Source organism: Limanda limanda, chromosome 16, assembly GCF_963576545.1.
Source record: "Limanda limanda chromosome 16, fLimLim1.1, whole genome shotgun sequence".
NCBI lineage: Eukaryota > Metazoa > Chordata > Actinopteri > Pleuronectiformes > Pleuronectidae > Limanda > Limanda limanda.
Window position 1 is genome coordinate 6581216 of NC_083651.1, and position 128170 is coordinate 6709385.

At 40.2% G+C, this 128170-nt stretch overlaps 2 protein-coding genes across 2 annotated transcripts in view; both read left to right on the forward strand.

Moving 5' to 3' along the window:
- Positions 1–23425: 23425 nt before the first annotated feature.
- Positions 23426–118074, forward strand: kalrna (kalirin RhoGEF kinase a). Its single transcript, XM_061089070.1, has 68 exons — positions 23426–23481; positions 27528–27625; positions 31872–31986; positions 34569–34761; positions 35420–35593; positions 35707–35790; positions 36150–36281; positions 37268–37390; positions 40270–40392; positions 40631–40822; positions 42520–42651; positions 43504–43602; positions 43736–43867; positions 46942–47064; positions 49850–50041; positions 50163–50332; positions 51457–51631; positions 52263–52509; positions 56032–56198; positions 57460–57579; positions 59104–59172; positions 59359–59508; positions 59586–59735; positions 60385–60499; positions 60888–61003; positions 61109–61231; positions 61868–62050; positions 62220–62341; positions 63399–63465; positions 63544–63653; positions 64910–64979; positions 65096–65185; positions 65774–65866; positions 65965–66076; positions 66349–66539; positions 66628–66729; positions 66855–67003; positions 67563–67665; positions 84217–84295; positions 84864–85031; positions 99435–99641; positions 100156–100241; positions 101538–101681; positions 102306–102401; positions 103462–103580; positions 103805–103871; positions 104282–104385; positions 104469–104538; positions 104635–104721; positions 105008–105100; positions 105717–105767; positions 105914–105991; positions 106079–106264; positions 106411–106582; positions 106770–106987; positions 107777–108060; positions 110980–111142; positions 113394–113450; positions 113770–113797; positions 114410–114572; positions 114713–114834; positions 114937–115068; positions 115148–115309; positions 116377–116455; positions 116580–116631; positions 116981–117129; positions 117280–117418; positions 117517–118074. The coding sequence occupies exons 1-68, from the start codon at positions 23426–23428 to the stop codon at positions 118072–118074; spliced, it is 9075 nt and encodes a 3024-aa protein (XP_060945053.1).
- Positions 118075–124895: 6821 nt separating this feature from the next.
- The window catches only part of abcb6b (ATP-binding cassette, sub-family B (MDR/TAP), member 6b), a 29751-nt gene continuing 26476 nt past the window's right edge, over positions 124896–128170 (forward strand). The window contains exons 1-2 of the mRNA XM_061089071.1: positions 124896–124955; positions 126712–126910. Coding sequence (XP_060945054.1) covers positions 124896–124955; positions 126712–126910 — 259 coding nt within the window. The remainder of the gene's footprint in view (positions 124956–126711; positions 126911–128170) is intronic.

The following is a 128170-nucleotide window of genomic DNA, read 5'->3' on the forward strand; positions in this document are numbered from 1 at the left end:
TCCTGCAGCTCTACCCAGACTCTCAATCTACTGATCATAAAAGTAGAAGTTTTAAAGTTAGGGTAAGATTTAGGATTTATCAACACCACAAACTTGACTTAATTATTCACTATACCCAAATCAGAACTACAGTATATTCAGCTCATCATTAAAAATGTTTGCCCCAGCTTTAACAGAGGAATGGCTGATTTTAAAACTGTTCTGTCCTTGTAGACATCTCTACATAAAAGCTCCACTCAGATATATTCTACTTCTCTTTCTTCTATTTATTTAGTCAGTTTTTTGTGTTTCCTTTCCACTTTAATATAAAAAGTAAAGTTGATCTATTTAAATGTTACATCTATAGGGATTGATTGGAAATCAAATATTAAATGGAAAGTATGCAGCAAGAATCCCTGGATTAAAAAAGGAGCAACAGAAGAGTGATTGACAAAGAGCAGATTGAATGAATAAATGAATAAATGTTCAACAGTTCAAGTGCTCATCAAGTGCCGGGCTTGAGTCTGAAAGCACACACTCAAACGCATAACCTCACAGGAAAGTGCAGGCGGCACAGCAGCTCAATGTTATGCTAATCATCCCGTTTATAAATAGGATCCCAAATTATCAGAGGGGAAACAGGAAGTGACACGCACGCATTCATACCTACACACATGCAATCAGGGGTCTGAGAGTTTACCAGGCGACTGACGCCAGCTTGTAACAGAGGAAGCTTCCTTCTGGTGTGAGTTGCGTTGGAAACAGGTGAAGCACAGCAGCTCCTCACCCAGGGCATGCTGGGAGATTAAGGCTACCCTCACACTAAGCGGCCTCATGAACGTGCTAAAAGCAGAATCTTCCTATACGCGGGTTCACATTATTCTTCTAGATAAAATCCAATTACAAAGACCCAACTTCTCCGGTGAAACCCAAGGTTAATACATCGTTTTATCCTTTTGGCTTGTTTGGCATTAAAAGCTGCCTGTTCTCCTGGGATTGAATCCCAGCGTGTGCCCTTCATATTCCAGCAGTGAGGAGTGAGGTGGCCTCCCGCTGTCTGCAGGAACAGGTAATTCGATTTTATTTCCTCATCTGATGTAAGCCACAAACAACGTCTGTAGCTATGGTGATATGGTTTCCCGCTGATTCGTTAAACAATGACCTTTATAATGATAAAGAAGCTGTGTTTAATGACCATCGGTTATGTCTGGTTTTGCCTAAGCAGGACCAGACTGGAGCATCTGTAGTTGACCTCACGTTACAGTGCAGTGTTTTTTGCTGTCTGACACATGAGTTGACTGGTTTGCACTGTCGTCCAAAAGCAAGAAGGTTTGAGGTTTCAACAATGAACTTTTTATAAAAATGAACACAGACTCTGGAATGTGAAGTGCATGAAACCTCTATTTTCTTCATTGAAATAAAGTCAGTTTACTATCGAAGTCTATTAAATAATTTCTCTAATAATTTATGTCAGTAAACATTTTCCTAAGGAGTTTATATCTCAATCTCTAGTTTCAAGTCTTCTTCAATACATTTAGTAAATTCTGATCGATTTGGAGTCAAATAGAAGATGAAGCAGCATTAACATTGGGGCATGGATAAAACCGAGACTTCTTAACGGGGGAATGTGAGCACTGCTGGGATTGGATTCATTACCCCAACAACCATCAAATGATAACTGTTCTCGAAGCCCATCGGCTAATGTCTGACAACGAACTAGCCTTTGCGGGAAATGGCCAATAATTTGGCGGCTTCTGATGTAGACAGTATATATCTGGGTCAGTTTCTTTTATCGCATCAGTAAAATGTTTCTCCCACAGACTGGCATATCTTTTAGGTTTGGGAATTTTAGGTGTTTTTGGTCCAGAATGAATAAATGCAGAGAAATCTATAAAGCTAATAGCAACCAAAACCTGCTCAAACCTGATGGATCTAACTAGACACCGGATGGCTTCCAGCCCTAAAACCTTGTCCCTCCACCACAGATTCCTCATATTCACACATAGAATCTTTTTATAGAGATTAGAGACAATGGATGGATTAAAAAAGTCAATCCTAATCAGTCGTCCTGGATCGCATCGTAAGAGAAAAGCTCCCAAAAGCCGACCACCAAACAGGAAATGGGCCATTGGTGGACAAGTGTGATAGAGTTGCATTGTATACATGTTGCATGTTAATGCATCTGGTTGTAATTGTTGTAAAAGTGCTATATAAACACAGTTCATTAAAGTGCAACCAGGATTTTAGTCGACCCATCCGGCATACTGTGACACACAATAAACTTGCAAAATCATTGTTGTCCTGCTGCCTGAAGGCACCTTAAGACCGGTTTCATTTGAAGCATACCAAGTCAGATTTTATTTCACCTTAAGAGGAGATCTTGTTTCACTCTGACAAGACCTCATTTCACCCTGAAAACAACCATCATCGGACTCTGAGGATAAAAGTCTGAGAGGGAGACCTCATCTCACCCCGAGGAGAAACTTCCAGTCTGCACCTCATGTCTGCTGGCACCGGTTTCTTTCAATATAGGAAATAATTACAAGATTTAATTCCTCTGGTCGACATGGCAGATATTGTGTATGTGTGTGTGTGCGAGGCTGGTCTTGGGATAAAAAATGGAAAGTGTACAGTATGTGTGTGTCTGTGTGTTTGAATGGTTTGTGAGCAGAGATATTACACGGATGAATGACCAGTAATCCATTCAGACACACACACACACATACACACACATACACACACACACACACTGTTTCCTCCCCTTTTAGAGCCAGATTAACCTGCAACCGAAGCGTTCAGACAGAGAGGGAGAGAGGGACAGGCAGAGAATTTGGATGAATTATATTCATGATGTTTGTTGTTTTCTTTAATGTTTCTCATCAGATTCTCAAGCTGTAGGTTTGTCTGAGCTGAGGCGTCATTACAATCAATTATCCAGTCTATGCAGAGGGATTAAGGCTAATGATAAAGGCTGTTGTTTAAGTGGAGCTTAATGAGATCACACTGTCACTAACACTGCCTGGTCTCATGCTAATCCACCAGTATTACTAGCACTTACACTGAAACCTATGATCATAAGCTGCCATGAATTCACATTAACATATTATTAGACTTTTTTTCAGGCCGCGACTGACTTTGCATGTAAGAGCTTAAATTATGCTTTTTTTCAGGGTTTCTTTCCTATAAAGTGCTTTATAGATGAATGTAAAAAGTTCAGCGAAATTAAAAGCCCAAAGTTTGTGGTAAAGGGAAAAGAGAAAACTCTTAAGCCCCTGAAACACATTTACTGGAAGTCAGGATGTTGCATAAGGTGCCGATGCAGTTGACATAACTTGAGTCAACTCGGAGCCACACAAATCTTTATGCAAGATCTTCAGCCAAACAGTAGGATTCTCCAAAACCTGTGAATTTACTTTGGTAATTAAAATCTAGAGAAATGACTTTTAACAGTTCAACACTTTTTACCATCTCTTCTTGGTCTTAATATTTTCTACACTGTTCATTTCCCATGGAGTCGATGTTATACCGTCGTGTTATGCATGCAGTGCACAGCAGGGGCGTCCCGGCACCATGTTGGAATATCATGTTATTAAAATGTAATTTCCCAAAGCAGCTTTGGTGCAGAGCTAATCCTCCGATTTGTATGATCTGTCAGTTAACTGGTAATGCAGCTGGTGCAACACAGGCTACATCTAATGTAGTCGCTCTGAGCTGGAATTCAATATTGTTGATTGTCGCATTAGTGTAGTTTTAAAGCTATGACGACTCTGCTACGTTTTAAAACAGAAATTAATGTTTTAGCTCTGTATCAGAATTTATATGAAAATGTGTATTATATGACCGTTCACATACGAGAGTGTGGCTACCTGATGGGTTCCTGCTAAATTTTTTGAATGATATTCAAGTTCAGTTTGCATCTAACTTGTGTTTTGCTCTGCATGTGCATGTAATCAGGGAACATTTTAGGGTCACTGTGGGTTTGGAGTGTTTTCTGTCTGGCTCGTACCACTGGTTATACGAATACTTGTGACATATTGCCACTTGATTTCATGCTAAGTCAAATATTCCTTCTCATTTAGCTCTGTTTTTGGTCTCCATCAACTTCATTTAAGCCTCCAAATCCACACACCGGTGTGTATAGAGCCACTTTAGAGCTTTTTCGATGAAAAACAACTGCCTTCTGTGGCCAGAATTATACCTGCAGAGTGAATCAGAACGATGAAGTTGTGGGTCGCTCAGATAAACAATGAGCTGAAACTCATTCTGAAGTTTTTTAAAGCCGAGAGGAGCTGCAGATTCAGACGATAACTCTCTGTATGCTCATCACATCTTCATGTTGTCATTTGATCCACTGTAGATGATAAGAATATTGATTTCATGTCACAAATATTTACTGTATAACAAAGGTAAGTCATTTCCTGCAACAGCTGCACACTGTGGGTTTTATTGAACAGAAGGAAATTGTGTTGTTTTTCGGCCACATATTTGATGTGTATGGGACCATTTATGGCAATGGGATGGTTGTATGTGTGTCACCCAATGTAGAGCTGTAGCTCATAGATGTGTTTGTCTTTTGGACCTTAATGAAAGTTTTTGTTCTGTAGTTAAACTGAAGATAAAACCAGTGCTGAACTTGTCTTAGTGTCAGGGCAGACTGGCTAGTATGATTTTCATCTTGTGAGTGTGCATGCATGACAAAATATGGTGCAGGAACTAGCACAGAGGTCATTTTAAATATTTTTGCAGGTGTTTATTGTCTGTGTGTTTGTCGGTGGAAGGATTTTGTCATGCAAGATGCAGTCACGGAGCATTACAGGTGTGTTTCTTCAATGTAAAAAGAGGCCGAGTTAAAAGATGACACACATTTGATCCTATGTCTACTTACCTGTGTGATCCAAGCAGTTTGATTTACAATAAGAATTACATCCAGTGTCCTGTTCCTTTAAATGAGGCCTCAGTCCTTAGTCATGGTGAGGAAACTCAGAGGGAGGAGCAACACATTCATTATTTAAGAGGGTGTGTGTGTGTGTGTGTGTTTTTTATGTGTGTGTGTGTGTGTGTGTGTGTGTGTGTGTGTGTGTGGGTGTGTGTGTGTGTGTGTGTGTGTGTGTGTGTGTGTGTGTGTGTGTGTGTGTGTGTGTGTGTGTGTGTGTGTGTGTGTGTGTGTGTGTGTGTGTGTACTGTCATCAGGAACAATAAGATGCGGCTGCTGAGGAGAGGCCGGGATTCCCTCCTTCCCTTCATCCATCTCTGTCTTTGTCTTCAACTCACACACCCAGTGCCAAGAACAGTGGCAGATGGGTGTGAAGACTGATGTGTGTGTGTGTGTGTGTGTGTGTGTGTGTGTGTGTGTGTGTGTGTGTGTGTGTGTGTTAGTGTGTGTGTGTGTGTGGGGGGGGATGTTGGGGGGACAGACAGGAACAGAGAGAGAGAGAGAGAGGGAGAGAGAAACAGCTTAAGTGGATTATCCCCTATTACCCACCAGAGGACAAGCGAGAGAGAGAGCTAGAGGTAGACTGCGACAGACAGAGAGACAGAGAAAGATTGTTAGATAGATAAATACAAAGAAAGGATTTCCTCTCCTCCTCCTCCTTTTGTCTATTCCCTCCTTAAAAGCTTTCTAGTCTTGGGACAGCTGCAGCCATATGGTGTGTGTGTGTGTGTGTGTGTGTGTGTGTGTGTGTGTGTGTGTGTGTGTGTGTGTGTGTGTGTGTGTGTGTGTGTGTGTAATCAGCATCCGTTTTGACTATAATCAATCACAAAGACATTTTACAGACATGTACGTGTGTGTGTGTGTTACTGGCTGCTTAGTGCTGCTAGCTAATAGACCTTGATGTCATTAACTGCTGTGGGCAGGTGTGTGTGTGTGTGTGTGTGTGTGTGTGTGAGATGGACAGGAAGCTTTTATCCTGATTGACAGAGCAGCACCGAGCTGTTAAAAAAGCCACAGATATACAGACTCTTTGGCAAAATGGGAATCGTTAAATATGATAAACCTATCTGTTAAAATCTGTTATCAATTCTATAAATATATTTGTACAAATAAATTGAGTCTGTTTTATTTTTATAACAAAAAATGCCCTCTCTGCCTCAGACCCTGAAATCAGAGAAGAAAAACAACAACGTTGACTGTATTAAGTACATAGCAAATAGAATCAGGTAAATAGTAAAACAATAGTAAATCTCCAGTAAAGTTAACTGAAGAAGAATTAACCCTGAAAGAATGTTTTCCATGTATCAATCTCAAATCCATGTTCCAATTTCCATGTTGAATGAAAAGTTTGCTTGAAACGGTGCAAGGTTCAGGAGAGGAGCCTTTTAACTTTGCAGAACTTATACAGTCTCAAAAAAACTTTTATAACACACTGAAAGAAACACTGAAAAAACTCATCATATGATTCCTTTAAATTACTTTTCCTGATTGGCTCTTTGTCTCCACCCTACTGCCTCCCCTGTCAAAGAGCTCTACAGGGGATGTCTGGCAGCTATTTATAGGCTTATATCCCAATGACACAGTGGCTGCTGTAGAATTCTTGCGTTTCCTCATTTGACTGAACCCGGTGAGGATTCTGAGTAGTCCTTACTGTCCCATGTTTGAATTTGAAATAACTCTCACAAATTATGTAAATATATCAAATAAAGAAACTGCAGCTTTCTCCTGGATCCCTGGAGAGGCTTTATTCTAGCCAATGGTCCAGTCATCCAATCAGAATAGGTTTTGCTGTGCTGCTCCCAGCGGCTCAAGCTCGACCAATTGCAGCCTGAATGTCAACACACATATACACACACACACACTTAGCAGGGCTTCCTCTGAGAAGAGCAGTATGTTTGACCGGGAGTAATTGCTCACCACCCCTCGTTTAAGTGTGTGTGTGTGTGTGTGTGTGTGTGTGTGTGTGTGTGTGTGTGTGTGTGTGTGTGTGTGTGTGTGTGTGTGTGTGTGAGAGAGCTATGGCTCCCCGGCGGCGGGCTGAGCTGTCAGAGAGCAGATAAGCGTCCTGAGGGCGAGTCAGTCAGACCTGTGCTCTCTCTTCATCTGTTATTGATTCCTTTTGTCTTGCTCCTTTTTTAAAAACAGAGCCTGCTCTGATTTTACACTCTTCGTTTTGTTTTGACTGTTGAAGCAATTTTCAGTTAATCGATGGGTAGATGTAGAGAAAATTGAAAGATCGGTGCATTGATTAACCATTTCAGTCATTCTAGTTTCCAGTTTCTCTTAGCTTTGCTGCTTTTCTCTGGTTTTTATTGTAACCATCTGGATTCTAGTCGTACATCTGTCGGGCAATAAAAAGCTTCTGTTCAATTCTGATGCTCGTTGGAATTGATTTACGAATCGCTTGTTGCAACCCTGCCATACGTTTATTTTGAGAAGAAAGAAGACATGGAGATAATAGACTGTAGATAAAGATGAACAACATCCACTTCCTAAACATTATCCAGAAATGAAGCCTAAACATTACAGATACAAACTCGGCCATCTTGAACTTTTGTCGACATTTGGAGCCAGATTCTTCGCAGTAGCAGTCATGGTGTGGAGCCGGGATATCAAGGTCCCACCTATAAAAGGGCTTGACCAATCACAAATCAGTTTCAGCAGTCAATCGTGACATTTAACCAAAACGACTTTAATTGCCTGGATTTTGCATTTTGGTGTGAATTGCTTTCATTGAAACTGAATTCCTGGATACGGCCCACGTTGCTGTTTTACTTGTGTGACTTTCCAGTGAGAAAGCTGCTGACACAATAGCTGGGGATGACGTAAATCACCTCTTCTTTGCTGCTCTAAAAACAGCACTTGCTACTGGTAGTACAGTGCAACTGCTGTTTTGGAGCAGCGAAGAAGAAGTCTTTTCTGGGGAAAGACATTTTCAGTTCGGTGCATAGATAGATTTTCTCAACTGCCGATGCCGACCTGGCACCATCAGCATCGTCAGAGCCTATACACAGTTCATGAGGGAGAGGTACATGGCGCCATCTTGTCAAGAAAACAACTTGTTCACCCTCCAGATGTTTGAAATCTGGTAAATGGTCTCTTATATAGAGCTTTTCTAGTCTTGATGACCACTCAAAGCGCTTCACAGTACAGTTTGCCAATCACCCATTCACACACACATTCATACAGTGCATATATTAGCAGAGCTTTATTTTGGACACGCATGCATCTGGATGCGTCACGGTGCCATGTGACCAACATGTGGTCTGTCGGCAGTTTGTCAGATCGGTTTGCTCTGATTCACTTCTCTCTCCTCATGTGCTGACTCCAGTGCTGTTCATTAGTTAACTGCAGTCAGTAATTAGCCTCTATACTCTGTACTACACAGCAGTAAAACACTTTATTGCCCGCCATTGGTAAACAAGGAAACTACTGTGTGTGTGTGTGTGTGTGTGTGTGTGTGTGTGTGTGTGTGTGTGTGTGTGTGTGTGTGTGTGTGTGTGTGTGTGTGTGTGTGTGTGTGTGTGTGTGTTTGTGTGTGTATGTGTGTGTGTGTGCTTGTGTGTGTATGTGGTAAATTAGGTAAATGAGGTCTAGTAAAAGCATGTGTTCTTGGTAATACACGATCACTAAAAGTTTGAAGGGATTTCTTTTCTGACTAGTTTGCAGGTTAATCAGTGCTGAACGTTGGCTCGAGAAAACTGACACTGATATATAGATTGTTTTCACATATTTACCCTTTAAATTAAACGGGTTTTTTCCCAACAAGAAATCACACTACAGCCATGTGTGGCACAGATGGACGAGTGGATGCAGAGTCTGGCTCTCTAGCAAACTCTCTTCATCACATTTTATAGGTGATATGAGCACAGCTATGAACAGGAAGCATACTGTTGTTGTCTAACCTGGATACAGCTGTCAACTCAAAGTGGTCAAGATGAAAACCAGAAACTGTGACTTCAGTAGCATCACCTCAGGAGCAGAGGTTTTCTTATCAGGAAGCTCAGTCAGACCGATGAGCTCATTTCTCTACATGTCAGCCTTCACTTTACGCTCAGTTAGAAACTCCCATGTCTCACTAATCCATTGGATTCGGGGGGAGTCTGAGTTGGTCTGTTTCCAGTTCATCATAATGCTGTTTTTATTAGGGAGGCCATCAATCTCTGACAGGTTCACAAAACTGAACCTGTTCCTCTCAGATGAAGAGGAACATCAGAAATAGAATAAAGTGTCACTCAAAAGAGTTTACAACAGCCATGATTACTTGATGGGAAATCATAAAGAAAATGATTCAGTATCAAAATTCAAAGTCATGGCGCAGCTCTACATGGGTAAGAACATTTGCGAAATTACTTTGAAAGTTCATAAACGTTCTGCACACAGTTTTGAAAAGGAACAGAAACAGTCGATCGCAACCCGCTCCTCAGGTACGACGCTAGAATGTTGCGATTGAAGATGTTTCCAACGCTATTCGACCATCTGACCATCTAACTTGATAGTTATTTTTTTAGAAGTAACAAATAAAGCAGTAAAATATATAATTATATGTACAAATTTAGGAAGGGAGCATCATGTCCTCTATGTACAGCGTTACCCCCCCCTCCCATCTAACGTCAGACTAGACCACTTCCAATCTCCACAATAACATGATATTGACCAACATCCCAGATGAACATTAGAGCTCTTACTTTTTAGTTCTTCCCTGACCCAGAACACATCCTTCCACCAAGTTTCATAGTAAACGTTTCTGTCGCTTTTGCGTAAGCCCGCTAATTATTAGACAAACGAATGCAGATGGAAACATAATCTCCCTGTCTCTGGTTCCAGCTTCAAGCTTGAACTTTACAGTACATGCTATATGTGATTGTCCGTCACTAAACAGGCACAGACTAGAATTTGAAAATGATTTTTTTTTGCTTAAAGTTTCTTTTAATATCAAAACGTGGCTCTGGTCCATAAACACATCAAAGAGTATACATAATGACAGAACAGATTGATTTTGTGCTGTGGTGTTGAAGTTCATGTTTCGTCATCGTAGCTTTCAAATTAATAAGGAACCGATCAATGACCTGACTGATTTACAGGTTGATGTTGTTTATCCACAGGCTGAACCTGACTCTGTCTGCAAACGTGTCGACTGATGCGTCCGTGTCGACTGATGCGTCCGTGTCTTTTTGGGCCTCATGAACATTCCCTGTTTTTTCTTGTTGTCCTAAGTTTAACTTCACTTCTTCATCCTAAAGCTTCCAGTCTCTCGGGCATGTGAAGATTTAGTTTGCTGCGGTTTGGCCTGAGTCTCTGGGTTTGTGTGTGTGAGTGTGTGTGTCGGAAAACACTCCAGTGCAACCACAAGTAGCTCTTTGCAGGAGAGGCGCGCTGCAGTTGGTGCGTTGGTGTGTGCGTGTAAATCCCAAATTTCATTCATTTTCAAAGTTCTGTTCATAGTTTCCATGCACACAGAATGAATGAAGCAGCTGGGACTGATTGTAAACCCTCCTCCTCCTCTTACTCCCTCTTTCTCTGTCTTTCTTTCTTCGGTTTCTTTGTGCTCTCATTTATTTTATTAATCTCTTCAATTTTTTTTTATCCTCTTCTGTTAGAAAGTGTTTCCCTCTGACTTCTCCTGGCGGTGTTTTTTTAATTTGTTTTTTCTTTGAACCAAGCGCTAATTAAAGTTCATTCTTAGAGGAGGCTGCACACACAGACACACACACAGGAACATTTGTGTCAGGCTGTAATTGAGCGAACAGAACCTGGCTTACTGTGGAGTATTAATAGAACAAAGAGAACCAGAGTGGAAACATTAATCCTTAATATTCCTGAGTTCAGGCTGCAATTATCATCTGATCTTTGGGAGCTTTACATCCATGATCTGACAATTTAATCTCACTGTTCCTCTTCCAACGACGATGCTCATTATTCAGAGGGAACCGGAAAAAAACAACCTGTTAATGAGACAGAAGAAAGGCAGCATGTGTTCGTCCCTCCTGCTGACAGAGGTGTGTGAGCTTGTGCCATATTAGACCCGTCACTGGCCCATTGTCTCTGGATCACAACCATGAACATCAGATATTCCACATTCTGCCTTCTGCTGTGGCATGTTGGCCTCCACCAAATCCTCTTCCTTGCCTTTGCTATGGATTAAAGAATCAACATGGTTTTCTGAACAAAGCTTCCGCCACTGTAACAGACATTATTCATGTTTCACTTTGCTGTCGTGATCGCCAGCTCTCGGAGCCAAGTGTAGTTTGGACTGGATCACGCAGCAAAATCCAAGGCCTTCAAATATTTACGCTGCCACAAAGTCTCAGTAATATCACTGCACGTCACAGACGCTGTTCAAATGCAAATGTGCACTAGTTTTAAATCTTCCATTCACAGTGTTTCATGCTCTGTCATGATGGAGATTTTGTTTTCGCCCCCTGTCCATTTGTTTGTCTGTGTGTTGGCGGGATGATGCACAAACCACAGAGCAGAATTCCACAAAACCTGGTGGAAAGATGGTGCATGAGTCAAGAAAAAACTTGTGAAATTTTTGCATTTATCTGGACAATGTGGCAGATCCAGGAATTTATATATTTTTGCTTTGAGACACATTTAGAGGAAAGATCTATGAGTGTGTGAAATCTGGTTCGGCTTGATTTAATTTAAGATGACTGTCGGTGAGTATGAGCTCCACTGAGTGATATTTTACTTAATTGGTTTGTTTGTCTTTATGTCAGTAGGATTAATCAAAAACTACTGAACTGATTTCAATTACACGTTGGGGATGGGTGGGGCATCACCCAAGAAAGAACCCATTACATTTTTCGAGTGGTTTCAGATAAAAGGGCAGATCAAGGAATCTTTTTTAATATTTTCATACATTTCAAAAACTATTTGTATATCTGATGTTGGACCTTGATTTATTTAAAAGGGACAATGCAAATTAATTAGTATGTAGGTCCAACATGTGAATGTGCAAGATTTGGCGACACACCCACGGGCGGCTGTGGCTGAGGGGTGGAGTGGTCATCCTCCAACCTGAAGGTCGGCAGTTCGATCCCCAGTCTGACCCATCTGCATGCCGAAGTGTCCTTGGGCAAGATGCTGAACCCCGAATGGCCCCCCATAGAATAACAAAGTGCTGCGAATAGATGCACTGTATGAATGTGTGTGTGAATGTGTGAATGTGTGAATGTAAAACTGTACTGTATAGAGCTTTGAGTGGTCATCAAGACTAGAAAAGCGCTTTATAAATACAAAACCATTTACAGCCTAGTTTTCATTGACTGTCCCTGACAAGTTGATGGAACAACATACAAATAACATATACAGACAGTATAATTAATACTAAACTACATACTCAGACAGTTAAATAATCCATAAATCCATTGAATAATAACATGAGAACACAGACAATGGAAGGCACACAAATATGGTTTCAATTATGGTTTTGAGTCGGTTTCATCAAAGATTCTAATAAATCATTCCTGTGATATAGATCAGAAACATGATTATTGTTGCAGTGAATGCGGCGCCTGTGTATCTAACTGTCACCACCCTCTTCACACATCACACACACACACATCCACATGCACACGCACACACACATTCCATGTCTGACCACTCCGTCTAAGTTTTTCCTCTGCACAGACAGCTGCTGTCTGGAGACTGAAAGCTGATCCAGAGAGAGGGAGAGAGGGCGAGAGTTTCATCTGATAGCTGAAACACGTGTTCCATGTTTTAACATTTGGTTCCCCTCCGTCTTTAGCGCAGTGTTTCCTTCAAGAGGGCACTTCCGGCTTCCTCTTGACATCTGTCCACTTTGGTTAATTAGGGTCGTGTGTGTGTCTCCGCAGGATAAGCGAGTCTGTGTTCGTGTGTGGTTTGATACGTCTAGATGCTCCGATGGGTAAAAGAAAACATCGACATGTTACTTACTTAATGTCGCAGGTGTTGCGAAGGATGAGAATATCAGCCAGAGGAGAAGTTTCATGACCGTTTTACACTCGCAGCTTTATGACCTTGACCTCTTTTCCTGAAATCCTTCAAACGTCGGCTAAACTCATTGGAACCAGATGTGACTTCCATCAAATTAAATTTTGATAACCTAGAAAGAATGTAGGAAAGGCCCCTCACAGTCATAAGATAAACCTGTAACTGAAAAAAAAAAAATCAGTTTTGTTAATAAACTCTAAATGAAGATGGATGCCGCGTCTCTCCTTTCCTCTGCGATCTAAGACGCTTAAATATCCCGTATGCGAATGAGACCATCTTGTGACAAAAACCTTATTTGCAGCCAGGGTATGTTTGGAAATGATCATGATGTTAAGCCGTCCGAATACACATGTTCGGCCAATCATTATTCAGTGTCGGCTGTCAATCATGACAATCAAACTTGATTTTATTTAATCACAAACCTAATTAAAACCAAACTTATCAGAAAACCCTTGAACAAATATCAGTGTGATAACATCTATTAAAATGACGTAAACCGTTTTTAGAATAATGTATTTAATGTTTACTTTGGCTTTTTTTGGTTTGGTCCAAGTCCCTTCCGCTAACATGGAGGAGGCCTGGTTTATGACTCAACTGTAGCCAGCCAGTAGGTGGTGATTGAGAGTTTTTGGCTTCATTTTTTAGAGCTGTCATGTCGTCCATCTTTAATTTACACTCTGTGGCTACAACCATTCATATTCAAAGGATTAATTAATAAAATTCTGCAATACCATTACCGAAATGCAGTAGAGTTTCTAGGGTGTTCAGGGCCTTCTGGTTTCTGGACTGCTTATTTGGCATCTCTGTTTACTTCAGAAAAACTAGAGAGTGTTACAATGAGGATCATTTTAGGGCTGGAGCTGATAGATGTTGAAAAGCAAATACTTTTCATAAAGAATTGCAACAAAGAAAAGAAAGAGTTTGTCTGTGTTTGCTCCTTCTCAATTAACAACTGGCATTCACCTCGACATGTAGTTATATTTTTGTGTAGGTACACATCAGGGTATGGCCTAGCTTTCACGCAGAAGCATGAATTGGACTTTAGGGTCAGATATCTGTTAACATCTCTGCGTGATCTCAGTGACGAGAGTCTGTTTTTCCACAATTTGGTTGAACTGACCCTTTAAACCAGTGAATCAGAATCCCTGGTTCTTTCCTCTGGTCTGCTTCTACTCAGACCAGCACTGTTTGATCCCAGGCTTCTATATATTCTGATGCACTTCTCCTGTGGGTGGGTGGGTCAGAGTGTGTGTGTGTGCGTGTGCGTGTGTGTGTGCGTGTGTGTGTGTGTGTGTGTGTGTGTGTGTGTGTGTGTGTGTGTGTGTGTGCGTGCGTGTGTGTGTGTGCGTGCGTGTGTGCGTGCGTGCGTGTGTGTGCGTGTGTGTTCTGCTGACTCAGCACCCTCCAGATGGCATCTCTCCATGTGGTAGGAGCGCAGCATTGTTGATGTCATCACTCCCCCCTAACCAAAGCTTTGATTTGATTGGTTCCCCGCTGAATGAGTCAGATGGTGCCGATGGACCAGGAAAAGAGAGAGAGAGGGAGAGAGATAGACATTCACACTGTGTGTACAAATAATCCAAGGTCTTCCTGTGTGATGGTGTTTTATTTTTATTGTCGGCAGTAGCCTTGAGTCTTTAATGGGAGGAAAAGCTCATTGTTGTCACTGTGGAAACGGCAGAGTCTCATAGTAAAGTCAATTACCCGGAGATCATGAGTCAGAAGTTAAACTGGACTGAGAAGACGGACAGAGACACACACTGGGACACACACACACACACACACACACACAATGACGCTGACAGTTGTATTGTTCTTCTTTTATGAGAAGAAGCTTCTCTGTGGTGAAAACATCCTTTTGAGTGTGATGCATGGCAAACACTAGCAAACAAGCTCTCTCCCCTGTGTGTGTGTGTGTGTCTGTGAGTGTGTGTATGAGTGTGCACATGTCTTTATATCGTTATTGGGGCCAATAATGGTTCAATAGCCTCATTGTGAGGACATTTTGGCTGGTCCTCACAATTTCAAAGGCTTGTTTGAGGGTTAAGACTTAGCTTTAGGGTGAGATTTAGATTTAGGTTAGGGTAATGGTTAGGGTTAGCCTTTTAGTTGTGATGGTTAGGGTTAGGGTAAGGGGCTAGGGAATGCAATGTCAATAAGTGTCCTCACAGCTATAGAGAAACGTGCGTGTGTGTGTGCGTGTGTGCGTGTGCGTGCGTGCGTGAGTGTGTGTGTGTGAGAGAGAGACAGAGTAGGACGGCAGTGTGTGGTTTGTGTTGGAGAAGTGATGGATGTGGTTTTGCTCTGCAGGGGAAATGGAGCCGAGGCTATTAAAGTGTGTGTGTGTGTGTGTGTGTGTTTGTGTGTGTGAGAGAGAGAGAGACTTAGTGATTCAGAGAGGAAACCCACTGTATTCACTCTGCAGTGTTAAAGAATATATTCAGGTAAGATGACACAGAGATATTATTTATATGAGATGTGATGCTGTGAGATGAGGTGAAAAGGAAATTGTAAAAACACAAGTTTAATACACTTTGTTGACATTATACAGCTGCTACAGACTGAACTGAGTCAGTGCTCATCTGGATGTATTATTACAGATGTTACTTATTGCTTTGTGTTCAAAAGAATCTAATATCAGGGTTTTCCCGTTTGATATCTGCTTTGCCTTTCATATACATGTAGCTTAGAATACATGTAAAACACTAGTGTATCCAGTCTGTACGTAAGTGCTCCAAACTCCTCATGTCTGGTCACTGACCTGCCTGCAGATGCTTGACATTTATTCCTGACTCAGTTCAGACCGAATGCAGAGCAAAAGCACATTTTCTTCTCCTTCCTCCTCTCTTTCAGACACATTTCCCTGAGACCATTTCCTGCAAACAAACATTGTAAACATTTGTAAACGAACTCACCAAACATGAACTGTTGAATGTAAATCTAAAAATCCGAGGGTTCATATTGTTGTGTGTCAGTCAAAGACAAGAAGGAAGCCAAAAAACATGGATGTAATTAGACTGCAGGTTTATAACAATGTCCTTATATTAGGGTATACAAAAAATACCCAAACTTGTATATCTGCATATTAAATCCATTGAATTAACTTTTTCCTATAGCACTTATATTTACACATTAACACAGATACTCATATCTCTGTGAAAGATATTGGCCAATAGCTCTAGTTTATGATTTGATTATCAATTTTTTTCTTCATTTTCCTGACTTTGTAAAGTTACCTTGAAAGGCACTTTTTAAATCAAAGTTAATATATATAGAGAGATTTTTGTCTTTCTGACAGTAAAGGAGATGTAAGTCCAACTTTACTTATTTACATGAAAACTTTGCTGGGTGTCCCTATCTTCACGTTATAAAGTTCACTCCCTCTGCAGAGTTGACCCACTCTGTCTCTTTGACTTCGCTCTGCAGTTTGGAAATGAGCAATTGAATAAATGTCCGCTCACGTTTTGATCAGGTAAAGAACTGTTCTGGTGAGTTTTGAGACGTTGCCTAGCAACAGATCTCAATTGATTGTCCATGTGTTCGGTCCACTGTTGTTCAGCTGCACTCCTCCCCGTCTGCAAAACTAAAACATCTGTGTGGGTCAAGGTCAGTATGTGTGTATGTGTGTGTGTGTGTGTCTGTGTGTTTGTCTGTGTGTTACTAGTCTGCTGGTCTGCACCGGGGCGTACTCGTGTACTTATGGTATAAAAGTCTGATTTGGAGCTGATTGTCTGCAGGAAAACATTTGATCACTTGTTTTATCAAACAGACTTATTATCTTGATTCTGCTCACAGGTTGACTGGATTTTTAAAATGCAAAGAGCATCAGTGGAGCTGCAGACTTGTTCAGGGTCGAGGGGAACATTGCTGCTTCTGCTTTGCTTTGACAGGAAAGCGCTCGTCTGGAGCTTTTTTTCTGGGCTTGCTTGAGATAGCAGGTAGAGATAAATCCAAACCTTCCAGAATACAATACAACATGTTAACATAAAATGTTTCAGTTGAGACTTCAAAATGCACCTTGCAAGATGCAAATGGAGCAGAGCTTTCACACAGTAAAACAAAGAGCCAGTGTTGTTAATATATCTCTTGTTTTGCTTAAGTTGTTTTTTATTTAGTTTGCCACAGCGACTTCCCTGTTTATATCGTTATTTGTTGCTTGATTGGACGGCTTTCTGTTCAGAGGGCCTCCAAGAGATCTCAAATGATGAGGTGAGATAATTAATGAATGAAAAAAGTTAGCATTCTCGAAATACATTGTGTTGTTATAGTATTTTGTAAACTATTAGTTAATTTGACCTATGTGGACAAAAATCAGTTATTTACATTAAAGCAAGTGCAACGTTTAGAGGGGAAATGTTTATTTGGGGGAATCTGTAAGAGCGGGAATAGGCTCTAACTAAATAATGCCTGTTTGTATGGATCGTAAAGACCTTCATCCGGAACACAAATGTAGGAATAGATACAAACAGCTGAAGCAACCCAACCCGGACAGTTCACACATGCTGACGAGATTGGATGACAAGCGTTTCTTTGATCGGGCACCCGTAACCAGCGGCGACGTCATTGATCCCTGAACGGATAACTGCTGGGCCGAAGCTTCGTGGATTTAACCGTCCACAGCCGCTGATCCACGAATACTAGATGGTGTCGCTTAGAATTCTTGCAACGTGTAAGTGAAGCGACATCAAACATGATAGACCCCCCCCCCACTCCAGCCCCAGCCCGCTGTCTCCGCGGTAACACATGAGGTCCGGCAGCCGGGTGGTGGAGGCAGCTGTTGCCAGGGCGAAGACGGGCTCACCTGTTGCCTTCTAATGACATTCAGGCACACACATGAACTCTGTGTGTGTGTGTGTGTGTGTGTGTGAGAATGTGACACATGACCTCTCACTGACACAACGGTATGTTTTTGCATAAAGCCGTTAAACTGTGGGTTTTGACTGTTATTCAAAACTACAAAATCAAACACACACACACACCCACACACACATTTGGCTCCTGTTATCTTTTCAATTTGGGAGACGAGCGTGTCTCTCTTTACATAAATTGCCATGAAGCTGTAGTTTTGGGGCTTTTACCGACGTAATGAACGCAGCGGATGTCTGTTGGCCGTCTGATCATCCTCAGTGTCACCTTCACAGTCTGATGAAAAGCTTGTATCTCTGACGAGGTGTCGTTACGTGAACGGAACTTAAAGCTGGGAGCGTCTGATTGCTTATCTCACTCCCGCTGCATTGTGGGAGCATTTCAGCGATGCCGTGGCAGTCCATCCTGCACCGCTCCTGGTGGGGGCGGTGGTGTTAATAGTTCCAGCAGGAATTGACCTTTACCACAGACATGTCTGGAAACGGCGGATATCAGCTGTGTGTCTCTGCATGTGTGTGTGTAGAGCCGAGTGTGTTGCGACCTTACCCCTGCAGTTTGTCATGAGACCAGACAGACTGTAGATAAAATGTTTGTCACACACACAAACACCACGAGCAGTGATGTCACCGCCCGAATGTGTGCATGACCTTGGTGTGAAAGAAGAAGTGAGACACGCTCATTCTCAAATGTTTATCATCATTTATCATTCGGTGAGGTGGGAATAAAAGCTTCCGTAACATTTGACTCCTGAGAAATGTGTGTACACGTCTCGACAGGGTTGTGTGGACAAATTTGAGCTTAAATCCATGGTTGTGAAGATGCTCATTTTTTGACTGCTCCTCTCAACTTCAAAAGGCTGTCTGAGGTTGAAGACCTCATATAAACTTCATATAACAGTAGACCTATAGTCCAGAATCCTAAAGAAGTTTATGAGAATATGACTACTTCTCAGTTCATTTATAACGTCAGTACACATTTTCCTAAATATTTTAAGACTACCTTCTGGTTTCAAGTCTTCTTCGATACAACTGATGTTAATTTTGTACATTATGGTCCATTTAGATTCATAATAGCCCATAAAGCACTGTAGGCACTGGTAATAGTAAATGGTAAATAGTTTTGTATTTATATAGCGCTTTTCTAGTCTTGATGACCACTCAAAGCGCTTTACAGTACAGTTTTACATTCACCCATTCACACACACATTCATACAGTTCATCTATTCACAGCACTTTGTTATTCTATGGGGGGCCACTCAGGGTTCAGCATCTTGCCCAAGGACACTTCATGCAGATGGGTCAGACTGGGGATCCAACTGCCGACCTTCAGGTTGGAGGACGACCACTCTACCCCTCAGCCACAGCCGCTCAGCCACTGGGGCTGATGATTCTGTGTGAGTGACAATTAGTACCATCCAATGGGTGCAGGTGTAGGTGGGTAGGCCTCCTCGATCTCTCAGTCAGCCCCACCTCCCTGCTCCTCCAAATATGGACAATTCTGGTTAAACAACAAAACAAAATTGCGCTGGACAAAATGTCATAAGGGTTTATGTTGTGAAGAAGGTCGCCCACTTAAGATCAGATTTAAATATCTCAATGAGTTGGCCACTACTACAATGAGGAGTTTAAAGAAGATAAACGAGAGCAGTAATATCCTAGATGAGCTGAACTTTGTGAAGTTTGAATGATTAATGCATAAAATGTCAGGAGTTGTTCGGGACCAAAGCCCAAAAATCTGAGATTAATAAAAAACTATTTAAATTAAGTCAAACATTATTGTCTGATCTACATTGTGTTATGTTAGGAAATATAATGAAACACTGTTTAACAACATTTATTACATTTGTGGTCAGATACCGAACCATTACTTATATTGGCTCTTTTATTCTCTAAATGGGTCAGTTACAGAACCATTATTTATATTGGCTCTTTTATTCTCTAAATGGGTCATATATTTTTTCACATAAGTCTATGTCAGAAGTAGTGCGCTGTGGTTCAACTTGTCTCAGTGCAGTTAAAACTCCACTGAGCGAAGTTTGAACTCACGAGCAGCTCCTGCTCCTGAACGCAGCCGTTCTCCCTGGACATGGATAATTACTTACTGCAAGTCGTTTGGGGAGTTCAGAGGTAACCATAGCAACCTGCTGGATACATGCATCAAACAAATGGGGCACACTGTTGATGTAACACACACACACACACACACACACACAGATTACAGCAACATCGCTTCCCACTAGCAAATGAAAAAAACATGAACGTTCTCTGAGAGACTTCTGAAGACTTCTGTGTGTGTGTGTGTGTGTCTGTGTGTGTGTGTGTGTGTGTGTGTGTGTGTGTGTGTGTGTTTGTCTGTGTGTGTGTGTGCGGTTAGGTCTAGTCACAGTGGTTTTTTGTGTAGTTTTATTCCTTTGAAACAGTGTAAGGCACTAAATCAATGATATATCTCAGAGACACTGTAGTTCCCTGTGTGTGTTGGTCGTACTTCTCTTTGGATTAACTTTATACTTTTATTTTCAAGTAGTTTTAGCAGCTGTTGGAACTTGTATTTCTGGTTAATCTGCAATATTCATTATTTTCTATATCCAGCTTTTCGTTCTGTAAAAAAGCGTAGGTGAATAAGCCGGTGGACGAACTTTAATCGGACTGTTGAGAAAAAGATAAATTGACAACTCCTGAGTTTCTGTGAGTCACTCTGAAAATTCTGCTCCGACCCAGCACTGAGCCGAGTCGCTGCTCGGCTTGTTTGGCTGCTGATGTGATCCAAAGCAGGAGTCGGGCTGTCAGGTTTAACTTGGGATACACACGGCACATGATGATTTCCAGAGGGAATATAATGCAGAACACAACTTGTTGCCAACAGCATCAGAGACGATCAGACTTTGAAACGGTGCTGATGCTGGAAAACGCTGAATGCCTTGAGTTTGGCCACTTCAGAGAATCAAAGCTTTGTCGGTTATTTGTTTTACCTTTTATTAAGGTCACATTATCACATAATCTCACTATAGTCTAATAATCTCTGTCTGTATGGAGACAAATTATGTATTCACATCCAGACAGAGATTCCTTGCACTATAGTGACATGATATGATAATCCTGGACTATGATGTTGTCTTTACTTGTTCATTGGTGTCACTGGGTTTGTCCTAAACTGCTTACAGGCCTGCACGAAGGACTGGACATATTACTGACATTTTCCAGAGGGGCTGAAAGTGAGAACGCAAATGTCCGGGTCATCTGCTCCAGATATTTTCTGGATCTTTTCCAGCAGCCCACTCGTAAAATGTCCGGTAAATATCCGAGTGAGTCCATGTAAAAGACTGTGAAAGACATATCCAGAGTTCATGTCTGAAAAACAACTCAATACTTTTGCAAAGACTCTTTTTTTTGACAAATTAATTTGATAATTTATTGTTGTTTGTATCAAGTGTCCGAAATACATTTTTGGGGTCGATGATTTTATTAATATCTAATACCAATGTTCTAATAACAGGTTTTACCACCGACATCATCATTCTGATCAGGTTGTATTTATTTTCAACAGTAAAAGAAGAGTTCTCCATGTTCTGAGGTCGACCCTCATGTGATTCTGCCTCTGACCTTTCAGGATAAAGCAGCAGAAAGTTTCGGAGTGTGACCTGCTCTGACTCCAGCGCTCTTCGCTCTATGTGTTCACTGAAGCAGCTTAAATTTGAATTCATTGCTCTCCTTCTTGCTCGCATGTAAATGAGACCAGACGCACAGAGGAAAAAGCTTTTTCTGGGCTGTCACTCATTCACGGTCATTATGACTTTATTCACTGAGTGTTTTTATGCTAACAAGACGACGCACAACGAACAGCTCAGCCAGGCTGTTTCCTCTCGTCGCTTAGCAACGGCTGCTCAGTCTGCGAACAAACCAGCGAACACTCTGAGTAAATGTCTCTATGACGGTTGTGAATTTTTTTCACTTCCTCAGGTTTTGGGCTGTTCATCTTTTATGAAGAAAATAAGAACCCAAACCTTATTTAAAATTTTAATTTGGAGAATGAATGAGCCGGTTAATCAGTTGGTGCCCACAACTCATCCACAAAGACTTGGAGAATGAAATCAAGTCGCAAATTAAAAACACAAGTGACTAAGAAAGTATTAAAATGTGTGTTACAGTAGAAACACCATCAAAAAACATCCCTTCTTTAAACTTTCCTTTTTTCTTTTACTATTGTTTTATCATTTTGTGACGCATTTAAGTTTTAAGTTTTATTCATTATTTATATTATTATGATATCACTGATTTGGTAGTAATGGTGTCACTACACTTCTCTACCAGTCACACACACACTCACACAGACACACTATGTCAAGTCGTTTCGATGGCCCCAGGTTATTTAGTCTCTTGTGTTTACCTGCCATATGCTGTTGTAATTACTGCTCTATTGCTACTGTACAAACACACACACACACACAAACACACACACACACATAAACAATACGCATGTCTTTATGTGGTGAACTTCTCAGATTGAAAAAACTCATGTTGGATCAAAGGGTTGTGTGTGTGTGCGTATGCGTGCGTGTTTTTGTGTTTGTGAGAAGGAGCAAAGACAAAGACGAGTGACAACGAAATGTGTGTGAGAGTTGTTTCAAAATTGTTTTAAGCTTAAAGCTGAACTTTTTGATCCCTTATTTAACTTTATGTCAATGAAATGTGTTTTGTGAGTGAAAGAGAGAGAGAAGAAAGACGGAGATGAATGCAGATAGATGAAGAGAGTCAACATGTTTTTTCTTTTGGTACTTTCTCAGTTTTCCTTTGGGAGCTCACTGACGATTTGTGTTTTTAACTTACTTGACGAGACAAACCTCTACTGTCGTACGATCACATGAAAGAAAAAAAGTAAATGCATCATGTTCATCTGGATTTTAATCTTACATCCTCTCTGTAGTGCTAATCATGATATTACTGAAGGTTAAATGACATCTGTGAAAACCTGCTGCTTACTGTTGAAGGCAGTTTTCAGTTTGATGTATTAACACAGGTTTTCTGTAGCTGTAGTTTCAAACCCCAGAATTTCTGCCTTCATTTCTGATTCTCCAGCATTTAAAATAGTTCCGACTTTGGGCTTATTGGAAGGTGTTTCCCACTGTTAACATTCAGAGTTGTGCTGGCAGGATTAGTGTTGAGAATTTCATATTAATGTGCCAAAGACCAGAAAAGGCAAATGTGAAAATGGCACAAAAGTTGACAAGTGTGGATGAGACTGAAACAGGTTTTAAATTAAAATCAAACTCATCAGAAACATGAACACGTTAACAAACTTCAGTGGGATAAGAACAACCAAAAATGACAGAAACCAATTATATGGCGTATATTTTTTCTTTTGGTCCATGTCCTGTTCACTAACACGGAGGAGGCAGGTTTTATGACCTATACTGCAGCCAGCCATCAGGGGGCGATCCATCATGTGGATGTCAACAAAGTCTAAACCCTCTTTATTGAATCCTCATCCTCTGCTCACATTAACTGAACCCCTCAGTATTAAACACACTTGGAGAGGTTTCAAAACGAAGGCCCATGTGTTTTCGTGCAGCTTCAACACTCAGACACATTTATTATGAAGCATATTTAAGAAGTGATGAGTTAATATCAACAGCAGCTGCGTCCGTCCGCAGACCTTTTTAGCAGCAGAAGAATGGAGCAGAGCATCATGGGGCTTCTGCTGTTCCAGCGACACAGTGACTTCAACAAGTAAAACAACATCATGGACAGCTGTGGTGCCGAAAAGCTCCGGCTGAATAAACATAGTAAAAACACTGACATTAATATTTATATTGGTCAATTTATCATTCACTCATGTAGCCAGTGTTTCACATTGTGTGGAGTCTGAAGTTTGTCATTAGCAGTGAGAAACATGATGCATCCCGACTTATTTAAAGATCTGTCCTGAGACAGGGAGAACACAACTCTGTGATATGTGATTTTCACATTGTGGGGAGTCAGCAGCGCTCTGTGAGAGACAGTCTGCGTCAGCAGGGACACTCAGCAGACAGACTGTGAGCTGGAGGTTTTGCAGGATTTTGAGGATTTGAAGTCTTGGAGCAGTTTGAGCCTCTAGATTCAATCCGAAATGTTTGTTTTCTGTGTTTGGAAACAGACGATGATGATTATGGGCTATAAGAATCGACAAACATTGAGATCTCAGGGTAAACTCTGTCCATCTTCCTCCCTTTTTCTCCTACTCTTGCTTGTCACACAGTCACACTGTCCCCGTTTCAGTTTGAGGTGTGGATGCTGAAGTTGTGGTTTACCAAAGGGTAGATAAGGATAAGAATCTCTCAAGAAATTAATGTAACGTTAATGCAAATTTTCTTGTACCTTTGTGCAGGTGTGTGATGGTGAACATATTGGCAGTTTAAAATGATTTCCATAATATCATATCCTTTTCATCACTCTCCTCATTTCCTGGTGAGGAGGAAAGAAAGAAATACACATGTTTACATCAACAATTCATAATAAAAACATGATTAATTTAATCCACCTAGTCACCTAGAAACAGCAAGTGTATATTACAAACTATATAATATTTTTACATAAAACTCTTTTCTGTGATGGTGACAAATGAAACACAGTGATACCTTTTTAGGTGTTTTGGTTCATAACAACATTTTGACGATATCTAGTCGCTAAGTGTTGTTTAAATAAACACGTTGTATCTCAGCCCCCAGAGGAAATATCTTAATATAACAACAAACTATAAAATATTCATCAGCTCAAACCACAGTCCTACAAATCTCTGGATGATCAGTGATTTTTTTGCAGTATTTTGGTTCAGTTTGCAGTACTTTTGCTTGGTGGGATAACGCAAACTACATGTCTCAAGCCTGTGAACTTGAAAAGCTGCTGCAGGAAAAGGCAGAGGTCGAGTAAAGAGACTTTAAGGTTCCATACAGGAACCAAACCTCTGCTGGTGAACACAAAAGCTGCAGGATCATAGCCAAACCCAGCTATGACTCACCATCGCTTTCCTGTCAAAGTGTGTCTGTGTGTGTGTGTGTGTGTGTGTGTGTGTGTGTGTGTGTGTGTGCGCGCCCAAGCAAGGCTGACAGCTTCCTGTGTGTGTGTTGAAATGACAAAAGCTGTTTCCTCCTTGTACAGTAATGGACAAATGAGACACACACATACACACACACACACACACACACACACACACACACACACACTATATGTTTTATGCTGTTGGAGAAATGTGGATGTTGGCAGCAGATTCACTTCTCTTTGTCTTTCCTTTTTTTCCTGGAACACAATCACTTTTCTTTCTATGCAAGTCATTTATATTTGAATAGAGACATGCAAACACAAATTGGTCTCCAGTTTGCAACCAGTCAATTGTGTCTCCATCCTGGAGGGACAATGTTTTAAACCTTGTTGTGGTTGTTCTAGATCAGTTCATTCAATGTTCCATGAGATGGTCTGTTTTCAAATGGATTTTACTGTAAGTTCTTACTGAAAGTGCAGGTTTTAGCTTTTAACATGCACAGCAGCTTTGTTCCTGTTTGGTTCAATTCCAGTTTGATTTTGATTTGAACCTTTAATAAAATGGGACGACTACAAAACTCAAATTAGCTTCACTTTTAACATTATGAGATGTTATAGGAGCATTTTGAAATTTTCACTGTTCTCCCAGGGAATAATTCTTGGATCTTTATGGAAAATAAGTGTGCAATTTGGTGCAGCTTGATTGAACTTAAGGAGACTGTTGGGCCACGGGGGGGCTCTGTGCTCTAATAAGTGACATAGTCTTTCAACCCATGATGTTGATTATAACAAAGGACAAATCGGTAACTGTTACGACCCTTTGTCTGCAGTCATTAAATTTGAATTGGTACTGTTTTGGCCCATGTCTCATTTTAGTTCAGTGAAAATCTGTTCTGTTGTTTGTGAGTAATCCTGCTGACAAACAAACAGAGACACAAACACACAAACAGGGGTGAAAACTCTGGAGGTCAAAAATAAACAATGGTGTGACTAAATGCTGGAGGGCTCCACATGTCGTGACTGGAAACTTCAGGAAGATAATTTTAGCCCAGGTTTTCACCAGAAAATCCCACTGAACATAAAACATATGAAAACGTAGTATTTGATTGAACAGGGTTTTAAATGTTGACATGTTGTGCCTGGAAGACATGCATGAATGAACACGTGGCATGTCGACTACAGTAGAAATAAATATAAGTGTGACACCACAGCTACACTGCAGTTATTTACACTGAGCCTCTTTAAAGGACCGCACCAGTGGTTTAGCATGATTTATTTTATTTACTACAACTCAGAGAGACTTAAAGTCTCAGCTAACGATTCTGCTGTATGTTTATGATTATCATTTTTTTATGTTTTATTCCAGGCATCTGGTTTTCATTCATTTCTTTATAATACAGTGACATTAGCAACCAGCTCAGAAGATTTAATGTCATCAAATCGAAGGTCCATTAACGCTGCTTGAAAATGCAGACTTGTACTGATGCATTCTACAGAATTATTACTATATAACTTTTACCCTTGATTTTGCACATTTGGTTTTCAAATTCATACTTGAGCCATTATCAAGAGTCTGTAATGGAACGTCTTGACTTTAAAACATACAGCGACCATTTGAAAATAGTTTTTTAGAAAAGTTAAGTGGGAATAATTTGTGGTTGGTGAACTGAAACTTTCCAAAACACCACCACCACACCACAGCATCAGGCCTAAATCAATAGTTTCTCTATAAACCACTGGCACACAGTCACATCATCCAACATAAAACTGATCCATTAGATTATTAACATTGAGTGACATTGGCTGTTGTGACTAACTGGTCCGTCACTGAACCACAGACAGCTCTGATTGGTCACGTGCCACCAGCGACCTCTGATGTGACCTTGGTTCAGATCTCATCAAAAGCTGCATGTCTGGAATCGAATCTCACAGGATGCATTACAAAGATGTTAGAAAAAATGATACTGCCAAATTTTTGTACAATTTATTGCTCATATTACCAAACTTAAAGCGACCTATTTAAATATCAAAATGATCTCTTCACATTTTGGGCCCTTATTGTATTTCATAAATATGAAGCAGGGTTCTAAAATGGAGGAATATATTTTGTCAGCTGGTGTCTTTTTCTTCAGTTTTTTTCGTTTTCCTCTGTTTCCCGAGATAGATTTTGCCGACTTAGCGTTTTCACCATGGAATGTTGTTGGAATTTGTGCATCTCTCTGTGTTGTTTGTGGCCAGGACAGTGTGTCGCATGCACAGAAATATACACACACACACACACACACACACACACACACACACACACACACACACACACACAGCCACACACACACACACACAGCAGGACATGGGACATTTGGGCTTGTTTTCTACTGAGACAGGGAGAGAGGTGAGGGGGTAGAGAGAGCATTATTAAAAATGTGAGTGATTTCATAACATGACAGACGGACGACCAGATGAAGCGAGAGGGAAAGAAAGAGAAGAGACCACCAAGGGAATGAAATTAAAAATATGAGTTTTATCTAATTTAACCACATTTCCTGTAAAACAACTTGAAAAACACATTTACTATTGTTCTTGCTCCTCCAGAATTTATGTAAAACAAATCACAAATGTGTATACTGATAACGATTATGCCAATGACAATGAAACTTTGTGTTAGGGTCAGAAGAAGTGTGTAAAAGCAGGATTCATGTGTGTGTGGGTGTATGTTCTGTTTTACAGGAATGTTGATCTGATAATGGGATTAATGCTGAAAGCTTTTCTCTGTGTTTCTCTGCAGGATCATTCAGGAATGAAGGCATCAGGGCGTCCGACGTCCTGCCTGTGTTAAAGGAGAAAGTTGCCTTTGTGTCAGGTGAGTTGGTTAAATCATTAAACCTTTGAATTCTGAGGCTACAGCATCCCGTCCTGGCCACTACCTCAGTTCCACAGCTGACTGTAACTCAGAGCAGTCTTTCATTCTGCTTTTCTCTGGTTAGTCTTGACAAATGGAGGTTTATTGTCCATATTCCAAAACAAATCAACATTCTCTACCACACCTGCTAATTTTGCGATTTTTAAGGCTTAACAGTCCCCTTATGAAACCACATTTAAATGCACTAGATCAAAATCCAATTATTAGTCTATGAGGAATTAAGGATAAAGTTTTTGAAAAAAGCCCTGTTTCATAATTTAAAAGCAAATTAAAAAATATCGGCCATTATTTTTTTAGTAGTCCTGCGAACAAACAAACAAAAAAACACAGATGAACACATAGCATCCTTGGCGGAGGTAACTACATCTCCAATGAGATAATACAAGCGTGGTAGAGCGAGTACTTAAAGGTTCAGTGTGTAGAGTTTATTGATATCTAGTGGTGAAGTTGCATGTTGCAGCTGAATACCCCTCACCTTACCCTCCCCTTCTAAACATGAGAGAGTAACTGTGGTCGCCTTCAGTTGTCATAAAAACCCAAAAGATATTTAGTTTGTCCAGTTTGGGTTACTGTAAAAAACATGGCGGCCTCCGTAGAGAGGACCCGTTCCCCATGTAAATATAAAGTATAGTAAAGAGAACATTTTGTATCTAGAATATGTTGGGCTCATTTTTGTAAACTGCAAGTACACGCCATCTCTCTTTACTGTCCATACACATACAATTCTAATTGGATTTTTTTTTCACTCCGCCCTTATCGGCTGTTATCACAGAAAAACCCCAAAGTTACATTCAGGAGCCAGGGCTTATTGGAAACGATGTTCATGAAACATTAACATAAATACAGAACAAACAGGATATTAAGCTGTTTATCTTTATTGAAACATACTGTATGAAGGTAGCGATACAAGGTTATGCTGAAATCCAAGCCACTAGACTATATCAGTCAGTGAAGGTTTAGTTTAATGTGATGTTGTCACAAAATGGATACATGATTCAAAATAAATCTAAATGAATTTAAATTGAATTAGCTTTTCATTCATTAATAGAAGGCATATAAACTTTCTCTTTTTCATTTTCCAGGTAGCTCAGGAGTGGCTGTGCAATAGCCTCATTAATTCAACATTATACAACTGTGATATATTCCATTACATTTTGGTTTGATTAATACATTGACCAGATGGCTGAGAATAAATTGCAAGTTCAACATTTCTGTGAACTGATTTTTTTCCAGACTTGTGTAAACCATCATCTGCAGCAGGATTGGATTGTTTTGATTTGTTGTCGAGATGATTAATTCTTAACTCAGTGCCCTAACAATATGCTTTTAAAAGTTAACAATAACATTGAGTCAACATGGTGGATTACCAACGCTGACTGATTCTGACGAGGTCTCAGCTAAAATGATTTGTCAATTAATCAAAGACAAATGAAAACTTCGGAGTGAGAAAGCTTCTATAGACACACATCTCTTACATTGTGTGTGCAAGCTTCTTTTCTCCATAACTCTGCTTCGTGATCTCACTCACCACATTCAATAGCACAGTGTGAGCGATGGAAGCTGCAGAAAAGATCATGACCAGGAGCAGTTCTCCTCAGTCAGGAAACAGGCAGGAAAATCATCACAGGCCCTTCACACCCTGAACATCACTTAAGTGACCTCCTCCCCCTCAGCGGAGGTTACATGTCGCTGCGGGCCAACACAAGCAGAGAGAGCAGACACATCACAGTTTCAATCCAAAGGCCGTCAACACTCACACACACTCAGACATGTAATGGATTCTGGGTCTGAACAAACAAGATGTAGTGTCACATTATCTCTGCAGAACAGAGTGTTATCTCCACAATCTACTGAAAAGCGACATTTCCGATTAAAAGAATCGGCAGCAAAGTCAGAAGAGTCCAAGAATAGCAAAACATGAGCGTCTGTGTTTTTTGTGTGTCACCTGTGTATCACTTTAACATAGACCAGTGTTATTATGAATAAATGTTTAAACAGGGGCACTTCTAAATATATAAACATGTTGGGCAGTACTCTCTAGCTTTACAGCACTTAACTACTTTGGTTATTATTTCATCAGTGGTACTGTTTGAGTACAGTAGTAATGTGTAACAGCGGACTCTGCATTCATAAGAGAGAGAGGGAGAGAAAGAGAGCATGTTAAAGGCCCAGTGCCAACAACAATCTGTCATCAAGATCCCTCCTTAGATTACAGCAGCATACTTCCTCCCTAATCACACACTCGAACGCACACACACACACAGAGGCCGTTTTTCCACGTCTGAGTAGCAGTTTCATAAACAGTGTGATTTGTGTTTCTTATAATAATCTAACCAAAACATCTCCGCACACATAATTTATCACTGTGTGTGTGTGTGTGTGTGTGTGTGTGCGTGTGTGTGTGTATGGGGGGGGGTTATGGGTTTCAGAGGCTTTGGAAAGGTTGATAGTGATGATACTCATACAGAGATGTTGGAGCAGTTAGAGTAAAATAATGTGCAGATTAACACTGATATGATGAGAGATGATGTGATTAAATACATGCTATGAAATTATACTTTTTGCCACTTTTTTTTTTTACTATGTATGTCACCACTACAACTTTAAACAAAATAAATACTAGGGCTGGGCAACGATTAAAAGTTTTAATCGCGATTAATCGCATGATTTCCCTGATTAATCACGATTAATTGCATTTGTATACGCAAAATCCAATAATGAATTAAAAAGTAGTGTATAGCACAATTTTATTTTCAATGTTCTGCCATATGAACGAAAGTGCCATAATATTTGTTGTGCAAACACTTTTAACATCAGCATTTAATACAGTAGCAGTTAAATAAAATATTCAGTGTAAATCTCAACTTAACAATGTTATCAAAGCAAATACAAAATTAAAGGTCAATGCCACTGCCAGGGCATTAATGTTATCCTCTTCGTTATGAAAAATGTATACTCCTCCCTGCGTCTAACGTAGTCTGCCGAAGTCTTGTCCGCTCGCTGTTTCGTTGAATGATTTGTTGATATCAACTGTGTGTTTTGCATTCAGGTGATATTTTAGACTGGAAGTGTTCCGGTGATAAGAAAATTCACCTTGGCAGTTGCTACAAATTACTTTGGTTCTGTCGACTCCGCCGTCTGGAAGAACTTTAAAATGAAAATGGCCATGTAAAAGCTCCGTACCCTTATCCATGGTTGTTTATCCGCCAATTATTTTCTTTTTTCCAGTTCCGCAGCAGTCAGCAACAGACTTTCACAAAATAAAAGCCTGACTTTCACAATAAAACAATAAATAATCAAACCTGAGTTAATGCGAGATAAAATAATTAATCGAAGTTAACTCATCACTTGAGTTAACTCGATTAAAACGAGTTAACTTGCCCAGCCCTAATAAATACGGATACTAATAACTTCTAATCTAATGACTTTTATAACTTGCATAACTACTGCAACTACTGCTACTGTCACAACTGGTAGATTCAAGATTCAAGAAACTTTATGGAAGCACAAAAATTTACAAAAGTGTCCTCCACAATCAAAATGCTAGGATGATTTACAAATACAAATATGCAAAGTATGGATAAACATCTATATACTAAAATATAAATATAAGCAATGAGTATAAGATAATGGTAGAACTACAAGTGCTGCTACTGCCATTACTAGTAGTGCTACTATACTTCATCAATAGCTCCTACCTCTGCAGCTCCTGCAACTAATGCTGCTATTCATTGTAATGAATGTAATTTCTATGCAGCCAATATCAGGCTGCAGTAATATACAGTACTTCATGAACATTTTTACAACTGCCCCTGTTTGGTAACTGCTCCATTCAAACAGAAAGACTTCTACCTCCCAACTGACAACATGCTGCTACAAACCAATCATTGTCAAGTATAGGTAGACGTAGACCACGTGGGTGATGACGACAAGACTGACGCATTTCAGACAAAATTCTTTAGTGCACTCCCTAAATTCCTATGTGAAACCAAAAGTAACAAGATCAAATAAAACAATGGAACAAAGACATGAAGCTTAGTTCAGACTTCCAGGTGAGAAATCGTGGTTTGTAGCACAAGTTCATTGTCAAGGATTTGTCAATAATATCATGAGTAACGGTTACACTAAATAGTATTTGTCAACATTACACATCATACTAATCATGTGTTTGCATGTGCACTCACAGGTGGGCGAGATAAAAGAGGAGGACCAATTTTGACGTTTCCTGCCCGAAGTAACCACGACCGAATAAAACAAGAAGACCTGAGGAGGCTGGTCACGTACCTCTCCACTGTTCCCAGGTACACTCCCTCAAACACACCCATACATCTATATGCAGCAGATGTAATTATCAACCATGGTGTGTTTTCATAGGTGCTATGAATCTAAGTTGTGCCTCAGTTCAGTGACTCTTTGAGAAGAGACCAGACGGGAGACGTATGAGGATGAAGTGCATGTGGAGTGCTTCAGTGCTGTCCACGCTGTGGAATCAAGCGCTCCTTTCTCCTCCGTCGCAGCAGCAGACGGAGAGCAGCGTTTGATTTGCATCAGCATGAAAGCTGCTGTGTTTTGTAGCCGACGGCTACTCATCACAGTCTGAGGATGTGACCAGTCATTGTCTGGTGGAGGGAAGAGTCCAGTCTCCGTCTCTCTGAATTTATTTATTAACACGGATAAATAGGGTTCTCCCCTAAACCCTTTTTTAAATGTATTTTTTGATAGGTTAATTTTGCTCAAGAGAATCAGTAGCATTAACAATGTGGCACAAGGCCAACAAGGTATATATATAAATATATATTCAGTATATAATAATAATAATAATAATAATAATAATAATAATAATAATAATAATAATAATAATAATAATAATAATAATAATAATATATACCTTTATTGAATAGCACTTATCTATGATAACATATTAAGGATGATACCTTAAAAACCAACAGATCTATACAGAAAGGAAGGCATTCACTGTTTTCGACCGTGGTGCCACTAAGCTGTAACCTATTTTAAAAACTCCTTTGTGGTGCATTCAAGGACACTCTCACGTCAAGTTCTCATATCCATCTACTAAAGAGCATTGATATTCTCTGTCATAACAAAATGAAAAATCAGGCCTTTCATTGCATGACTAAAGTATGAGTGTCCTTGGACGAGGACTGGGGAGAGTTTTCCATCCAGCAGCTGCAATGGGAAACTGATGTGCATGTTACCACACTTACCTGGGTGATGAGAACACAGTGTTATTGAACCAAACTTCTGTATTATCATTCGATCCCCATCAGCCCCGCTCGGCTTCACCCTGCTAATCGAGCTGCTGTTTCCATGGTGACGGGTAGAGTTTGTGCCTGCCTGAGGCAGGTTATAATGGATGTGCCGCTGCTGAATTTACATTAATAGAGACTGAGTGTGTGTTTGTGTCTCGGTGTGTTTGTGGTGGTGAGGTCATTTCAGTATATTTTTACTCCCCAATCAGCAGCGGCTGAATTTACTGGAGTTTGGGGGAGACTGTTTACGAGCTGTTCAGTGATGGAGGATGGCACCGTCAGTGGCACTGCAGCGTACTTCAGCTCTTAATGGTTAAAAGGTTGGCTTATAAATGCCAAAGTAGTTTCATTTTAAGGCAGCATGCTGATTCGTATGCTACTTTGCACGTAAAGGGTTCTGTAATCGCACTGGAGAAACACTAGACATGAATTCCTTCTGTAATAACACCACGTATTCATTTTTCAGAATTATCTTGATCTTTTGATTAAACAAACAATGCATCACTAAACCTCCGCTTTTGTGCAAGAAGATTTTATCTCATTCAGGCTGTTTTGAAGTGTGCAGTTGTTTATAAATCCTGTTACGAGTATCTCATTAGCAGATAGCTGTGCATTCACCTTTGTTTCTGACTGACACTTCACCCTCAAGCCTCCAGAGCTTGAGAAGATACAGAGATTTGTGTAGAAAATAAAGTGATGGGAACCATTCACTGCTACATACCTGCTACACCCTTCATGCCTCCGCAATGGCAGGAGGATATTTTAGTAGTCAAAGGTCCAGGTTGCTTTGACCTTATAAAACATGAGGACCTGCAGGGAAACCATTGCAATTTGGTACAAATGTTCACTTGGACTCAAAGAGGAACTGATTAGAATGTGGTGGGGGATGGTCAAAGGTTGAGGTCAATGCTCAAGATCTCAAGGATAGCTTGAAAGACTTTTCTTCAAATTTTCTAAAATCATTAACTTGGGTTCAAGGATGACCTTGTATGGTTGTCTCAAGAACCCTTTCGATAAAATCCTTTCAACTTTGCCACAAACGTATACTTACACTTATATATTCGCGGATTAACCTATTACATTTGGGTGGTCAAAGGTCATGGTGGGCTCGCACAACATATTTTTGGCCTTTTTAACCTTATATATCAAGTCTACCTTTAGGGAATTTAAATTTGACCCATTGTCAAAGATTAAGTTAGGTTAGATTTCAGTTGTCAAATGTCAAATGTCATGGTGACCTCATATGTATCTGGAAGAAATGTGTGTAGACTGAAGCTGTACTGGTTAGCAGAGGCATACAACTGCAGGGTGATATTCCAGTTTACTCATCAGAGTGTGTCATATTAACGAAATGAAAGGAAACTAATGCAGATAATTTGATGGGCTAATTGTTTCCTGATACTTGTAATTGTTTTCAATGATATCAGGGACTTTCTGCAAGCTCGCCAGACTGCTACCTTATCTAAGACTGTTTCACTTGTAATTTCCTTCATTAATTAGTCCGATGAGTTTAGGATTTTAAATCTATTTTCCTGTTTCTTCTAACCTCCTGCATTATCATTCTCCATGGTCCTTTTCATTCTGTCCTGTCACCCTCTTCATGTCTTTCTCAGTGAGGACGTATGTAAACGCGGTTTCACTGTAATCATCGACATGCGTGGGTCAAAGTGGGAACTGATCAAGCCCCTGCTGAAGACGCTGCAGGAGTTCTTCCCTGCCGAGATATGTGTGGCGCTCATCATCAAACCGGACAACTTCTGGCAGAAGCAGAAAACAAACTTTGGCAGCGCAAAGTTCTCCTTCGAGGTCAGTAGGCTTTGTTACAATGATGAAACCAAAGATTGTGAAGTTTTTGGGTTTTCCTCTGAAAAGATTTTTCGCTAAAGCTGAAACAGGAAATTCAACATTTCAGGTAAAAATTCATGGGTAGATAACTGTTGACTCGTGTTTGAATCAGGTTTGCTAACTGCTAAATTTTGCTAATGAAATTGTTTTGGTGGTTAATGGTAGAGTTGAGGTTTCAGCTTAGCTAAAGGCGAAATTTTGCTTTTGATATTTGTCGTTTTGGGCAGTTGCTAGCTGTACCAAATGGTTCAGTTTGGCAGGTAAAACAATTTGGTTAAATTGGTTAACGCTTAACCAAAACTAGCTAACAGTTGGCTTGTGTTAGCCAAAGTTTTGGTTTAGCTTTCAAATAATAAGTGCTGTTGGTTAGTTAACAGTTTAGCTTAGGAGCTGAAACCTTTTCATGCAATATAAATCAGGGCAGGGTTTACACTCTCAATTTAAAAAATCACATCATGAGTTATTTCATAAGTCAGAATTTTATAACCTCCAGCTTATTTATCTGTTTGTATTTTCTTACTGTGTAAATCAATCAGCTCCCACTTGAACATATGCATCATCCATCAATGCTAAAAACATGTATTTTATTTGTCTTGAATTTCTGTTTGTGTTTTATCAGACCAGTATGGTGTCAGTTGAAGGTCTGGCCAAACTGGTGGATCCCTCCCAGCTGACGGATGACTTTGAGGGGTCTTTGGACTACAACCACGACGAGTGGATGGAGCTGAGAGTATCTCTGGAGGAGTTCATGTCCAGTGCTGTTCACCTGCTGTCTCGACTGGAGGACCTGCAGGTGGGTGGTGGACAGACCAATGAACGGCTAATCAGGGAAAGATGGATAGATGGCTTTAATGGATCGAAGGAGCTGTCCATCCCAGTATTATGAAGGTGTGCTGTGTGTTGCAGGAGCTTCTGTCCAAGAAGGAGTTTCCTGCAGATGTGGAGGGATCTCGTCGCTTGATTGAGGAACACACACAACTTAAGAAAAAGGTGAGAGAGAGCTACTTTCAGGACAGAAACATCTAAAGACAATGAATGTTTAAGACTTTATGTGCTTCGACTGAAAGTAAAACTTACCAGAACTTACCACAAAAGTACCAGAACTTTTCCCAAAGTTCTGGTACTTTCATGAAGTATTACCTCCCTAGATGGAAATTTTTTTCTGGGGATATAAGATATTCTACTTAATTTAGACCCTGGTCCCATTGTTGGAGACGAAAGGGGTTCCTGATAATGTTCCTTGTTCCGGGGCAAAGTTCCTATGGTCTTAATGTAGCTATGGTCTAAACTTGGCTATGCTTATATAAGCCATTAAAAACAGTATACGGTCTTCTCCTCCTCTTCTGTAGGTGCTGAAGGCTCCAATTGAGGAGTTGGACCGGGAAGGCCAGAGGTTGCTGCAGTGTATCCGATCAAGTGATGGTTTTTCAGGGAGGAACTGCATATCTGGCTCTGCTGACTTCCAGAGCCTGGTGCCCAAGGTAATTCCCCAGGGAAGTTCGCCCCAGCTGGAAATTTAACTGGCTGGTTGCAGAGCACATTGATATTATTTCTTTAAAAATGAAAATGAAAAAAAGGCCTCTAAACATGTCGAGGTATAAAAAAAAAAGGCAAAAGATTCAATGGTTCAAAGCTTCTTGATTGTTGAAAAATAAAATGATTTATTTCTACTTTCTTAAACACATACACCAACAAACATCAGAAGTAGGTTATAGTATAATCACTGATTACGTGCGCAGTCTCTTTTATTTCCTCAGGCCCTCAGCTTTAAGTACAGCTAATGAGAAGTACTCGCCGCATGTTAGCTCGTTAGCTTGTTAACCGAAGGGCTCTGCAGGGGTTGTGTAAGAGCTCATTGGGTTTCAATTCTCAGGTTGTTTGCATGAAGTAGATACACTGTACATTACAAACAGAGGAATGCATTTAATGAATTTTTAATACAAGGCTTCAAAGATACAGGACTGCTAATGTCTTACATACTTAAATTATAAAGTGTAGACCTGATTTAATTTAACAGCCTCTCAAGGACACAACTGTGTTTTAAATAAATTAACAAGGAATAAATTGTTGAAATGACTCACAGGTGCTGACAGTTTAGAGTTATGTCAGTAGACTGGATGTGATTATTCTTACATGACACACTGGTGCAGTTTAAAAGCAAAATAAAGAAACTAATCTTATATGCATTTAGACACACTTGAACACTTGAATGACAGCTCCCGTCACATAAAAAGTGAAAAAGTGTTTTATTTAAACATTAAATATTCACACTGGCAATATTAAAGTGGAGGATAAAATAAACACTCTATGTTTTATTTATTCAGAAAAATTGTCGGACCATTAACTGTGGCAGGTTTTCCTGCTATGATCTATCCTGGAACTACTCTATGTAAACAGCTGAATTCTAAATAAGCCTGACATCATTAGAAACATCATCTAACAATTCTTTATTATCTAATTTCACCAGGTGGCCAGTCTGCTGGATAAGCTCCACTCAACGCGGCAGCACCTCCATCAAATGTGGCACGTCAGGAAGCTCAAGCTGGACCAGTGCTTCCAGCTCCGCCTCTTCGAACAGGACGCAGAGAAGGTGAGTCTAAGTCTAAAGTTCTTCCAGACGGCGGAGTCGACAGAACCAAAGTTATTTGTAGCCACTGCCAAGGTGAAATTTCTTATCACCGGAGTACTTCCAGTCTAAAATATCACCTAAATGCAAAACACACAGTTGATATCAGCAAATCATTCAACGAAACGGAGCGAGGCTTCGGCAGACTACGTTAGACGCAGGGAGGAGTATACATTTTTCATAACGAAGAGGATAACATTAATGCCCTGGCACTGGCATTTAGCTTTAATTTTGTATTTGCTTTGATAACATTGTTAAGTTGAGATTTACACTGAATATTTTATTTAATTGCTACTGTATTAAATGCTGATGTTAAAAGTGTTTGCACAACAAATGTTATGGCACTTTCGTTCATATGGCAGAACATTGAAAATAAAATTGCGCTATACACTACTTTTTAATTCATTATTGGATTTTACGTATACAAATGCGATTAATCGTGATTAATCAGGGAAATAATGCAATTAATCGCGATTAAAACTTTTAATCGTTGCCCAGCCCTAGTCTTAACCTATAAATCTGATTCCCAACAGCTTTTTACTGTGAAACCGCCTCAGATATTTGCTGCACAGGGAAAGTGTTGACTTAATCATCACAGTAAATGTGCTGATCATTAAAAGCTGTGCTAAATATTTGCTATTGTGGAATCTATAAAAAAGGTTAAAGGTTAATACCATAATATTTGCCACAAGGAAACAATCACTACAGATCATTACCTTTGGTGTAGTATCATGTGACCTTAATTATTAAGTTACAGGGCAGATTTACGTTTTGCTCTTAATTCCGATGTAACTTCATGTTCAGCTTCATCCAGGATTTTAACTTTTGTATATTTCCCTGCCTCCAGGACAGTTTCATAATGTATATTTAATTCTCTCCTCTTTTCATCTTATCTGTGTCACTGTATATGCCTCCGAAAAACTTCAAGGCGACCGTCAAGAAATATCCTTTAGCATTTGTCTAAACACAGGAACAGTGAGCAGTTAATCCTGTAGAAAATCAGCCAGCACTGCTCCGCTTACATCAGTGAAGTGATTAGCTGCAGTTGCGGGTGAATGTTTGGATTCCATTCATCATTAACATACCAGCCTGTTTACGACTGCACGCAACTATTTCAGTTTTTAATCCAAAATACTATATATGGAAACATCACACTCTCTCAAATGTTTTTCTGTTGTAAACATTACCAGACTAGTAAAAGTAAAAATGCAGCATTTGAACACATCACTAAATACCTACATAGATGATGAGTGTGATTACTATATACTGATTTGTGACATCTACACACTAAAAGTTACATACATTGCATATCCTGTATGCAATATAACAACAATCATGTAAACAATGACATCAACACTGGAAAGAAAATTATAAATCACCTGATAAACAAAAGCATTCAGGAGGTTACAAAAATCAGTTTCAGGAAAAACCTTCAAACCTTCAAGATAATTCACCCTCATCCACACCTACCCTCAGCCTTTTCAGTAAAGTCTGGATTTTTTCTGTTAAGTCTTAACCAAAAAGTTTCAGAGGTGGTCTGGGTCTGGATCAAACTGAGCCATGGTTCGGCTCATTTGCAGAGTAAAACCACAGTTTTGGATAGATCGATTTTTGAAACGGGAAGTAGCGACAACATAAACAATAAAAGAATAAAAAGAAGAGGAAGCAGCTGCAGTCTTCTCCTCCTCAGATATAATGTTTCAACGATGAGGACGTTCATTTGGTGCATTTAAACTAGTGTGGACTACTGTACCTGTAGGTGGTGATGCTGGTAGTCATACCATAATGATGCTACCATGGCAACCAAATGGCTCAATTTAACTGGTTCATTCATTTTTCTCCAGACGTACGCCCATCTGCAAACCAATCACAAGTGTAGGTTGACACAGCCCACTTCAGTGATGAGGATAGAAGAAAATAATTAAGTGCGCTCCCTAATTTACAATGTGAAATCAAAACTAACCAGATCCAAAACATGGAACAAAGACATGAAGCTTGGTTCAGACTTTCAGGTGTAAAGGGTTAGCCTTTAAGATGAGTGGACGCAGATACACCAGTCAACATGGCAAAGGTACTGAATGATGAGCAAGGTTATTAACATGGATAAAGATCGTCTCAACCATGTTAACCTTTAGCCCTGTCTAACAGAGCTTTAAGTGTTGTAGTAGCCCCGGTGTTGTTGTTAGAAGTACAGAATGTACACAACACTTGTGTTGTTCCACACAGAAATCCACATGAAGGAGCAGTAACATTTACTGTCATGCAAACAGAGAGGAACAAGAAAACAGTTTAGTCCACATTAGCAAGGAGTAGCTGCGGGGGTGTGCGGACGAGTTTACAGTGCGGGAAAACACTTGGCCTTCTCAGTTGAGACAGTCAGACCTGACGTTGAGGTCTTTCTGTGGAAAACACTGCTTGAGAAAGTGCCCTGTAAATGTGGTGGTGACCACGGTGATCACGCAGGGCCACCACCCCCGCCTCCATCTGTCTGGAAAGATTGATTCAGACATAGGAGCAAGCGTGAAGGTTGTCCTGGCCTCTCAGGCTTTAAGCCGATCAGCTGGTGAAGACAAAGTCAACGAACGGAGAAACTAACATTTGTGTTTTTAAAGGAATATTCCTTTTTTTTGTTTAATGCCTCAGATTCTCTCAGCTATAATAACAAGAGTTTAAGAAAAACTCTTGATCTTGTGGCCTCTTGTTTCTTTTCACCTAGCAGATGGTTTGCGTTTATTCCTGATGCAACTTTCTGTTCAAGTGCAAGGCTCTCTGTACGTGCAGTGGTAGTTTACATGCTAATAATGTTGTCATGTGTGTATGTGTGTGTTTGTGTGTGTTTGCAGATGTTTGACTGGATCAGCCACAACAAGGAACTCTTCCTACAGAGCCACACAGAGATCGGCCGCACTTACCAACATGCTGTGGAGCTGCAGACTCAACACAACCACTTTGCCATGAACTCCATGGTAGATAATGTCTTTAAAATCATAAATCTAACATTACATCACTGTACATCACTGCATGTCATAGCATGAAATGAAAAAAACACTTATAGCAAGACATAATTGATCTGATTTACATATTTAGATAATTGAGTGTTTTAGGAGCATCATTTATAAAGATGTTAGTGTCTCAACTCAGTATTTTATGCAGTGTAAATGCAGTAATTAAATAATGAATGCATTTTGTCTTTATCTATCCCAGAATGCTTATGTAAACATCAACAGAATCATGTCAGTGGCTAGCCGTCTGGCTGAAGCTGGTCACTACGCCTCCACACAGATAAAACAGATCTCAGGTCAGCTGGATCAGGACTGGAAAAGTTTTGCTGCTGCGCTAGACGAGCGCTCCACCATCCTCACCATGTCGTCTGTCTTTCACCAGAAGGCTGAACAGGTGAGGCAAAAAATGAAACTGAACTGAACTTTGCAAAGAGTAGTGAGGATACTTCTTTACCCAGCAAGCACTAGGTGGAAACTGAAGACTAAGTATGACTATGAAGGACAGAATTCAGTGATTTGGAGTGTAAGGTCGTACTCGAATACAGTCCTAATTGAGAAGAAAGACGTAATATTAAGAAAATATATGATAATGTGGTGCTGATGGGCCAAATTCTTAATTTTTATATGAAATAAAAGTATAAATTAAGTACAAGTTAACACAAATCTCAACATTCCTCATTTTAACGCAGGCGAAAGGCTGATCATCTGATATTCCCCCTCTAAAAGCAAACGTAGCCCTAAAATCTAATGAAAAAACAATTTTTAAACATTTTGTCAGTGTTGGCCTCATTATTGGTAATTTTAAAGTTCATTATTGTAAAATTTAGGCTCTTTTATTCCCCTAATACTGTCTTATAGAAACACACTGGTTGTCTTTGTGAAAAAGAATCATCCTACACTGATGTAAGAACTCCTCTTTCAATTCTCTGTTATTAGAAGAAAAGATGTTCCACTTACTGTGAGACTGCTGCTGCCACTGCGGCTCTGCTGCTGATCTGCTAACTATCTAATCTCAGACTCTCTCTGCAGCAGACGCTTGTCCAGAATGCAAAATGTACACAGCACTTTTTTTTTTGTATGTCAGATTATATTTAATAAATCAAACTGCTCCACTGCTGATTCCTGGAAGGTTGACATGGCAACAGATGGGACTTGTTTGATTCCTGCTGGGCCTCTGACATTAGCTATACAAGTGTATATTTGAGGGAGAGCAGCACATGAAAGAGAAACAGAGGGAGAGAGGGAGAGAGGATGGGGGCAGAGAGAGGCTTTGCTCAGACTGAGAAAGAGAGAAACAGAAAAAAACAAACATGTGTCAGGATAGGAGATGAAACACAAGCGAGGAACAAGAGACGAGCAAAAGAAAACTGGCTACATGGAGTAAACCGAAGTGAAGAATGAAAACCTAAACCTTGTGTAATATTTCTATGTAGATTTTCAGGAAGGGAAATAAACACAGACCGAAAATGTCCCAGCAGCACACAGTTACCAATACAAATTACAATAAATACATTTCTTTGAATAGGTATGATGAATACCTACAGCAAATGTTGTGGCACCGCACCGCTCTATGCTTTGCACAAATATCAGAAAAAAACGGTCCAGGACAAAAAAGTAACTGTGACAGAGTGAAGGCTTGACAGTGGACATTCATTTTTATGTAAATTCATTCATACTTTATGTTTTTAAGTTGTCCATCTGTCGATCCCATTCTTCTGTGTATGGTATCTCAAGAACGCCTTGAGGAAATTTCATTTTTTGTGACCTCACTAAACACATTTGCTGCCTTGTGAACGTAATATCTCAGGAACACCTTGTGGACATTTTTTCAAATTTGGCAGAAATCTTGGCTTTGACTCAAGGATTAACTGATGAGTGGGGTGGTTAAAGGTCAAAGATCAAGGTCACACTGGCCTCACAAATATAATTTTTTGGCTCCTTCACATTTTTATTAGATTTCAGTGGCCAGAGGTCAAGGTGAACTCATATGACATCATATACGTCTGGCAAAAATGAAATTGCTCTCTCGGTGGAAGGTATTCAAGTTCAATCTTTGTATGATTTCCAACGTGTTTTTATCGGCTTCCTCAGTTCCTGTCGGAGGTGGAGGCCTGGTGTAAAGTCTGCAGTGAGGGAGGGTTACCTTCTGAGATGCAGGAGCTGGAGCTCGCCATCCACCGCCACCAGAGCCTGTACGAGCAGGTAACCCAGGCTTACACTGAGGTAATTCCACATTCCCAGAGAACCCATCAACTGGGATCTGTAACTGCAGGCTGTACGAGAAGCTCACAAAGGCTTTGGCCAGCGTTACACTCAAATCTAAATGACCAAAATTCGATTTTGACAAAATTCAATTTGGTTTCTAAATTAAACGTATGAAGCATGGAGTCCCAGTTCACCGTTCACAGCCAGTTATTTTTGAAGGGTTGCTGTGCGGTAGCAGAGTGCGGCTGGCTGGGATTGGCTGTGATGACAGGGTGGTGTGGATCAGCTGCTGCACCCCCACTGTCCAGATCTGCTGTCTGAAGAAACAACAACCTTTGTTCCACTAAATTTAGTCTTCAAAGTCTCCTGCTCTTCTCTGCTCTTTGCTTTGGTCTGATCTTGTATCTTCAGACAGACTGTTACTTTAATTCATGGTTGTCTGTGGAAAGATAGGTTCACACACATACACAAACACACACACTCAGTCAAGAAACAATCAAGCTGCTCTCAGACAAGCACAGAAGTCTGGACCTTCTCCTGAAATTATCTGGAGAATGCAAATGTCCGAGTCACTCTGGACATCTTTTACAATTTTTCCTGCAGCAAGCAATTGTTCATTATGCTTCTAGCATGCGGTGAATGCAAAATATCTCAGGATGAAAAACAGGAGCAAGATCTGCTGTTAACAATGAGATGCAGAATAATTTATATAACAAAGAGAGGAAAGGAAGGAAACGATCTGGAAAGCAGAAAATACATGACCTGTCTACATTTTTCTTTCTTTCTCTATCCCTCTGTTCTTTCTTTCTCGATGTCTCTGTGCATTGCTTTTATAATCTCTTTGTGACCGACCTCTGTCTGTGTGTCCAGGTGAGTCAGGATGGCAAAGCCCTATTGGATGTCCTCCAGAGGCCTCTGAGTCCCGGCAACTCTGATTCGCTGACAGCCAGTGCCAATTACTCCAAAGCGGTTAGTGCTATTGATTTCACTTGTGTTTTCAGGTCAAATTACAAAAGAGAAACAGCTTTACGTTTTGTAAATTAAATAAGAAAAATGTTATACAGTATATAAAAAATGTCTTAACTTTTGTATTATTCTGCAGGTTCACTGTATCCTGGACGTGGTTCATGAGGTTCTCCATCATCAGCGGCGTCTGGAAAACATTTGGCAGCACCGAAAGGTCCGACTGCACCAGAGACTGCAGCTGTGTGTGTTCCAGCAGGACGTCCAGCAGGTGTGTGCGCACACACACACACTCACACACACGCACACACACTTCTGGTGCCTACACAAGTAAAACACTATATTTTATTGCCGTTTTGAGTTTATTGAAGGCGGTTTGTAAAAGTTTTATTCAATGAGGTTGGAGAATTCTTTTAAACCACAGTAGAGCATGTAATCTTCTACGTAAGCATGTAATCAAGGGAGCAGACCACAGTCGCGTGTGTCTGTCTCGGACTTTTCTCAGCATTGCAGACGAGAATCACCACAGCTCGGATATTCATTGTTGTCCCAGCGACACATATTGTGTAACATGAAAATGCCTCAGATAGAATCATCTGCTCTTGCTCGTACCACTGCTGACATTTGACAGACAAGCAGACTGTGTGGGTTTGGAAAGGTAGTGTCCCAGATTACTGGATTTTGTATAGATATTCAGAGGCTCAGATTTTAAATTTATGAAGACTATTTATAACTAGACACAGTGAATGTCATCATTGTGGTAGGAAGAGGTTGCGAGTATTGTTTTATTTCTTCAGTATGACTTATTGTGGCTTTAACACTCATGTCGTAGGAATGAGGTACAACCTAATACAACTGGCATGAGTGAAAATCCTGAAATCACATGTCCACTTGCCTTTTTAGTACAGTATAGTAACAAGTAAAAAGACACAGTGACGCTGATGCAATGCAGCTGAAATCAGCCCCTGACAGTGTCGTCCAGAATCGCAGCCAATGAGGTTCAGGTTTTTCCACCAACAAGCTAAAACAGGAACAGCAGAGCCAGCTACGATTTACTGATGTTAATGCGTAATATCTGCAAGCAAGGACAGTATAACAGATAAATGATGCAGTTTATTTAACAGGAAATGTCAGGAAATGAGATTTGAGTCTAGTCTGCTGGTGAAACAATAAAAATGAAAGTAAACTGTCAACTATTTCGCAAAACAAGTAATATTTTGAGTTGTTTATCATATAAATAAAAATTGTGAATATTTGCCGGTTCTCTATATTCTGTTTCATATTCTGTCTCAAACCAAGATTGATTCATTGACAATAAGGAAATAAAGATACAAATTTAAAAAAAATATATGGGTTGCAGCCTTAATCCAGCCATATAATGTTGTTTAATAATATTTGGTTGTTTGGAATGATAAAATTATAGAATTAAGACAGAAAATAGTCCATTATGTCTATTTTTACTATGTTTTTGCATTGTGAACAAGTTATCTTAAGAAAGCCTATTTCAAATGTGGCATAAATGTTTGCTTAGAGATAAACTGATTAGATTTGGGTGGTCTAAGGTCCAAGGTTAGGGTCACATGACTTAAAAAAATATATATTTTGGCCTCTTGAACATGATATCTCAAGTCTGACTTTAGGTAATTTCTTCAAATTTGTATCAACTGTCATTTGGACTCAAACGGTAATTCTAGCGGGTGGTATTTAAAATGATTTAATTTGTTATTTCCTGTCACCAATAACAAAAAGTGTCAGTTACCGTCATTATATTCATAAAGAAGCAGCAGAATAAAGCCACTCTTCAAACTCCACACTGCTGCTGTTTCTATGTAAACCTAAATATTGCTTCTTTTTCTAGGTCACGTTCAGTAGTTTGGGAAAAAACACACACACACACACACACACACGCCCACACACAATTCATTTAAGAGAGAACTATTGTAACAGTCAGAGACTCAGCAGAGAGAATTAGGGCATCGGGCGTGAGCCATACAAACATTTATATGTGACCCAAGAGAGAGAGATAGAGTGAGGGAGTGTTGAAGAGAAGTAAAATTAAAAATAAAAGATACAAAACGCAAGTGAAAAAGAGTTCATATCAATAGATTCTATGTTAAAATAACACAGAGTGTTGCCAGCTGAACTCGTCATGCATCACTTTCTATGAGACCCCGGAGAGAGAGAGAGAGACACATAGTGGGTGAGAGGTATACAGTACATAGGAACTTAGACAAGGAGCGAGTGAGAGAGTGTGTTCATACCAATAGTCTATAAATCAGTGAAAACAGGCCTATTCCAAGCAGAGTTGTAACGCTACAGAATATATGTGACCCCAGAGGGGAAGAGAGAGGGAGAGAGATGCTGAAGAGAACATATTGGGTGTGTAGTTTCATTTGGCAGCTTTAGTTGCACATTCAAACAAAGATAGTCCAGCTGCAGTCGGCATGTTTCAGTTTGTATGTTACGACCTGGCTCTGACCTCTCTGTGGCTCCAGCTGGACCGACTGCACGACGCTAACGTCATGAGTTACAGCACGGTTCATTCGTACACGCTGCGCCTTCAAGGCCCAGATGGAGTGACGTGTTAATGCTTTGTGCCGAAGGGGATGTTGGTGCAGAGGAGGTGTCCGTTCTCCAATTTGAAGCTTGATCTGCTGTGTTTAGAGGCGGTCGCGGACAGGGGGTTGTGTAGGTCAAACCAAAAAATGCATATGTGCACATGACTTAAATGTCAAGCTGTGTCAGCAGAAAAATATGTGTACTGCTTATACAGGGAGGAGAGCGTGAAGAGTTTATGTAAACAAGCTCAGAACGCTGCTGCTGGGATGCTAATAGGCACCAAGGAATGTCAACTCATTACTCTTAAACTTTCTAACTTACACTGGTTACATTCTGCATGGATTTAACAATTGTAATCATCATATTCAAAGCAATCAAATGCCTCGTTTCAACTACATCATTAACTCATTAACGGGCCTGGGCGTTCACTTACGGCTGGTGACCCAAAAAGGTTCCAACATTGTAGATAATTCTCCACAAAGCAAAGGACGGCACCTGCTCAAGTTTCGCCTGCAGTCGTCTAATGGCGTAGAATATTCAACATCTCCTGTTCTTCTCGACTGCAGTGACCTACATTTCCCTCTCAGATCATGAAGGTTTTATCTGATCCATTTCTAATTCATTAGGCCTGGGACCATTTTGTGCTGCTGATCTGTACGAACCCTGTGAGAAAAAGAAAGGGTGCAGTGCCAAGAATACGAGATTGAGCAGGTGACCTGTGATCCTGGGTGTGTGTTTGAAGATGATCTGAAGAAGATCGCTGTCTCCTCTCTCTCTCTTATGCAGGTGATGGACTGGATAGAGAACCACGGCGAGGCTTTCCTCAGCAAACACACTGGTGTCGGGAAATCACTTCACAGAGCCCGAGCACTGCAGAAAAGACACGACGACTTTGAAGACGTAGCTCAGGTGAGTCTGTCTGCTGAAAGGAAAGAGCAACTCATGTGCTTTATTTTAACAGTAAAAATGTTTTACCTGTGGCTCCATGTGTTGCTTTGGTTCCGTACACCCTTAAAGATCCTCTTCTACCACGAAAATCATGAAGTATTTCGTTTTTTTATGAAATGTTTATTCGCCTTTCTTGCTAGCATCTGTAAGTAATCTGCCTTGATTAATCCCAAATTTTCCAAACCACCATGGCCGCTGGTGGTAGGAAGCATGAAGATATGCTTCGACATAACCATTTATGGTTGCAAGCCTTTTCTAAAAAAATCTGCAGAAGATGTTATCCATTCCTGAACTTCAGTGCTACGCTCCATCGTGTAGGAAACACTGGCACTGAGACTGAGGGCATAAAGATGAAAACAAAACAGGTTGAAGGTCTCAGAGGAAGTTTAGAGAACATGAGCAAAATGTGGCAAGCAAAGACAAGGCTGCAGAAGATGAGCATTTTGCAATTTTGTCGGAAGTAAAAAAAAAACATATTTAAAAAAATACATCAGCATAAATATTTCAATGCCAAATGAAGCCTTAAAGGGCTTTGACTCTGAAAGTGATGTGAATGAAGTTATCTACTTTGATTTGATTTTAAGTTCTCAGATAGCACAGTATAAAATAAGGTTATACACACACACATACAGACATACACTTCCATGGTTGGCAGCTAATTGGATTCCATGAACCTTTTTTACGTGTGACACCATGGATGGGATGGATTAAGCTGTATTCTTCTCATGTGAGCAGGCACATTCTAAGCTGTATGTACCAGGTCTATGACAAATTGTCCTTGACTGCTGAGAATGGTAAAAATTTCCTCAGCTAATCATTTTCCTTCTCTTTCTTTTCCGCTCTTGTTGTGTCAAACTTAACTGAGTCCACCTCACCAAGGTCGTCTCAGTACACCAATATGTTTTAATTTTCAGGCTGTTCTTTAAAAAGTGGCTTTATTTAAGTGCTTTTTAGTTCTAGTAAAAAAGAACAATGGTCAAATGGCCTCCAGCAGAGTCTTAAATATATTAACATCGAATTTATTCAGAAGGTAATTAATAAATAATTTTCCCACTTTGGTCAGTGAAGTTTTAGTACAGTGATAATCCTATAAAAGTGTGAATACCAATGCCATAAAAGAGCGTGTAGTTGTGAAATGTGATGTTTACACTCTGGATTAGGATTAACCTTTATAACCTGCTGTGAATCAGCTGTATTTGGGTCGGATGTTTCCTTCTCACTCCCTTTTTCCCCTGTTACATTTTTCTGCAGTTTGTGGTGTTGTGCTGGCAAAGCTCTCCTCTTAGCAATATACATAACATTAAAAAATGTTGTGCTCGTTTAGGATCCAAGACGAGACATGAATACATAAGTTTGTTTACTCACAGTGCACTTTGATGGTTTCTCTCGCATGTAAACACAAAGACAGGAAGAAACATATCTGATTATTGACCGTTTTGTTCATGAAGTGGAGAAAACAGGGTCATCTCAAGTTTATCCTTTAGTGTATATGACGGTGCATATGAGCATCCATTTTAATTAAAGTGTTAAACACATTAAAGTGTTTGTGTGTACTTATATTTGTGTTTAACTCTAAGAGCTTTAATGTCCTTTTACCATCGTCACTGCTATTTTTAATCTCAGCTCTCATCCTCTTCACCTGATTGTCTGCTTCACCAGTAGAACCAACTAGTCATGAAATAGATTTAATGAAAACCCAGATCTCATTCACTCATATTAAAGCCGTAATTCACCAGCTTCTTCTCACTGCCTTGGATTTTAATTTCCCCAGGGAGGTTTGTCACTGCTTCATACCAACAGTGGTTGGTTGACAGGGAGGTCAGATCTAAAACCAACATTATTCTGGTGATAAAATTGCCACGGTATGGAAAATATAATGCAAAGAAAACTGGGTTGTTGGTAGCTGATGTTTTTCAGGTGGCTCTCATGTTTGTGGACAGTTGCTAGGATGTTGATTGGCAGGGTTCCTCTGGCCGGTTGCTTGTATTGATGCCAAGACAATTGCAATGTGTGGTCACTAGAGTATCAGCAGGTGGTTGCTAAAGCCTGATGGAATTATATTTTTGGGCAGCAGTTCTGATACCAATATTACTGACTTTGATGTCCTTAAGTGTCACGTTCAGGCTTCTGTGTTCAGGTGACAGGGTTAAATCTGCTTTGCTGTCATCTCCCTTTTACAATCCTCACCCACAACCAAACCAGTCACGCAACAGAGCCTAATAATCTCCGTTAAATTGTAATCTTTATCTTCTAACTAATCCTGCTATTATATCATCTGAGATACCAATACTGTTACCATACACCCAGACGTCCTTACTCGTGAAAGATATATTTCAGTCTGCTGTTACACCTCGCAAACCACCAGGAGTCCCAAATATCTCAAATGCAACATATATTTTCTTATGTGAAATATTTCAGTGATAATCTCTGATATTTACCAGAATAGCTCTACACTAATCCAGTTTGTGCCCCTAATGAATGCCAGGAGCTTTAACACTCAGATGGGATTTGGACTCTTTTTTTGGAAGAGAATTGAACGTAGACACAGGAAACGTTGTGATATTGATTTACAGTAAATGGAATTAACATTTTAATACAACATGATCTTAATGTGTGTGATGGTTGTGAGGAAAATGTGTATGTATGTGATTTTTCCATGGTATTAGAATTTATTTAAATGCAGATATGGCAGGGTAATGTGGAAGCTGCTGTTGATGATAATGAAGGTCCCAACTTCTCCTTTCAGAACACATACACTAATGCAGACAAATTGCTGGAGGCGGCTGAGCAGTTGGCTCAGACTGGAGAGTGCGACCCAGAAGAAATCTACAAGGCAGCCAGACACTTGGAGGTCCGGATCCAGGACTTCGTCCGACGAGTGGAACACAGGAAGCTGCTGCTCGACATGTCCGTCTCCTTCCACACACACACTAAGGAGGTGAGACTATCAAACATCACAAAGCAACACATTCACAGACATGATGCTGCTGCCAGAGACGACTGATCGCACCTATACTAACCTGCTGTCTCTCCGTCCTTCCACCTGTCTGTGTGTCCAGCTGTGGTCATGGATGGAGGAGCTCCAGAAGCAGCTCTTGGATGAAGTTTGCTGCGACTCCGTGGACTCAGTTCAGACTCTGATCCAGCAGTTCCAGCAGCAGCAGACGGCCACACTGGAAGCAACGCTCAACGTGATTAAAGAGGGAGAGGAATTAATACAGCAGCTCAGGTAAAACAAAAATGTATATTATTATTCATGATGGTCTTAGAGAGGGAGAAAAATCAATTGTGAGGCTCAGGTAACGATATTAATATTCATAATGTTATTAAATCAAGAGAAGGATTTAGCTCGAGTGATCAATTTCACACTTTAAAACGTCATTAAAAAGTAAAATCCCTTCAGCCACATGGGAATGATTATGAATAATAATTAACATCTTGGCACATAAATATGAATACATTTTTTGAGTGGAAGTTTCATCACTTCCTAAGTCTCCATTGCTGTTTTTCTCTTCCTCTTCCTCTAATTCCTGTTATTGGAAATAAAGTAATATTATTTACTGAGTGAAAGTCACTGAATGCAACTCTGGACTGTAAATGTTGCTTAGATAAAAATAACTATCCACTAGTAGCCTGGGTGCCAGACAAACTTAGCCACGCCCACAACATTTTTTGGTCGGGAAGTTCGGTCTGGAGTCGCTCCGTTGGGGAGAAATTATCTCCGAACAGCATCTGTTCGGACCAATCAAATTGTCAGGGCGGGCTTTATACGATGATGGACAGATGATCAACAGTTACGTTATCAACCACGTCATCAAAGAGCGCTTGGGTTGACTTTGTTTTCCACAAACGTGCCTGCCGCTGGAGAGCTGAGATCTGTAGATGAGGCTGATCGTGTTGGTAAGTTCTCCGTGTATCCTTAAATTATTTTTACAACACCGGCAAAAATCGTTCTTCATCTTCTTCTACTTCTTCCAGCGTGCGTGCAGTTGAGTTCTGTTGACAACAACCATGCGTCGCTCAACATACGTCACATATCTCCGTTGCTCTGATTGGTTGTAGGTCTATCCAATTGAGCGAAGAGGTATTTTTTTTCCTGGTTCGTTTGAAACACGCCCCATAATCACAGCCCAATGGAGCGGCCTCAGACTCATATTCTGACTAGAATCATGAGTATGACAACGTCAGGCTAATCCACTAGTGTATCCTCAGTTAAAAAGATTACTATGCCAGATTAATTTATTTAAGCGTATATAAAAAATGTCAAATAAAAAATTACGTAAGTAATCCATATAAAATGAAAGTTACTTGTATGTTTGTGTTTATTAATTTGTTCTCTGTCTCTTTCCGCAGAGATGCTGCCATGTCGACCAACAAGACGCCACACTGCAGTTCCATTGCGCACATCCAGGGGGTGCTGCAGCAGCTGGACGAGGCCCAAGGCCAGATGGAGGAGCTGTTCCACGAACGCAAAATCAAACTTGACATCTTTCTCCAGTTACGCATCTTTGAGCAGTACACTATCGAGGTTAGTTAAGGACAGTGTGTCTTTGTTTTACAAAACTCAGGCAAGTAAGTACATTTATTTTGAAGTATTACCACTTCATGTCTTATATTATTTCACACATTCTGTTAGGTATATAGCACCGTAGCACTTAACAGCAAAACAATACAGCCGAAGCCACATGGATGTGACCTGTAATATTCAGCCCAAGGTCTTTTTATATGTGGACCATAGATTGTATATAAAGATGGATGACATGACTTGCGATTTGAGTGTGTGACCGGCAGCACCTCGGTACCCCGCCTCCGTCCCCCTGTATGCTAATGCACAGACTCTGGCTTCAAATGACGCCTTTGGTGCAAGATGGCAGCGTTTATAACTGGGATGTTTTGCCGTAATTCTCAATAGTAAGAGGAAGTGGAGACATGTCATCAATTTTTATTTACAGTCTATGATTTGGATAAAGTCACAAAAATGCACTAAGCTGAGCAACTGTTCAGATAACTCTCTCCCACAGTCTGCCTCCACAGATGATTCATCATGTTCATTCAAACAAACAGCCGCTGATAAGAGCTAATAAGAGCTTAAATTTCTTTCCATATCTTGTGTTAAATTTGTCTCCTCATCATATCCTCATTTGTATGTGTTCCCGCAGGTCACAGCAGAGCTGGAGGCTTGGAACGAGGATCTATCTCGTCAGCTGAACGATGGCAGCCGCTCGGGCGGTGGCAGCAGCAGCGGCAGCAGCGGCTCCTCCTTTGGCAGCGCAGAGGACATCGGCCTAGCAGAGCAGCGGCTGAAACGACACGCGGAGCGGAAGGCTGCCATGAATAACATGACCTATGAAGTGATGCAGCAGGGTCAAGACTTGCACCAGTACATCATGGAGGTTCAGGCCTCAGGTAAAACACAGAGAAGTCTGTTGCTTCATCAGACAGAAAATGGGAACGTGTGAGGAATTTATAAGAATAACAAAAAAACACACCTGCAGCATCTTCATGCATCTCACCAGGGGCGGCTGGCCAATAGAAGGTGATAGTGCACAGCCCTCCCAAAGAAAAAGAGGAAAAAGATGATAGTGATTAATTTGTTGATTAGGGCCCGAGCACCTACAGTGGGAGGCCCTTTTGTGTTTCGAAGGATTTGTATTTCTATTTTGAGCTTTTTCAGGGCCTATACATGCTCAAATTCATACAAAAGTTTGAAGGAAATTCAAAACTTCAAAAAGTAATTGTATTCTGGAGAAATTTGAAATGCCCTTCAGTTAGCTTTCACCGATCTTCACAAAAATCGTAGACCAGGTGTATCATGACTAGACAGAAGAAAAGTCTGATGGTGCAATGGGAAAAACGCAACTGGAAGCCGGCCATTTTGGGTTTAGTGGCCATTTTGGCCGTTTTCTACATTTTTTCTTTGACGTACTTGTTCCAGGGTTTTCATCAGATCAACTTCATATGGACATGAGTGTCATCACAACAAGATGGAGACATAAACTACCTTGAATTTCGAGTTTTCGTCACACGGTGTGATCGTGGTATTGCATAAAAGTTTGATTACACGCCATCAAAACACGATGTTCTGTATCTCAGACATACAAGGTGAAATCGACGCCAAACTAGACATGTAAGACAAGAGTTCCGGCCTGGTGACACCTACACAGAAATTATGAATAAAAACCACAGCGCCCCTTGGTGGAAACAGGAAATTTCTTATTTTTGGAACATCTTACACTTGGAAGTATTCCTCCTCATCACTGACTGCAACCATGTCAAATTGTGTCAAAAGTGTCTTAAGACATTGATAATGGCAAAAGATTACTGTGACTTTTCCTCAAACGCCATATTAGTGGCGTGGCGTCAGAGTTCATCAATTCGCCGTTAAACACGAAATTGCTGTAATTTCAATGTTCATGCTTCAGTGTCCCTCAAAATACATTTGTGTAGCAACAGCACCCCCTTGAAGATATTCATATGGCTTTAAGGAATGGGCGTGACAAAATAAGTGAATCCCCGGCACTTAGGTTAGCCGACATGTACAAAAATCAATAGGGACATTTGTCTTTTCATGACAAACAAATAAGTCTGATGAACTTGTCCTTGGGCTTTCATTAGATCAACTTCAACTTCTGTGAATGTCATCTCAACAAGATGGTTAAACTACCTCGGTATATATGATTTAATCACACGGTGTGACCGTGGCATGGCGTTACATTTTTGATGATTCGCCAAAAAAGAGGAATTTATTATAAATCATCTGTGCATTCTTCTTTCAGCCTCAAGCCTCATTCACACATTCACAGTCCCGCCCTAATCAGCCCCATATAAATATTGACTCATCATTACAGTGCCACCTGCTGGCAACAGGAAGTGACTTGTTTTAAACTTTTATGAACTGCTCTTGGCTGCTTTATAACTCAAATGAGCTGTATATATAAATTAACACTTCAAAGGATTCATTAAGCAAATAATTATTTGTTGTCAGTTTGCTTTAATGTTAGAATCCTTTGATGTCTTAGAAGATAAGATGTACGATCTGAAGAGAGAAAAGAGTGTTTTTGACCTGAACAGATATATTAGTCTAGTACAGTGATAGCGATAGCACCACCTACTGCCAAAAAGAGGTAAGCCTCGTTTTAAAACTAAATTCGATTTAGAGAAAGTTTCGATCAAAGCATTGATCGCTCTCTCCACTAACAGGCTTCAAAATGCGTGTGCTCAGGCCCGTCAGTGCTACAACGTAGTCCTAGTTATTATTATAATCGGCATTATTTTATTTTTTTAAATAATTAAATTATAAGAATTTTCAACTCTGAATATCATCCAATCAGCTGCAGAGCCAAGACCTGTTCAATCGAGTACAGGGCGATTAAAGCCTGGTTGAAAATCACTCTCATAGACTTTCATGTAAGACCTTTTTTTTCAAACTGCAAGGGCTCGCGCTAACGTTAGCTGGTCCAGTTGCACCTGGTCAAATCACACTGTGCCTACATCTCGCCACTCGAGAGGAGCAGTGTTGTGCATGAACGGCGTTCATTGAACGCATTCATATTTTTTTAGCCATGTTCACGTTCATTTTTTTCATCATCACTGTACCAGGCAATCATGTGAAATACCACGAGCGAGAGCAAATGTGTGTGTGGGTATGTGTGTGTGTGTATGTGTGTGTGTGTGTGTGTGCTCCCAGTCAGGACACACAGGGCCCCGCCCCCACTCACTGAGGAGTGTTACCGTGAAGCAGCTGGTAATTGACTTAGTTGAAGAACAGTGGAAACAGTGAAAATCCTGAGTTTCTCTCTGGTCCACAACTACTTAATGATCAGCGCCGCTGCGTCATGATCAAAGCAGAAGCTGCAGTTGGTTTGTACCGAGCTGGAGTTCCTGTTTCCTCCTCCGCTCTGACCTGCTCTCACTTTAATCAATAAACACTCATCAGTTATCAGGACCTGATCAGTACATGAAGAAACTTAGTGCTTGTTTGACTCGCCCCAGATTTCATGTTATACATCAACACGAGAGGTGGCGTGAACAGAAGGACTCAGTGTTAAAGTAACCGGAGCAACATGGATTTATTTACCCATTAAACAAGTAACCTTAGCCATCATCGCAACAATTGCGCCCCCGAGAAATTTGGCAGGAGCCAATGCATGCATTTACCAATTGAGATGTTGTGACCTTTTCAACAGAAAAAAATACATGCACCCAGGAACCAAGCCATAGAGATACCACACACCACATACTTCACCAGTCCTTACCATGTGTGTACCACAGAGTAAAAGGTCCACTTAAAGGGGGAAAAATCTTTGGTAATAGTATATTACAAGAATAAAGTTACAATTTCAGGCTGTGTTGAATGTGGAGCATATTGTTAAGTTAATCTTTAGTTTCACAAATATCGCAATACTTAATCCTTTGTCACATCAGCTCCACATGCACACAAGTATGAGGACTCTGAAACGATTGTGTAAGAAACTTTGTCAATTCTGAAGAAACAATCACACTGATTGTGAAGAAATTGTCTCTTTAGTAGAGGAGGAAATCTTTGGAAGTGGTGGACTCTGAGGTTATCATTGGTTACCTCTGCATGGTTTTGTAGTTTCCAGACAGTGTGAAATTCCGGTGAGGACAGGTTCTCCTTGCTGCGTTTTGCCTTTGGTGTAGACTTTGATTCTATGCTACATGAAAACCACTTCCTCACTTTAAGATGACGTTTTTAACAATTTGTTTTTGTGTCATGACTTTAAATTAAAGATTAACTTCCTTGCAAGAGAGATATGAGTAGAAATATATACATGATAAAAGCCTTGATTTTCAGTACTAAGGTGGAGGTGAGGCATGTTCAGCACAGCGTAGCATTAGGAGTGGAGGAGTTGAGGAAACGATAGGGAAACAGTAGCAGTGTAAACGTGTTTGCTTCTTGTGGTTCAGGGATCGAACTGACAGGGGAGAAAGACATGGACTTGGCCTCTCAGGTTCAGGAGCTGCTGGAGTTCCTCCACGAAAAGCAGCAGGAGGTGGAGCTCAACGCGCAGCACACGCACACACGGCTGGAGCAGATTCTGCAGCTACGCCATCTACAGGCTGAGGTTAAGCAGGTAAACACATTAAAACATCTGCATCAATAAACTGAAGAAAACGTATTAAATTAGTGCATTTCTTTTTTAGTTTTGCTTGCAATTCATCATTTACCTTTTTTTTATTGAAACAGGATTCACATGTTCACTCCTCCACTCAGCAGTTTTACTAGGTTACTGCTTCAGGCCAGTTAGATGCCTTTACTCTGACTTCTACAACTACTACTACTTCTAATGCTTTACATTTTATGAACGTGCATGGAACATAGGTGCAGTTAATGGGCCAGTAATCATTAGTAATATTAACAAATTATTCAGGGGTAAACCTGTCAGTCTACTGCAGAAATGACTGCATATTTCTACTACAGTACTACAATACTGCCCAAGTAAAGTCCAGCTACACTATAACATACTCAGTATTATTCCAATCCTCAGAAAGAGAAGAGTAGAAGTCTACATCCTAAAATGGAAACATTATGCAGCTTTAATGGGGCGAGGTGGACTTGTTTTTATTATTAGAAACAAAGGAAATCTCCTCCATGTGGGAGAAATGACAAGAATAACACACAGCTCTTCCTCCTTAGTGAAGCCAATGATTTGTGTTTTTATGATGAAACTGCTGCAGATGTGAATATGAACGTGCTGCGTGCTGAGACAGGAAACACACAACCACTGCAGATGGATATGACTGAATTATTTACGAGGTGTATGGCAATGTGCTAATAACAGACATACACACATAGACACACAAACATACACACATGCTGCCACAGCCTCATCCCTGGGGTCGTTCTTACTCCAGTCTGTCCAGGAGACCCCACCTGGTCATAGAGCGACTGCAGTGTAATATTTCCATGCAGCCACAGCTCAGTGAAGTGAACAACTTACCTCCAGTAATTGTCACAATGTAGGTCGAGTTTGGGGTTTATATATTGTATGTAATTTATTGTATGTAATGTGGGCGAAGGTGCAAATAAACTGTGCATCAACAGTGAGCCCCTCTCCCCAGGTAAAACGCTGAAGCTCAGCCAGCCAATCAGAGCAGTCTGGGCTTTAAAGTAACAGGAGCTAAAACCAAGTGTTTGAAACAGAGGCTGAAAAGAGGATCTGCAGCAATCAACAATTTGAGGAACGAGATGTGTTTTCGGAACATTAGAGCATGCAAACATTTGTAAATTGCATTAGACATTGTGTGGGAGAAAAGCTATTTATTATGAAAAAGAATCAAACAAGAAAAGATCACTTGGTCATATGTTGTCTCTGTCTCTCTGTCATTGTTTAGGTGTTGGGTTGGATTCGTAACGGTGAGTCCATGTTGAACGCCAGCATGGTGAACGCCAGCTCGCTGTCTGAGGCTGAGCAGCTGCAGAGGGAACATGAACAGTTCCAGATGGCGATAGAGGTACACACTCACCCTCTCTCTCTCACACACACACACACACACACATATCCTAATTACTGCTGCTAAAACCAGGCTTACTGTACTTCACTAATAATTATTTCAGTATGCATTGGTTTGAATAGTAGCAGATGGGTGCATGAGCCCAAACACACACACACACACACACACACACACACACACACACACACAAACACACAGTTTCTTTGTCTTCTCCTTGTGAATCAGGCTTACTTCAATAATTATTTCATTATGCATTGACTTTGAAGAATAACAGATGCTGATAAACACACACACACACACACACACACACACACACACATTTAAGAACTATCTCTATGCGTATTTGTGCATGTGTGAATGTTACTTTGTGCAGCGCTTTAAATAGCTGACTCCAGAAATGTGTTAGCGCTGAAAGGGGCAAAAGACCTTTGGTCAGCAATGGACTACACATGCACACACACAGACACACAGACACACACACACATACACACACACACACACACACATACACACACACACACACAGACACACACACACACACACACACACACACACACACAAAACACGCACAAGCATGCACACACAAACACATTGTTTTGAAACCATGGTTGGGGTGTGCATCCTCCATCAGACTCATGTAAGTCTGCTTTGGCTAATAGCTTTAACTCAGACACAAACACAATGAACACAATGGGCGGCTGTGGCTGAGGGGTAGAGCGGTCGTCCTCCAAACTGAGTTTCGGCAGTTTGATTCCCCATCTGAATGCCGAAGTGTCCCTGGGCAAGATGCCGAACCCTGAATTGCCCCTCATAGAACAACAAAAGTGCTGCTAATAGATGCACTGTATGAATGTGTTGGTGAATGGGTGAATGTAAAACTGTACTGTAAAGCGCTTTGAGTGGTCATCAAGACTAGAAAAGCACTATATAAATACAAAACCTTTTACCATTTACCATTACAATGAAATGTCTGGTCCAGTAATAACAGGAACATGATGACGAATTGATAAAAGACAAATCTACATAAATTCACATTACAACTTCCGACAGTTTCCGGCAGACTATTACAGATTAATCATCGTCTGTTCACTAGAATGAATCCAAAAGTGTATTAATATTGTTCATCTAATCCAGAAAATATTGCAGTTAATCTATCAGAAGTTTATCATCCATGCATCTGTTCGCTCAACCTGCTTCACTCTGAGGGTCGCAGACTATGGAGCCATTCCCTGTCTGTTTAGCAGCATTTTCAGAGCTGATTTCTCTTTCCTTGAAACAAACATTTTTTACATTCATGTTTACCAAATTGCAGACTTTTGGGAATGTTTTTAAGGAATTACTAATGGTTCAGTGAAACCTTTGGCTGAACTGTGAATGTAAGTCCCCCTGTGAGGGAATCTTCCCGCTTCATAATGTAGTAGAGGTGAAAAAAACTCCACAGGGAACTTTTTAAAGTTAAGTTCAACTCATGATTGATTTGAATTTTACGGTAACTATCTCTTCTTCTTCCTCCTCTTCCTCCAGTCTCTGTTTCACGCTAACTCTCTTCAGAAGACTCATCAGAGCGCTCTGCAGGTCCAGCAAAAAGCCGAGGTAAATCCGTCTGTTTCTTTATTATTTACTGATGCACATTAGTATGTTTTTGAAAAAGTAAGAGTAACACGGCTACATATCTTCCCGAGACATTGTTTATGCTGCATCTTTACATTCCTGTGTCCAGAGGATGTGCAGAACATTTGCTGCAGAACCTACCACCTCTTCTCTCTGTCTTTGTTCCAGATGATGCTCCAGGCATGTCACTACGATCCAGAGGCGATTCGAAACTGTGCAGAGAAAGTGGCCGTTCACTGGCAGCAGTTGATGCTGAAGATGGAGGACCGCCTGAAGCTTGTGAATGCCTCGGTGGCCTTTTACAAGACGTCTGAGCAGGTTAGTTGTGTTTACCTATTTCTCTGGGTTGGTTGTTGTTGTTGTGTTGTCACTGAGTGTTTGTGTCTATTGTCCAGGTGTGCAGTGTTTTAGAGAGCCTGGAGCAGGAGTACCGCCGGGACGAGGACTGGTGTGGCAGTCATGATAAACTGGGAACTTCGGCTGACAGCGAGCACCTTCTACCTCTGATCAGTAAACACCTGGAGCAGAAAGAAGCTTTTCTTAAGGTGAACTGCAACTAAAATTCAAGAAAAACTTTTTTAACATCAAATAAAAGATGCCAGCTCAAAAAAAACAAAGTAGGACACTGAAGAGAAAAGAGGATCTCTCCAGTTCTTTGATCGTTCTTACTTTTGTAGTGTCCTTCTCTTGATCTGGATCCAACGACAAATGAGAAGTTGTTGCCTTTACATCTTAGTTGTTGGGTTGTTAATACAAATGTAGACCAGTGACTTACAGCAACTGATCCTGCACTTTGAATTTACCATATGAATCACACCACCAATTAAAGTTGTATCTGTTTCGTCACTATCCCTACGATGACTTGCACAAACACTGATGAAATTATCACAGAGAACAGACGTACGGCTTCCTCTGTTTCGGTATACAAATCTAACAATCAGCATAATTGAGTCATAAGTGGAGTAAGTATGTGTTGGTACACATTGCAGTTTGAATAATAGCTGTAACACCAGCCTAAAGGAACTAAACCAAATACTGAAACATACTAGATTAGATATTAACAACACTAAACTGGCTGCTGCCTAATAATGGTGAATGCAGTGATTGTGGTTTGAAAGTGGTCTTAAAGTCATTGATTGACTTATGTCGGAGGAGTGTGTCAATGTGTTAAACCACCATGTTCCTGTTTTTCAGGCATGCACTCTGGCTCGAAGGAACGCTGAGGTGTTTCTGAAGTATATTCACAGGAACAATGTGAGCATGCCCGGAGCAGCCGGTCACACCAGAGGCCCTGAGCAGCAGGTCAAAGGTCAGTGCTACTGTTACCATTAAAATACTGTATCACCACTGGTGAAATAGCAGGAAGGCTGTCATAGAAATCATCAGTCAATCACACAAGGATTGACTAACAATCAACTCTCAATATCATATGATATCAATATGCTAATATTTCAATATATATCTTATCGAGGAAACTAGAACATATTGCTACTGATGTGTTATGTTGAGTGTTGAGAGTGGTATCGAATCCCAGCCCATGCTGAAGTGTCATTGAGCAAGATGCTGAACCCCAAATGGCCCCTCATAGATGTTGAATGCATGAATTGAAAGTTGCTTTGGATAAAAGTGTCAGCTAAATTACAGTAATGTAAAAATAATTTACCCTGTATTGATTTGTTGTGTGTTATTGTTCGCAGCGATTCTGAACGAGCTGCTGCAGCGAGAGAACAGAGTGCTTCACTTCTGGACATTAAAGAAACGAAGGCTGGACCAGTGTCAGCAGTATCTAGTGTTTGAACGCAGCACCAAACAGGTGTGGTCTTCAGGGAGTGAGTTTATATGGTCAAGTAAAAACACAGGGCAAGAAGGTAAACTTCATCTGTTGGTTTTGTCTGTTTGTGTGTATTTGTTCGTGCAGGCTCTCGATTGGATCCAGGAAACAGGTGATGTTTACCTGACTACGCACACGTCACCCGGCGAAAGCAACGAGGAAACTCAGGAGCTCCTCAACGACTACCATCATTTCAGACACTCTGCCAAGGTGCGATCAGTTTATCATATTTAAAGAAATTAAAACAAGAGAAAAATCAGACAAGCAATACAGGATTTATTTTCGTTTAGTGATAAGGCTGTGGAGTCTTAAAGATAATAAGTACAAATGTACAATAGTACATTCTATTTATATACTGCTTGTAACAATGCACAAAGACACTTTACAGAGGTTAAAAAGAGAGAAACTAAATAGCCAGAAATATCAAATACACATCATTAATTACTAGGGCTGGGAAAGTTAACTCGTTTCAATCGAGTTTACTCAAGTGATGAGTTAACTCGATTAATTATTTTATCTCGCATTAACTCAGGTTTGATTATTTATTGTTTTATTGTGAAAGTCAGGCTTTTATTTTGTGAAAGTCTGTTGCTGACTGCTGCAGAACAGGAAAAAAGAAAATAATTGGCGGATAAACAATCGAGTTAACTCATCACTTGAGTTAACTCGATTAAAACGAGTAAACTTGCCCAGCCCTATTAATTACACATTAAAAGCCGAACGAAAGTCATAAGAACTGAAACAGAAATTAAGAATACAATACACAGAGAGTGGTCAAGAAAATCTGTGAAATCTCCAGGTAGCAAAATGTCATCCAATCAATCTGCATATGTGAACATCCCACAGCAAACCAAGGAGAAGGTGAAGCTGCTTATCCAGTTGGCTGACAACCTGGTGGAGAAAGGCCACGCCCACGTGTCAGAGCTGAAGCGATGGGTGAGCACGATGGACCGCAGGTACCGCGACTTCTCCATTCGAATGGCCAAATACCAGGAGAGCCTCGAGAGGAGCCTGGGGGTCAGCTCGGAGGTGAACAAACACACACACACACACACACACAGACTTCAGTTGAACCTGATATTGACTGTCATGTACTCTGGTTGAGTACTCATGAACATGACTGTGGATACAGACATGGACAGTGTCATCAATTGGTTTTAAATTACTGACTCAGATCAATTGATGTTTTTCTGTGCAGGACAATAAAGATTTAGAGTTGGATATTATCCCTGCCAGCCTGACAGACGACCCCGAGGTCAAACTACGTGACCCCAACCATGAGGTCAATGAAGAGAAGAGGAAGTCTGCCAGGAAGAAAGAGTGAGTACAGACAGGAAGTTGAGGAGCCTCTACCTTTAGTCACTTTCTAAATAGAAATGAGCCTGCCGATATGGATTTTTTTGGGAAAAAATACCTATATGTCGGACGATACATGTATTTCATAAAATCTCTTTTAAGGATTCCTAAGATGTCGTTTGCGAACCCTTATGACAAATAAATGTATTAGTGTCTTTGATGAATATGTATATAAATGTGTATTTTTTCCTGTAAAATAAAAGTTATATTTGTGCATAACAACACCCAATATGTGAAAACAAATTAAAAGCTCATATTGGGTGACTATTATCGGACAACCGATAGATAGGTCTAGAAATAAATAAGAAATAAAAGATATCGTCTTACATGAAGCATATGAACAGGGTTTCTTTTATTTGATCAGTTTTGTAAAACATCAGACTGACAAATGCATCCTGACCGTGACCGTCGCTCCCCAAAAGTGATGCTTAAGTGTCTTGATGGGTAATATGTTATGAATTCCACCTCTTACATGTCAGTGGATGGGACATGAACCAAACTAAAATGTCAACGTACACGTCAAAAAAACGTTTCCACAAATATCGTTTCTGCCATTTTATGTAGTTCTGATCACACTGATGTTTGTTAAAGGGTTTATATTTCTGATAAGTTTGATTTTACCCCGAACCTAAAACACATGTAGTAAATAAACTTACTGTCAGGTGATAATAGAGTTAAAATATATCTGCAGAATCTTATTCAACCAGATTCATTTCTAACCACTTCAAAACAGCGTTTCCTCCATCTGTGCAATGATAGCAATCATCTGTGTTCCATAGCATTCCCAGAAAATATGGATTTTCCGACATTAAAGACAGTAAATTGTTATAATAGTTTACAGTAAAAGTTTATATAATTTAAATCTCTGAAGCTTTTGATTTATTATGAATTGTCAGGACTAAAGGTTTTGGAGGAACTTCAGTAGACGCGTGCAGACATGGTGTAATCGGACACAAATTTTGACCAGTTATATAATTAATGCCATCCGATCCTTCTAGTCTAAAGTATTTTCCTCTGAAAGGTTCATCATGGCAGAGCTGCTGCAGACAGAGAAGTCCTACGTCAAAGATCTCAACGAATGTCTTGAGGTAAGAAAAACGACTCTGTGACATTTTTCGAAACATTGAATATTTTCCTGTCTGCATCAATTTCTTTCTGTGTGTCAGACCTATCTGTTGGTGATGACCAGCGGTACGGAGGACATTCCTCCTGGCATCGCCAACAAGGAGCACATCATCTTCGGCAACATGCAGGAGATCTACGACTTCCACAACAAGTGAGAGACACACAGACTCTGTTTACACAAACACCAGAAGTATCCCATTTTTGTGTTTTAGCTTATAAACGTTATATTCTGATTTCAGTGTCCTGGATAAGCCCTTATCCCGGTTTTGAGAGTTTCCTGTAAAAAACCATAACAAGCATAACCAGGTTATTGGTGCATTTATACATCTTAACCCAGTTTCTGACCACTGCCGACTACTTGCACAGGTGTGGTTTCAACTGGTGCTCGTACTGTTGTTTCCTCTCGTCTCCTAAAAGGTTCAACTGTGACACACAGCCAGTAAAAGGATGCCCTTCTCATTCGGAAATGTTCTCTTCATTCGGCATTATTTAATTCCATCATGACGACCCGACACCACTTGTCAGGACTGTGTCACTGGTTCTGTGGGATGTCAGTGAGAGCCTGTAACCGGCCAAAGTGGATGACATGTTTAATATTTTTTGTTGCTGGCAATAAGGTTGATAAGCCCAATCTGCAACCTGATGTTGACACTTAATAAAGCTAAAGCCGCTATAGGCCAAAGCAGACTCATTTTCAATAGCCACGATACAGGAATCAAAATTACTGGTTTCTTTTTTTGTTTTTGATAAGGAGCTGGAATACGTATTTATCATGTATACTTCTATATGTATAATTAGATTTCTATATGTTACATGTAAACATTATATCCCCAATATGATAAAAACTGGGATAAACGTCATCATATAAATTTTGGTGTGCATGCAAATAACATCACAGATCATTTCTAACGAAGCTCAGTGTCTGTGCTCCGAAGATGTTTCTCAGACTGTTCTGTGTTTCAACCAGTTTAAGACACTTCTGAAACCAGAGGGAGGATTTTCCCTAAGTTAAAGAAAAAGATCAGCACAGGAATTTTGCATATTTCACATTAATGAGCCAACTTTTCCACAGTGGTAATGCTTTTAACTGAGATTCTCACCACTTGTAAAAACCCTGAGGGGAGACTTTATCTGTATTTTTCCTTCAAATATCGCGGCTATAGGGGAGCTGAAGAGGAGACTTTGAGGTTTCCTCCGTCGACAGTTCATGAACTCCAAAGGTTTCCCAGAGGAACTTTTTTTGTGTCTGATCATCTCGTGGTACCTCGGGAAATCTGTGTTGGTTCATCATGGAAATGTTTTCTTGTACTCTACGAATCAATAGAGCTTAAAGGAATCTCTAACCTACAGGACTTCTTATGGTTTTGATTTATTTTACAATTATTATCTGCATTTTTGTATTTCCAGTATTTTCCTGAAGGAGCTGGTGAACTATGAGCAGCTACCAGAGGACGTTGGTCACTGCTTCGTCACCTGGGTGAGACTTCTGACCCCTGATTTCCTAAATTTGACCTCTGGCCTTTTATTAGAATATTAGGGAATTAATAAAGTCACTGTTTAATGCAATATTGAATCTCCTCTCCTGTTTTCCAGGCTGATAAATTCCACATTTATGTGGATTACTGTAAGAACAAACCAGACTCCAGTCAGCTCATACTGGAGCACGCTAGCACCTTCTTCGACGTGAGTAGATCTGTCCGTGTTTGTTCTGTCACAGCTCCATTCACATCATACTCAGACCATAAACAATAGTTACAATTAAACCGTTTATCCCATCTTAAAAGTAAATGCTCTTTCATTGTAGTGTATACAATATACATAAACATATATTTACAGTTTATATTATATACACAATTTGTGTATTATGATCAGTGTCTCCAAAGAACAAAACAAGCTGTAAACCAAACAGCACGGTTTGAGAGTTGTAATGGATACGACCATGGGACATAACAACTAGACTCCAGTCTAATTTAATTTAGTACCTATGTCATTATTTGTCAGGCAGATTATTTAGATTGGTCGTGAAAAATGAGATGAGGATACTTAGATTTGAAAAGACACATTTGGTGAGTGCATGCAGCCGCAGGTTTCCAATTCCCAGCCTACAGCTGTGCGTGAGGTTTATGTAGTTCACCTGTTTTGCAGCAGATGGTGCTCTCTGATCATTGAAAACATTTCCAGCAGAATAGAACATTTGCCATTTCTAACAATTCCAATTATGTTATTTTATTTTGGTATTTGCTGTAATTCTGTCATCGTGTACATGAACAGGACATTCAGCAGAAACGTGGACTGGCCAACTCCATCTCCTCCTACCTCATCAAACCAGTCCAGAGGATCACCAAGTACCAACTACTGCTGAAGGTACATCCCCACCCACATACATGCACACACAGCAGTTTTATTTGGGTTTGCTCTCAATCATTTTCTCTGTTCTTGTTGTATATCCTCTCTTGGTGCAGGAGTTATTGTCTTGCTGTGAAGAAGGCAAAGGGGAGATTAAAGATGGTTTGGAGGTGATGCTAAGTGTTCCTAAGAGAGCTAATGATGCCATGCACCTTGCCATGTTGGAGGGTGAGATACTGTCTGATCTAGTGTACTGAAATATATCATGAAATTATAATAATTAATAGTAATACAAGTAATAAAAGAAAATAATATGTTCTTGGTTGTTTTGATAAATACATTTTTTATTATTCTTAATTGATACATTATAAATCACTTCATTACTCTACTGCTGATCTTAATCCAACACCAAACATTTGTTTTGTTTCCTGTTCAGCTGACAGATTGTGGGTCGTCAGTTTGGTTGATGATAACTATTCCTTTTCCCTCCTCTTCGTCAGGCTTTGAGGTGAACCTAGATGTGCAGGGTGAGCTGATCCTGCAGGACAGTTTCCAGGTTTGGGATCCGCGATCTCTCATCAGGAAGGGGCGGGACAGACACCTCTTCCTGTTTGAGTTCTCGCTCGTCTTCAGCAAAGACATCAAAGACTCAGCTGGCAGAACCAAGTACCAGTACAAGAACAAACTACTGGTGTGTGTTTGTACTGTAGCTACACATGATAACTGTTGCTAACTCACATGTCTGATAAACATCTTTCTTCCCTTTCACTGTGCTGCAGACGTCTGAGTTGGGGGTGACCGAGCACATTGAGGGTGACCCGTGTAAATTTGCCCTGTGGGCAGGAAGAACCCCTTCCTCTGACAATAAAACTGTGCTAAAAGTGAGTAAAAAATGTAATGTATATAAAATAAGTGTCTGAAACTCTGATTAAAGGGTTTTACCATCAGGGTAAGATGTCAATAATACTGTTAATAATAATGATAATATTGGTTGGTTCTTTTCAAGGCGTCCAATATGGAAGCTAAACAGGAGTGGATTAAAAACATCAGGGAGGTGATCCAGGAGAGGATGACTCACCTGAAGGGGCCGCTCAAGGAGCCTCTTCATATGCCCAAAACACCAGCATTGAACAAACCCAGGAATAACACAAAGAGGTAAACAAGGACATGAACAGACACATCACACACAGAGGACAGAGGAGTTGTCACCACAGGTAGACATATAGTCTGTCAGTAGTAGAAAATATCAGACCTGAGTTCACAAAAATCACTCAGGAAAGAAACATCATTCATGACTAATCAGTCATATTCTTTCAGGAAAATTTCCGAGGGTCGGATTTATCTTTACTATTTCTATTATTTATCTTCATGAGGGAGAAGCTCAGCCTGCATTGATATAACTCATTGAGTGATATAATATTTTGTACATGCTGTGAAATGTACAGCCACTACCACACCTGTTATTTGAGTAGTCGTTCCTCAATTCCTTTGACAATAAGAAGATTTAACACTTGACTTTTCCCCACTACTCTACTGCTGCCACAGCGAGAAATGTCATGAGTGTAAACAGTGGTAGTGCCGGCACAAACCTTCTTACCAGGGTTAAACGTGTCATCACAGCCATTATCAAAGAGTCTAATAACATCACCACAGTGTGTAAAAACGTGATTTAAATTGAGACATTCCTCCTGACTTGGCGTGTTTGTGTATTCAGGGAGGGAGGTGAAGATGGAGACAGTCAGGGAGATGGCAGCAGCCAACAAGACAACATCTCCATCGCTTCCCGGACGTCCCAGAACACTGTAGACAGCGACAAGGTAGGACCCACTCGCATGAATAATGGAGGACCAGATGACGCCAGATGAATAAGACTGTGTAGTCACGTGCTCTGTTGTTCTGACTTTGGTGTGTTCATGTGGTTTGAAGTCAGAATGTGGAAAGCACATGGGTTTGCTGTAAACAGAATGTGTGACACATTGACACCAGCAGAGTGACAAAGAGGAAATAAAAGGGATCCGGTGTGACAGACATAAATAATTCAAAAACAAGTGCGACAAGTGTAACATTTGTTGATTTTTAACTAAAAGCTCCTATTTAGAGCTGATTGTTAATAGGTTTATAAGTGATTACGTCAGCAACTCCTGTACTAAAATGTTCTTCGACTTTCCGGGTGGTTGTTCGGACCTGAGGTCCTGTGAATTTACCAGTCAGGAACAAATTTTTTCAGATTATTCCAACACCACATGAACGCACTATCACTCTGCAGCCTGTGAGAAGCTAATGACCCACAGCTGCCTCGGCGCTACAGGGTCTCCCATGCAGCTACAATGGGCAGAAGCAGGGGCTGTGATCCTGCCAGTGGCTGACAGTGTGTTTGTGCACATTTCAGAACGTGCTGTGGAAAGCCAACTCTGTGAGATAAATGAAGCTCCATAGTTGTGTGTTTGTGAGTGAGTGACACTCATCAGGTGACGTGTGCATGAGGAGTATTCAGTAATGTTACCACGTGAACAGAGAAGCAGAAGGTGATGAAAAACATCTTCAGGTTGTGTGCAGGCGTCTGTGCTGATGCCTCCTACCAGCCAGTGTCTGGCATCCAAGTAAGCCTGAATTTAAACTTTTATTTAGGCTGTCAAATTGTGTTAAATTAAGTAATGTGTATGATTGTCTTTTATAAATTCAGACAAAAGTAGAGGTATGAAGAGATTTACATTTAAATGCACCACCTCTTTATTATTAAACTCAACTTTTAGTTATCAGGATTTCCAAACCTTTTTCTGTGTTGAGTATAATTTGAATTATTTAGATTTTTTGTTAAGATTAGTTTAGTTGAGTTGCTTTGTTTTAAAACAAGCAACAAAAGCCGAAAAGCAGAAATCTACAGACTTTCTGAATGGAATTAGGTGCAGCAGTATTTTTGTTTTTGTTTTGATTTGAGCTGTTGTTCTTCAGTGTTACTACAGCACCGCCCCTCTCACTGCGACACGCACACATACACACACATCCACCCACACAGATGTCTGTCATGGCCTCCCACTGTAGGGTTACACAGTGTGGCCTTTTCACCGAGCAACCCCACGCCTACACACTTACCCTGCCTCTAAATGTCAGCAACACACACACACTCTTTTCCTCACTCACACAGAATCACTTGGTGCAGCTTGATTGTGTGTTTTGTTCGTTCCTCTTCTGTTTTCTACTGTACTGGCATCTCTCTCTCTCTCTCTCTCTCTCTCTCTCTCTCTCTCTCTCTCTCTCTCATATTCTTTCTCCACTTGTCTATGCACAATATACATACAGTATGTACAGTACATGTAATAATACACTCTGGTTTACAGTACCTCTGCATTATATTTATGTTGTGTCTCTCTTTGTGTCTCCACCTCCTCCTCTCCAGTGAAAGATCATGACGAGTTTTCCAGTCTGTTTTTAACGTGGGTGTGTTGTTGTTCTCGTCCAGTTTATTGTTACTGGGATTTAGAAAACTCCAGCTCGTTATTTTTGGAATCCTCCTCTGCTGTTTTCCTCAAAACATCAAAGTAAAAGTTCCTGCATTTTGTTTTGATAAGTTTCATGTTTCATACGCTGACACAGCGCTGAGCTGCACTCCTTTGTGTTGTTAGATTCAGTTTTATGCCGTTCACTTATCTCTTTTTAATTAGGCAGTACACAGGGATAGGGTTTCATTGGGACAGAATGAGGACTTAGCAACAATCGAGACAGTGCTGTGAATTGTAAAAAGCGATCATGGACAGGGCAAAATCTTAATATTAACGTAAACCAGGGGTGCCAACACTTTATAGGCTTGTGAGCTACTCTTGAAATGACCAGCTCAACAAGATCTACCGACCAGATAATGTTGGTATCCACCCCTGACGTAAACAGAGACGTGTTGAACTAGATAACATTGGATTAAATACATGTTAACAATTCAAAATACACTTACTGCTACAGTCTCAGCTTCTGCCTTCTGGAATAGCTGGACATGAACATGAACACCAAGCAGCATCTGCCACATATGTATAGAACCTAATATTCCATCTGTCACTGCATTTTTAATACAGCGGGTTTTATATACACGTCGCTGCTGATTGGGCAACGCCTCTGACACTCACCACAAGAGAGAAAACTTACCAGTGGTCAAAACAACCACAAAGACCCTATAACTGGCGTCTGTCTGCAATGGGAATGGATACATCTGCATTCACTCCAGGGTCAAATGTATCTGAGGTAGATTTTTATCGGCTCTGGCTCCGATTTGAAACACAAGACCTTGGTAAAAGTGCTGATTTCTTTATTTACTTTATTTCGACAGTCAAGACGCTGGCGTTGACATAACGTCTATTGAACTTCTGGGCGTTGCCTCATTTTTAGCCATGAATGTTTGCACTAATAGTTTTTCACATTTTGGTAACAAAGATAAACAGTAATTTTTGTCTTCAAAACGTGCAAGATGCATGCGGCTTCAGACGTGTTGGTTTTTCAGCACGTTTGTGATGTCGGACATGATTCATCGGGGGAAAGTCAGGAGTTAATCGCCTTCTTTTACCCATTTTAAATTTAAAAACAGCAAATTTTTAACAGGATGTGACTTTGCTGATAGATCTCCATCTTCCTTTTCAAACCCCCTTTGTGTAGGATGCTTATTTACTTTGCCTGAATCTCTTTGTCTTGAAGTACAAATTGGAAGTGGCAGGCTGTGGTGGCAATGGATCTGAGATGTACAAGTTTTCCCAGGAGAGTAGCCGAGGACTTGCAGTGTTCGTCTCATGTGATGTGGTTGATGTTGCGCCCTTCTGTTGCATTCCCATGGCTCTGCGGGGCCTCCGGGGATTTATTATCACACAGCACGCCAATCCCTTGTGTATTTTGGAGCGAAGACAATTCAGTGATCTGAGCGGTTGTTTGTTCAACACTGCAGCCACTCTTAAGGCTCACTTTGTGGTTAATACCACTACACTAATGGCTTTCACGCCAGACCTTAGGAAAAAAAAAACACTGTGGATTTAAAGGTCCATTGTGTAAGATTTAGATAAAAGGGATCTTTTGGCAGAACTTGAATATAAAATAATCCTACTGATATTTTCACTAGTGTGCTTAATCTAAATTGTATGAATTATTTTTTTTTTACCCTAGAATGGGCCCTTTTATATTTAAATACTTTATGTTTAAATTGTGAGCAGATCCCCTCTATGGAGGCCGCCATGTTATTTACAGTAGCCCAGACTTGACAAACTTAACACCTTCTTGAGTTTTTATGAAAACGGAAGGTTACCACAGGTTCTTTTTCATGTTAAGAAGGGGAGGAGGAGGTGAGGGGTGTTCAGCTGCAACATGAAACTAAATTCTAAACAAGTGTGACAAACAAAAAAGAAAACAGCAGCAGATCAATAAAGTGTTTGATTACAATTTAACCTTTAAAAAATAGCAAACACATTTATCAGAGGCCACATTTTAAATGTTGTAGACGACTGATCGCAGTGATTGATCAGGCCTACAAGTACGTTTGCTTCTCAGTAATGAGAGCAGTGAGTTTCAATTAAGGTGGAGTTGTCTTCCTCAATTCATACCAATACTTGATCATATTTTATTTTAGTTGTTTTCCTTTTTCTCCTCATTTCACCTATTTTCAGTAAACATCCTCCCTTCTCTTTCCCTATTTATAAACTTCTTGCTCTATTTCCATCTCTGGTTCCACTATCGTCAGTCTGTCACTGAATTAGACCGACATACACACACACACACAGACACACAAACACACACATGCACGCGTTTGCAATCCAACCCTTCTTTTTCACTTTATGAATTTTCACACCTCTCTGTCCCACTTTTTTATGCCCCCGCGCCCCACTCTGGCTCCAGTTTACTATAATAACAGTCTAGTATTGGCATAGTCAGATGTTCCACTGTGTGTGTAGACAGGATGGGAAGCTACTGTTTCTCGTGGTTTTTAGAGAAGTTTTTTTTTCTCCTTGTGTCTGCAGAGTTTTTATATTTACTTTACTCTGTTTTATTTCCCTGTCTCTTACAATTACAAGCCCTCTTGTTGCTCAGCCTTCCCTCCATTTTCACACTTTTACCTCTATCTTTATTAACACGCTCCCTCAGTCACACTCAGAAAAGTTTCAGTTTCAACAGATCAGAAGGAGCATCAAAAGCATCTTCTTATAATGTTAAAATGGAATACCACTGCGGTGTACAAGCATGTTTTGATGATCAGCGGTGTAGACATACAATCGTGTAATATGTCTCTTTAAACCATCTGTGTTCCTGTTTGAAATTAAGAAGCAGCTCACGCAAATTTGACGTCTTCATGACGATTTTTTCCAGACCTTTAAACTCCAGTGAGAAAAACTACGATCGTTTAGCAGACCTGCAGATCAACCCTGAAGTATATGGACAATGTAAATTTTTCAGATTTATGAATTTGGCTCAGTCTGCCACTTCTGTCCTCCACTTCTCCACCTTAAGCTTTATTGGGGCTGTTAATATCCATAATATTCACATTCATTGTGGGAATCATCATGCTTTATTTCATATTTATATTCCATAAATCTATAATTTTTTACAGTTTTTAAATGATCCCTAAATTTTGAATGATATATAAAACTATATCAAGCTGTGTACAGCACAGGAATCACTATTTTATTACGTCTAACTTATATTTGACAATACCATATGTATATTTTTAATAGGCAGCATGTGCTCTGCAATGAGTTCATACTTATATTGATATAATGAAAGCCTACATTCTTCCATAATTTTATTTTTTGATACTCTATGAGACCGAATAGATTTAATTACAAAACAATTCCCTCAGCGTGGAAACACTCAAACCTGAAAGTAAAAACTTCTTCATCCTAGTTTGAATTTAATTTCAATATGATGCAATACAGAGTTTTGCTCACAATAAATATGACAGCATGGAATGGTATAAAAAAAAGAAACTCAAAACACTTAAACAAAAAAATTTGCCTTGTTTTAATCCCTGGATCATCAGGATCATAGTCTGTAAATGAGGGACGACAGTCACGACGCATCTCCACTTCCTCCTGTTGTACAAAAATGAATCAAAAATATCCCATATATGGATGCTGCCATCTCGTGCTTATCAAGTCATTTGGAGGTGGACTCCGTGCAGTACTGATTTTGGGATAAAGCCACAGTTTGGGTCCTGCAGAATACATGCACTGGACAAATCTTGAGTCGGTCTCAGCTGTCAATCACAATGTTTCTCCCTGTTTTTAAATTAATGACTAAATAAAGCCAAAAATTAAAAGGAACAAACTCTTAAATAAATAAAACTAAATATTCATCTAACATGTACTTTGATTTTAGTTTTGTTTGGTCAGTGTCCCATCTGCTAACATGTAGTCACCAGGGGTGTATGACCTCTCCTGCAGCCAGCCACTAGGGTGCGATTGAGATTATTTGGCTCCACTTTTAGAGAGCTGTTATGTCATCCATCTTTGTAACACTTTGGTCAACCCTAGTTGTTTTTAAATATGTGAGTTTTTTCTTTCATATCATGAAGGCAAACTTTTCATGACCTTTTTGTTGCTGCAACGGAACCACACCTTAACCTTAAAGGTTTCAAAGCAGAAAACAAACGGATAATTTCAAAATGACAAACCACTGTCCAAAATACTTCAGGTCTGCTCTGAAAACTGTACATGATGTGATTCAGAGTTTGTCCGACTTGTGATTTTTTGTTGATGTACTGCTCCCAAGCTCTGATATTTTTCTAGGGTTAAAGACAGTTGTGTGACGTCTTGTTAAATATGTCAGTTGTGTGGAACCAGTCAGTTGTGTGACGGTGTGTGGAATAGGTCTTTTCCTGTGACGTTTTGTGGCGTAATGAGTCAGCTGCGGTTCAGTCTGTGGTCTTTATTTAAAGTTTCATTCCAGTGGTTGACGACTTGGCTGTCCTCATGGCTCCACCACAGCTCTGCAGGTCGGAGCGCAGACCCCTTTTTTAGCCTCCGCCCTCAGTAGGAGTGAAAATTGTTCCTCTGCGAGCCAGGCTTAATAAAACTCACTCTACACTCCCCCAGGGATGAATATTCATCACTGGTTGGAGCAAGGCTCAGCAGAAGCTGAACCAATGTTTATTCTTTAGCTTTAAATGCTTTAAAATACATTTGTGATGCAGGATCAAGTCTGTTAAGCTTCTTTTATTTTTAAGTTTAAAGGCCATCGTTGACTAAATGATTGAAATCATACACCCATTTCATTTTTCAGTGGAAATAAGTAGAATTTCAATTCAGTTTCTCAAAAGAACCAATTAGTGTTTCAAGGGATTACAGGGGCTCCAGGCAGAAGGGACCGGCCTGACTGCCCCCTCCCCCAAAGACATAGAACTAAACCAAACTGTTTCAATTAAAAAAATGATTATACTTTTATATTATATATTTAAACCAATAGCATACAGTATGTAGAAAAAAAATAGTAAAGTAGTAAAGTGTAACTTCAAACTGGTCGTAGCTGTGGACGACTGTAATCTGTTCCTCAGCAGACCCCTGGCAATCGCCTGCTTTACTTGTGCTGGTAATGCCCCTGAACTTATAGTTTCAAACTAAAATATCTCTATTTGCAGTTTAATTTTAATTAAACCAAAACTATTTGACAAGATAAACCTTGTCAATGTAGGAAACACGTATCTGGTGACTTGGAGGAAACTGATCCAGTTAAACATGTAGTTTTATAAAGGCAAAATCATTCAAATGCGCCCTGGACTCTTCAGGGTTAATTTATTCTTCCATTGTAGCTTGATTTTGTGTTGCTGTCATGAGACAAACTAACAATTCAAAATTTGGAAGTAATTTTACTTGGCCTCCAATGAGTAACCATTATTTCTTTCATTGTACGACATGATGTGTTTGATTTGGTTTCTTGAGCGCCACTTTAACGCTGGTTAGCCATTGTTTACACGTGTGTGTGTCATGAATCAAATGCAATCAGTGTCGGGTTCTGACTGAATCTGTACAGTAGCCAACTGCTGGTCATATGACTCATGTGTCTCACACACACACACACAAAGAGAGCCCTTACAGTTAAAGTGGTTTAGCACCAGCAGCTTCCGGGGAGTGGGTAAGATGTGAACACACTGACCCACACGCACACACATACACACACCAAGGAGAGTTCCATACCCATCTGACACAAAGCTATGGCTGTTTGTTCTCTCTCTCTCTCAAACACACACTCATACACACAGACAGAGAGACAGGGTGAGAGAGTGTGAGGGCGTGTTTGTGTGTGTGGCAGAGAGACACAAACGAGGGAGTTGTCAAAAGACAGACAGAGCGACAGGGAGAGTGAGAGAGGGAGACGGACGAGGAAGAGGTCAACATGCCAAAGTGGATGAGCTTTAAACTGTTCAAAGGGAGCAGCAGAGTGAGTACGATCTGCTGGAATACACACTGCACACTCACCACACACTCACTCTACTCGCAGCTACAATTATTATAACACTGTTTTCATTCAGCATTAACTGTGATCACAGATCAGCTGCTCTGCTATGAGACTGTGTGTGTGAAAGTAGCTCTGTTGTGTTCAACTCTAAGTGCAGACACTGGTGAATTTTACTTTGTAGAATTCAAATTACTGCAGTAAAAAAGCAGTGAAGTCAGTGAAGGGTAATGACCCAGAATATGTCCTTTAACCTGAAAGTTACCGGGGAGAGAAACCAAACATTTCTTTCTGAAGATTTCATTATTAACAAAGTAAGTGTTTACTTTTCCATTCAACTGTGACGTCTGATATATCTGTTTTGAGGTTCAGTCACTGGTTCTAATCCAGATCATACGTGCTGTTGAGTTTCACTTAGCATGTTGTGAAGCTGGACTGAAGTGTCTGTGTGTGTAATAGGGGAGATTAATGGTTAAACTGGGTGTGTGTATGTTTGTGAGAGGGACAGACAGACCGAGATGACAGGAAACTGGTCATTAGTTGCCACAGAGACTGGATAAATGAAATGCTAGCGTCCAGAAGACTGAATTGAAGTCAGTTTGATTCTGATTATAACTCAGATGCACTGGAAACATTACATAAACACGCTCATGGACTCCCTGTGCTATTTAAAGTTTTGACTGCATGAAACTCCTCTGAGAAATATTTATAATTTAAAGTCTTCTCTCCGACTAAAAGTCAAATTGAATCTTTGATGTAGAATGTGGAAATCTGTTATGGAGCTAAGGATACAATGTGTTTTTTAAATCCCTGTCTCATGTGAACGTGATGTCTCAGGATCGCTCTGAGGGAACTTCTCTTGACTTCCCTTCACTTGGCTTAACCTGATTAGACTTTGTTAGTTACAGATCAAAGGTCAAGCTCACCGGGAGTGCACTAAACATGTTTAAACAAGAATTCATACGCTAATTATGACAAAGGCTTTCAACACAAATGTGTCAAAGGATGAAATGTGGAAGCGGTGACATCTCCTATGTTCTGTGAAACCACATTTCAGGTCAGGATTTGACACCATAACTGAGGGACAGAAGTGGTGACTGTGACCATATTTTATGCATTTTGATTGGCCAGTAAAGGCATACAACTATGAGGGGGGAATTCCAGTTGTTTACTTGCTAGTTTTGTTTTTGGGAATTCATCATATGTGTGTTAACTGTCAATTGCACAATAGAATTGGTGTTACGTGTGCTGGCTGTGGTTCTCCTGCTAAAGTGCATGAATCTCAGTGGAGTCCTTGCAACAAAAGAGAGGTTGATTGAACATTTCTGAGAAAAGCTGTGTTTTTGTCTTTGTTCTTGCCCATAACATCAGTTTTTTTTAAATTAAACATCTCATCCGTACTTCCGGGGTATCATGATCACATGATATCAACACGGCCCACTGCCCACATAAATCAACGCCTAGAAGCAGTGTGACCCACCTCCTAACAAATCCAGGACTTTGTTCAGTCGGGACAAAAAATAGCAAAACATTAATTTAAACTACGGCAGCTGAAAAGCCCTTTCCGTAATACAGGTTTCTCTGACTGCCGTCTAGATTAGCTGCTTCTGACTTCTTCAACTGTTGAATCACCGAGCAGCAGAGTCAACATTTGTAGAAAACTTTAGATTCCGTACTACCTTTAAATAAACGTTCCTTGAGGCCCACTGCACACAGTTTCAAGTAAACATGCCTTTCATCCTTTTATCCATTGCAAAACTGAAAAAAAACATTGATCGATTGTTACTGAGACCAACATTTCCAACATGAGCCAGGTGCAGGTGACCAATCAGAGCAGCCTGGGTTTTATCAGGGGCGGGGTCAGCTAAAACCCAAGTGTTTCAGACAGTAAACCTTCAAAGTAATAACCCTAACTCATCCACTGTCCACTTCTAGCAGCCACTGGATGGGAATAAAGTCGTATTTGCTGCAGGAGTTGTGTTAAGTGTTTGTGTTTCCCTGCCTCATGGTTACTGATGGAGTTCACTGTGCGAGCAGAGCAGTGCACTCCATGTTTTAACCTCTACACAGCGTGTCTGGGATGGAGTCGTTAGCTCTTTACAGGCGTCTGTACTGCTGCTCTTGAATTAAATGTTGGTCTGAGTGGTTTTTAAACTGTGTCTGCAGTTTATTTGCTTTTTCAGGCGGATTTATTTTTCTCTGTGGAGCAGGGAAAACATTGTAATTGGTCACACTGCGCAGTTTGACTGGCTGAGATGTAGCAGCTAACACATATTTCATTTTCTACTCTTGCTGCTGTATTTTCAGATACTGTGATGTTGGATCATACTTCTATTATAAAATTAATTTTAACACACAACATATGATCTGAATATAAAACTGTTGTGTTTGTGCATCCTAGTGTTACAACACACCACATGCACCGTAGATGTACGTTGGTTCCATATGTTGTAATATAACACTCTAACTGAACTACTCTGCTGGTTTGTTTATGGTGTAGACATTGAGCAGAAGCTCCTTTTCCTAAATACTGGAAATTATCCACGTTGTTTTTCTAACTTCACTCTGTTGACACAAGGAGGAGTTTCCAAAATAGAGGTATATTTGCAGTTCACCACAATTTAATCTTGGGACATGAGGGAGTTTTCCACTCAAGAAAGATGCAGCATCCAATGTGTGTCTGTTGTTGTGATTAAATTACTTTTTATGCTGGCGACAGAACTATTATGTCTTTGGGTTGTCCAGCCGCCCGTCTGCCTGATCGTCTGATCGTCCCATCACAAGTTCAGACATTTAACAAAAATAAAGTCAGGCACTGACCAAGGGCTCAGGTATATCTGCAGCTGTACTAGAAAATTATCTTAAACAGCAGAAATGCTGTAGTACCAGAAAAGTGGTAAATAAATATTTATATACCTATGTAAAACACTTTTTTGCTTGGTAAAAAAAATGTGATGCAGCAGCTTTTCAAACCTGCCCAAGATAAACCATCACATCTTTCTCAGTGGTTTTTCCTACTGCTTTTGCTCCTGGAAAAAAAAAGAAAGATAAATGGTTCTCTGTGAATTTGATCAGCTCAGAAGCGCCTGGTTACATTCAGGGCAGATTGTTGTTCTTTGTTGAATATTGAAAAAATCAAATCTGACGAGAAGCACGAGACAGAACATGAAGCTCGACTCTTCAGTGTTGCAGTCAGGCGCTGCGGTATGAGAATGTGGCACGCACTTCATCCACTGGAACAAAACGCTGCCAGTGGATGTAAGTCCTGAAAATTAGTAGCATATGAGCTTGATTCCTTGGAGACGGGGTTGGTGGTCCTTTTCCATCGAATATCTCCACATAAGCAAGCCCTGTCACTTTGCTCGGTTTACGTGTAAAGTGTTCAACCCCTATTAACAAGTAGAGCCCAAAAAGATTTTCAATTATATTTTTATTTTTCATACCTTGTGAATGTTTACCCTGTGCTGCACTCAAGAGTGATAATGACAAGCTGAAGCCGCCACACATTAACAGTAATGCCTTTATTCTGTCAGATCTCATTTGTTTAGATTTTGAGATTTAATCTCATTGAAAGCTCTAGTTTATTGTTTTATATAATAAATAAAAAACACCACTCTAAACTCGTAATAGTTAAAAAATTTGGGACCTTAATTTCTTAATATATCCCATTGAACTGAACCCTGATTAAAGTCTGCATTTGCCATAAAAGTTTGTATGACATAATCAGGCCAGGATGTTAGATGTTTGTAATAATAACTATTTTTAAACAAGGTTACAAAGTGCTTAATATGAATGCATCATTGTGTAAATAGAATTAAAATGTCATAGCTGCTCCAGGAGCACTCAAATTAATATACAGCCAGTTAAACCTAGGGAAGCCTTGTCATAGCGTGTAAAGAAGGTAATGTACGAATAAACTTTTTTTTTTTTAAACTTTAAGCATTGCTGTATAATTCTACATCTTTAGACCTCAAATACTTTTGAATGAAACCACACCACATCCACACTATTAGGTTTTCATTTAAAAAAAGCATCACAGCTGCTATGTTTGCACCTGCTGTTCACACTGATATTGTGTTTTCCATCGCCTATTTCTAATAAATTAGTTTTAAAATAAGTTTTGGTTTCAAAACTCAGTTTCTGTTTTGTTAACAGTTCCTCGTTGTTATTAGTCCAATACAAGAAATCACTACTCTTTTCACCATCACTGTTCCTCATTCTTAGTATTTAAGCAACCATCTCTAGAGTAAGCAATGTACTTCCTGTTATGAGTTTTCAGGCGTCTTTTAATTTACAGCTGTAATATACAAGGCAACTTATAAGACTGTTTTTCAAATCCTGTTAAATGTTGTTAATGTGCACCACTCACATCAAGCCATACAAGTGAATAAGCAGCAGTAATTTTAACTTGTGGGTTTGTCATTAGTTCAAACCATCTACAGTGTATTTTACTGTGTTCATGGCTCATGGAGGGAGTAGGAACTCTGGTAATTCATGCAACGTGGACTGCAGCGTGTTCAGAGGCTGCTGTACGTCTGTGGCGTTATGGAGCAGATCAATATTAAAGAGAACAGATCTGCCACCTATCATATGCTCCTCCCGTTCTTTTTTGTTGTTTTAAAGACCAAATTAGTTTCTGCAGTGATCATATTTATCCATGCTAACCTTCAGTAAGCATATATGCAGACTTTTTTTAACATACATTGTCAAACTCAATCCTGCTAATTCGTCTAAGGTTACAAAGAGAAGCGTTGTAAAACACTCACATGGAGCCTTTGTGTTTAAGGAAACCATAGCTCTGCATTTTTCAATTTATCACTGAGGCACACTGGGCTAATGATAAATGAAGGCTGCCGTGCTCCGAGAACATTGAGGCACATCTACCACATTTCTAAGAAAATAACATCTTCAGTGTCCTCATCCAATGAATGACATGCAAGTTTCCCCAAACTCAACAGGTTCTGTTTGTTCTGCCTTCGAGGAGGTGAAGCATGTTTGTTCTGCTTAACTCAGTCTCTCTCTTCTTTAACATATGACCATCACAAGCTGATGTGTGTTGTCGGTGCACAAAAGAATGTGTCATTTGCCAGCAGCAGAGCACAGGAGACGCCCTCCAACACACAAACAAACACAACCATCAGATTAAAGAGGAGAGCGGAAGCCGACTTGGTAGAATCTGTCACACTCAAAGTTTGTATCTTGACAGTAATGTGTTCCTCCTGTGAACAAGGAGATGAACAGATGAAGTTGATGCTTTATCACTGCAGGATTACTCAAAAGCTACTCATCCAATTTCCAATTAAAATGTAGAGTGGGGGTGGGGCATGACCTTAGCAAGAAATCATTTATCATTTGAAGCACATCTGGATAAACATGCAGTTTGATGTTTTGTTGCTTTCTTTATCTTTGTCTGAATAGTTGCTCTCCAAACACGCTGTTATACAAACAAATGTAAATTTCTATCTGCCGAACCTGGATATCAAAAACATTTTCATTTTGTATTGGGCGACATATTTACAACATTAAAAAAAACTGGTTAATAACACTCTATAAATATTTTTCCTTATTGAGTGATACCGGAAAGAGGAGATAAAAAATCAGATGTGAGGACAAAGTTCTTGTGTTTGTAGATATGGGCTGATTGTCCTCGAGTTGAACTGTTACGGATGTTATGTCCTCAACCTCAAACCACCAATTTTAGCAACGTGTATGTCTGATTCAGTTAATTTGAAAGTCATGTGGTGTTGTTGATGCTTGTTTGTGGCTCCGAACAAGAGACTGTACATAAAGATGGACGACATAAGAGCTCAATGGCCTCCTGGTGGTTGGCTGAAGTGTAGCTCATGAATCCAGCCTCCTCCATCTTAGTGGATGGGACATGGACCAAGCTAAACATGTCAATGTGTGTCAAATAATTTCTCCTCAGATACGGTTTCTCTCATTTCAGGTAGTTTTTATGACACTTTGTTCCGATAAATTTGGTTTTAGTTATTTGATGATACAAAAACTGGTAGAAAACATCATGATTTAAAGTGCGTATATCGATTCCTGGTTTTAAAACACTTAAAATTTAGATGTATGAACTCAGGTTCATCAGACCAGCAGGTTAGAGTCTGGGATGAAGGGAAATAAGGTTTACACCAAAATTATGACTGGTTCAATGGCCACTAATTTTTACGTTAAGCATGTGCTGGTTGGAAAGTGTGTTTGTACATTATCTGCCAATGGATTTACATGTTGTAAAATTCAGACTTAAATCTCAACAGAAATGTTACTAATTAAGAAACCCTGTAGGTATCGGTGCCATCAGGCTTCCTTGCTCCTGCTCCGCACACACAGGCGTCTCAGGCCGATACTCTCAGGCCAACTCGTAAACGCTGTTGAAAGATTAAAGATTACCACAGCATCTTCACTACCTGCTGCCCTTTGACTTCAGGTTCAGCTGCGTCATGTTTCCATGGCTCCATATAAGCAGATAAGAAGATTTTGCTGTGCGTGATGCAATATAGCAAGCAGGATGCGTGCACAGAGAAATGGAGCGCATAGAGCTTTTCTTAGTATGCAGACGTCAGGGTATTTCCAGTATAGTTCCACTTTCAACTCGAGCAGGAGGCTAATCAGCCAGAATAAGTGAAAACACCTGCACTGACACTTTCTGTATGTGTGTGTGTGTGCGCGTGCGTGTGTGTACGCACGGCCATCTGTCAGGTGTAACATCACCTGTACCTTTTATAGAAACAGGGGCTCTTGTTGCTAGGTGACATTTAGCCTGGAAAAGAGGGCTTGAAGCACACATACACACACACACACACACACACACACACTCGCTGACATTTTCCAAGACAAGGAGAAAAGAGCAGACGAAGCAGAAAGACAAAGATAAGGAAGTTAAGGTAAAAGTAAATGGCCTCATTTAAAATTATCACAACGTTCATGAATTACTTTACACTATTGCGACATGAAGTTTATCATTGACTCACTCCTTGTATTTTATATTATTAACTCTGCTATGGAGGTTGTTTTTACCCGTTTGTTTGTTTGTTGGTTTGTTTGGTTACTTGTTTAAGTTTGTACAATTTGGTGCAGATCCAATTCAATATCTGGATCTAGTGAATTTAAATGTGGATTCATTAGAGGACTGCTGTACCTTGGCTTCTATTCACTCTACCAGATTATATTATATATATTTCTATATTGTTGAGTTCTGACACCTACATTCATATTCACATCTGCTAATGGTTGGTGTGACTTAGAAACGAAAACAATTCCTGCTCTTTAATATCAGCAGTAATAAAAACAACTCAAGACAGATCCAGGATCCAAGTGATGTACTTGGTTAGAAACCACAGTGAAGGATTAAAAGCCCATCAGCTGACGTTGTGTTTATACAGTACACGGATTAACATCTCTCCCAATAACAGCACAGTCTTTTCAATGGTTTAGTTTTTTCCAAAGACACATTTCAGCTGCATTTGTTCAGTTACCTTCTATTTTCTACTCTATTTGTGCCATTTTTGTTCTCGATTTTGATTTTGTTTTGTTCATTGTCTTTAGCTGTTTCAGTTTAATGAGTTGCGTTACTATCAAGTGTCTGTGAATTTCTATTAGCTCTTTCTACACTGACAGCATGGACTGTAAACTGTACTTTATGACTACAACTGCAGCTTCAAGTTTACAATGATTAACTCTCTCAGATCCTCATTTACGTCTTGTATGAAACTAATGCAAAAATATATATAATCATAAATACTGTATACATCCTCAAGCCATTGCTCTTTGCTCAAGTACTTTACCAATCATACTATTTTTTTTTTATGCTATTTATTCATTCACTATTCACATGCTTTATATTTAAGATGTTAAGCAGCTGTTTGAAACCTTCCTATTTTATATCTGTCCTTCAGTTAATTCATGTCAGTGCTGAACGTTTGCAAGCACCCAAAAAGGAGGTTTGTAAACACTGCTGGCCCCATTTCAGTTTGGGAACCCCTGGCCTGTGTTGAAGTCTGGAAGCACAAAAATTGAGATGTTTTGAAACAATGGCGCAGTCCCTCACATTTGCTTCCTGATTGGTTCTTATCAGTCATAACTCCACTAATGCAGTGGTCCCTAAAACAAATCTCTGTTCTTACTTTTCTCCATTATCTTTCCTCGTTTGTTAGTATTTTCTGTAACTAAGCAACCAAAGGCAGAGTAGACCACTTCCTGTTCACAACCGCACACACATGCCCAGTGTATGTGAATTGTCATGTGATCTACGTTTTCTGGTGTTAGTGTAGACGGAGGTGAAAAAAGCTTTCGTGGACTGAGATCATTCAAAAAAACTAAAACATATTTGTTCGTAAACACAGTTTCAAAACACACCAGCTAATTGTCCTAATTGTTCATTCTCTCACAGCTTTTATTCATATTACGTCCTGTTTTTTTCTGTAGATAACATTTAATATTGGTTACAGATTAAAGGAGAGTCAGGAATATGTGCCCTCATGCTGCCTACTCGTTCTGCTCCTTCAGCCTAGAGTAGATTTAACTCTGCAAACATTCAACAGTAGCTACCGGGATGTTATCATTATCAAATCTGAAGTGTACATTTTTCTAAGCTAATACTTTTAGCTCTACAAACCTGTTCAGCACCGTATGAACAGGTTTATGCATGAATATTTATGCACTTATAATTTGTCAGTGTCTGGACATATTCAATGTTTAATGTGTAAACACAGACGTTAATCCTAACTCAGGGCAGGATCAAGTTTCTCTTCCTTTTGTCATCTGGTGAATTTGCTGTTGATTCCTTGAAATTAAAATGTAAATTAAGAAAATTACTAACTACTATCTGAAATGTTGTCAAGGTTCTTCATTTGGCATATTTTGCAACGGAAGCTGCAGCTTGACAGCACTGTTCAAAAAAAATGCACTGATGTTTTGAGATTTTAAAAGTCCTCTCTGTCTCGTTGCAGCTCTCTGGTGGTTGTGAGTTGACGGTCGTCCTTCATGACTTCACAGCAGGATGCAGCACGGAGATGTCTGTCAGCACAGGTGAGACAAACTTTACACAGTCCTCTTCACAAAGTTCAGGATGGATCCCTCTGTTCAGTTTGTTCAGTTTGTTTTCTACAGTAGATAAATAATTCCAAAGACTGTAGTTAAAGTTATACCTGCTAGAATCAAGTAAAAAAATCGACGTAGACTCTGGGTCCATAAAATGAAGCCAATGCAGAAGTGCCAGTAACCTGTGTTCTCTAAATCACCAGCAGAGGTAGACTCTGAAGTCTATAAGAAAGTGACTCTACTTCTCACTTGATAACACCAGTAACATCTTTTTCCCTAAAGACTTTATGAATCATTCTCTAATTTCAAGTCTTCAATAAAGCATGATAATTTTTTAAGTTTAGTCCCATTCAGAGAAAATAGACCATAAAGGGGGCGATGATACAGTGTGATTGACAGCTAGTAGTGTCCAATGGGCACAGGTGGCCTCTACTTTCAAAAACAATGTTAAACTCGCGATGTTAGCTCACAAACCAATGGCTGATTCTAAATTGCTTCAAATGAGACTTTTTTGAATCTAACTCGCTGTAAAACACCCGTCTGCTCTTCTCTCCAGGTCAAACGGTCGAGTTGTTGGAGCGGCCGAGTGAGCGGCCCGGCTGGTGTCTGGTCCGAACCACCGACCGCAGCCCTCCTCAGGAGGGACTGGTTCCCAGCTCCGCGCTCTGCGTGTCCCACTCGCGCTCCAGTGTGGAGATGGACTGTTTCTTCAACTCGGGAAAAGGTAGGAAGAACCAACGTGATGTCCAAATCAACCTACTACACTGACCTGCTGCTTGAGAATCAGATTTTGACATGATTAAGAAAAGCTCTTAAAGCAGGAAAGGCAAGATGTAAATATAAAGTTCTATTATATTTAGATCCCTAATATGATAATACATATTGCCCTCCTACTCTGGCTCAGGGTTTATGGCGTGAAGTGACCATAGAGGTCCAGTCCAAACAGAATAAATGAAGATGCTGAGAACAAACTTCAAATCTACATAGTTTCACACACAGTGCAGAGTTATGAATGAATTGAAAGCTCAGGTTTGTGTGAACTGCAGTCCCATTGTGAGTCAGAAAACACACACACACACACATACACACACACACACAACAGCTCTTCAAAAAGTGGCGTCTTTCCAGTTCAAAGTGCTACAAAGAGGTCTGATCGGATGGATATATGTAGCGAGGGAAGCCTTACCTCCAGCTGTGTTGAATTATGCTGACGTTCAGGAGCGAAGAAGAGGGAAGTGTAGAGAATGTGCAAAGTTAAAATTAACCCACTCAAATGTAGTAATTCCTTCAGGTTCATCATGTTATTTGTGCCTTCATGAGTAATCAGCCAGACAGATGCAGAGAACGTTTCTTTTTCAATAGGCAGGTTATTTCATGGAAACAGATCTGCACTGACCTCTACTGGTGAGATTTAGACACAACAGTATTTATGAAACCTGCCCTGCTTTATCGATCAAGTCCCCCTCAGACAGACAGAGCTTCTGAAAATTAATGTTAAATGGTCATCATGTACACCTGCATTAAGTGATTATTAAGAACATCAACCGGATGGATTTAATGGAAGGTGAAATCTTCCCCCCGTCATCCTGAAAATCTGGCTACAGTTAAAAAAATGAGAGAAAATGTATTATTTTTATTCTGACTTTTATAAGGACTGCAATGATATGCTAGTACATTGAATACATCGAATATATATGTTTGATTTTAATAGTCGATCATGGAACATTTTGGCATAAAGTACCAATTTAGAACCTGGCAATGCAGTCCAATAAGACAGTATATAGCACTCTTTATACTGAATTAGTGCCCTTGACGTCTGCACTGCTTTCTTCTGACAATCCCACAATGCAATACAGATAAGATGAGCTAATCCTTTTTTAGTCCTACATTAGGGAAATTTGCTGTGAGAATTTATTGCTTCTTATTGATTAAACTTTTGAGTGTGAACAAAGGGGTCTTTGCCAACACAGAATTCTCGATGGTTACCCTGGTTACCGCTGTACACAGAAGTATGAGAGACGGAAAAGAAATTGAATGGCATGCACAGTTGCTGTGGTTACTGCCTCACAATTTCTGAGCACGTGCACACTCGCACAAAAGTATGAGTTTCTATCAGAATGAAGTGTTCCTCTTTGGTCCTATAGAGGGCGCTGTGCAGCGCTGCACTGCCCTTGTTCCATGTAACCTTTGACCTCTAGCTGTCCTCAAAGTCTTGACACGCAGCAGATTGTGCTGATGGTGTTTGGATCAAAAACCCACACGCTTAGATTGAAACAGGAAACGCTCCCCGGGAGCTTCTCATTATGAGGTTGCATAAGGATGAGCTGATGTCATCTCATCGCACTGGAGTCATTTTGCAGTGACAAGGAAGTGGATGCTGAGAATTATTATTAGTCATTTAGTTAACATTCAGAGTGATGTTTTTATGTTACAGATAGAATCCACAATTATGGAGACTCACTGAGGCTGGATTTCAGCACTGAGCTCAAAATTAGACCAGATTCACATAGTCAAGAATCAATTTCATCTTGAACTGAGACTTCATGCTTTCATTCACATTTTACAAAGCATCTCTCACAGTTCTTGTAAAACGGGAGGATGTTGTGAGAGGTGTTGTTCATCTCTCTACAGGGGTTCTAGACTGAATATACAGTAGCCACTGCAAACACATAACATTAAGCACAGACATACATACACAGTATATTTCTTTCACTGTAGTTTCTCTCAGACTCACTCAGCGTGAGATCACCTGATTTGCCTGACACAGTCATGGTGTGTTTCCTGCTCCTGCTGATGAGAGGAATGTTTTGTGTTGCTGTTGAGACATGCAAATCAAACCTCTGTGACCGCTACACATGGAAATAAACACCTAAACACACATGTCTGAGATATTTAGGGAATACTGAGGGCTGCATCGTGTTGTGTTGCAGTAAAGGTTGAAGTAGCAGCCCTGTCCAACATGAAAATGGGTTACACTTAAAATTGGGTTAGTGGCCCTCAGGCTCTTTTTGCTGCAGCAACAACGCATGTTGCTTAACTATAAATACATCATCAAATACTTATTTTTGTTTAAAAGTATGAAATCACTTGTTCATTGAAATATAAACCAGCCTCGAAAAGAGAACACTGCCCTCAGTGTTAATGTTGTGCCACTGGCATACTGGGATATATTGAAAAACAATGTTAGAACTAATTGTCCACTATAATGCCTCCATCCAACAACAATCACTGCAGTAAGAATACCATAAAGACAATACATAAATAATACTATATATATATATATATATATTATGTTAACTTCATTTATAATAAAAAATGAATAAAATACTTTTTACCTGACAAGCTTTTGGTCAGACAAACTATTCCGGCATAACTTGCAGTAGTTTTACACAGATGCCTTTCAATGGCCCACAGCTGCCTTCAATATTTGTCATTATTGCATCACTAGATTATTTCATCAATTTTGTATTTTATTGTGCACCATACATTTTCTGCTGTAGCAAGACGTGCGCACACACTGAGCAAACTTGTCACATGAAACATCTGTACTTTCACATCCAGGATCGGTTTCTACAACATGAGTGCTTTATGTTAGTTTTCATCTTGAAACCATGATTTTTGATGGCAAAAATACAGAAATGGGAAGAAACAGCCTCTGTTTCATCAACAGTGAAATGACTGGAGGCTGCTGGGGACTTAATGCACTGTTCTCCATTTGTTAATGAATCAGTCAAACTGTTAATTAATCCACGAGAGTCACTGCTAATTAAGTAATGTGAATAATAAACCTCTGCCTCATTCAGCTTCAGCCTCCTCCCTCCCTCCCTCCCTCCCTCCCTCCCTCCCTCCCCCCTCCCTCCCTCCCTCCCTCCCTCCCTCCCTCTGCGTGTGTGGCTGGAGTCTTGTGACTGCTCTGTAAAGTAGGTCTCCTTGTCCTCACTTCACTGACTGTGAAGACACAGAGGGAAACTTTTCCTGTCAGGGGCCGTTGTTTTTATAACATCCTACCAGGGTCATACTAAATTATTGAACTTGTATCACATGAACATATCTGCTGGCTGGTAGTTCTTGTCTCTGACCAGGCATCAGATGTCAGATGATAGTAATGATGATGATGCTACTATAATTTGATATTACAAGTTTGAGTCTTTTATTCTTGAGTGACTGAGATCTTCTGATAGCATCAGAAATGCCTCAGACACTGCAGAAAATGACACGTCTGTCACTGGCTAGTACGCAAATCTATGTGAACCAATGCAATACCACGTCTTTTAAAGCATATTCCTTTTAACCAAGTTAAATTGCACTTTTTTTCCCCTCAAAATCGAAATCCCCTTCCACTTAAATGCATGAATCCTTAGAAAGGAATAGATGTTCAGTTTATAGAAGTTGAGCAGAAGGAGTTTGTTGCGCAGAGCTCTGAATTCACTGTTGCTTTGCTCCTCGATGATTTTGTGCCATAGATTGACACATCAAGTGAGTCCACATAATAGTGTCCAGAAAGTCATGACTTTAGCTGCTCTGGTTTGTGAGAAGACATAGCTGCAGAAGTTGAGTATTATTTTAGCTGTAGAACGTCAGTAGAGGTGCTCTGTGTGTAAAATGGGACACTGCAGGGGAACAGAGCTGCTGGGCAAACTGTATCTGGGCTACGTGCATGTGTGTTGTCTTACCTGCTGCTGCAGTGCTCATCAAGGTGCACACACATACAACGGGGGCAACATTTTCACTCCATCGTGGCCTGGATTGAATAATGTCCTTTATTTTAGTGTAGGTAAACCACTCTGGTCCAACCCTAACATAAACATCAGATTATTAAATATTATTGTGCTTGAAAAGGAGTGGCATCTTGTAGCATGTCCATTTGATGGCATTTTTAAAACTGAATTGCGCTTTGTTTCTTATTAGTTTTCAGGAAGTGCTCAGAATTCTGTAATATTAGATGCTTATTAAGGGTCTTGTCATTTTAATCTGATCCAAATCTGAACCAGTTTAATATGCTCTTCCCTGACACATACCTTTCCTTAAGTTTTATGGTTAACTTTCAGTAGTTTTTTCACAGTTTTACTTAAAAACCAACTAACCAACAAACATAGGCTGCTGAGGGACTGTTGCAGTCAGAATAGGATGCAGGATTCTCCATAATAATAGGCTTTTTAGTCTGATGATAGCAACATTTGCACTTGCCTCTAATTAGGCAGCAGATCAGACTGTGGCTGTCCTAGTTAGATTCTAGGGGTAAATATGTATAACTGACTGTGTGAGTGCATGGTTGCATGTGGTCCTCCATTGACAGCACAGTTGATGCCGCGATCTTTGTTCTTCCGGCCCTTGTACTGAATTGTTTTTGTGCAAGACACTGGAAGATAAACTTAATGAGGAAAGGAAAGAATGAGGAGGAGGGATTCCTTTAACGAACAGACATGCAATAAATGTTGTTGCTGATGTACAGAAGGGAACACAAAGCATATTTACTGTTTGTATTCAATATGGAAAAAAATTATAAAATGTATGAAACTTAGAAGAGGATGGAGAAAGAGCCGTCATGAGATAAGGACCTGAGCCTCTTCTCTAACATTAAGACCTGAAAAGACGCTGAGTGTAGCTCATCATCCCGCTCATTCATCATTCCTGAGAAATCACACTTGGGGGCAGTGGAAACAAGCTGTGAACACAACGCTGACACTCTCATCTTCTCAGTTGATAAGGTGATCTTGTCAGCAAACAGCTGCCAGTTCATACATCCAGGAGACGTAGAGCAACATTATCATTCATTTGGAGTCGTGCTTCTGTCCACAGTTTAATTCTCTTTAATCAACTGCTGCGGGAAAAGTCTGGCTCTTCAGTGGATAGATTATCTATTAATTTACTCTCGAACTTCCTGCTGTTCAGAGCTGAAAACAGTTGCGTTGTGGGTCAAATAAGTCCAGAAGTCCTTCATGTAATATTATGGTCCAACCTGCCACAGTTCACCAGCAGTGTCATTGCTTGCGGCGCCAAATGTTGTGGAGCTTTATCAGATATGGCCCTGCCATATTTGAATACACAGTGCAGAACATTTATGTAACAGGGACCAGTGTTTGAATGTCAGAAAGCTTTTACTTCAAAAGATACATGAAGTCTGCAGTGTTGCAAAGACACGTACACACACAACCTGAGTCCCTACTCTCTAGACCTCCACAATAAACTAACCTCTGTTCTAGAGAAGTGAGGTGTATACGTATGTGAAGGAGGAAAACCCAATGTCTGAGAAAGATGTGTGAGTGTGTGCAGACTCCTCCTACCTCTCTCTCTCTCTCTCTCTCTCTCTCTCTCTCTCTCTCTGTCTCTCTCTCTCTCTCACTCTGGTGATTCTCAGCAGTGTGGACTTGAAGCTTTGAGTGTATGAGTGTAGGATGTGTGTGTGATCGAGGATGAAGCGAGCCTGCCGTTGCTGTGAATGGATCCTCTCTCGCTGCTGCTGCTGCTGCTACAATGGTACAGGTGGGGCGAGATGTAGACACATGGACAGAATGTGTGTGAGTGAGGCTCAGGGTTAAGGCATAAGGTGTGTGTGTGTGTGTGTGTGTGTGTGTGTGTGTGTGTGTGTGTGTGTGTGTGTGTGTGTGTGTGTGTGTGTGTGTGTGTGTGTGTGTGTGTGTGTGTGTGTGTGTGTGTGTGTGTGTGTGTGTGTGTGTGTGTGTGTGTGTGTGTGTGTGTGTGTTTTCTATGTACACCTGAAGGAAGGAGGCGTAGACAAACCAGACAGAAATTCTTGTAATTTTTCTCTTTTGGTAATTTTGGTATGTGTTGTTGCCAGTGGAAACAGATTTAAATGTAAAGTGACTCGTCAAACAGGAAACAATATGTCACACAAACAGACTGACAGAGGGAGAGAGAAGTAGACAGCAAGTGAGAGAGACACTTTCTTTGTCTCTGTTGGATTGAGCAATGTCCTGCAATTCAGTCTGCCACTGCAAAGGGAAAGTGTATACTTCTAGATGTGTGTGTGTGTGTGTGTGTGTGTGTGTGCGTGTGTGTGTGTGTGTGTGTGTGTGTACTGGAGCAGGTTATTACAGAGCCTTTTACCAAGTATTTGTCTGGACTTCGCGGGAGTCATTATAGTAATCTTTCTTTTCAGCCGATTACTGTCCTTACAATCATCTGCTGTGGTTTTCAGGGTGTTTCATTCAAAGAAGTGCTGTTGCTTTTTTTACTAAATCAAGTTCTAACGAAATTTGACATGACACAGCGATTCTTTGAATGTGGTTGTACCCGTGCATGCAGTCAGGCGAGGTTGAAGACTACCTCCTCCACTGCCACACTTGTGTGGAAAGCTTATATGGGAACCTGCAGATGGCAGTTCAATGGTACAAAGACGAGATTCTCAGATGCTCTAGTGTTATGATTGCTGCTTTCCAGCGTCTTCCACTTTCATAGAAAAACTATGTATTACTGGCTTACTTCGAAGAAAGGTTAAGAGGGCATGCTTTAGGCCAAGCTGACGGTGTTCGCCCTCTCCTGGATCACAAATGTCTGATGAGCTATGAGGTTTTCCCCTAACGTTCAAATTCATTTTGAAATAAAAAGTCCTAATAAGTATCAGCTGGATCATGTCATTTTGTCAGTCAAACAGAAGAGTCAAACCTGGTCCAGACTTTCTGTTGAGTTCTGGTCGCAGTTCAGGTGCAGTGGAACTGTGTAGTGAATCAGACAGATAGCTGTCAATGTTGTAAGGAGAAATAAATGCATTCAGATAACTTCTGATTTATTTTTTTATATTTTTAGGATTCAAATTTGGGGATGCACAAAACCTTATTGAACATATTCAGACTCCGCTGTAGGATTCCTTTGTGTGCAGTTGTAGGGTGTGTTTTTTTGAATTAGATTCCATAGCAGTTTAAGGAAAAGAAGTTATATCCAGGGAGACTGTTCTTCCCAGAAAATCACAGCTTTGGTTGTTTGACTTCCCGCTATGGTCGATGATTTTCCTCCCCAGAAAGACAACAAAGCTTTGTTGTCATCAAAGACTCTTGACTCGATCAAAAAACATTCATTCATACAATTGGACATCAGAATTAGCCTCCGCACAGTAAAATTACTTCACTGTGACTTTGATTTAGAGCAAGCATCGTCTGAAGAAGCCACAGAAGAAATACATTGTTGGCTCCTCACAACAAAAGCAACAGTGAAGCTGTTTCCTTTGATCTGCTTAGTTTTGGTTTCACATTTTAATTTAGCTGAGCATTCTAAAGAATTGTGTACAACATACGTATGTCCTGTCATCATCAATTGAGTCTTGACATTGATCTGTTTGTAGACAGGCGTTTGTGTGATATCAGGATGTTGTTCATTTGGCAGGTAGTAGTCTTTCTGTTTAAATGGAGAAAATAAAAGAAAGGAACATCTAAAATGCATCTTGTACGTGATATATTTCTATTTATCTCCATCAGCTAGATACATATGTCTCCATCATCGAAGAACAGGGGGAATGGTTAGTTAGGTAATCTATAAGGTTTTCCAGATGTGCATTGGATTTTGATGCCCCACCTCCCCCAGACAACCCCAATAATGTGGTTTTTTGTGTCTGGAGAAGAGTCCAGACTTACAATGCATATTTTGTGCTTTCACGAGGATCACTTCCTATAAGTTGACCTGACAGCTCTGTTTATTGCTTTTTGTCTGGATATTTGGGGGGAAATGGCCAAAAAGTTGTGATGAGTTTTTAAGCAGATCTGAAGTCATGAGGTTTTTGAAGAGTCTCACGTACGTGGTTTTATTCAGTGAGGAGAGCTCACATTACTGCTCACTCAGTTCAGGCCGCATCATCGACTGTGCGTAGTTCTAACCTGACCATTTGAAAGGGTTTGATTGACTCTAGAGCAAAAGTTGACACAATGCAAAGAGCCCTGATATTTAAGTTGAGGTGAATACAACTCTGCGTTTCTCCATGAACTGAAGCTTTAGGAGCACATGCATCGGGTTTTAATTCAGGTTAGCATCAAGCTTTCATGAGCTAAACGTTAACTCAGCTCTGTGTGTGGACAGACGCTGGACTTTGGCCTCTGAGTCTCTGAACTTAGCACAGACTGGCATATACATAGCTGAACTGGTTACTCTGGTTTCGCTGCACAGTTTTCACTGGTTTCAATTGACGTTTGAACCTGTGACAAAAAAGTATCTAACTAGGCGGCTCTAAACCTATGAGAGCACACCCATAGGTCACACTGAGATGAGGTCACTTTCATAAGTCATTTAACTGCATCTGCAGTGCTGGTGTTTTGTATCCTGTGAAGCTGCATAAGGCATATTCTCCCTGAACTTCAGTGGAAGACATCCCTTATTCCACTTCTGTATTTCCCAAAATAACAAAGCATTCCCTCAATGGCCCATCCTATTTTAAAAGTATGTAAATCACATTTTATAATCGTGACATCATTGTTTAGCAACGGAGCTCGGCTGGTTAGACTGGTTCCTGTGATGTGTCTCTTACAGCGGGCATCCTCGTTTAGTCCTGGTGTAAAACATAGGTTGTACAGTTTGCATAAAGTCCTGCATCAATTCTCTTTGATATTAAGAAAGGGTCAGCCATTTGTTGTTGTTGTATTTGATATTGCATGTTTTTCAGGCACAAACAATCACATTTATACACAGAGGCACTTCCCCACTCACACTGATGGAGTAAGTGACTGTTGGGGGTGTGAAGTGATCCTGCATCCAATCCAGCAGCCATTAAAACTGAAGATGGGCAGGAAACTACCCTGACCATGAGGCAAACACACACACACACACACACACACTGGCTGCCAGCTGAGATAATGGACAGAAACAGCATTAGCTTAGTCTTCCCTCTACATTGCTTCATCAGCTGTGATTCAGTTCATTCAGTCTCATCTCATCTGCAGCCCTGTTTTAAATTAGGTCCAGTTCTTTACAAGTTTCCGTTTATCAGGGACGTGAGGTCACAGTGACGAGGGGGTTTCAGCAGCAGCAGAGTGACACAACTTTTCAGTTTCTAAAAATGTAAGATTTGATTTCATAAAGATCTTTGAATTATTTCCTGGGAAATTGGTGAACATGGTGCAAATCAAAACTAAGCAGATCAAACGGAACAAAGACATGAAGTTAAGTTCAGACTTTCAGCTGTGAAAACAAAATGTTGCCTCCTACTAAACACTTAAGCTAAAAGCCACTGATGTAGCCTTAAGTTATATTGGGACAAAGATCCTTAGTTCGTCAGCAAGCATGTTGTTTTTATTTCACACTGAGCCCTTTAAGACAGGTTGGACCTCCACTAGTATAACTAATTATTCTACTTCTATTGATTGTGTTGTTATGTAATTCATAGGATACACAGGCTCTTATGTAACCTGCTTGTATTATTGTAAAGTCTTAAGTGAATCTGTAACTTCCTTTGACCTGGAACAAAGGGATATAATCAGATGTGTGCGCACATACGGCAACATTTCTCCATTTGACATTTTAATGTCCCTTAATCCTTAACCTGTATCACAGAGTCCTTAACAATAAATCGTTATTATGACAAGATTGTAAAATTAAGAAGAAAAGACAAAGACGAAAGAAGAAACATTACTTTTTATTTTGAATTGAAATAAATAAATATGCTTTCAAAACAGTTATGTTATATCTAGTGTTTCTTACTGGATAAAACTGCACCATCTTATCGTTAGATTAGTAACACATAGTAACAAAGTGATAATTATAAGTCGTTAGGTTTGTGTAGTTGAGCGTGTTGTAAGATATGTACGGCACAGGAGAGAGGGAGGGTGAGAGAGAGAGAGAGGTATGAGAGGAATGTCATCTTCCCAGATTACTGTCTCTTCCTGTCATTGACAAAAAAGCAAGATGGGAGGAGAGAAGGTGGTTTATAGACAGCTACAGTGAACAATACTTGTACAAATATGACATTACTTCTTTCATTGTCTTGAAAACAATATTTTTGTTTTGTTTTTATTTTGGGGAAACGTTTTTTTTATAATGTTATTATAACATAACATTATGTTGACATTTTTACTAGTTTCTCAGAATAATTAATGGATCTTGATGATAAAATCAGACACATTTGGGAAACTTGAGTATATGGAACTGAGGTCTACTGAGTGACTTCATAGTTTCAAATGGTCACAAGACAAAACATGTCAAATATTTAAAGAGCAGAGATGTTGCGAGTGGATGCGTGTGTGTGTGTCTCTAGTGAAATTGCAGAATGAGAGAATGAAACTCTGCGAGTGATAGAGTTAGAAAGAGAAAGAGCAAAAACCCTGTCACATTTCAGACTGCTGGTTTAGTATCTACACACTGGACATCAGATCTGTGTGCGTATATGTGTGTTTGTGTGTGTGTGTGTGTGTGTGTGTGTGTGTGTGATTAAAGATAGTGAGTGATGTGGATTTTAACAGTAGACTGTCTGTTATTACCACTGGCTGCAGAACAAGAGCTTCCTTGTTTGGTCTCACCTGACTTTTGCCATCACTGTGACACTGCAGTCTGCTGTTGCACACACACAATTCACTGTTAGAGCACTAACACTGCAGTATTCCCTCCAAAACTGTTACTGTTTACATGGAAATATCATTTATATTAAGTCACACCAATCAATTAGGTCACTTAATGACGACTGATGATTGTTGTCAGAGCTTATCACATTTTCTGTCCGGCCTCGTGAACTAAGGGACAGTTTTAAAAGTTGAGTGTAACAACACTGTCAGAATAACTGTCGCATCAAAACGTGGTTGTGTTGGAGTCGCTACAAAACACCTTTTACTTCCATTTACACCAAAATTAGCATGCTAATGCCCCAAAAGTGTGATGGTTGTCATTACTTTGCGGTGGAAAAGGTGGAGTGTCAGTGTCTAGACTGCAAAAACATAGAAGAAGAAAATAGGCACGACCACGTGAGTGCAAGGTTTCCGTCACTGCCGATGAACCGATAGTCATTTCGACCCGGCAGTGAATGCAGATTGTATTCTTTCCCACAGCAGACGAAAGCCAGATGTTGAAAAGGGGCTTTAAACTATACGATATCAGGCCAACACCAACATAAACTGTTAGACTTCATAGTAGACAGAGAGATGAGCTGTGGTTTCTGCAACAACTCAAGATGTCCAATCAGAGGGATGTGTGAGGTTTTGTCACGTTAGTTCATCTCTTCCTTCCTGGCACTCTTCATTCCTTCTCCTTATCGTGGCTGAAACTGTGGAATGTGAAACAAAGACACATCGTGGGCTGATTGTCTGGTTCTTCTACAAATGACACACTGTTTATAGTTTTTACTTCTTCATTTTTTCCAACACATCTCAAAATCACTTTGCACAGACTTTTAAGTTTGCTATAGCTACTGTAGTTTGATGAACATGAATGCTTTTTCCATGAAAAACAAGAATTCCCTTCTTTCTAGTTTCATGATTCTGCCCCCTGTCTTTTACTTTTCAGAGCCAATAACTTCTTACATTTAGTCTGGACCTTTTTGGGGATTTATCTTTGTCTGCTGCAGAGCATAGGGGCACTGGATGTCTTTACAACTTTCCTTGTGTGGCATCTGCCCCTCGGTCCTCCCCTGTTCCGAGATGGGACCCTTGCAAACCAGGATAATAGCCTTGAAACTATTGATTCAATAAACATTTTAGAAAACAACAAAAGCAGCGAACAACTTGTTGTTTCGAAAATTGCTTCTTCAGATTCGCTCCGGTGAAGATGTGTACTGAATCCTGGCCTCCTGGTTTGCACTGGAAATTTAAAAATATTTTATATTCTTAATGTTTTTTGGAGCTTTTTGATCCACAATTTTCCCTTTTTATGATATGCTGAAATTCCACACTTCAGTCACTTAGTGTCGTGCTGTTGTCTCCGAGGCCAAGAATCAAACCTTGAGGCCCAATGTCTGGTGTCGTACTTTAACAGGTGTTAGTGGTGATCAGCTGACTGCAGCACACTATGGCTCGGCCTCATTACGGAGGAGGAGAGGTTGAAGCAGTGACGTCACAGCAGTCAGCTGTGTGTGAATGTGTGTGTTAGAGTTTCTCTCCGCTCTTAACTCCTTAATGAGTTTCATTGGTCAGCCAGCTGTCAAGGCCACTCACTGAATCTACTGAAAGTACCCACACACACACACATTCTCTCACACACACACGCACACGAATTTGAAGAAATGACCTATGACATGTTTCCCTCACATGGCTGAATTTGCTCAAAAGCACTTAAGGGAGTAACCATTGTGACTGAGTGACAACACATGTACGTGAATGGGAGAGAATGAGAGGGAGAAAATCAGTGGTGAAGTGGTGGGAGGATTCAGGAGAAATCCAGGTGCTTGATGAACTTCGCTATACGGCCTGACCTGATGGAGCTGCTTGCTCGACGTCTCTGTCTCAAAAAAACACAACAAACACAATGCTTGCATTAATGAGGGAAGAGGAAAGGAAAGAGTATCAGTTTGCACTTTACATTTATTTACTCCTCAGCGGAACAAATTAAATATACTTCAATTAAGAGCAACAATGACTCAAGTTCCAAAATACAAGAAATCAAAAAGAAATAATAAATACAGATCAAGAAATACAAAAAGAAATTTTATTGTACATGATGCACTGTAGCCGTTGGTGTGTGCGTGTGCTCTGTAACGTTTCACCTTCAAATCCATTGCATGTATTCACTCACACTACAGTATTTGCATGTTCACAGCAGGTAACTCTATGTACAACAGCAGTACTCCACACTTTGTGCACTATGTTTTCGTTAGTCATGAGAGAAACAGCGGCGCCTCAGTACCAGTGCATGACCTTGGCTGCTGTTTTGAGCAGTTTTATCTTGACCACACTGCTGACACAGCCTGATAACAACTAAAACTACCACTAGTACTGACTCATTAACCCACAGCACTGCATGAAGGTAGATGTCAGGAAAAGTCACAGTCAGGGATAAAGATATGAGATATTAGAAAAACAATCATATACATATTCTATACCATAAAGGCAATGTTCAATTTATGTTAAGATAAATATACTGTATATAGATTGAAAAATAAATCTAGGAGCTACATTTCCAATGAAATTAAAGAATTGCTACAAGCTAATATCACCACTGGTGGTTCATCTAAAATAAATAACACAACCACATCTTGATCTTTCTGATCGCTGTTGGCACCACTGTCCTTTGACATACTCTGCCTTGTAATACCAGATCAGGGAAGTGAAAGTGATGTTACTGTTGGTTGTGCAGAAAATGCTATCAACATAATATCAGGTTTCCTTCCTTTGGTGTCTAAAGCTCAGCAGATTAGTGGATAACTAGAAAGTCAAATAAAAAGCAGATCCGAGATGAATAGGAGGAGAATTGAAGGTAAATAAAATAAATAAGAGAGTTAGCCATTGTAGAGAAATCCTGTTGACTCTTAACCTTTCATTTCCTGACACACACACACACACACACACACACACACACACACACACACACACACACACATTTATACACCCCAACCCCACAGCATCTGCAGCCAATAGCTCCCAGCTGTGTGTGAGTGCAGCTGATCCACCACTCTCTTGACACATGACTACTGACTCGTTCACACACACACACACACACACACACACACACACACTGCTTTCTTTCTATCTAGAATCTGTAGAATGAAAACAGGGCAAACTGGTTCAAACCATTGAGATGTTTAACTGATAAAAGTCTCTGTGATTCTAAATATGATTTTAATGTCGGTGAAAGAAACAACATTTAAAAATGCGTGCGATAACATTGATTTCTGCTTCCTGGTTAAGTTTTAACGTCATCAAACGATGCCTCTTTGCTGAAATGGTGGAATTAAACGTTTTTTTGTATTCATTTTATTTATATTTAAGTGTTCAAAGATGAACAGAACTGCTAACAATCATAGTACAGCAGCAGGGAAAGAGGGAATTTATCTTCAATTCCTGAAACATGTGTTAGATTTGACAGTGTTTTCAGATAAGGCTTGTGTGTGACATGAGAGCAGCTGCTGAACAGATTTTGTAAAAAATAAACACATGGATCTCACATTGCTATCGGAAATTATCGAGAATCATAACGTGATGCTGTTAAGCTGAAACATCTATGTGCCTGGTTAGATCTGTTTTGAAATGTTATATTTTTCTTTCAGAAAACTATCCAGTCAGCAGCTCTGATGGGAAGACGGAGTCCGTGGCGAACCTCCAGCCGCAGCCGTCCCTCAGCTCCCTGCAGTCCAGCTCCCCGGGTCCCAAACGCTCCGGAAACACTCTCAGAAAATGGCTGACCAGTCCAGTCCGCCGCCTCAGCCACGGCAGCTCCGTCAAGAAGCTCCCCAATAACAAACAGAAGAAGACGGGTAAGAAACAAAGACACGTACACAACCACGGTAATGACATGTTACTGACACCATGGGACGTGTGTCTCTTTGCTCAGCAGCATTGCATTCATGTTTGCACACATGCTTTCAAAGTGTCATTAGATCAGGCATGTGAACTTTACAGACACCACGGAAAGGATGATGTCAGTTTGTTTTCTTGCACAAACTCCTAAACGCTTTGAAATCTAAATTCCTGCTCACACACTTGTAAATAACACTAATGTAACACACATTTCTAATTCAAGTCTCTTTAGGACTTTTAAAACCATCCGAAGATGTGGATTTTTTAAGTTTGTGGTTCGTGAGCTACAACGTAAATGTGTTTCATCTGTCATTTTAGCCCCATTAGGAAAAATAGAAGGAAATCTAGCCTGAAGATGTTCAGTTTTTTTTCATTTGTTCTCTATCGTCTGCTCGTCTGAATCCATTAATTCAACTGTGTTTTAACGTCCGTGTGATTGATTGACAAATTAACTGTTGAACTGATTGACAGGACCAGGATCTGGAAGAGAGGAAAACAGGAAGAGTATCGACGGCGGACAGCCTGACCTCGCTCTGCAGGATGACAACATTGAAGAGGTAAACAACGGGATCCTAGAAAGCATGTTTCAGCTGTTTATTGCGTGATAAAAGGTGCAATGGTTTTTGATAACCACTGATATTAAAGCAACACTTTTACTTCATCTGAGCAACAGTGCCCTCTGCAGCCACACATGGTGATTCATTATTTTAGGCTCTCTGTCCGAGCGATGAAGTAGTTTTCATGTAGAGAAAAATATATTAATGTATTGAATGGAGCTCCGACTATGTCGTCCCACTCCCTGAAACACAACTGAATGCTGAATATTACCCATTACCCAGCTTCCTGAACCAATATAGCTGCGGCTATAACAAATCCACCAAACTCTGTTTAGAATTCTTCATATTTTAAAAGTTTCCAGCTGTCTTTTAAACTGAGAGTGCAGGGGATTAAAAGAGGAAACATTCTCCATATTCACACTCAATGAACCATTTGAAGCTGCTATGTTGAGATTAAAAAAAAAAAGCTGCATAATGTTGCTTTGATTATTTTTTAAATAATTTTATCTGGATTAATTTATTTTTTGATTTGGTCATTGGGTCAAAATGTTTAGTAAAAAGCATTTGACCATCTTTAGCAGAGTCTGACTGACTATGATTTCCTCTGATATGAAGTTTTAGATTTTCAGAAATGTTCATAAAATATTTATAGTTTAACATTAACATTTATTGTCTTTCTTTTAAATACAGACTTAACACAGTATTTATGATCAGGATTTTATTGCCGGGTTTTTCTATTCAATTACACACAAGAAACTAAAACTAAAGTTTATTCTTGAATATGAAACACCTCCTAAACTTTGTTAATTTCCACATCCTCTTTAATGCCTCTTTTGTGCTTTAAACTTGTTTATAATTAAACAAATATGGTTTGAACAGTTCAAAGCCTAAATTCAGCTTTTAATTGGAATACGTTTTTCAGTGTTAACTCACAAATTCAGAGAATTTTCTTTTTGTAGTAAATGGGACTCACATAATTCACCCTCGTTCTTAGTATAGTTCTGCACACTGTTGTTTCTTTCCAGACCCAATGACCTAACTCATAAAATCTGACTATAACCCTGAGGAGTTATTTATCAGTGATTCGTCACAACTTTACCAAAATTGTACAGAGGAAACATGACTCATCGTCACAGGCTGTTCCCGTTGATTTGGAAATTAAGGGGAGAGGAAATTTGAATTTTTGATGATCCGTTTGAACAGAAACAATACTGATGGCTGCCAAGTGAGTGTGGCTCTTCAGAGGCTTCATCACGATCAAGATCAGTGAGGTTATTCTGTGTCTTTCCTCCACAGAGGGTCCTCTGTAAGGATGGTAACCTCCTTTCTAAGACCTCCTCCGGGATTCAGAGCGGTGGCGAGGAGGAGCAGGACGAGGAGGCCCACACTCCTCTGCCTCCCCCCATGGAGATCATCAAGGACTCAGCTCAGGATGATAAGGTGAGAGGGGGCCAGAGGGGAGGGGATCTCAAGAAATCCCTAAATATATTATTTTTATTTAATCTGACCGGATGCACTCAGTTTGTGCCTGTTTTAATGAATTTTTCTTTACTGTGCTTTGTACCAAAACTAAATGTCTTGTTTTTGTTGATTTGATGATTTTATTTGTGCAAAGTTTCTGATGTTTAATTCACAGAGCCTCTTAAGTCCCAAATGGTGTCCTTTTTTATTTTGTGTGCACAAGTCAACATGTTGACCTCAACATTTAATTTCCTTCATTATAGTATTTTCAAAAGTCTTAAATTTATCCAATTGAAACTCACAGAAACCTGTAATTCCGTATTGTTATTTGATTAGGTTTTGCTTAGCAGTGGTTTCTAGTGTCAGAGCTTTACAGCATACTATAGAATTACTATTTAAATTTTGAAAAAAATCCTGCAGTATGGTAATGTGAAGCTCCGCTCTGATTTGCTGCGCTTCACTGCTAACTAACGTATTCTCTTTCACTGCTGTTTATCCCTTTTCTTTTCCTGCCATGACTTGCCTTTCTTTGTTAACAACTCTCTGCCTTCTCTCCTTTCCTTCCAATCCCTCTAACGTCGCTCTCTGCCCTCCTCCTCTCAGTCTTCATCCTTGCTAACGTCTCTGCAGTCGTCCTCTGAGGTGCCCAGCGCTGCAGAGCTGGTTAGCGCCATAGAAAAACTGGTTAAAACCAACATGGTGAGTGTGTGTGTGTACGATTGTGTGCATGTTTGGGACATGTGACAGATGTGTGAACAGATTCACTCTGAAGGTTACAAACCAAAACATGATGTCTTCTTTAGAGTGAAATCATGTATGAAGTGTTTGGGCTTATTTCCCCTAAAGTGAATCTGTGGAGTATCACAAGTCATGCAGGTGCACTTATTTGTTGTGTAACGTGTTTGTCTGCAGTGTTTGTGTTTTTATAGTAGTTTGTGTAATTGGCCTGAATGTACTTAAATGTGTCTTGTGTTGTGCATAAGTGGCATTTTAGATTTATTGCACAGAATAAAAGTGCATACATGTGCAGCACTTTCTCCATCACATATCACTCAAACACTGGCAGCACAGTCCTCAGGTGATTATTTGGGATTGAGACGCCTGCAGAATGGGGGAGACGAGGATCGAACCCTCTTGTTAGTGGATGACCCGCTCTACATCCAGAGCCACAGCCGCCCCCATACCTGCTTTTAATACAAAATTTGTATTTGAGTAGAACTTTGGAAACAACTATCCTTTTTATCCTGTAAAGCACCATGAAAGACAGGCCCTGTATAATTATTATTGTATCTATACTTTTTCTGATTATTATTTATTAATAATCAAACAGAACAAAACCTGGCCTCACAGTGTCCAGTGTTTTTTTTTTTGCAGTTCAAACACACACTGGAATATTAAACATGGAAATGTGGACATTTTAAATAGAATATTCATGTGATTGTTGATAAGAGACTTTGGGCTGCGAATCAAGGTATGATCCTTATTTTACCTAAACCCCACTGCTGCCCTCTGCTGTCATGAACTAATCCCATCACTCCAATGTTAGTGGGTTTGTTAAGCTTTCTCCTTATTTAACGTCTAAAGACAGAGGATTGGAGTATTGTTCATATTGTGAAATGCTCTGAGATAATTTGATGTTTATGTTTTATTTTAATGAGGCGTGAAAAGAGTATTTCAGTTATGCACAGTTGTCAGTTTGGTACTCGAGCTGCTTTTCCCGATTGTGACCCTCTGATAACACTGACCCTTTTCTCCTCAGACTCTGGAACCAGGAGCGTACCCTGGGTTCTCCTCGCTCTCTCCGCCCGAACAAACCACTCCCGTCCAACCGCGGAACCCTGAGCTGGAGCAAATAGCCAAAGCTATGAGAGGACGAATGTGAGTACTGAAGCGTGTTACCATTACGGCCTCTGCTGCTGCTTTTCATACTACAACTTCTACAAATTCTAACATTAGTACTTTTACTACAGCGTTTATCAGGTAATATTACCATTAGATATACAAGTGCTGTGTCTTCACCACAAGCACAGTGTTAGTGTGTCTCTTCAGCAGGAGAAGAGGCTGACAGAGGATGTTACAGAGATCTGTCTTCTTCTGCCCAGGTTTGTTCTGAACGAGCTGATTCAGACAGAGAAGGACTACGTCAAAGACTTGGGCATCGTGGTGGAGGTGAGACGCTCCCTGCTGAGTCTGTGCTGTGGTATTGTCATGACAACACCGTCACTGTTGTGTCTTTCTTTATGTTAATTTTTTGTTTCAAGGTTGTCCTCCCCATTCTTAGTTTGATATCTCAAGAACTCCTTGAGGGAACAAATGTCTTGTTGGACTCAAACAGGAACTGATTAGATTTTGGTGGTCAAAGGTCAAGGTCAATGTGGCCTCACCACATCTTTGTTGGCGAAGACTGGAAGTAATACAAAGTGAACACGGAACCTCCAAAAAATATAACCTGGACACAAAAAACTACAAACAAAACAACAAAACCAAACTCTTTTTTACAGTAGGAGGTGCCAAGCTGCTTATACCAGTAGCTCCGTATGTTGTTTATCATCATTAACTGACCTTTTCTGACCCCACAGAGTTTCATGAAGAAAATCGAGGAGAAGGGCATCCCCGAGGACATGAAAGGAAAAGACAGAATCGTCTTCGGGAACATCCACCAGATCTTCGACTGGCACAGAGAGTAAGCTCCACATCGGTGTCCATAGACTGGAACTGGGCTCAAACAGGGGCTGACGAATAACATCCATCTTCTGTCTCTGTCAGTTTCTTCGTAGGAGAGCTGGAGAAATGTCTGGAGGACAATGACCACCTGGCTGAGCTCTTCATCAAACACGTGAGTTTAGCTTGCTGCGACAATATGACGACTCTCATTATATACAATATATACAATGTTTGATTAAATAACTTTCATTTACTGTCTGTGTTGCAGGAGAGAAGACTCCACATGTATGTGGTTTATTGTCAAAATAAGCCGAAGTCCGAGTTCATCGTAGCAGAATATGACACATATTTTGATGTAAGTGATGCTTTGACACTTTGTGTCGTTTTGCCATTCTCGTCTTTCTTTTTGATAAAGGCATCATCATAATCCAGGATGCAGAAATCCTCTTCTGAGACGTCCAGCGCTGTTATTATATAAATGTATGGTTTCTGAAGCAGTGTTCTTTCATTATCTGAGGTTTCCAGTCAGTTTTTTGTTATATTCTCTGGTGCATGTGATGTTTAATTGAGCGGAACACTGAGTATGAGAGAAACTTGTATGAAACAGAAGCTTTATGATGCTCTTGGTGTTTGTGTTGCAGGGAATCCAGCAGGAGATCCAGTCCAGACTGAGCCTCAGTGACTTCCTCATCAAACCAATACAGAGAATCACCAAATACCAGCTGCTACTGAAGGTATTCCACATGTTGACAATCAGGAACAATGGTTTGAGTTCACAGACAGACTTTTAATCAGCAAAAAATCTCCTTTTAATACATTGTAAGTGCAAAAACGATAATTAAACAATATAAAAAATGATTGAGACTGAGATCTTAATTTCCCATGTTGGTTTTTGATAGAATTGTTATAAATTAGGGCTGGGCAAGTTAACTCGTTTTAATCGAGTTAACTCAAGTGATGAGTTAACTCGATTGTTTATCCGCCAATTATTTTCTTTTTTCCTGTTCTGCAGCATTACTTTTTTTTTTCCTGTTCTGCAGCAGTCAGCAACAGACTTTCACAAAATAAAAGCCTGACTTTCACAATAAAACAATAAATAATCAAACCTGAGTGAATGCGAGATAAAAGAATTAATCGAGTTAACTCATCACTTGAGTTAACTCGAGTTAACTCCATTGAAACGAGTTAACTTGCCCAGCCCTATTATAAATACATTTAACTGAACTCTTATTGGAGTTTTTTGCCTGACACACTTGTTTGTGTGACCTTCAGGGTGAACTGTATTGAATCTATCATGAACTGAATTTAAATTGTGCTTAACGTTCATGTTGTCGTGATATTTCTTCACAGGACTTCCTGAAGTACAGCCTAAAGGCAGGAGTTGACTGTGAACAAATGGAGGTAAAAGCACATTTTTATTTATAGTGCAGAAATATCAGTTTATAAGACACAGTACAGTTAATGTTACATCCAAGCCTGAAACCAAGGCTCATTTATTTTTCTTCCACTGACACTTTTGTTACTCTCTTTGTGTCTGTCTCTTACAGAAAGCAGTAAATTTAATGTCTCAGGTTCCTAAGCTGTGTAATGACATGATGAATCTGGGTCGGCTGCAGGGATACGAGGTTTGATCATCTAAATGTTTGCACACAGAACCATGAAACATCAACAGGTCTGAACGAGTCATTGACCATGACCATGTCTCCTCACAGGGTAAACTGACCAGTCAGGGCAAACTGCTGCAGCAGGAAACCTTCTTTGTGACGGAGCAGGACGCCGGTGTCCTGTCGCGCTCGAAAGAACGACGAGTTTTCCTCTTTGAGCAGATCGTCATCTTCAGTGAGTTGCTCAGAAAAGGATCATCCACGCAAAGATACCAGTTCAAGAAGAGCATCAAGGTAAACAGAGGATAGGGTTCATCATCCATGAGGAATAACTGATAGTTGAATAATATTAGTATCAATTTTGTTTTCTACCTTCAAGACAGTTTTATGTTCTATGAGTCTATAAACTTGATCACCCAGGCTGCTCCTCTCCTCCTCAGGTGTCGTACCTGGGTCTGGAGGAAAGTGTGGAGAACGATCCCTGCAAGTTCGTCATGTCATGTCGCGGCTCATCTGAGCGTTTCACGCTTCAGGCGGCCAACGTCGACATCAAGCAAATCTGGGTCCAACACATCCAGGAAGTTCTGGACGCTCAGTGCAACTTCCTGTCTGGTGAGGGAAACACATGCAGAATATAAACCTCTGATGCACGACCTTTACTCTTTTTCGGCCAAAAAGGGACAGTGGACTGATCCCTTCAGTTCAATCTACATCCTTCACTTTCTCCAAAACTGTCATCCCCAGAGAAGGAAACCCAACGAGAGAGGAATCTAAATGCTCTGTCTGTGTGTGATTGTAGCTCTCCAGTCTCCTATTGAGTACCAGAAGGACAAAGGCGCAGGAGGCGGCTGCTCGTCACTGACCAGAAACCGTTCGTCCTCTGGGAACCGGCCCAGCATGTCCTCTCACAGCCGGCCGGCCTCCGCTGTCGGCCTCGGTGACAAGGAGACAGAGAGAGGGAGGAGCCAGATGAAAGTGTCAACCTCCAACGGTGGTTCGTCGTGTTTTGACTCCAGGGTGAGTTTCCGATGAAAAGCCTGCACACACATGATAAATGGGAACTAAATTCTACTAATACAGAATTCTGCGTGTTGGTTTTTTTTGGCATAAATCTGGAGCATGTTAGAGAATCAGGCCATGATGCACTTTTTCTCTTTGCTCAGTGTGGAACCTGTTCCTGAAAAACCAAGGTTAAAATCTGGGCTACTGCAGGTGTAGCAGAATACTGTTCGGGTTTATACACACAGAACACACTGGACAGACCTGGCCTACTTTGAACAGTTCTGCTCACTTTTGGATAAATGTCCCTAGACTATAGTTTCTCCACTAGTTTCTTTTAAATCTGGACAGAATGAAAACCTTAAAAGTTTTAAATGTGGATTATCCATAATAACCAGGACCGTATTTCAGATTCAGATTCTTCCCTCTGTGTTTAGGTGATTTCCAGACATTAGTTCTTTTTAACTTTTATTTGGGTGGTATTGAGCCAACCAGGATATAATATTGTCATAATAGAATGACAATACAGGTTTTCTATATTCTCGTATTCTTTGGTATGAAAATAAAGTGAACAGGTCGCTGTTGTCCTCCGTCCTCCTGCTCCTTGCTCCTGGCCTCCCTCTGCTCCTCCTCAGGTTGAGGTCGGCTGCAGCAAGACTGTTATCCAACTCGCGTAGTCGCACCTTCATGTTGTCCTCATCCTCAATTATCCTCATCCTCTCTTCCTCCACTTTCTCCTCCATCTTCTGTCCTCCTTAATTCATCCTTTCCCCTCCTCCTCCTCTTCCTCCTCCTCCTCCTCCTCAGGACAACGACGTCGGCTGCAACGGCGTCTCCTCCACCATGCTGGTCACTCAGAACTACTCAGCGCTCAAGGAGAACGAGATCTGCGTCAGTCAGGGGGAGGGAGTGCAGATCCTGGCCAACAACCAGCAGAACATGTACCTTGTTTACCGTCCCGCCAACAGCCAGTCGCCCGCCGCTGAGGGCTGGGTGCCAGGACACGTCCTGGGCCCAGCCTCAAAGTCCATAAAAGACTCTTCCTCTACTTCCTCCTTCTCAGCGGCGGTGGCCGATGCCAACAACATCAAGTAAGTCCCCCCCACCACAATCCCACCCACCCAGCACTTCTCTCCCCGCAGACAGACGCACTTCTGGCTTGATGACAAATGAGGCACAAAAGCTGCCTCCCCATATTTTTTGGAGTCGGCACCCCTCCCTCGTTACTCACTGCCTCTTCCCTCACCTCCTAACTCCTTGTTCCCTCCTTCCCTATCCCCTCCCTCCTTCTCCCCCTTGGACCTCATGGGAGATTATTTTTTGTTCTCCTCCTGATGTTCTTCTCCTCGGAGGTAAAAGGTACTGAACTGGTCTCTTACTGTCCATCAAGCAGCTTCGGAGCCATTGTCACTTGACAGCTCTGTGACCCTACAGGAACTCAAACACACACACACACACACACACACACACACAAACTCTGACAAATGTCCATGTAAACGAGAGCTGAGGAGTTTTCCTGCAGAAATAGACTGGATAGAAATTCTTGTAACCTCTAGGTGACTCTGGAAACACAAGATAAAACCGTTGACACTTATGTGGAGCTAAAACCAGACAGTCTTATTTCAGTTTCTAACACTTTTTTTCTTTCTTTTTTGTAAATTACTTATTCTTTTCACTGTTTTTTTAAACGAATAATCGCTCACCTGGGGCATTCAGGTGGACTCGGCCCCGTTCTCCGCAGTGGAGAAGATTTATTTTGTTGTCTGTGGCAATCTATACAGAAATTTGTGTTTATTCCTCTTGTTGTGGTTTGTTTGTTGTTGTTTTTCTGCCTTGTAATTATTATTGTTATTATTATTTTACGGACAAAGTTGGACTTATTTCCTCCATTTTGATTTTGTTTATTATGTTGGCAGTTCACTGTACAAAGTAAATTTCGGTTCTTCAACTGAAGCTCTAGAACATTCCTGTTGAAAAAAAATCCCTATTGCACTATTTAAGATGAAGAAAAAAATATGAAGTCAGGCTGTGCAATATGTTTCATTTAATGGCAACGGTCAGCATTGTACTGCTGGTAGTGGAATGATAATGATTTTAAATGTATTTTAAATATGTAAAATAAACCTTTTGGACTTGAGCATGAGTTAGCAAAGCGACATGAAGGTGACCTTGTTTTCTTCTGCGTTAGGCTGAAGATGATTGACAGTTTGTAGTTTTTAATATTTGTAAATAAACTACAACAGCAAATGTGACACTCAGCGTTCTGCCTACTTCTGTGTGCACTGTTACACCACTAGATGGAGTGATTTAGTTAAGAATTAGGCAGGTTTGAAGAGACAGAATTTGAATGGTTTTATTTATTTCAGACGAACCTCGAAAGTGATAAATGATTTATATAAAAAAAAAAAAAAAAAATCCACTTTTTTTCTTGTATGATTGATTTCAACTTTTTGTATTTGTTCTTGTTGTAGTAATATTTATTTTGATATTTTTGTTTTAGTTTGTTTTTACTAACCAACGGTCTGATTCTCCACAAGATATAGATATGAAACTGGTGAAAAATTAGAAGATGCCTCTTCAGTTTTTAGAACTGTGAGTGATAAACAACCAAAAAGCCTCTTAAGGCGTCCTGGATTGTTTAAATATGAGATAAGGTCATTATTTTATATTTAACAGCTTTAAGATGTGACAGAAATTATTACAGTAAGGCTTGGACTAATCATTCTATAACTTTTATTTACCTTCATTATCACATGACACTCAGAAGAAGCTGATAAAATAATTAGTTTTCAGTTTTAGCAAATGCAGAAGTTAAATCAGTTTTCGGAACAAATATATTTATGTAAATTGTAATTCATTAGTACAGGAAACACAAGTGGATAAAGGGTGAAAATGTTCTTGTTGTCGTCTTCCCTGCTTGTGTTGGAAGAAGATGTTTTACACTTATGTGTGTGTCTCTCTCTCTTTATTCCAGTTTAAATGTTCAGTCTCTCTCTCCTCTCTGTCTCTGAATAAAGTCAGACCAGTGTCGCTCTATCCTCCTCCTGTTGAATCTAAATGGACCAGAAGAGTCTGGCTGCAGCTTCAAGCAACAACAACACATTCACAACCCTCTGCTACAACAACCCAGAAAGACTCACACGTTTAGATTGTACAGACACACACATTTTACACAAACCACGGGGGAAGTATGGAGGTCAAAGGTGACACAGATGATTTCCTATTAATAATTAATTCAAGGTCACCATTAAATAATCTTATAGGAATATGAGTGATAAAAGATGTAGATTTTCTGTCTATGGACATAATACAACTCTTTCAATTACTCATTACAGTTATAATTATAAGAAATGTTCTCACAATTATGAAAAAATTCTGCATTCAGTGTAATAAGATAATTTCTCATAATTGTGAGATAATTCATTATAATTATTTTTAAAAAACACCAATATTCAAGGTAGAGGAGGCTCAATATCTGAGTACTTTAGATAATGACACAACCACAATCAACAGTTTAATGACAACTTGTCAAATATAGTTCTAACTTGGAACCTGTCACTCACTAGTTTGACTCAAATGGAACAAAAATGTTGTTATGAGTCATATTTTTGTTTTGTTTTAATGCACAATAAGTGTAATAATATAAAAACAATATCCAATACAATGTAGAATAAAATAAACAACAATATAAAACATGTTAACACTTCTATTTGCAACGGTTTTATACATAAACATAAAGTTTATGATGACAGTTTAAATGTTTAAATGCTGTTTATACTTAATATATGTAAATGATGACACCTCATCTCAGAAAATCAAGCCTTGTTTCCATAACGACAGAAACATGATATCAAATCCCAAACACACATCCGCGTCACTTAATGGTGCCAGTGGTCAGAACATGAAGTTGTGACCTGGCGGCCATGTTGCCTCTGCAGCCAGACTAAGCTGGACGCCACTGAGCTTCCCTCTGATTGGCTGCTTGACTTTCTCGTTCCTGTACCGTACAGGAAGTCTCTGTCCTGGAACACTCTGCGTGCCCGGAAGCGCGCCGAAGCCAAGGACAGCACCTTGTTTGGGGTCAGAGGTCACGAGAACGGCCTCTTCCGTAAGCCCAAAGAAACCACGCCCCCTCCCCCTATCGCCTCCCCGGCCACGGGGGTGAAGGGCAAAGTGAGTAACGTAGGTCAACGGCGCACGTTGGTGATGTCATATGTGTGTGCCAAAACCCCCTCACCTAGCTCCCCACCCTCCCCCAACTTGGTTTTCATTTTTGATTCCTAAACTGTGTGGGTGTGTGTGCGTGTGCAAACCAACGAACAGTCGTTTTTTTGGTTTGTTGATTTGATCCCAGCAGCAGTTCTCAACCTGCGTTAGTTTATACGAACGTTCACTCAACCAAAAGGTTGCTCATGAAAGTTAAATTTATTTGTTCGAACACTGATCCCAGAGTCTGTGACGGTGTTTAGTTTAGGGACAACGTACATTTTCTGGATCTCTGCAGCCAATTCAGAACCAGAGATTTAATTAGCATTTATTTGATGGTGATGGAAGTGTTGTGACGATCTGCAGGCAACTGAGTGACTGTTGATCAAATGCACTAAATGCATCAAATCCACTTAGCATTTATGTCCAAGAAGTGTGGAGCAGAATGCAAAAGCCAAATACAATGCAAGTGGATGACAATGCATTGGGACAACTGTTGCCATGCCGATGTTCAAATGTCTTCTACTGCCAGTCACTGTGTCTCAATGTCAGGCATGAAGAAGGCATCCTCACACTGGGGAGGCTGGACTGAAATGAGACAGATTTCCTTTTTGTGTCAGAAGCTTTACAGGCTGTAATGTTTGATTCCTTGGCTAGTTTGAGCCGCTCAGCCGTCCAGATATCTAGCTTGTTAGATAAATAAAAGATCCTGGGATATGTTGGTCTAATCCATCCATTGGATCCATTAATTGGCCACATTCAAAGGAGACATGCCAGTGTGACACAATTGGTCTTCAAATTCAGACTCAGCTAATGTGGTGTGGCTTCTGCATTTCTGTGTAACTCTCCCAGGCCAACGTATATTTCCTTTGTTAAAAATCTCAGTTAAATTTAAAATCCTGCTGTGACTGGGGCCACAGGGGATGGATTAACGATGATTAAAGTCGGATCATAATCACACAATGTTTTTCCACACATGTAAATAAGAACTGGTTGAGAACACTGCACTACTTTATTTATTTTACCTGACAACTTTCAACCGCACTGATTGAAAAATAAAGTCTTTTGTGTTTTTGTGTTGTTTGATTTCTTTTCCCTCCCTGTGCATGGGTAGAAGTAGAACCCGGTGACTTGGATTTGTTTTTACGTTGCTCAGCATCTTGTTAACTCTTGTTTTATTTTGTAGTGAACTAACATGAAAGTGTTTGGATGTAGCATTGTCTACAAAGTGAAATGAAAATCTTAAGATGATGTTTATGTGACTTACTTGAGGTAAAAACTTGAGTTCATGTGACACTTTATGTTTCAAAGCAAAAGTGCAAAAGAAATGCACTTGAAAAAAAACTTGAAACAAATGTTGAAGTTTTATCCCGAAGCTATGAAAAGAACAGATTTCCAACAAACAAAGTATTTGTTCCTGCCTATGTAGAAATATAACTTCTTTCTCTTTGCATCATGAAACTAATTAAACAACCGTCCAGTGACTAACTATTTCTACATACACCAGTCAGTAAGAAATTATTAAGAGTTTAAATAGTCTTAATACATACAGCAAAATCAAGAAAAAAAGCATTGAACTCTCCTGCAGAAACATAATGAAGATTGTTTTCTGTCAAAGCCACAAATTGGACGTTGAGAAATTGTGCAATGTTTTTCACCACTCGCTTTACAATTTCTAAGTTCCTGGATTCAAAACACAATAAGGCCTAAATTCCCGTGTCAAAGCTCCTCTGACTCTGAAGATTCAAGTGCTGATGGTAAAATAATTCAACACTCAGCTGTGGTTGGATTCTGCTTCATGAAACTCAGGAGGTGCAGATCTGAGACTGAAGCACAGGATAACGTGAAGAGCGTCAGAGCCGAGTGAACATTTACTGCTGCTGTTAATATATTAAAGGTCCTAAAAAGATTCAAACCACAGCAGCTCCCGGGTGAGTATCAGCTACTAACAATAGGTTTGTGCTGTTCCCACCAGAACTTTTCTTATTTATGCCTCCTCTCAGCTTACTCCATCAATTTCTCCTGCATGCCTTCACTCCTTTCTCTATTTCTTGCATCTGCTTCCTTTTTCCTTTGATTTTTCTCATCTCTTGTTTGCTTTCTTTCCTTCTTTCCTGGTCCCAAATCTGCAATCTGCTGCCTTCACTCCATCCCATTCTTAACCTACCTCTCTTATTCCTCCTCCTCTTCTTCCTCCTCTTCATTCGTTCTCCACCAGGACACGTCAGATGAGTCAGACTGTGACGATGACCTCGTCCCAAAGACCGGCATGGAGGTACGATACGTCGCACACTATGTTTTATGTCACTTCACTTTGGAACAGTCTGAAACAGCAAAAAATAAAAGAATTAATAATAAACTATACTGTTGACAACAAAATGCAGCCGCACTGTTTCATGTGTTGAAAACTAAAACTGCTCCTGCTTATGATTGAAAAAGTTATGAATTATAGTACAGTCTTATAGTCTATAGTTCCTACATTGGGTGATTTGTTTTGGTTATCATGAGGAGCTCAGTTTACTTTGACGTGTGTCAGGATTCCCAACTAAAAACCTTTTAGCAAAACTTTAACTTGGACTTCATCTGTTTTCCAGCTTCTCAACCCAAACTTCATCCAGGAAGGTAAGAAACATGAGGAAAAAACAGCCTAATATACCAATATATAAAAATGTATTAGCATACGCTTCTATACTTTTGTTTATCCGAGGACATAGAAGAAGATATGTTTGAACTAGGTCCACAGACTGAAGGCACACTTCCCCGCCCCGACGGACTGCCATAGATCACTGGTTACCTGATCATTGACTTTTTATCAATAATGGACATTGTGTTCATATTGATCGTGTTTAGAACTGCACACACTAAGATGTGTGAAGCATATAAGATGAACTGTTCGTGAGAGACGTGTAGAATAGAAGGGTAGATAAAGTTTGGTGTTTTAGTTTCTCAGTCTCAACAGTGCGTCCATGTGGTATAAATTCACTATCTACTAAATTAAAGGGTGTGAAAAGCCTCATCTGGATCCACACCCAAATTCAACGGCATCTTTCCTGACCCACACCAGGTCCTTCCAAGTTCTTGCTAAATAACAGACATAAAAACACAGATTTAAAATGTCCAACCTTCTCAATGTTTGTGCCAGGGGCTGTGCGGTTTTATTCACTAAATCAAAGGGCTTAAAAGGCTTTTATCACAGCTAATAAGACTTAGCATGTGTATTTATTTACTGTGCAGTGGCTCCAGAGTTCCTCGTCCCTCTGTCAGACGTGGTGTGTGCATTTGGAGAAACAGTCGTCCTGTGCGGCAAAGTCTGTGGACGACCCAAACCCTCAGTCACCCTGAAGGGCCCCGACCAGAACCCAGTGACCAGCAACAGCCGCTTCACCATCGACATCAGGTAACGTAATTCCTGCTCATCCTGCTTCCTTCCCATCAACTTCTAGACTACTTCCTGCTCTCCACACTCTATTATCCTTCTCCATCTTTTCTGAATCTTGTCCTCCATCCCTTCACCTTCGTCCTCCTCCTCCTCTCCAGGGACACGGGTGACATCTTGTTGAAGATCTGCAATCTGATGCCTCAGGATACGGGGATCTACACCTGTGTTGCTGTGAATGAACACGGCTCTGCCTCATCGTCCGCCTCTATTAAAGTGCAAGGTAATGCACCTGAATTACAGTTACATTTAGTAGCTCTGATCAGAAGCGACTCAACTGTTACGCTACTGAGAGATTTTTTTTGGTCTTCCCGCCTCCTTGCAGGTATCCCAGCAGCCCCGGGGCGGCCGGTGGCACAGGAAGCCAGCAGCACGGCGGTGATGATCGACTGGTCACCGCCGACTTCATCTGCCCACTGTGCCGTCAGCAACTACACTGTGGAGTACAGACAGGAAGGTGGGTGTGGGTGGATGTGGTTGGTGTATTTTTGGGAATTAAATAAAGTATACTGATCTTTCTCACTCTTCTATTGCAGACTCGTTGCTATGGCAGCAAGTGGCCAGCAGCAGAGAGGAGTGTGTTCAGATCGACGCTCTGATCCCTGGCGGTCACTATCAGTTCAGAGTACGAGCCTCCAACCACTGGGGGGTTGGGCCACCGTCCGAGCCATCCAACATGGTGACACTGCCCAGCAGCAGTAAGTCTGCAGCTCATACTCTTTTCTAACATGAGCCAACGAAACGTCAATAAAGAGTTTAAAATACCTCTTATGGGATATATTCACAATATGAAATAGAGGTGTTAAAGGCCCATATTGTGTAAAATACATTTTCTGGGCTTTTACCATCCGTAATGACGTGAAGGGGGTCAGTAGGGACCCTCAAAGTATGAAAACAGTCATTCCTCGAACTGTTTCACTCAGTCACTCAGAGATATGTTATCGAAACGTTTCGTACTTCCTTCGCCGTATGATGTCATTCGGGATGGCACAATGAACCCACCACCCCTGCTCGAAGGCGTTACGCCATATTGAAACTCCGTTGTGAAACTCCGTACTGTAACTCGGGACATTACTCCTACTTTGGCCGACTGTTAACATTCAGAAACATCCTGTTGTAGCCGACTTTAACTATGTGGCTGTTCTTCTATAGCTTTATCCAAACATGACGTGACTTTCAGCTGTTTTTACCAGAGTGAATGCGCCAGAATGAGACCGGTGATAGATCTGGGCACGTGTTACTCAAAGTGCAGTCAGCCAATCAGAGGAGGGGCTCAAGAGGCAGGCGAAAACAGCCTGTTCTGTCTGCAGCTCCATAGAGAAGCAGTAGAGAGGACTTGGAAATACACATTGCAGCAGTTTTTTCTACTTTAAACTACTGATATATCATCTTAGAGTATCAATACCTCAAAGTAAGTCCCAGAAAGATGTAAAATATGGAATTAAATGTCTGTGCAGGGACATAATGCACCCAGCTTAGCATAAAGACTGGAAACGACTTACCTGCATCTTTCGAAAAAAGAAATGACCAATCTGGTGCCAGCCCATTGTGATGTCACCATTGAGAAGTAGAGTAATTTTCTCATTTACTTCTTTAGAAACAACCAGTGGAGTCGCCCGCTGCTGGTTGAGAATATTTTTATAAGCAGTGTGTGTGACCAAAACATCTAGTGCCCACTTATTTACAATATGAAACTCAGCTGAGACATTGAGATTATGTTATAAAAGAAAATGGTCTAATCTTTCAATTCTGCTCCTGTGTTCAGACTCTGGATACGACGGAACAGGAATCCAGTGGAAGGAAAACTTTGACTCGAGCTTCTCTGAGATCTGTGAGATTGGAAGGTAAACTGTTGCCTCAGAAAAATGCCTCCAACAACACAAACTTAATTATCGGCCCGATGTTAATATCTGTTTGAGATATTCAACCTTTTTAAATTCTCTCATGTTTGTGGTTACGTCTGTTTAGGGGACGATTTTCCGTGGTGAGAAAATGTCTCAACAAGTCCACAAAGAAGGAGGTGAGTCCTCACACACAGCTGAAGCTAGGATGTGTATTTTATCCGTTTGAAGTGTGGTGATTATTTTTGTTTCCTTTTCAAAAGATTTATATTATTTGTATTTTATTATATAGGGTTGTAGTTGTATATGTATCCCATACATTTTTATTTTTCTGTGTAGTTTATTTCATTATACAACTGTTCAATTTAGTGTGCAGTAAAGTTTACATTGATGTATTAAGTAACAAGCAATGAAGATAAATTATGAAGTTTTAAGATTATTCTAGGGTTATTCTATTTATTTATTCAGTACATATATTTTTTCCTCTTCTGTTTCACCATGAAGCCTGTTTGTAATTTTTCTGTCCAGGTTGCCGTGAAGTTTGTGAGTAAGAAGATGCAAAAGAAGGAGCAGGCGGCTCATGAGGCGGACATCCTGCGACACGCACAGAATCACCAGCTGGTGGTTCTGTTGGACACATACGAGTCTCCCAACTCATTGATGCTGATCCTCGAGCTGTAAGTCTGACATGTCAACTAAAGATTCTGTTTTAGCTTTTTCTACCTATCGAGCTGGCGATCTAACACCTCAGCCATGTTAGCTAGTGGGCTGTCCTGCCTAGCTAAGGAGCTGAAAAACCTTAACGTTACTTTATTTGTGCGAATCAGGATGGAGGATGGTCGTCTGCTTGACTACCTCGTTGCCCACGATGAGCTGATGGAGGAGAAGGTGGCATTCTTCATCCGAGAGACACTCGAGGCGCTGCAGCACCTTCACACCTGCAGAGTAGCACACCTGGATCTCAAGGTCAGAACCACACGTGTGCTCTGAATTAATAATGATTATTTGAACTTTATATGAACGTGTAATTCCATCTGTTTGAATCCTGTTTGTCTCCTCCTCAGCCTGAGAACATCATGGTCGACCTTCACTCTCCCACCCCGTGCATTAAACTCATTGACCTTGGCGATGCTGTCCAGCTGTCCGCCCACCGCCGTTACGTCCACCTCCTGCTTGGAAACCCAGAGTTTGCCGCACCTGAGCTCATCCGTGGGACACCGGTCTCTGTTGCGACAGACGTGTGGAGCATTGGCGTGTTGGCTTACGTGATGCTCAGCGGCGTTTCCCCATTTCTGGATGAATCTCCAGAGGAGACTTGCGTCAACATCTGCCGCCTGGACTTCTGCTTCCCGGACGATTACTTCCGCGATGTGAGTCAGGCAGCAAGGGATTTTGTGTCGTCGGTGCTGCAGCAGGATCAGAGGAAGAGGCCAAGTGCTTCGTCCTGTCTGCAGCACCCGTGGGTGGGTCGTGGGGGCGCACATGGCGGGGAGCACTCCAAGACACCCCTGGACACAACACGGCTGGCCACGTTCATTGACCGAAGAAAACAGCTGCATGATGTTAGGCCCATCACAAATATCAAAGGGCTGGTGAGCAGCAGCATGGGCAACACACTGTGAGATCTGAGTGTCCGAACATCCGAGAACAAACCATGTGTGACCACCAGGAATGACATCTCAATATACTTTAAGCATTTAATTATCTTGAGTATTTAATACTTCATGAGTGGGAAAAGGATTTGGTGCCTTTGGAGTAAGATTTCATTATCTTTCCTTGGTCCAAATCTATTGAGCAAAGAAAGTCTTTAGAGTTTATGGCTGTGCATTATTTAAATTTGACCAACATTTCATGATTACAAAGTCTTTTGTCACCGAGTATCAAACTGCCCTTCGAAAACCTACAGAAGTAGCTCTGAGGAAAATAACCACTGTGAAGAAGCATGATGGCAACGTGTTCTATTTTGTTTACATTAAATTGTTTATTTTTACAGATACATTTTTTTATTTATTAAAGAAAACAGTCTGTTAATCGAGCTAAACCTTAACTTAGATCTGATGAAGGTTGTTTCCTCAACCTGAGACACGATGCTCGAGGACACTTGCCTGTTGGCATCCTCACTAGCCAACTGGCCAAAATAATCTATAACTGAACAGGCTAAAAAGTAGTGGAAAGTTTTAAACCAATAAGGCACTCTGTTGTGTATGCGTGACCAGCGGCTGACATCAAAGAGTTAGTTCGTAGCAAATCTGGTTAAACACTGTGATGAATTATGTTAATAAAGTGTCTGCTGTTGTCTAATTTGAGCTAAATTAAGATCCAGGATAAGTGTTAGAGTAGTTTATAAGCCTTTACTGTTGATTTTCTTTCTTTGGCTACATAGTGAGGTGAGCAGGGTCAGAGTTCGATGTTTCGCCCAACTGTACTGACGTGATTTTTAGCTTCTAGAGACTAAACCTGGGGGTGTAGCTTAAGGGGAAAAACAAAGTCAACTAGTAGTCATACATTTGTAGAACAGTATGATGAGAAATTGTTGCATCAACATCAAGAAAGTAGTAGTAAACTCTCTGAAGATGTGCACAAATGTGGACTAAATGAAGGCCGCCTGTTTCAGTATACAAATCTCAACATTGAGCATAAATGAGCTCAGTGGATTTTGTCAGAATTTTGCATTTCACCCAGAAGCAAGAATGTTTAACTTATTGTGGTGTTGACCATGAGGTGATTCTTCAAGGAGGGAATATGAAACAAGATCTTGCCATCACTCATTTCTCATTGTTTGTCTCAGTTTGGTCACTGTTGGGAATTTTCTTTTAAACAGAAAAATAAAAATATTTAGATCATAAATGTCTTCAGTTAAGAAACCAGGACTTAAAGGGATGTTGTACTTGTCTTGTCCATCTGGCATGAAGCAGATAAGAGGACTCCTCGATAGTTCCAGGTAACCGGTCCTGAAACTTACACAACCAACAACAACAGCTTTCTTGGTTGCATCTGCTTTGGACCTTTCTAGTCTATACTTATTATTTATCAGACTTATTTATTGAATGTTTATTTATGTTAGGACTAAGGTTGATCATGAATCATGTTTGCAGTTGTGACCTGGACCAGAACATGAAGTCAAACAATTCACTGAGCTACTGCTGAAGTGAGCAGGAGCAGAGTTTACATTCTGAACAGTGCCCTGCTCGGACTTATCTGCACTGGACTAAACTGTCATGAAACAAGATGAACTGGCTCGAATGTACCAGCGGCATCACCACCAGGACGGTGTCACCCTGACACTCAGGACTTCTGTACTTAACGTTGGATCTCTGACCACATGGGGAAACCTGGAGGCTGAAATCTGCTCGAAGGAACACAATTAGTTCGTATCACTGTTTACAAGAATTTAGCTAATCGAATAATCAGGGAAAACCTGCATGTCAAATCACCAGGGATGGTTTAGAAGTCCATCATCATTTGGTGTGGAGGTGAGAAATGAACTCGATCCCTATCGTTTGTACATTTATCTACAACCACAGTGACAAATCACAGACTCTCGTGTTTGGTTCTCGTTTGTTTGGCTTGTAAAATTGCTGTCTGGGCCTCCGACTTAGCAGCCGCCGTGGCTGGAGGACAGAAGATAATGTGTCACTGTCCCGTTTCTACTGATGATTGTAATTTATTGTAGAACGTGTTCTGCCATTATAGGTGCTGTCTTCTGCTTTCACCAAATGCTTTCACATCATTTTGCACCTCCAATTACCCAGTTAGCATTTAGCTTACTGTACTATTAGGCATTTATATATTGTGCAGGAAGGGGCGCAGAATGTGAAAATGTGAGCACCTTTGATGGCCTCGCACAACAACATAAATACACATCTGCAAGTGTAGTCCTTTGTGTTTACCTGTGCAGCTGATTTGGACAAGTACAAACCCGATAGACAATCGGGCATCTTATTTCTGCTTCATTTATTCGACTAAAACTGGCTGTGAAAAAAAGGCTACAGAGCAATACATTTTAGGTAAGATTATTGTGAATATATAAGTACGTTTATTAAACTTATTGATCTCACATTCAGATTGTATAATGCTTTCACTGAAAACCATGCACTTGCACTCAGGTAGCTCCTGCTTGTGCTTCCATTTGCTCTGCATTTGCTAAAACTGTGCACTTGCTTTCCAATATTTTGGGGCTTGAACAGATTTCCTGCGCCCTTGCTTCAGCTTTTCTTTGTGCTCATGCCAGTCCAGTCATCGTTGTGGGAGCTTTAGCTTTATTTACAAAGATGGTTTAATAATAAAGCGGTAGGGAGCGACAGTGCATTAATCCGGTTAAAGTAACCACCCTTACAGGTCTCTCATAGATAAAGTTAACATCGATCCACAAGTGGGGAGAACAATTGAATCTGTCAAATGTGACAGAAGTTTCATTTGTGCATAAAAGCAGCATGAACACTGCAAGAGCTGAAGAGAAGAAATCTGAGTGCAAGCAACAAACACCTGCATGCACTCAGTTTGAGCTCAAGCAGCAGCTGTTTGAGTGGGGGCGCAGGGTTTCGAGTGAAAGCATTTAAAAATCTGCACATTAAGTCAATAAGTAGAAAAAACACAATAAGTAAAGAGAGGAGGAAAAAAACATATTGATCAGACTTCACAGCTTTGGTGTCACGACACAACAGCCTGAGCCTTCATGTAGCCTCAGGTTACATTTACACTGAAGAAGTAAATGTGTTGTGGTTTAGTATTTCACTGAAATACTCAGGGTCTTCATGATGTATGAGGTCTAACCCAGCCTGAAAACATGTTCAGTTCACCAGAATGTTTAAGTTCGACTGAGGTCTGTATTTCTGTTTTTTTAAATTCATGTGAAACCTTTTATTTTTTTGTTTGGATTTAAACTTGTGCCGAGGTGACAGCTTGTAAATGGAGAAAAGGAAGAAATATTAAAACTTGAGAATGCAGTAGTATTGTACAGTATGTAAAATAACAGATCTGTTTAAAACCTGAACAGCTCCACATTCTGGTTTGCTTCAATTCTTTTACCCTGCACAGCAACCGAGGCTGAATTTTAACTTCATGAAGAAGAGTCGTCTAAACCACAAGATACTTCACTATAGAGGATGTTCCAGCAAATCAGGTTCTGAATTACGTCACCTGAAGCTGCAGCAAAAATACTTCTCAAGCATCGACTGATTTAAGATGGACGACATGTCTCTACTTCATCCTGATGTACAGTGAAGTTAAAATACAAAATGCAGGTTCAGCATTCTTGTGCGTTTTTGCTAACCACGGTCTGCGCAGTAGTGATCAGGGGGGTGGAGCCATGGTATCCAGGTTCTGCCAATAAATGTACTCGACCAATCCCAACTCAGCTTGGGCTGTCAATCATGACTTTTCACCACATTTTTATAGCATCAAATAACTTATTAAAACCAAACTTACTGGAACAATTAGCACTTGAACTTCTACTTTTAAGTTTGGTCCATGTCCCATCTGCTCACATGGAGGAGGAAGGCTTACGGTCTACAATGGACCCAGCCTCCAGTAGGCGATGAAGATGATTTGGCTTCACTTTGGGGATCTGCAATTATCCTTTAATTTTAAGGAGGGACTCCTCTCTGGTCCATTTGCTACGCTACTGTGGCTGAAAATATTCAGAGGTAGAAACATCACCTTATAGCATGTCATTAAATTTGTGGATCATATACAAATATAATGTAAATATGACTCATGTAAAGATGTAAATGTACCTGGGATTCTAACCCTGTCCCAATGTTTAGTTTTTATTTCTATCTAGAATCATCCACAGAGCATTTAACAAAGAAAAGAATCACGTCCCTGCATGTTTCAGATAGACCTTCAGTTCTTTGTCTCAGAAGAGTTAAAACTTCTGATTAAGTGTCCCAGTGTCGACTCAGTCCCACTCCCACAATGCATCTGTCATGGCTTGGTGAGCCACGTAGCACTGTGGTGGCTCCGCCCTGTTGAATGTGCTGTTCCATCCTGACCGTGTTGAAACGTTTTACTGTCGACTTCATGTCAAACTGCTGTATGAGATGCTTCCTCTTGTTCCTTACGACCTGCTGGTTTGTTACTCTTTACTAATAAAGAACCTGCTTGTTTGTATTAATGACACTCTATGTCTAATGTTCCCACTGTTGGTTGATTAGTGGATTTGTTGGTTGGTTGGTCGGTGTGGATGTAGCGACTCTGCGACACACCACAAAATCACCTCGACACCACAGCTCTCTTTGGATATCTTTTTACTTGGTCTTTCAGCTGTAATGATGAAACATGTAACAGGGACTGCATCAGTTCACATCTCCTTAAACTGCTGTCTCTTTCAGCTCCAGATGCAGACAGAGAGTAACAAAACATATATACATTATAAACAAAACCAGTCAATTGCAATGATCGTATAGTGATTAATTTGACAATCATACCTGTAATGATGAAACATGTAACAGGGACTGCATCAGTTCACATCTCCTTAAACTGCTGTGAAGGATGCATGAAATAATTATATAACCAAAAGGACAAAATAAACATAAATATTCCCTGCCTTACATGTCTAACCCATTACAGAGTATACACAATGCCTTCATGTGGGTTCACAAACAACATTTAAAAAGAAACAAGGTACTTCACATTCGTTCTGTACAAATCCCACTAGAAGACTACGTTTCCCATAATGCCGCGGGTTGCAGCGGCGCGAATCGGCGCACTTCAAAGGGAAAACTCCGCAGACCTAACTTCTGAAATAACTCTTCAAACTCTGCACTTAACACGTTACAGCCATCTTATATTGCTCTTTAAGAAAGCTGTCACAGTAGCATGCATTAAACGTAACAATGACACTTAGAAGTGGAACACTCCATAACCGTACCTGTCTCTTTCAGCTCCAGATGCAGACAGAGAGACAGGTTCCTGAGCGGCACGTACCACAGCGCGACAGGGGGGTTCACAGACCAGAATACTTATATACAACATATACACATGAAAATAAAAGGTACATAAAACATTACTCCTTTTGTAAGTACTGATTTAGCCTAATCATTTGCTATAAAATGAAAATAAGAAAGCACTAGAAATACATATCCCCCCCTCCTCATTGTCGGCAATTGGTACATCCCCCTGAGACGATACCATCTGCAGGGTTTCTTAAAGTTAGCTGGAATATAATAACACCCCATTACATGGATACCCAAGCCCGTCAGGATACGTCCAATCAGGCCGGGTTCTTACAAAAATGTTGAAATGATATTAAGGTTTGGTCACTTGATGATAGACCTGATTTTTATACATCGCACAACAACCATGTGTGTCAGGAACAAAAACTCAGCGCAGCAAATTTGAACTTCATTGGGCTCAGAGTTGGGTTTCGACAGAAAATTGCAGCTGCACCTAAGTTTGTCAACAGGATTAAGCAAAAACACAGAACAAATTACCATGAAATTTGGACGGATTAGACTCGGTGTCAAGATAGTACTCAATAAACTTCCCAGAGAACAATGAATGGATCTGATCATTTAAAAACAGGCAAATTTAGGGGACTGACCTTCATGAGTTTGAGATTTAAGCTCTACAGTAATGATACAATTGAAATGACAAACTGATTGATTTATCACATCATTTATGCAACATCCCTGAAAGAAACCATGTGATTTAACAAAGACTGTACAAACAGCTAATCCTGTTTCAGAGTATTTACTGAGTTCAGTAGGATTATCACAGAACGTTAAACATGTTCACATGCACATTTTTGTATCTGGATTTAAGCTTCTAGCTCAGTTCTTGTGGAGCTGAAGAACTTTGTAGATTTTCTATAAATGAAGATGAATGCGTTCTTTCTTTAACGCAACTTAGAAATGTGAGACATGAAGCAAAGTCAGAAAAGTCTAGTCTAACAAAACCTGCAGCTTTAATATTCTTTATTCAAAACCCTTTTTGCAGTGATAAATATGACCCACAACTTTATTATTTCAGTTCAGGCTGACAGCTCTGTATTTGTAAACTCTAAAAACTCACTGTAGTAAACAACTAAAGAGCCAGATGTTTCCCTTGGTGGAGACCAAACATGGACCTGAAACCAAATAGTCTTTTGAATGTTGAATGGTCAAACTGGTCCTCACAATGATAGAAGTACTCATACACACACACACATACACACACACATACACACATACATACTGCCACAACAAAGCAAAATGCTGACAACAGCTACTTTAAACTCAAAGCTGAAATCACAACACGTGTGTGTGTGTGTGTGTGTGTGTTTGTGTGTGTGTGTGTGTGTGTGTGCACTCTTTCTGGCTGCGTTTAAACACCATCACAGCAGCAGGTTAAACGCTCAGCCTCGGTTAATGAAACATTTATAATCCTGTGATCAGTTTGCGGTTTGAACAGAAGTGACCGTCTCTGTGTGTTTATGGCACAAAATAACCGGGCGGTGAATCAGATGGAAAACTTCGGAGTGAAGAGCAGACGAGGTGGAAAAAGAGAAGCTGTAAATGTAGAGGTAAGTTGTTGATTCATTGGATTTCTGAAAAATGATACATTCCAGACAAACAATAGAGGCTTGAAGTCAGTTCGGCTGTAAACTCATTTTAGACACACACACACACACATACACACCAACAAACTTTGAGCTGCGTTCAGACATGCACTCACCTCCTGAGAATCTCCAGACAAGCAAATTTCTGAGTGAGAGGCTTTGGACTTTTTACAGAGTTTCTCCTGCCGGCCCCTGAGTATAAAGTCACAGAATGTCCAAATAGGCCCAGAACACAGCAGGAAGGTCCTCCGCAGGATCCACCGCGAGCAAATGGGTGTGTTGATGACGTTTATAACAAAGTAAACTAAATAAATAGAAATATCTATCTAAGTTGAGCCACACCAAAGACAATTTCAAGAGAGCTTTTCTTATAGGGCTGAAAGCAAATTACAAGAGAAAGTCCGGACCCAAAGTATGGACATTCTCAGGAGGTCCTCTCTGACAGTGAGCATTTTCTACTCTTTAGCCAGAGGGGGCAGGAGTGTTTATACTATATAGACTTTATTGACTACTACTATATTCATGACCTTTAGTACAGCCAGCCACTAAAAGGCGATGAAGGTGATTTGGTTTTACCTCGAGGGAGCTGTCCTGTCGTCCATCTTTATGGTTTCTACTTTTGCCCATTGAGACAAAAACAAAATAGGAAACATTGCTTAAATGAAAAACAGACATACTTAAAAATAATACTAAATGTATAAAGTTACCACATATTTCCTGTGGATGTTTGTCAAGCAGCTCAAGCTGAAAATAACAGCAACATTTTGTCACATTTAGCTTCAAGCCATGTTTAAAAAACTGCTGTATACTACAATATTTGTTAACTTAGAGATATTTTAAATATTTAAATCCAAATGTTAAATGTTACACTTAAATGTTAAATGTTAAATCTAAATGCTAAATCTAAATGATAAATCTAAATCTAAATGTGAAATCTAAATGTGAAATCTAAATGTTTAATCTAAATCTAAATGTTAAATCTAAATGTTTCGGGTGAAACTAAATATTTAACTAATATGCAAATTCAAATGCCGGTAACAAGAAGTAACAAAATAAAAGCTCGAGGAGGTCAGAGTGTGTTTATAGTGGCAAATAACGAATAAATCTTATCCGGGGAAATGGACTCTTGGACATGGATTATCGTGATATTAACTACTTAAAATAACAAACACGTTTGGAGAAACTTTATTTGAAGAGTACTTTGACCTGTAGCCACTATAGCCAGCCAAAAGGGGCATTTGAATTTGCATATTAGTTAAATATTTAGTTTCACCCAAAACATTTAGATTTTAGATTTAGATTCAGATTTAACATTTAGATTTAGATTTCACATTTAGATTCAACATTTAAATTTAAATTTAACATTTAGATTTAGATTTAGATTTAGATTTAACATTTAGATTTAGATTAAACATTAAGATTTCACATATAGATTTAGATTTAAATTTAACATTTAGATTTAGCATTTAGATTTAACATTTAACATTTAAGTGTAACTTTTAACATTTGGATTTAAATATTTAAAATATCTCTGAGTTGACAAATATTGTTGTAAATGTGCAAAAAAGTGACTCTCAAAAATTCACACCAGTTTTTTAAACATGGTTTGAAGCTAAATGTGACAAAATGTTTGTGTTATTTTCAGCGTGAGCTGCTTTACAAACGGCACCCCATACTCACATTCACATTTTTCTTTTGACTTCTCTTTCTCCATCCTCAGATCCAGCACTGCTCCCCTCCCTCCCCCTCCCATCTGCCCTCCGCCTGGCGAGGCTTTGGGAGGAAGCTGACGTTGCTGCTGCCGTATGTCTGGCCCAAAGGCACTGCGGCACTGCAGGGACTCGTGCTGCTGTGTGTGGGCCTGCTGGCGGCGGAGCGTCTGGTTAATGTGCTGGTGCCTGTTTACTCCAAGAACATCGGTAAGAACTAAGACACAAAGAGAAGATGCTGCTTTTGTTCACATGAAAGTGTTGAAATGTCAAAAAACTAAAAGTAGAATTTAAAACAAAATTTGATTAATTCAGACAGACAAATTTTGGCATAGATAGATAGATTTAATATGAAGGTAAATAATGTTTATACTAAATATTTCTCTGATGTAATTTCTAAATTGACTGACAAACACAAACATTCATCTGTTTAATGTTGATTTATCGTTTAGTTCATAGATAAAGCAAAACAACAGAACAACAAAAGCTGGACAGTTGCAATATGTTCTCAAAACTCTAGGTGGTAGTGTGGTCACATTTATTAAAGTGGGGTTCAAGTTGTTTCCATGTGTCCTTGATTGATTTGTCCATATTTGTCACCACAGGTTTTATTTTTCTCTATTTTATCATTAATATGAGTTATTTATTAGTAAATAAAAACCAAAGCTCTGAAAATATTTTGTAATTTAATAGAATTGAATCCCACTGATTTGATTTATATGATTTTTTGGTTATTATTATTTCTATTTTATGTTTGTGTGTTTGTGTTTTTGTTTTGAGAAGCTGTGTTAACCTCTGTTGCATGTTGCTGACATATGGCAACAATAACTTTATCCAAATTTTACTGAAGACTAAATAATACAGAATCCCTGTTTTACTGTTTAGTTTCAAAAGGTCTTTTATTTTGACAGAATATCTCAGCAAATGACCAGGAAATCCTTTTTCAATTTTCTTTTACATAAAATGTGAAACTGGAGATGTCACAACCTGAGAGTTCAAACGACTGATTCATTGTTTAATAACCAGGCAAATTTGAAGAAATATTTTCGGACTCTCTGGGGTAGGTTAAGTTTTCATTTCAGCAGGTGCATTCAACCTGTTGGACTGTAACTGACGAATCTCAGAGAATACTTGTGTTTGTAGGGCCAACACTGAAATTCAACATAACTACATCGCTTCTCACCATAAACTGAAGAACAGTCCAGACTGTGGTTTAATCTAAACACCCCAGTTCTTTTGGAATCCTCTGAAACAATTAAAGGAGGAATCAAGTTAGTTTAAACATACGAAGGATGAGTTATTGCACAAAGGGGGGAAGGGGGGGTCTTTTGTGCGCTGTTTTGTACGCAGGGCAGCGTCCGCCACAAGGCAACGACCCAGAAGTCTCCACTTCAGAGGAAGTCAGCGTTCAGTTAGTCTTCAGCCACTTTCCCTTTGACAAAATTGGCCATTTGGCTTTTGGAGCCACAT

Excerpts from the sequence above, each read along its gene's own strand:
- kalrna (XM_061089070.1), top strand. The coding sequence starts at position 23,426 with ATGGAGCAGAGCATCATGGGGCTTCTGCTGTTCCAGCGACACAGTGAC. Across the intron at positions 23,482-27,527 it reads CGACACAGTGACTTCAACAA|CTTTTCTCTGTGTTTCTCTG; the intron begins GTAAAACAACAT and ends TAATGCTGAAAG. Across the intron at positions 62,051-62,219 it reads GCCTGGGGGTCAGCTCGGAG|GACAATAAAGATTTAGAGTT; the intron begins GTGAACAAACAC and ends TTTTCTGTGCAG.